The sequence below is a fragment of the Lucilia sericata genome, unplaced genomic scaffold, assembly GCF_015586225.1.
Source record: "Lucilia sericata isolate MDLA Ls3-8-SP2 unplaced genomic scaffold, ASM1558622v1 Contig001152F_arrow, whole genome shotgun sequence".
Taxonomy (NCBI): domain Eukaryota; kingdom Metazoa; phylum Arthropoda; class Insecta; order Diptera; family Calliphoridae; genus Lucilia; species Lucilia sericata.
Window position 1 is genome coordinate 3,229 of NW_023995123.1, and position 144,179 is coordinate 147,407.

Here is a 144,179-nt window from a genome sequence, read left to right on the forward strand (position 1 = left end):
CTAGACTATAGACTAGACTAGACTAGACTATAGACTAGACTATAGACTAGACTATAGACTAGACTATAGACTAGACTATAGACTAGACTATAGACTAGACTATAGACTAGACTATAGACTAGACTATAGACTAGACTAGACTATAGACTAGACTATAGACTAGACTATAGACTAGACTAGACTAGACTAGACTAGACTATAGACTAGACTATAGACTAGACTATAGACTAGACTATAGACTAGACTAGACTATAGACTAGACTATAGACTAGACTATAGACTAGACTATAGACTAGACTATAGACTAGACTATAGACTAGACTATAGACTAGACTATAGACTAGACTATAGACTAGACTATAGACTAGACTATAGACTAGACTATAGACTAGACTATAGACTAGACTATAGACTAGACTATAGACTAGACTATAGACTAGACTATAGACTAGACTATAGACTAGACTATAGACTAGACTATAGACTAGACTATAGACTAGACTATAGACTAGACTATAGACTAGACTATAGACTAGACTATAGACTAGACTATAGACTAGACTATAGACTAGACTATAGACTAGACTATAGACTAGACTATAGACTATATAATACTCTTACTCTCTTACTTTTCCCCCGATCGAGGTCATTATTTTTTAATTATGTGAATAAAATCTTTAATTGCAAAAATCAACAACTCTATTAAAAGTTTTCTTGAGTTTTGACATTTCATTACGAAAATTACTTTCCAAAAGATTTCTTTTCTACTACATAAATACCTAAGTACATATGTAAATACACAAGACCTTTGATTTACAAACAAACAAACAAATACAAAATATTTTCTTGCAAATAATTAAGAAAAGAAAAAAAACAGAAAAACTCTTACTAAATATTATTAATTCATAAGATTAATTATATAAAAAACTTGGTTAATTACAATGAAAATATCGAACTTATGAAAAGAAACTTACAAAAAGAAGACTTCCACCCATAACCACAATAATTGTGGCGAAGCAGTAACAATATTACTTACTTCCTATGGAAAAGAAACAAACACACTTACAAAAGCCATTTCATTTTTTGTTTCCTTATTTCCTTTTCTGTTTTGCTTTCTTGTTTTAGCCATTTTGTTTAATAAACAAATAGGCAAACAAACAAAACACACTTTTAATTAATTCTAACACCATGATTGTGATTTTTTCACACAACAAGAAAGAAAACAACCAATTTCAAAGAAAATATGTACATATATATGAAGAGGAAAAAAGGAGCACATCCTAGAAATAAATATACACAAAAGAAATGTTGGGAACATAAAAAGAAAAAATAAGTGGCTTTACGAAATTAACAATTTCACAATTTTTATTTTATTTTTTTTTTTTTATATTAAAAAAGTTTAATTGCTTTAGTATAAACAGTTAAATGTATTTTATATAGCCAATAAAATATTTTAAATACACAACTTAAACAAAAAATAGTTAAACCACAAAAATAAATTGCTGGACCACAGAGAATGTTAAATCGATTAAAGCTTAAACGGAATGCAATTTGTAGTTTTTTATTTTTAAGGCAGTTTGTCTTGTATTTTTTTCGGCTAAAATAGTTACAAATAAAATGTATATAAATAATGCTTAATATTCATATAAGAACTAAAGATTATTTGCACTTTGAGAGTGAATTTATATTTTCAATTAAAAGGACACAAATTGCAACAAATTTTAAAGAAACTTATATACATATTTTGAATTTGATAAACTTTTTTATTAAAATTTTTTAAATTAATTACTTTGCGCAATTTTTGTTTTAAAATGTGTATTTAAAATTTTATTTTACTTAATTTTACATGTAATCTATTACACATAGTCGTTAAAATCATTCTTCTTGACTTACGCTATTTTTTCTTATTGTCGCAGTAGTTATATTCAGCTAAGCAAAGACATCTACTTTTTAAAGCTTTTGGTAGACAAAAACCATATAACATAGAAGCTTCAGTGAAAGCTTTTTTATTTATAAAATTAACATTTACAGTTTTAGAAACAGTTAATGAAAGCTTTAACAGTACAAAATTATGTAAATGTATTGAAACTTTCACAGTTTAACATGGCAGTGAACAGTGCCGTTCAGTGCAATAGCAGTGTAAGAAAAAGTTAAACTGTTTTCGCCTGTTAATTAGAATTATAATAAAGCCTAATGTTTTTTGAAAAAATATATATATATTTTTTTTAAATGGTCCTCAGTTGTATAATTTACGAAAAAATATCTCAAACATTTTCTAATTTTGAGCTGATTAGAAAAATATTTTAAAAATTGTTTGACATCTGGTTTAGTATATTTTGAACATTATTTTGATTATTTTGGAATTAAATGCAAAATGTACTAAAATTCGCTTAGCAGACCGGAAATACTATATATATAAAATTTAAAAATTTTTAATTATTTTCCCCCGATAGCACAGTGCCACATTTAGTACATTCTAATTTTAGAACTATGGACTTCATATAAGGAATAAAAATTTACAATAAGATTTGGAACAACCTCAACAAAAAATGGGCGGTTATATGATGTCCACGCCCACTTCTTATGTCAATGCTAATTTTTGTATTCTTGAGTACAATAAAAAGCAAAAACTTATAAACACTAAACTGAACTAATAACTCTAAAATTATCGGCGTAGCAAACAGTAGCAAAATTTAACTTTTGAAATTCATACTACAGATATTAGCGAATGCTCCTTATATAGCCCGACGACCACTTCGGACCACGGACCGATTTCAAAAGATGCTTTCAATTAAAAATTAAGTTTTTGTTTACTTTAAGGTTATATTAGTAGTGTCATAAAAATATAAGAAAAATATCACTTAAAAACTGAACCGATTTAAATTTTCTTCTAAAATCTGTCGGTCTTGCCTAGTAAATTTTTAATGTTGGCCACGCCTACAAAGAAAAAGGCATACAGTTAAAACTTGAGTCAAAAAACAACGATCTATAGTTGTTTACAGTTATATTTGTCTTAAATTATTGCCACTGATTATAAAACAAAAATAACGTAAAAGCTTAAAATCAAAATATTAATGTAAATTTTCTCATCATACAAGCGAATGATGAATATTGTATACAACTACTTAAATAGTATCACGTATACGCAACCATATAACGGGATTCAAATTTTAATATTTATACCCTACACCACTTTAGTGGGGAGGGTACATTGGGTTTGTGCTGATGTTTGTAATGCACAATTATATTGGTCCTATACCAACATTAAAGTATATCAATCGGCTTTGAATCATTTTCTGAGTAGATTTAGCTATGTCCGTCCGTCCGTCTGTCTGTCTGTCTGTCCGTCCATGTAAACCTTGCAACCAAATCACAGGTCGCAATTTTGAAGATAATTCAATCAAATTTGGCACATGATCTTCTATAGTACCGGAGACGAAGCCTATTAGACATGATTAACATCGGTCCATTATTTCACCTAGCCCCCATACAGCTGAACCCACGGAATAGGGCTCTTAAGTTCATAATTAGGTTTAATATACTCGTATCTCGACAAAAAGCTGTAAAACCAAGTTTTATACTAGCCTGGATGACTCTCATGAATTTTATAATTATAGGGACTCATTTGGCCATAGCCCCTATACAAAGCCCCCTTCAAAATTTGACTTAAATGTCCACAATTTTATTCAACAATAAATTGGCTTAAGTATATCTGAGGCAAAGTACAATTCAACTTAAATGCTTTAACAGGAAAACTAAATGTTTTAATATGAAAACCAAAATCACATTTTGTTTTTGTAACAGGTGTAGGGTATTATACATCGCCCGACTATAATTTCTTACTTGTTTTTATTTGTTTTTAAAATCTTGTTTTCAGAGAAACTTTTTTATAACTGAACCTCACATAACCAAGAAGATAAATGCTCTAAATAAAGTAATGACGAAAGCCTGTAGTCTTTCATATTGTGTGTGTTTTGTAGGTCCAATTAATGTTCGTGTCTGAATCTGCTAATCAACTTTAAAGAAAAAAATTTTTTAGTGTTTGTTGGTAACTTGCGAAAATGGCATGAACGCAATAACTTGCTTAAAATTTTAGAAATTATAAACTATGCAATGCTAACGCCTAGACAATTGTTTGTCCCATATAAAATATAAGAACAGATAACTAATATCAAAGAATTATAAAGCCCTCGTCAGTTCCCCTCTATAGTGTGAATTAAATGTTTAGAATTTTCTAAAATATGCTTAAAATAACCCAAAAATACCTCTTATAGGTTAAAAAAGAGCAAAACTTCACAACAGTTCATGCCTTTTTTGTGAGTAAACAAACGCATGCTTTTTGTGAAATACAATCCACCATGTGGATTTTTTCTTACTTTTCATATAAACAAATTCTTCAGTAAAGACGTAAACAAACAAATAATAAAATGTGACATAGTTTTGCACAACAACAACAACAGAAGTACGATGTAAATAACAACAATGAAAAAAAAAAACTAATGACGTCACAATAAAATCCACTTAAACTACTATAGAATATATAGATACAAACTTTGTTAGTGTATATGAAAGTGAGTGTTCTAGATAGATACAGTATGAGTATATCTACACTATACATTTGGATTGGATTGAATTGGATTGTAACACTTATTTATCCTGCCTGCTTGGCTTCACGACTGATGTGATGTGACAATATTGAAAAGGGAAAATCAGTTGCAAAGAGAACGTGATACAATTAACACGGAGATAAAATATTTGAAAATAAACGAGAAATAAGCGCAACGTGAAACAAAATTTAAAATAATATAAGAAAAATAGAAAAGAGTAAATTTTGAATAAAAAATAATTTAAATTCAACAGCAAAAAGTGCAAAAATAAATAAAGTGATCATTTAAATAAAATAAATCAACAAAGTGTGTGATAATAGTATGCTAAACGTAAATAAATAAAGAAATAGAAAAGTAGAAAAACGAAATAAAAATTTGTTTTTTATGTAAATGAAGTAAAAAAAGAATTTAATTTAGAAAAGTGTTTTTGAAGACTTAAGGATTTAAACAGATTTTTTTTGCAGTGGTTTACATAGTCAAGCCAAAGAGGAAAAACACTTGAAATAGTAAATATTTACATACTTTTACACCTTACGCACACACACACTCTTACGGTATTAAGTTATGAGTTTGAGGAGTGTGTAATTTTGTATATCTTAGCAATTTTACAAGGAGTAAATGTATCCCTAAAAAACTTTGACTCGAATTTATATATTTTTACATAATTTGACACCTTTAAATACTTTGTGGTATTCTTTGAGTTTAAAGAAAAAGTCACTTCAGTGTAGCAAAGTAATCTAGCGGAAAGTCAATCGTTGCTTTAGTGTTGCAAAGACTGTTTTCTCAACAGTTTCCTAGTCTGTTGCAATAGACTTCCTTTTTGAGGACTATTCTATTTCGGGGTAATCACACCAAACTGCAGGGTTGCAATGGTTGTTTACTGATACGAATGAGCACAAGTAGAAATGCCATTTAAATATGACTTAATGTATTTTGTTTGTGTCATTTTGAAAAGGAGTTGGAAAAGGGTTCTGTTTTTTTTTCTTGAATCCTTAGAGTAATACGTTTTATAACATGACAGTGATTGTTTTGAAGACTCAAGTTATTTGTAGTGTCGACATTTTTTTGGTCTGGTAAACAAATACAAATATTAAACATAAAAACTAAAGATACGAATAAACTAAGTTAAACTATAACTAAACAAATTTGAAAAATGTTTAAGAGTAGATAACACCATCAGAGAAATTTTTTACCCAGAGACCAGTGATTAATTTTCTAAAATATAAAGCACCACTGTCCTCAGAATGTCTCGAACACATCGAGATATCGAGTCCGGTTGGAACGTTTTAACATCGCGAAAACAGCTTTGTTTAAATAGAATTGTTTAAATATCTCTTGTATTTTCTGAGATATCGTCTGATGAAGTTTTTGTTTTAAAATCAAGACAATATCGAGTTTAAAAACTTAGGTGGCCTTCGGTAGATTAGTGTTCTAGTCTGATAGACCGCGGGGTTCGATTCACACCTGAGGCACTGCTAAAGAGCGCACAAAAGGTCCTATGTATTTCTTCGGATTTCATGTGTATACATTCTCCTCTCAAACTTACTATCTTTGCTCTGTCATAGCATCACAAATCTGCCAAAAATGGAGTTTTAAAATTTAAGGTCACGATATCTTGAAAACCTGATGTAATGGAAATATTTTGAGGCTATATTCGAGTTAAATACAGCTCAATTCTTTATACAAGTATTCTTTATATTAAAACTTCATTCACATTTTGTTGGCCTGTAACTAAAACTAATGAAAAAAGTTTGCTCTCAGTCCTACAATAGTTTTTGGTTTTAGTTTATTTGAATGAATTATGTTGTTGGCAAACAAAAACCACATTAGTGAAATTCCATGGGTGCATACTCTCCCTTAACCCATATATAAAGAACTCACTATGTTAACACTTATAAATCTCTTTTGTTGCTATTTTAATTAAATTTTCATGGTTGACATAAATAAATTTCCCCTTTAGGCCACAAAAAAAAAAAAAATACTTTAAAGGTTTGGTTTTAAAATAAAAAGCATCTAAAATACATTAATAAACATCAACCCCTGTAAATTGCTTACAATCAAATAATTTCTATATTAATTCATAATTACAAAAAATTAAATGAAAAAAACCTATACAGCTTCCTCATGCATCTTCATGCCATGGATTCAGAGTATATATTTTGAATGGGATTTCTCCTCTAAATCAAAAAAACAAAGTGCCCTAAAGATTAACCTCGTATATTAACCCATTATTTTGTAGTGTAAATTTTTGCTGGATACTACAAGGATATGCAAAGGGTCTAACTAATTCAATCAGTAGCTATAGAATATAATCTTAAAATTTAATTTATATATTACTATGTGAGCTAATAGACACATGAAAAAAATAACGTTGGATATAAACAATTTACACAGGAATTCCGTATATTTACTCCCTCCCAATGTTTGCAATTTATTACGTTAGTATTATCAAATGTTATTATCAAACGTATAAGGTTAAGAAACCTTTCATTTTATTTGTCACAGGTGTGGAAACATTATAAATTCCTAGAGACAACAAGGGTTGTTTGGAATTTAAAAATATTTGTAACATTAAAAAAGAAACTTTCTATACAGATTAAGTTACACCAAGCATCAGTACAATCATTGTAGGGAATATTTATAAACATTAATATAATAATCTTAAATTTACATATTACCTTTGGAATAAAGTTATTGATGTAAATTTACACGCATAAAGATGTTTTTGCTAGAAATAAATATTTTATCAAAAGTTAATTTTAGGGTAAAATTTTATAATTTAAATAAATATAATCTAAGATATCAGATTCAATTCTGCCCACCAAAAAAAGAACTTCCAACGAAGCGAAAAAGAAGTAGAATTTACTCCATGGAAGTACTGAAAAAGACCTGACGAAGTGATGATGTTAACACAGGCTTGTCATAGGAGGGATGTCCGTTTATTTGATTCCAAATTCACTACTTCTGAAGTCATTCTTAAGAAGCTCTTTTTTGGAAGTTATTCGGAAGTGAAATTGTAGTATTATAGAATATTACTAATTTAACTTAAATAATATTAATAAGAGTAATAGACACATTTTAAACAAAAGCCCAAAAATAACATTTTTTATCTCATAAAAATGTAAGAACAAAAAATATATCTTCAGCATTGAAAACATAGAAATATTTTCGCTTCTTTGGAAGTCTTCAAACATCACTTCCTCATAAGGTAAAAAATTCACTTGGTACTACTTTTGAAGTGGTGATAAATGTTATTCTTTTGGAAGTACTTCGATTTATTTTTACTGGGTGAAGGAACATCCGTCCATCCGGGTAAACCTTATTATTAACCAATCGATTGGTTTCAATTTTGAAAAAAAGTTCCACAAAACATTTATACACAGGTCAAATAAGGCTTGGCTTTTAACTAGTTATATCACCTAGCACCCCATCATCAAAAATGATCTATAACGTCAAAATAAAGTGTGTGGTGAAGTCATATCTCTAAAAAAATCCAGCGGTTTAGTTTTGTGAGTGAAATGGTTAAAGAGTAGTCAGTAGTACACAAATTAGTTTCCAATGCACACAAATCATTATACACACGATCAGTTGGTCAAAAATTAGTCATAACTTCCATTAACATCAGACTATCGATAAACAATATAGATCTTATAAATCGATCTTTATCGAGAAAAAATTTAACACCAATACTATACACATCTGCCCAAATTTTTATTATCGACCATAGCTTCGAAATATTTGTCTATATTTTGAGTTTATCTGTCTCTACATTCACGTTTGCTTCAATCTAATTATATTTTTCACCCAGAATCACTTCTTTTACAAAAATACTAAAAATTTTCACAAAAACTTCAACTCTTCACTAAAAAGTATTTTTCACAAAAAAAATCGAAATCGAATCGAATCCTTGGGTCAAAAGAAGAATATGTGCCAATGAAATTATCTATAAAATTACGACATGCAGCGTGGGCACAATGTTTACATGGGCACATAGACGGACATACAGACCGAAAGACAGACAGTCAGACAGACAGATAGACAGACAGAAAGACATACATACAGACAGACAAACAGACAAACAGACAGACAGACAGACAGACAGACAGACAGACAGACAGACAGACAGACAGACAGACAGACACACAGACAGACAGACAGACAGACAGACAGACAGACAGACAAACAGACAGATGGACAGACGGACATAGCTAAACAGTCGCAGAAAGCAAATTGTTAAACTTTAAGGTGGGTGTAGAACCAATAATTTTGGGTGTTACAAACATCAGCACAAACGCATACTAGTGGTGTAGAGCATAAAAAGATCACTCAAATAACTTTTATTCACTTTTTTTTTACCAAAAATTAGACTTTTCACTAAAGAAATCAGTATTTTCAAAAAAACTGAGAAAAACTGCTGTTTTGTCCAAAATCAGCTGTTTCATTAAAGTTAACAAATATGCGTTTGTCACTAAAAATGCGTTTTCAATAAAAAAAAAAAAAAAGAAATTCGATTTTTTTTACTAAAAAATTAGTTTTTGACTAGAAATCCATTTTTTCAGTAAAAATACGATTTATCACCAAAAACTGTATTTTAATATAAAAATCTAATTTAAACTAAAAACTAATTTTTGCAAAAATCAATTGTTTAATAAAAAATTATTAAAAACTCAATTGTTTAATAAAATTTACTAAAGAAGATTAGCTGAATTACCAACTGTTTAATAAAACAATATACACTTTAAACGAGGAAATTTAATAAAAATTAACTGTTCTATCAAAAATTTGATGTTTTACTTAAAATCACCTAATTCCCAAAAAAAATCCTTATTCCCCAAATTCACTGTTTGTTATTTACGAAAGACACCAAACTGGTGTAGAAAATGAGATGACAAAAACCCTTTGAAGGCAATTTTGCACCAAAGTTTTTTCCCAATAACATGTTTTTTCATTTATACTATTTTTTACTTTTTAGATAAAAATTGTTTGATAATATGTTTAGAAAGTATACAACTCCCTGTACATCCCCTTACATTTCAGGCAAATTTATAATTAGGCTCCTTAAATATCCATTTACACTCCTCATAATATTTTTAATTTTCCTAAAGGGAAAAAAAAAATCAAATTGAAATCACTTCAGGCGCAACACTCTAAAGTACTTATCGCAAAAATTAATTTTTATTTTACTAAAAACGAAAAAAATGTCAGAATAAATTAAACTTTTAATTAGTATTCTTTACATTTTCCACTTATTGTCCTTTCACAACGTCTATTGTTGTTTTTGTTTTGGTTTTTCCATTTTTAAGTCATAATTATTTGTACACTTTTTTTGTGTTGTTGTTGTAATTAAATTTCACTTAGTTGTTAAAATCCTTTTTGTCCATATTTCATCTACATAGCTCCTGCTAGCTAGCCCGTCTTTTTGCCAACAAATAATATTTTTATTTATTATTTGTGAATATTTTCTTTTCTAGTTGTTTCCTTAATATGAGGAGTATTTTGTTGTTTTTATTACTTTTTTTGAAAGAAAAAAATTACATAGTTTTTCAACTGAACTTGTGAACTTTAATATTAAGGAAGAAATTATTACTTTTTTTTATTTTTTTGGTCATTACAATGATGTTTACATGTCAGTGAGGGTATTTGTAAATATACTACTATGGTAAATATACAACATATAATATTTACAATGAGGTGGCAGTGGTTGTGCAATAGTCGTTGTTTTTTTCTTTGTTGAACAAGTGCTGTTGGTCTGCTATATATTGCAAGTAATACAAGTAGAATGACTGAATGAGTTGCACTTAAAACTTATCAAATATTTACTACGTACAACTAACAAATACTTTATACTCACACTGTAACATAAATGTCGAGGTATTTGTATTGGTATTTTATATTTTATTTTATTTTTATTTGAAAAAAGTATATTTTCCTCTTGAAGTGTGGCTTGTTACAGGTTGAAAGGTAATTAAAGTGATACATATTGTAAATGAACATTTTTAATAACCAATTTTTTTATTACTTTTGTTTTGTTTTTGGGAAGAGAATGTTCTTTTTGTAGACATAAACAAATTTAAGTTTTTTCCAATATTTATAACTTACTGTTTTAAATTTATGACCTCTTAAATGCTAAATTGTTAACATTTTAAGTGGTTGAACTTTTGTTTAATATTTTATTTATTTGATATAATTTTAGTGTACATATTAAGTAAACGTATTTTCTCTTTTTCACCATTTCAACACACAAATTTCTTTCAATTCGAATCCTTAAGTTGGACAGTTATCGTCTTAGATCACCTCGTGCAAAAAGTTAATTGGAGTCCAAATGATGACATCACTACTCATATGTATTGGCATTTATATCTCAATGTATACTAATGTGGTATTGTGGTATCCAGTCTATAGTCTACTTTATGGCTCTGTAATTCCTTAATTCTAGGTCTATAGAAACATAACCAGATACTGACACCACTACGTAATAAAAGATCATAAAAAGCCGTGTATCCCTGTTTTGTCATGAACTTTTGTTTGATGGACCACCAAATATTTGGGTCCTCGGTGTCAAGATCAAAATCGCAAAAAACTTTAAATTAGACGTATACTTAATACTTTTAATATCAATAAATCATTATCACGTATACGTACAGGTGTCATAAAAGCAGTACATCTCTTTGGACAAAACACAGAGTTGATTTTCAGATAAGGTTTCTGAAGAAAAGCACGTAGCACAGAGGTATAGAAATAAAAAAAGAGCTAAATAATTCTGTAACTTCTAAACTGTTTGTCCGTATCTAATGAAATTTCACATACGTAAGGAGGATGTATTGTCAAGTTTACGACCTCATGGTCGCACCAGGCACGTAGTCAGAGGTCCGCAAAATAGGACACTTCTGGAATGTTAAATTTTTGAAATGATTATATTTCATAGCTATCAATTATATTTATTGGTTTAGGAGATATTCCCATTTGAAAATTAAATGTTCAACGTTTTTTTTCCGAATCTACTCCAGTTTTTTTATAGCAGTGGGTCTAACTATTTCCCGATGTTTTTCGTTTTTTCCTTTATTCGCTTAACTACAAATTTACATATATCAAACTGTAAAAGAATCGTGACTGAGACCAATATTATATACATTGCAAATAAAAAAAACACAAAAAAGGCGACTTTTGCTCTTTTTTGGGAAAAAGTTATTTTTTTTTTTTCTCTTTTTAAGTTTAAGTGCTCTTTTTTGGGAAAAAGTTATTTTTTTTTCTCTTTTTAAGTTTTCAAAAAATTTAAAAATATGCATAAAGAATTTATACTTTTTTAAAAGCTAACTTTATAAGAAATAATTTAAAAGAAAAGTTTCGAAAATTTTGATACTTAGGGGACCAGGTTCATTACAAAAACACCTATTTATAATCTAAAATTCAAATTTAGGGCAGAAATTCTCAAATTATAGTAACCCACTTTAGATTGTCCATTGTGCTCTTAAGTATTATATATTATGGCCAAAAAAACTGAAATAATAAATTTTTGGGATTTTTCAAAACTTCTTTGGGAATTGAGGGATTCGTGATAACAAATTCTATTTTTTTTTTTTTGCATTCTTTACATTAACTGTAAATTTTCGTTAAAAAATATTCATAAAAAATAATTTCATATAAATTGTAAAATGTTTGTTTACGCAAATATTCAACAAAAAGCTAAGAAAGTCTTCCACGAATCTCTGAATTGATATATTTCTGAAAAGTAAACTTAATTCCCAATCCACTGATATATAAAATGTCTACTTTGCTCTTTTCACATGGCAAATTAAGAAGAAATTATTTAACATTTCATTTTAAAATTCTAAAATTGTGACACCAAAAATAAATAATACGTATACATACGTCACGTATCCAACACAATGATGATATTTAAATGCTTAGCATTAATACTTATGTATTTAAATATTTATCTTATTACTTATTTTACTATCCCTGCTTTTGTAAAACTCTTATTTCAACAAATAAATTCACTCCTCTTTGTTTCCCCCATTCACAATTACATTAATCCTTATTGAGACATTATTTCAACTTTCGTAATTTACTTGTAATTATATATCATGCAAAACAATACCAAGAATATGTATTTATGATGTAAAATTAGTCCTTCATGACCAACACAATAAATTGTATCTTTTGTTGTTCTTCGCAATATGTTTGTAATTGTTGTTATAGTTGTTCACTTTCATTCAGTTTTTAACAATTTAATGACTTAATAAAATTGCAACTGTGCACATAATTAATGCATATTTTACTTGTATTGGTATTCTCATGTTAAACATGTTTCATTAAATGTCGTAATTTTGTTTTTAAATATATGACTTAACTAGTATCATTATTGCTACTTGCATATTGTTGTTAATATTTTTTTTTTATAATTATTTGCTGTACTATGACAACAATATTTATTGCTAAATATACAGAGTAGACATTAATATATTATTTATATATAAAGATGACATTTATTCCCTTAAAGATTACATACATATACATAAATGCTTAAACTTAAATGTTCGACAATTTTCCTTATTTACACCCCTTTTAATCTAAATGATACTCCGGGGTATTCATTAGTTCGTCATTGCATCTGTGACGTTGGTAAAATGTTGAAGTGCAATGGAAAAAAATCAATTATTTGCTGAAATGTCACAACTGAGTGGATTTAAGTGAGGAGATCTTTTCAAAAAAGGCTATGACACAATAAATTGACAATAAGAATTATTTATTTTATTGTAATCATTTAGTGGGTGGACTGTGGAGCAAATTCAGAACATATGGTGATGTAGGAAACATTTAGCCTTTGCCAAGGGATTTTAGGAAATTCTAACCAATTTGTATCTTAACTATAATTTAAAACATGTAAGAAAGTATAGTCGGGCGTGACCGACCATATGATACCCTACACCAGTTATGAATATTAAATGTGATTTATTTTTCATAAAAAAGCATTTATCTTCTATTACCTTGTTCCGATACATTTAAGGAATTTATGGATGAAAAACTAATTTTCTGAAAAAGGCTTTATAGGGGGGCTAGGGGCAAATATGGACCAAGCCCGATAAAGTTTTGTAAATATATTTATATTTTTATAATATTTATTTGTGCTGAATTTCATCGCTATATTTGTGTGGAAGCTAGGGTCAAATGACGCCCGATCTTTATGAAATTTGGGAAGGTCATCAAGGCTTGTATAAAACTTAGTTGTGCCATTTTTTATCGATATACATGTATATTTAACATAATTATGAGCTCAGAAGCCCTTTTCGGGGGGTTCTGTGGTATTGGGGCTAGGTGAAATAATGGACCGATTTCAATACGCTTCGTCCTTGGGCCGAAAAAAGAGTGTGTGTCAAATTTCATCCAATTATCTTGAAAATTGCGACCTGTACCTTGCGCACATGGTTTACATGGCCAGCCAGCCAGACGGACGGACAGACGGACATAGCTTAATTGACTCAGAAGCCGATTGGTATACTTTAAGGTGGGTATAGGACGAATATTATTGTATGTTACAAACAAAGAATATAAAGAAATTGGGGCTTGTCAGTTGGTACGTAAAGGAGTTGTCATTCGGTACCTAACTCTAAGTATGTATTGGTAGAATTTTTGTATTAGTATTGGAGCTCCAACCACTTTCACCACACTTTCCAAACATACATACTTGTATAAAATCGTACATAAAAATTTTAGGAAAAATAAATAACATTTAAATTTCTACATTCGCAGATTTTTAAATTTATTTTGCCCACATCTAATCAGTAAACATTTAATAAATATATTTTTCGGACTTAAATTTTTTTTTTTTGCAAAAAAATAAGTTTATTTTAAATAATTTTTTCATTTCCAATACCAAAATATACAACTTTGTTTTGTCAATTTTAATTTCAACATACAAAAATTAATTGTCATAAAAATTAAAAAAATATTTTTTTAGTTTGTGAAAAATAAAAATATTTCGGATTGTTAAATGCGATGAAATTGTATAAAAAATTAGAAAATAGTTATATGTTTGTGAAAAAACGTCGTTCAAGTCCTATTATCCCGGTATTTTCGCGAAAAAGTTTTGAAGTATTGTGAGAGAATTTAGTTCTCACAAGTGTGTTGAATTTACACAGAACTCGTCTGTGAAGAGAAGGAAATGTTATTGTTGTAAAACAATGTCATAGTCCAACTTCTTATTATTCTTTGGTTACAAACATCAGCACAAACCCAATATACACTCCCCACTAAAGTGGTGTAGGGTATAATGAACTTATTTATCGACTTGATTTCCAGATAAGGCTTTTACTTAACCAACAAAAACTTTGTAATGACCTGTACTTACACAACAACTTACTTATAAGTACTTACATAAGTCATTACAAAGAGAGAGTTGTTTTGTTTTATGCACAAAAGAAATTGACGATATACAATACGAATCCTCCTCTAATGCACTTCATTTTAGAAAACCTTATTATCAGATAACGACAGCTATGGTAATAATTAAGTTATAATGAAGAAAGGAAGAATGCCCGCAATAAATTGAACTCACAACCCTCGACCTAATACACTAGTACAGTATCAACCAGCCAAAGAGGCTAATCTAAAAAAGTAATTTAATAATTGAGTATTTAAGGTATTAGGGCCTTTGGAAATATCTTAGATACTGAAAATTAATAAATCGTTTTCATTCTTTTAAAAACTATATATGTGATGTGCTTGGCCTGAAACTTTTCAATCCCTGTTAGTACACATACAAAATAGTCATTAAAGTACAAGTAAGAGTTGCTTTGAAATGAAATGCTTCTGAAAAAAAAAACAGATCCTATAACAAAGATTCAAAGTGAAACGCCCAAGGAGGCAAAGACAACACATTTGTGAATAAAATAAAAAAAAAATTGTTTTCATTATTATCTCAATAATAGTGAAGAACATTTTTAGCATATATATTTACATTAAAAGCAGCAATGCTCTTTTTATGTGTTCAATATGCAGAAGAAAAGAAGCTAAATAAATATTGGGAAAGGTCGTTGATATTTAAGCTTTCAGGGCGGAGAATTGCGTGCTCCAAGACGAGACAGGAAGATAATTTATATTATACTTTCAAAGAGCATTTGTAAGTTAGCAAAGTGTTGTATAATTTTAATTTTCTTTACTTGTTGAATACATATAGAAAATTTCATAAGAGATAATAACATATAATAAATGAGAATGTGAACTTTGACCTTTCATATGAATTACATAAATGGCAGAAGAAAGGTCATAAATTTCATAAATGTTTTCTTTCAGTTATTGGCATTTTAAACATACTCAATCAATCTTAAATTTATGAAACGATATCAATAGAAAATTAATTGTATAAAGTTTCCTAGAAGAAAAACTGTTTAGGAATTCGAGTTTTTGAACTTTCCTAATAGATTATTTTATTATATTTTGACAAAAGCTTCTTGTCTGGCGATTATAGATTGTTATATAGTCATGCGGTTATATAGTATGTTCTGTAGTCTCACAACTATAGATTGTTATCGATTAGATTTTTCTATAGTATCGCTACTATAGACTATTCTGTAGTCTCTAGCCTGAGATTTTCTATAGACTATAGACTTCCAACTATAGTCTGCACTATAGTCTTTCAACTATATACAGTTCTATGGTCCCTCGACTATAGACTATTCTATAGGGTATTGAATATTATATAGCATCTAAACTATAAACTTCTCTATAGTCTCACAACTATATACTGTTTTATAGTTTCTCAACTATAAATGATTCTAGACTCATGTATAAACTCTCGACTATAGTCTCTCAACTTTCTCTCATTTTATAGTATTTCAACTATAGAATGTACTGCACTTTCATAACTAGAAACTATTCCACACTGATTTATAGTTTCTCTTCTTTAAGCTATTTTATACACTCCCGACTATAGACTGATCTATAGTTTATCGACTACTAACTGTTCTATAGTATCGCGACTATAACCTATTATGTAGTTTCCCTACTATAGACTGTTTAATAGTATCGCGACTATAGTTTATTTTGTCTGAGATTTTTCTATAGACTGCACTATAGTCTTTCAAAAATATACAGTTCTTTAGTCCCTCGACTATAGACTGTTTTAACTATCTATATTATTTCACCTATAAACTGTTCTATAGTCCCTCAAGTTCTAGACTCTTGTCAAGTCTCTCGACTATAGACTAATCTACACTATCTTGACTTTAAACAGCTTTATAGTCTCTTATCTAAGAACTGTTCTAGATAAGTCCCTATATAGTAACCTCACTATAAGGCATTTTATAGTCTCTCAACTATAGATTGCATTCCCATAACTACAAACTATTCCAGACTGATCTACATTATAACTATAAACTATTCCAGACTGATCTATAGTTTATGAACTTTAAACTATTTTATACACATCCGACTATAGACTGATCTATAGTTTATGGACTACTAACTGTTCCATAGTCTACCGACTATAGACTGTTCTATATTCTCCCGACTATAGACTGCAAATTATGACTTATTGCTCAACTAACTGGCAAAAAAACATTTTATTTAATATTTAAACATTACGATTCATTAAAGATGCAGAGGGTTTCGATCTAAACTACTTAACGCACTCCCCTTAAAATTTTCACATTTTATTTTAAGAAGAAAAAGAAAACAATTAAATCTAAAACATCAATTTTAATTAATAAACATTTACTTATACAATAACATTTTGTCAGCAATTTTCCTTTATTATTATTTGCCTTTTTTAACATTAAATTATTTGCGAAAAAACACGAAGAAAAATAAAATAACAAAATTTTCTCAAAAAAATAATTCATTATTTTATTGTAAAAATACACAACTTTCCTTTATATGAAAAGGTCAATTTAGTGAGAATCATTTAGATTTTGTATTATGAAAGAAAAAGGACCATTTTTCGAAACCTTTTCAAATCAAATGTAATTTTAATTGTTCTTTTCTACGCCGACGAAACTGACATCAATCTGTACTGTAGCTGTATCAGCTATTCTGTCATTTATATCTTGTAATGTAATTCAATTTCATTTATTCATCTTAAACGTTTTACTTACTCCTTCTTCAATAATCTCATTTTTATTTTGTTAATTACACTCGAAGATAGATGACTGCGAATGAGCTCAAGAAATAAATCATCATCATGTTTTCGTTTAAAACACATTTTCAAAATATTGTTTTTTTTCTCAATTCTTTTCTAAGCTAAATGAAAAATCTGCTGCTGTTTTTTCTTCTTAAGTTTCATTGGCAAATAGAAAAAAATTTAGAAAAAATATCAAATATGTGGAATAAATAGGTCAATAACATGAAACTAAACAGAGAGAAATGTAAAAATCTAAAAAATACATAAATGACAATCTGAGTATAAATGCAATAAAAAAATCTTAAAACAAACTAAATAACAATGTAAGAAAGTAAATTCGGTCATAATCGACTATATTACGCAATGAGAAAGAAAAATAAGGAAATCTAACATTGGGTTTAGGTACTATAATAAACTGATCCTTAAAGAATATAGAAGAGTGAAAACTATGTTATTTACAAATATAGAATTTCATCACAATATCAAGGTTAATATATAAATTTTAAGAGATTTTTAAATTTTTTAACAAACATCGGAAGAATACGAAGATTCTAAAATATCACCGATCATCAGAAATTTTGAAAAGTATTTTAAGCCCTAAATTTTAGTAGTTGTTGCAAACATCTATATAAACACATAATACCTTCTCTACGATAGTCGTAAGCGATAAAAAAAAAACATTTCCATTTCAATAAACCAATATAAACACAAACTCAAACTGAGACATGCAGTTTAGAGAAAACGATCAGAAAACATGTTGTTTTTACCAAAAAAAAAGAAAAAATACAACGGCAACATCTACCTCATTGTCAACCACTAACAACATAAAAATAATATTTAATGCATTTTTTTATTTGCTTCCTTTCCTCTCTTCTTTTTTTTCCTGTCATTGTGAAGTGCAATTTGCTCTACACACATCCATGTATACAGTCATGCTAAAAACCATTTCCTTTACATTTATACAACCGGAAATGTAGTTTTGTTTGTATAACTGCTAACAATTGTCGTTGGTTAACAACAACAATGTTTTATCAGTGAAATGAAAAAGGAAACCTAAATAAGATCTGAACATGGTTTTGGTCGTAACCATAATCAGATCATCATAACGCTCTTAATTTATAAAAGAAAAATCTCTCAGAAATTTAATAAGATTTTGTCGTAGTATTAACTTTTTTTTATTAAAAAAGTCCAAGAAGCAGTGGCCTTCACTTGGTGTCCTGAATTATGAACCGATCCTTACCAAATATTAATGAGTAAAAATTATCTGGATTGTCCAATCCAATGTCATAAGTCCTCGTAAGTTAGTCAATTAGTTAGTTAGTTAGTTGGTTAGTTAGTTAGTTAGTTAGTTAGTTAGTTAGTTAGTTAGTTAGTTAGTTAGTTAGTTAGTTAGTTAGTTAGTAGTTAGTTAGTTAGTTAGTTAGTTAGTTAGTTAGTTAGTTAGTTAGTTAGTTAGTTAGTTAGTTAGTTAGTTAGTTAGTAGTTAGTTAGTTAGTTAGTTAGTTAGTTAGTTAGTTAGTTAGTTAGTTAGTTAGTTAGTTAGTTAGTTAGTTAGTTAGTTAGTTAGTTAGTTAGTAGTTAGTTAGTTAGTTAGTTAGTTAGTTAGTTAGTTAGTTAGTTAGTTAGTTAGTTAGTTAGTTAGTTAGTTAGTTAGTTAGTTAGTTAGTTAGTTAGTTAGTTAGTTAGTTAGTTAGTTAGTTAGTTAGTTAGTTAGTTAGTAGTTAGTTAGTTAGTTAGTTAGTTAGTTAGTTAGTTAGTTAGTTAGTTAGTTAGTTAGTTAGTTAGTTAGTTAGTTAGTTAGTTAGTTAGTTAGTTAGTTAGTTAGTTAGTTAGTTAGTTAGTTAGTTAGTTAGTTAGTTAGTTAGTTAGTAGTTAGTTAGTTAGTTAGTTAGTTAGTTAGTTAGTTAGTAGTTAGTTAGTAGTTAGTTAGTTAGTTAGTTAGTTAGTTAGTTAGTTAGTTAGTTAGTTAGTTAGTTAGTTAGTTAGTTAGTTAGTTAGTTAGTTAGTTAGTTAGTTAGTTAGTTAGTTAGTTAGTTAGTTAGTTAGTTAGTTAGTTAGTTAGTTAGTTAGTTAGTTAGTTAGTTAGTTAGTTAGTTAGTTAGTTAGTTAGTTAGTTAGTTAGTTAGTTAGTTAGTTAGTTAGTTAGTTAGTTAGTTAGTTAGTTAGTTAGTTAGTTAGTTAGTTAGTTAGTTAGTTAGTTAGTTAGTTAGTTAGTTAGTTAGTTAGTTAGTTAGTTAGTTAGTTAGTTAGTTAGTTAGTTAGTTAGTTAGTTAGTTAGTTAGTTAGTTAGTTAGTTAGTTAGTTAGTTAGTTAGTTAGTTAGTTAGTTAGTTAGTTAGTTAGTTAGTTAGTTAGTTAGTTAGTTAGTTAGTTAGTTAGTTAGTTAGTTAGTTAGTTAGTTAGTTAGTTAGTTAGTTAGTTAGTTAGTTAGTTAGTTAGTTAGTTAGTTAGTTAGTTAGTTAGTTAGTTAGTTAGTTAGTAGTTAGTTAGTTAGTTAGTTAGTTAGTTAGTTAGTTAGTTAGTTAGTTAGTTAGTTAGTTAGTTAGTAGTTAGTTAGTTAGTTAGTTAGTTAGTTAGTTAGTTAGTTAGTTAGTTAGTTAGTAATATCTGAATAAAATAATAAATCTAATCCACTATCGAACTATGAACTTGTAAACTGCTTAACCTGTATTACTTGGAAATCAAAACCACGACCTTCGGACAGGCAGATAACAACACTTCAAAGTAAATTATTTTCTTTCAAATTATTTATTGATATTAAAAAAAATTAAACCACTTTAAAACATTTTGTATCAGAAATAAATATATTTTTATATGTGCGAATAATTTCGATATTGAACACATTTTTTAAATGAAAACCACACTGGGGTTTAAAGGAACTATTAAAAAATATATATAATAAAAGGGAAAGTTACTAAATAAAAGACAGAAAAAACGCAACCAATAAAAAGTTAGTGAAAGTAAATATGTACATAAGAGAAACGTTGATGAAAACCAAAATTCTTTATTTTTTGGGTTAAAGCCAACTAGAACGCAAAAGTTCATTTAGGCGCCGTACCAGTTTAGTGCAATTGCTCTAACGAAACAAAAGAAGAGAAATTTAAAAAACGATTACAAGTTCATTATAAATCAAGTAAAAAAACAAAACGCAAAATTTAAAATTGGCGTAGGTCATTGAAAATTTAAAAATATATACAAGTTTTTTTTTCTCAAATAGTTGAATTTCAAAACAAACCAAGTGGAAAAACTAAAATCTCAAAATAAAGAAAAAAAACAACGAAATAAACAAAAACAAGTTGTAAATGGGGAAAAGTCACTAAAATCTAAACCAAAAAAAATAAAAACAACGAATTTATAACGAAATCTTTTAAACCAATATAAAAAATTAAAACGACGAAAAACCAACTTTGGAGTTTTAAACAAAAAGTGTAAAAAACAACGTCCAACCGCTTAAAAAACTAACTGCAAAACAACTAAAAAAGTATTATTTAAACTTAACAACAAACAGCAAAAAAAACATATTTTGTTGAGCTAAAAAACCAACTTTTTATAGCAAAAAAAAACTGACTAAAGTTTTTCTCTACCAAAACCAAAGCAACCTTAAAAGTTGCTAGCAGAAAAAAACAAGAAAATAAGGGAAAGTAGAAAAGAAGACACATATTTTTAAAAGTCTAAAGTTTTTACAATAAAATTACAACAACGGCGTCTACAACTACAACGACGACAACAACAAGGACCACCACAAGGGGCAGACACAAGATGTTGTGTTTCAATTTAAAATTAGCAACGATTTTTCGATCGTATCGTGATGAGAGTGTACGTGACCGTAGTCAAAGTTTATGTGCCCCACCCACCACTAATCGGGCACCGCCACACAAAGATATTGGTGCGTTGAGGGTGCTGCAACGTCGTGCATCCAGCGTTATGTAAGTTGGGATTTTTTTTTTTTTTTTTGTTATTTCTTAACAAAATTCAATATTTACACAGGATTTTCTTTTATATCGAGAGCAAGCATTTTAAAGAATGTGTTTCATTTTTAGTGTTTTTTTTATTAAAGGACAATTTTTTTTCAGTTACAAAACAATTCTTGGAAAAAGTTCGGATGTATCAGCAATATTTTATGTAATATCTAAAATACATTTTATTCTTGTAATGTCTTTAAATCTTAGATTACAATTTTATTTTAATGTTTTTAAATGAATCCACTTGTTCAACTATCTGCTTGAATCTTAAATTCATTGCCTTTTTTACTTGCTGTTTATTTTACTTCTTGGGTTTTATTATTCTTTCCCCAACCGTTTTATTTCTGTATAATTTTGTGGTTTTGTAAAGTGTCAGTGTGAAATTGGTTGCTGTGAGAAAAACCATCATTTATTAAAATAAAAGTATAACAAAACGAATTATATTTCCACTACTTAGTTGAGACCAATTAACATTGCTGGCCCTAAACTTGGACTATCTCTGTTGCATAAATCTATAGCATTCCATAAACTCTAGATCTTTTTATATCGAATTTTAAATATTAATACGAGTCTTATGATCATCAAAGAGATTTTCAGAAGAAGTTCCTTAGAGAGGTAATCGAAGCTGATTTGACAAGGTAGACAAAGACCAACCAATTAAGTCAAAAATCAAGATTCCTCCAAAAGCAAGGGAATTGGTTTACACAAGAAGCCGAGAGGCATTAAATGGCAATCAAAATATTTCATTACTAACGATAATGCAATAAATTGTGTTTAAATCCCAGCCTTGCAGTGGTGTGTTTCAAAGATCAGCACAAACGCCTTCTGTAGGGTAACAAACTATAGTCGTTACCAAACCGCTACATTGATTTAAAGTAAAACAATACATTTAAGTTTTAAGTCTTTGTAAACGTAGACATTTTTCATTAGAAAAGTTGGAAAAATGCGGTCAGTGTTATTTTTTCACTTTCCTAAATTATGTACATAAAATATTTGTTCTTCTTTTTGCAATGATTTTATCATTTTTTATTGAAAATATTAAATATACATTAATCAATAGACGAATATATTGGTAATATTGTTGACTTGCGTATAATAAAAAATATAATTTTAAACAATTTTGTAAATATATAATAAACAAAAAAAATATGTACATATATTTTTGGAAGATAAAATTTGCTATTAAAATGGTAACATATATTTGTCATATTTAATTCATAGTAAATTAGTTACGGTGATAAGTTTTACTCTAACTTAACCGTCATTATATTTATGACTTAGATTACTATGCTGCTAATTTAGTAATAAGTAATATGTGTATTAATCTATCAATTTAATTACTTTTATCTATTGTCCATATGTAATTTAAAGAATTATTTACATAATTTTCTGCCAGCTTAGCAGAAAAAAAAATTAAATTTTAAATTAAGTAAAACCACAACTATTCGGTAATAATTATTTTATGTAAATAATTACTAAATAAATATAATAATTAAATGTAGATAAAAGCAAACACGAGCGAACATGATTTATATAAACATAAAAGGATATTTATAATATAATGTCGGTAATTGTCATATAAATAAATTATAAATAAACAAAAAACGACCATCATACCACCACAGAAAAAATTTATCAATTATTTAACTATTAACTAGAAAATTTTTTAGTAATTGTATAAATAAAATAAAATTGTGTAAAAATATGTATACAACGGTGGTACTAAGGTCGAAAAAATGATTAGAATTTTCCTATCAGTGTTCGAGAGGAGTGTAATCTCTGGAATATCATATTCAAATAATTAGATGTAATCGGAAGCCTCTGGTAGGTTAGTGGTTAGTGTTCCAGTCTGGTAGACCGGAGGTGGTGGACGAACGAACGAACGAACGAACGAACGAAACGAACGAACGAACGAACGAACGAACGAACGAACGAACGAACGAACGAACGAACGAACGAACGAACGAACGAACGAACGAAAGAAACGAACGAAGAACGAACGAACGAACGAACGAACGAAGAACGAACGAACGAACGAACGAACGAACGAACGAACGAACGAACGAACGAACGAACGAACGAACGAACGAACGAACGAACGAACGAACGAACGAACGAACGAACGAACGAACGAACGAACGAACGAACGAAACGAACGAACGAACGAACGAAACGAACGAACGAACGAACGAACGAACGAACAACGAACAAACGAACGAACGAACGAAACGAACGAACGAACGAACGAACGAACGAACGAACGAACGAACGAACGAACGAAACGAACGAAACGAAGAACGAACGAACGAAACGAACGAACGAACGAACGAACGAACGAACGAACGACGAACGAACGAACAGAACGAACGAACGAACGAACGAACGAACGAACGAACGAACGAACGAACGAACGAACGAACGAACGAACGAAAACGAACGAACAACGAACGAACGAACGAACGAACGAACGAACGAACGAACGAACGAACGAACGAAGAACGAACGAACGAACGAACGAACGAACGAACGAACGAACGAACGAACGAAAAGAACGAACGAACGAACGAACGAACGAAACGAACGAACGAACGAACGAACGAACGAACGAACAACGAACGAAACGAAAACGAACGAAAGAACGAACGAACGAACGAACGAACGAACGAACGAAACGAACGAACGAACGAACGAACGAAAACGAACGAACGAACGAACAACGAACGAACGAACGAACGAACGAACGAACGAACGAACGAACGAACGACAAACGAACGAACGAACGAACGAACGAACGAACGAACGAACGAAACGAACGAACGAACGAACGAACGAACGAACGAACGAACGAACGAACAACGAACGAACGAACGAACGAAAAAACGAACGAACGAACGAACGAACGAACGAACGAACGAACGAACGAACGAACGAACGAACGAAACGAACGAACGAACGAACGAACGAACGAAGAACGACGAACGAACGAACGAACGAACGAACGAAACGAACGAACGAACGAACGAACGAACGAAAAAACGAACGAACGAACAACGAACGAACGAACGAACGAACGAACGAACGAACGAACGAAGAACGAACGAACGAACGAACGAACGAACGAAAACGAACGAACTAACTAACTAAATAATAACTACTAAATAAACAACTAAACTAACTAACTAAACTAACTAACTAACTAACTAAAATAATAAACTAAATAAACTAAACAACTAACTAACTAACTAACGAACTAACTAACTAAACAAATAACGAACTAAAACGAACTAACTAAACTAACTAACTAACAATAACAACAACTAACTAACTAACTAACTAAACTAAACAACTAACTAACTAACTAACTAACTAACTAACTAACAACGAACTACTAACTAACTAACTACATCCATTACAACGACACCTGACAATAAATGGAAAGTGTTTCAACTTATTCGTTCTGAGGAGGTATCTTGTCCTGTTTTTGATGGAATCATCTTTAGGATTTTAGTGATTATTGTTCTGATTCATTCAGTGCTCCTTGTGAAGAGCAGCTTTACATATGTTTTGGTAACTTTCTCAAGCCCTCCTTATCTTTACATCAATTACATCCGTTCCCTCACTAAAAGAGTATGCAGTAGTGGCCCTTTTACATTCCGTTATTTTACGTATTACTCTTAAAGTGCCTTGGCGGCATATTTCTACTAAAACTGATATTATATTCCTCTTTTATAGACATAAATTTGTACTTCACATTTAGTCCCACTGTTTGATATTTACTTGTTATCGCGCAATTTAGATTATCACATGTTTATGGCATAAATATAAATCTATTATTAAATAGAATTTCAAGAATTCACGGCCTACAAATAAATGCTGCCAGTCACATACATATACATACATATTTTGTTTTTATTATGCCCAAACACTCCATTTAATTTTATAACATTTTATGAATAAATGTTATCAAATTCATACACAAATGATTTCTGTTTATAATGTTACGTGAATTAAATGTTATTTTTTTTAGAAATATATTGTTTAAATATTGCGAATTTTCAATTGCAGCTAAAAATAAAAAAAATACTTTCAATGTCTAGTTTTCGTAATATATATGTATGTTGATAATTATTTGTTTAAAGTTTTCACGTTAAGAGTAATTATTTCGAATTTTAAACTATTTTATAATAGAGTATGAAACTGGGTTAATTTAAAATTAGTTTCCTGTTTTAAATACACATGAACTGAAAATAAATGAAATTGCTTTCTTTGTGCACTAGAGACTCTTTTAACGAAACTGATTTTATTTTGCCATAAAACCAAAGTTTTTTCTTATGTTATGTAACACTTTGACAACATATTGCTGATAACAAACTTAAAGCAGAAAATAAAATTTTTAAATTTCTATATTAACTATTGAGGCTCAGGTGTTTTTAAGACTAACTTCACACTATATTATTGGGAGTATAACATAAAATGGCAGGGTTATTAACAGATGTATCAGGGTAAGAAAACTTTTTACTTCGAATATGATGGGAAATTCTTTTCCAAAATCTCTAATATCAGAGGAACACATTTCATTGTAAAATCGATAGAACATACATATATTGCGAGAGAGATGGAAAGGTAATAACTGTGAATGGACAATACTTTGTATAAATTTATATTCAAAATAAAAACTATAAATTTAAAAATAATCCCACAATTTTAATTCATACACCCAAGAGTTGTAGCAAACTGTACAAACTTTTTTGGTTTCAATAAGTAAGTTTCTTTTTTTTTTTTTTTTTGAGCAATATTAACGTTTTTGTTTCTATTTTTGCAACATGTTTGATATGCAATGCGTGACTAATTTTTTAAATTGCTTAGTTTCTTTCTGTATAGAAAATGGAAACAATTTTGTTGCAGCTTGACGTAAAATGAAATGAGTGATAAAAAACAAGGCAATTACTATTTTATTTAGCAGTGATGTGAAAATTAAATTAATGAAATTTATCCAAATTGCATATTTTTCAATACCTCAATTACCAAAGTTAGAAATTAGAATCCACTGAATTTTTTTTTTATTGTATAGAAAACTAAAATAAGTATAAATTTTTATTAAAAAAAAGTTTAAATTTCGAAAACTAATATGAACTTAACAATTAAATATAAATATGCCTCAAGAATTTAGATTTATTTTTCAGCTACAGATGTCTTTTAACACAAAAAATAACACCATATGTGACTGTCAGAAAACAATATTAAAATAAACTGCAACAGTCTACATTAGAATAAATGAAACATATTCAAATTATATCAAATTTTCTTTGTGTAAATACAACTGTAATAAATCATAAAATAACAATAAAAAAACACTTGACCTTTCTGTACCATTTAAATGACGATTTAAAGTAAAAAAAAACACACAATTTAATTTAAATTTGAATACAAATATAAAAGATACTATAAGAATTTTTCAACATGAATAATCAAGAGAAAGTTTTGCCAGTTTCACACACATATAGATTTGAAAAAAAAAAACTTTTACATGAGTGGCAGATTTGTTTGAAAAACTTTCAAATATTTTAAATATTTGTTTGATAGATTGTCAAAATGTATGTTAGGCAAGGGTAGTGTGTTCTTTTGTTCTCAAAAAGGGCAAAATTTTTACATACATATAGTTTAATAATGAAAACTCTATAAATCTACAATAAATTGTAAATTTAAAAGAAAAGTTCAATCTAATCGGAAATTTATGAATCGGTTGAATAACGTTTAATAGTGGTTCTATTAATTTAAATCGTTTATTTTTTTGCGAATTTTAATATCTGAAGTGAAAGTGATTACTTTTATTACATATGAATTAAAAATTTAAAATCAGCTACATTATCTGGGTTTTTTCTGTATGTATATGACGTATGAGTGATTATTTAACAATCATACGCCAATGTGTACTTTGAGATTATTTCACTTTGTTAACATATGAAAAAAAAAAAAAATTGGAAAAACTATGAATATGTTTAATATAATAATTATTTTTAATATAATAATTATTTTTATATAATTCTATAATTTCAGCTCATCTGCCACAGAATTAATATCACGACGTGGAGTATTTTCCCGCCATCATTATGGTTCAGTTGATCAGGTATGTAGACATACTAAATAGATGACAAACCTTACTACTATTGTTTCGAAATTTACTTAATAATGTCTGTTTCTATTAAAAGAAGAAGAAAAAGTACCATAAAGTCCCATTTAGGACCACGTATTATACCGTGCAACAGTCATTTTCACACACGAAAAAATCTATATGTACAAGAAACTGTGGACCATCAGTATTAACCCTGTGTACTCAGTTTTTTATAATCATCTCTTATGCCCCTGTAAAAGGACCTTGAAGTTTAAAGGACATACGATTCCAAAAGATGGAATTCCAAATTTATATAAAACAATTAAGAAAGTATAGTCGGGCGTGACCGACCATGATATGATACCCTACACCAGGGTATGTGATTTATTTTTCATAATAATTCATTGATCCGATACATTTAAGCAATTTATGGATGAAAAACTATGGGTGCTAAATGGAGATTTTGATCGATCTCGTATGACATAATTTGGTCCCTAAATTTCATCGCGATATTTGTGTTTATGAGTTAATTTTGGAGATTCAAGTAATTTTCTGAAGGGGACTTTGTATGGGAGCTAGGATCAAATGAGGCCCGATCTTTATGAAATTTAGCAAGTACCAAAAATCTTCTGTTATAAATTCTCAAACAATAAAGATCGGTACTATGATACGAGATATTATGATATATGACCAATGTTGCCAGGAGCTTCAGGATGTACCAAAATTATTATTGCTCTCTTTAAAATTACGATTCATCTTCTAGATCAAAGTCGCAGAAAACTTCTTTAAACTAGACGTATACATAATATTTGTAATATCGATAAATCATTAACACGTATACGTACAGGTGTCGACAATAAAAACAGTGCAATTTCTAATAATTTTAATCAAATAATCGTTATAAAAACTCTAAGAGTTTTTATAACGATTTAACATAAGCTCTTAAAACTTTCATAAAAAATCTGAAATTTGCTAACTTGGCAACACTTTATATGACCAATGTTTTTATATGAATTCCCTTATTAAGCACCCATGCAATATATCCTTGTTTGGGGCATTGAAAGAAAATGCTGCTAATCAAATATTTTGTATTGAAAAACAATATTTTATATTAAAAAAAAAACACAACAATTTGTTGCTGTATACCAAAATCAAAAACAAAAGCAATTAGTATGAATGAAATTGTTCTTTTTCTCTCTTTAAATAATAAACAAAAGCATATCTAGTTTCTATACGAATAAATCGACCTCTTTTGGAAATATGTACATATGTACACAAAAACAAACCCCAAATATATAGCAACGTTAGTTTTTGTTAAAGTTTTGTTTATTGCGTTTCTAAAAAGTCAAAAAGAATATATTTTTGTACCTGGCAAAAGCGTACATTTGTATATAAGTTTGTGTGTGTTTTTGCATACAGTAGTCAAGTTAAATTATAAATATTTCTTATCTTGTTGTGTTGTTTGTAAGGCCATACGTGCGTATGAGTATAAATATGGATTTCAATAGATACTTTTGTAATCTATATGTACCATAGGAATATTGGTTATGGAGCTTACAAGAAAGTTAGAAATTATTAGAAAAGTAATTTGGTTTTTTAGTATTTTGTTATTTTTATTATTCATTAATATTGTAGGTTTCAGTAAATTATGACACCTATTTCGATAAAAAGCGAAAATAATATACCAAACGCACAAAAATTATTTCGTGGACCAAAAAAAATTAAAAAAAAAGGATTATGGTCGGTCATGTTTGGTCATATGATACCCATGTTTGGTCATATGATACCCATGTTTGGCCATATGATGGCCATATGATACCCAACACAAATTTTTTAATAATATAGTATTTATTTTCATTTTTACCTTAATTCAGAAATATTTTAATAATTTGTTGAAAAAAAGGGATTTTCTAAAAGATTGTTTATATGTGGACAGGGGGTTAATATAGTCCTATCCCTATATAATTTTGGTAGAGGGATTTACACCTGAATTTATGTTATTTATACAGAATTTCATCGTGATATTAGTGTTTATAAGTGAATTTTGACCATCAAGACATTTTCTGAAAGGGACTTTGTATGGGGGATAGGGTCAAATAAGGCTCGATCATTACGAAACTACGTTTTGCCGATTTTTGAAGTGATACAAGAACATTTAACTTATTTATGAGCTCTACCCTATTCGGGCGGTACGGTTGTATGGGAGCTATACGAAATAATGAACCGATTTTAACTATTTTCAATAAGCTTCGTCCTTTGGGTCAAAAGAAGAGTATGTGCCAAATTTCATCAAATTATATTGAAAATTGCGGCCTGTAGAGTGCGCACAAGGGTTACATGGATACACAGATGGACGGACGAACGGACAGACGGACATTGACTCAGAAAGCCATTCTGAGCCGATTGGTATACTTTAAGGTGGATGTAGGACCAACATTTTTAGGTGGCACAAACGCATAATACCGTCCCCATTATAGTGGTGTAGGGTATAATTAATTATATTTCTCGTAATCAGCATAAAATTAAGTAAAATTAATACTGAGGTCAGGATTTTCAATCGCTAGTAGGGAATTGAGGACCATTTCATTATCATTATCACATCGATTCGATTATTTTTTTCTCATAATCTATTGATATGCCAACACTAAATAAATACGGCTAATTCGATTGTTTTCTCATTTAATAAAAGGATTCATAATAAATTTGTAAATAACAAAAACTAATTTTGACTTCAAAGGCTTAAATAATTATAAATATCTCACAATCAAAGTAATTTATATATTTTGTTTATAATTCAAAATCATAATAATGTTCAATCATAATAATGTACTTACTTATTCATCGCTATGAATTTAAATCAATAATAAAACAATGCAAACAATCTCAAATTCAACCTTAATGTTAATTATGTATTAGAAATGGAGAATAACAAATTGCTTTTACGTTTCTAATTAATAGTTGTGTCAAGGTGTCAAAATGTTAATTTTTGAAATTTGTGCAAAAAAATACTAAAAATATGAGAAAACTTATTATGTAAGTTTATAGCAATGAAAACGTTAATAAAAAATAGCTTAGAACGAATTTTCTTTTTCTTTTTAACGTACATATGCATGTAATTTTCTGCTCATTCAAATTTAACTTAGTAATCTATCATGCCAATGAGCTCAGAGTGAATGAATGAATAAAAGAAGGTATTCGGAAAGGAGTAAATTTATGTCAGTCTGTATACTATGCACTGGGTTTAGTGACATTGACACTTTTATTATCGCACTTAGAGATACACATACATACATATGTATATACATAAAATACCCAGCAGTTCAACGTAACGACCCTTGGTTACATACAAACTTAGTTATATGACTAGTAGAGTGCCTCCAGTAGGTTAGCGTTCTAGTCTATAATCAGGAGATTATGGGTTTGATTCCCACTAGAGATACTGGTGAAGGAGCGTACTAAAGGCCTGCTGGAGGCCGAAGATTGTAGTGTAGCATACATTACAGAAAATATATATAGTCATAGATTTAAGACTTGGCTTCTTACTGAACCGCCGGGTAAATATTTCATACATGAATGTATTTATAAGCGTTAAATTTGTTCTATAAATGTTTGTTCGAAAAACTTAGACAGATATACTATACATATGTATGTACATTAGGGTGTCCCGTGGACCACCTTTTTTATTGAAATACCTCATAAATGATGCGTATTAATGTACTTCATTCGAGATAAAAAAAAATATTTTTTTTTTTTTTGAAAAGGACTTCAGTTCCAAAAAATAAATTATGCAATCATTTCAAAATGGGTCTCAAAGACTCCATAATTTTGAGCTTATCCTTTAAGGGTGACTATAAAGCGCTTAAGGGAAATTGTATAAGACGAAAAGTTACACTCATATGAAAAAAGACCTTTTTGACCAAAATGTACAAATTTGACCGACTCTAATCGTATACATAGGGAATGACATATTTTTCACAATTTTCTCAGTTGAAGTGTTATTTAAGGATCTACTGCCGATTTTAGTTTTTTCTTGAAAAGAAAACCTTTTTTATTCAATTTATTTTCATTGGAAAATAGTGATCACTGATTACACAGGTCAACGAAATGAAGGTTTGTGAAAACTTTTAAAACCATTTGGACTATTTTTAATGTAATGTGCTGAAACCGAGTCTGAAATCAGTTTTTTTCTATCACCCACATCGCAAATGGGATAGAATATTTTGTTCATATATTACGAACATTTTATATAATTATAAAAATATATTTATGTTTAAGGGTTAATTTGATTTTTTTTTTCGGTGTCATCATAAATACGGGTCTTCATTATATATTTATCCTAAGTTTCATTTAAATCGGTTGTAAACAAAATAATATTTCACTATGGATTCAAGAGCATTTCCCAATATTGCATAGCTTGAGTTTGACCTTCACAGTTTATGGGTTAACATTATTAGATTTTACTAAAACTTCAGATATATGTGTCATATTATCTTAAATTGTATTATCTGAAAAAGTTTTATATAAAATGGTTGACAGTAAAGAATAACAATTGTTTTCGAAAAATTTTCAACAAATAATTCTTTTCTCCGAAATCTTCAAAATTCAATTCACAATTACCGCTAATATGTAAGAGATATCGACCAAATTTTTTTACTATTTTATTTCCTTCTTTATTGTCCATAAGTCACAGGGAGATTTTCCCAAAATTTGAAAATTTGCTTAACAAAATTGCTAAAAGTTTAAAACTGGATTTTTGGAACAGCCGTCTGAAGGTGTTTCCATTTATGACTATATCCCAAATACGATTTACGCTATCTCATGGGGATAAAAACTCGCATTTAAGTTAACAGGAATGTATTTAACGTAAGACATGGTTTTATAAGAATATTTCCCAAAATTTGTTAAATTTTTTAAATATTTCTCAGATAAGTGTTCTGGGACACTAAGGTATCGGAGGAATTTGTAATAACTTTTACAATTTTTAACCGATTTTTTGTGTTTTATATGTTATTGAAACGATAATTGAATAATTTAAAATTTTTCCAAAAACCATTTTCCACTTCAGAACCGTGGCACCACTAGTTAAAGCAATTCTATTGCCCGAAATTTTTCCAAAATGCATTAATTAATGCTTTAAGTATAAGTGTAGAGGCAGAGACAGCCACTATTCGCAACGCTTGAACAATTACTTTGGGACTCAAGTATGCAGTCAGAAGGACTAAAAGATGAAAATGTGGAAAATTGGTGGGGGTGACATTTTATACCCTACACCACTTTAGTGAGGAGGGTATATTAGGTTTGTGCTGATGTTTGTAACATACAAAAATATTCGTCCTATACCCACCTTAAAGTATACCAATCGGCTTAGAATCGTTTTCTGAGTCTATTAAGCTATGTCCGTCTGTCCGTCCATGTCTGTCCATGTAAACCTTGTGCTCAAGGTACAGGTCGCAATTTTCAAGATAATTAGATGACGAAGGACGAAGCCTATTGAAATTGGTTGAAATCGGTCCATAATTTCACCTAGCCCCCATACAACAGAACTCCCCGAAAAGGGCTTCTGAGCTCATAATTATGTTAAATATACATGTATATCGATAAAAAACGGCACAACTAAGTTTTATAAAAGCCTTGATGACCTACCCAAATTTCGTAAAGATAGGGCCTCATTTGACCCTAGCTCCCATCCAAAGTCCCCTTCCGAAAATTACTTGAATGTCCAAAATTAACTTATAAACACTAATATAGCGATGAAATTCAGCACAAATAAATATTATAAAAATATTAATATATTTACAAAACTTTATCTGGCTTGGTCCATATTTGCCCCTAGCCCCCCTATAAAGCTTTTTTCAGAAAATTAGTTTTTCATCCATAAATTGCTTAAATGTATCGGAACAAGTTAATAGAAGATAAATGCTTTATTATGAAAAATAAATCACATTTAATATTCATAACTGGTGTAGGGTATCAAATGGTCGATCACGCCCGACTATACTTTCTTACTTGTTTATTTCCATATTCGGAATTAGCATACCAAATAATACTAGATTACACTTATGTGGAATTAATAGTGGAAATAGAAAGGGAAATGAAAAACATTATAGGGAAGGTGCCCTCTAAAAAACAACTGAATCTTCTACATAATTTACAATAATTTCAAATTACTATTTAAGCAGGAAGCTATTATTTCTTTACTTTAACATTGCTTTTAGCTCTTTACATACATATATCACAACATCTGTAAATGAGCTTACTTCCCCACCCAACTGAAAGTAAAAACACTTAATCATATTACATGCCCAAACATATGTAAGCAATAGATTATATTAAATGAATTAGTTTTGAATGGAATTTACAGACAAACAAAAAAATATTTTTATACAAACACATTCAGGCTAAATGATTTCATTTTCATATGATTATACTTATTTCCAATTAAGTGCAGGTGTTTTTGTTTTCCCTTCTTCCTCTGTTGGAAACAAAGTGCTCAGACAAAATTAAATAAAATTATGATTATTATATATAAATAATAATAAATAAATATTGTTTTAATTAAGCAAGTAAAAGTATTTGAGTATTAATCAATGACAATTAAGTAATTTATTTTCTTTTCCCATTAATTTGTTGATTTTTATATCTACTTACAGTTGCCACAATCTGAATTGGATGGTATTGATCCGAATTTTAAACGTTTTCGTGTTGAAAATGGTGAATCGTTGGCGGAAAAGGATGAGGTATGTATTGTTAAATAAATTTTGAATTTTAGTTTATAATCGTAGAAATATTATTATGAAAAATGCATTTTTTTTTTTATAAACCATGACCTCAAGTGTTAGTTACATAAATATGCTATAAAACACCTTTATGACATAAATACGATAACTAAGCGATTTTTATGAAGCATACTTTCGAGCTGCTAAAACTATAACCCCTGTAGATTTACCACATTACTAACTGTATCCCTTTTTAACATTATTTTTTATAAATCTTTATGTATAACAACCTAATTGTCACGAATAGAATGTACTGAGAAAGTAGTTATTTAATTATAACCACTAATAATCTATTGAAGAATAAATGCCCATCTTCAAATCTGAAGCTACTCCGAACTGCTGGGCAGTTACTCATGGAGTAAACACTTTATTATGTATTATTTATTCAAGCAACAGGATATTTTTTCTGTTTTTTTTTTTTTTTTTGTTCTTTTATCATCTCTATCTCTCATTTTTATTGAGTGTGGAAAAGTGAATGATAAAATTTTAACAATTTACGTGTTGAAAATAAAAATAGATAAATATATAGCAGCAGAAAGCATAAAAACAAATGCTGCCAGCGAGGATTTAAAAAAAATAAAATAGGGATACCTATATAAAAACTCTAGTTACTGAAAAGAGAATAACAACAGGATAAAACTTAAAGGATTTCTTTATTTTTTTTTTTGTTTCGTTTTAAAAAATCACAATGTTTTTAATGCAAATATGTATATAAACAAAAGTGTTTAATGTAGTTTATACACATTGGAGATGGTCGTTAAAAATTTAATTTCTTTTAATAGCACAAGGCCGACAAATTTTTAACCCAAAGATCAAAGTACTTTTCTAAAAGATTGAGCAGCGCTGAATCTAACCTCAGAATTTCTCGACAATCACATCTAGGATTTGAGACATCGTGTCCTGTAATTTGAAAAAAAAAAAACGCCATTTCGCCCATTTTGAGACGTTATAACAGCGTCAAGGTGTTATATGTCATCTGAAAGTGCATTACATCAACATTAAAATAAAGGCTTAATATCTGACATAACTCCTTTGTTCTTCGAGATATCTTCACCTAAGGCTTGATACAACAACATTTCTATTTTATAAAAGGTTTATAAAACTTTCCGAATTTCCATACAAAATCTAATTTATAAACCGTTTATAAAATAAATATTTTGATTGTGAATAAGGGGCTAAAAAATTTTCAAATTTTTTTAAAAAATTTTTGTTATTGCTAAGATGTATCCCTTGAAGTTGACAGGCGGACAGACATATTTGCAAAACATAGTACCCTCCGCATTATAGTAGTGTAGGATATAAATTCCGTGAATATACCAAAAACTATACGTTTTCAAGTTTCAGATGAATATATCTCGAAAAAGAAAAGAGATGTCAGATGTTAAGCCTTTATTTTAAAGTTGACAGAATAGACTTTCAGTTGGCATACAATATTTTATAAATTAAATTGTCTTGGCGCTGTTACAGCTACTCAAAAGAAGCCAGAAATGGCAATTTTTCAAACTTCAGGACACGATATCTCCTATGTGGTGGAGAAATTCTGAAGCAAAATTCGGATTCAGCGCTGATCATTCCATTAGTGAAATATAAGTTGATCTCAGGACTTCGACTTTTTTAAAATTTTGTCTGCCTGTGTAGTTTTAATATTTTTTCTAAATTTTCTAAAAAAAAAAAAAATATATTTTTCTAACAATTTAGACAATTTTAAATTTTCGACCTAAAAATGCTTTTTCAAAGGAAAGAAAAAAGTTCTTTTGAAGAAAATATTACTGATTAAAATTTAAACGAGTTTTAAAGAAAATACGGCCAATTTCCGTGATCACATCTACTGATCAAGATCTAAGATTATTTCACTGGAATTTTCAATATTATTATGACAAGAAAACCATTCTTTGTTAGCTTCTTGTGAGGAATATCAGTAAAATTGTTTATATAAAAAATAACTAAAACTCTCTATATTAAATATTTTCATCCTAATTTAACCCTTCTTTTATATTGGTCCTATACCGACCTTTAAGTATACCAATCGGCTCAGAATCACTCTCTTAGCTGATTAACATAACGTTTGTCGGTTGTCTGTCGGTCTGTCTATCCGTGCGCAAGCTTCAGGTCGCAATTTTATATTTATATTTAATGAAATTTGGCACGTATTCTTCTTTCAAACAAAGGACGAAGCCTAGAACCCACACAAACGTACGCCCGAATATTGCTTTTGAGCTTATAATTATGTTAAATGTTGTAATAATTCCAACAAATCGGCAAATTTTAGTTTTATATACATAGGTTTAAAAAATACTGCCGATTATCGAAATAATGTCATCCTAAATCGCTCTACCAAAATTTACACGGATAGGACCATATTTACCTTTTCCTCCATATAACCCCTTTTTCAGAAAATCACTTTGTTTGGTAACAAATTGTTAAAATATTTCAGAATTAAGGTAAAATGCTTTATTATTAGAAAAATAATTAAAATTTTTAACATGCTCACTAGCGTAGGGTCGGCCATACTGATTTTTTCCATTATTTTCCCTGAATTTAAACGGCCTAAATAAAGAAGTCCATATAGGTTTTATACCATGAGCATAAATCATAGTGTTAATTTTAAAATACTCTATGGTGAAGTGTAAAAGTAGATATAATATTCAGATCAGCCGAATATAGCTATCTTACTTGCTCGGTTTTTAATTATTTTAACGAAGAATCTACAAAAAATCTAATTTCAACAATATTGTAAGAAAAGTTTTTACTTACCACTTTTTCACCAATATTTCTCTTTGCTATTTTTTTTTTTTTTCTATAAAACTTCACAAGGAAGTTGAATGATCAAAATGATCAAATTTAAACACTTGAGAACACTTTTAACATACACCAAAGCTGAAAATAAAAGAAAAGCAATATTTATTTCATTAGAATCACAATAAGCTCAATATGCTATCTATTAAAAAATCTAATTTAAACTACATATTTTAACAAAGTTTTCACTTACCATTTTTTTACCCATATTTCTCTACGCTATTTTTTTTTTTTTTTTTTTTTTTCAATGAAACTTCACATAGAAGTTGAATGATCAAATTTAAAACCTTAACAACACTTTTAACATAAATAAAACCTGAAAGTAAAAGAAAAGGAAATTTTATTTCATTACAGATCAATATGAATGACATCCTATATAAATAACAAAATTTTTGATAGTCAAGAGTTTACACTAGTTCTTAAAACTAAGGCTCAATTCTAGACATTTCCAAATATAATGATTCCACATTAACAACTCTTATAGGATAATGATCACATGCATGTCTTCACTAACCTGTGACATTAACATAAATGTTAACGTTGGTCAATAATAATTTATTTAAGCTGATTAAATTAAATATCCACATGTATAGATTAATATAATTTATACTCGCACTAAATCGATAATAAAAATGTCCAAAATACAATAACAAAATACACATTTACATAAATATTTTGTTTACATGTGTGTGTACATATGTGGGGGTGGAACAAATAAAGATAAAATAAATATTTACTAAACGTAAGCTAAATTAGTCACGCTAAGTTCCTTTAGAGTGTTAACAATACAAGTGGGTATGAGTAAATACTTATTGGAAGGTATAGGGAAATTAAAAGGTTAGCTGGCCCCCAAATTAAAACATCTAAATTGAACACTCAGCTAAACATGTTTGTCCACTAAATTTTACAACGTGTGTAAATAAACACATATAATATAATTTCCTAATAAGTTGTATTTAAATAAATATCAAAAAAAAAGGCCAAGATAGCAGCTACCGTTATAATTAATGTATATTTCTACTATTACCCATTCTAATTGTAACCCTATCTTATAACAAACTGAATTAACTTTTCTATTTCTCTTCTTTACTTTAATTAAATTAATTAACTTAACAACTAACTACTTTTGAAAAAATTAATTAAAAGTGTGAAACAAGTCTTGTAATTACAACAAAATTACGTGAAAATTACCTGAAAATGGAACTATTTTACACACCTATTTTCTTAAGAGTAAAACTCATAGCAAAATTTAATTCAAAAACTTTTGGTAACAGAATTGTTTTTGTACAATTACTGACTGACTTATAAACAAATTAAATAGTGGATAAAACTAGAAATTCTATCTTTCTGAAGTGAAGAGTTCCAAAATATTTTGCAAAAAGTTTCAAAGTTTATTAACTCTTGGATTTACGACAAATAGTAAATAAAAAATGAATCAAAAAAAACTTTTTATTTTTCTCTTTTGACCATAAATTGCCAGACGATGCAGACGATAGATGTAGTAAACAAAACGTAGTAAAGTAGAAAATTAAAAATAAATATACTTATTACAACAAAAACAAGTTGTTTTCTGAGAAATGTTTCCATCAAACTTCAATATCCATTCCAATAGATAATCGGAAGACTTATAACTGCAAGAACAAAATCTAGGAAATTAGATTAGTTGTTTTTAAAAGTCCATTTTTAACTTAGTTTAGTGGTTAAACGGGCGCCTACTTAACTAGTCTAAAGTGGAGTCTACGGACTAGTCGAGGTTCTAGTTAATAGTAAAATCAAGGGTATTGTCTATAAACTAGTCGAAGGTCTAATTTACCCTAGTCGAACGTCTAGTCTAATTGAAGTTCTAGTATATAGACTAGTCAAAGGTCTGGTCTGTCTAGTCTATAGATAGTCTATAGACTAGTCGATAGTTTAGCCCATAGACTAGTCGATGGTCTAATCTATAGACTAGTCGATAGTCTAGTCTATAGACTAGTCGATAGTCTAGTCTATAGACTAGTTGATAGTCTATAGACTAGTCGATAGTCTATAGACTAGTCGATAGTCTAGTCTATAGACTAGTTGATAGTCTAGTCTATAGACTAGTTGATAGTCTAGGCTATAGACTAGTTGATAGTCTACAGACTAGTCGATAGTCTAGTCTGTAGAGTAGTCGATAGTCTAGTCTATAGACTAGTCGATAGTCTAGTCTATAGACTAGTCGATAGTCTAGTCTATAGACTAGTCGATAGTCTAGTCTATAGACTAGTCGATAGTCAAATCTATAGACTTGTCGATAGTCTAGTCTATAGACTAGTCGATAGTCTAGTCTATAGACTAGTCGATAGTCTAGTCTATGGTCTAGTCTATAGACAATTCGATGGACTAGTCCATAGGCTAGTCGATGGCATAGTTTAAAGATTAGTCGAAGGTCTAGTCTATAGACTAGTCGATAGGTCTAGTCTATAGACTAGTCGATAGTATAGTCTTTAGACTAGTCGATGTTATAGTCTATAAATTAGTCTGTAGACTAGTCGATGGTCTAGTCTATAGACTAGTCGATGGTGTAGTTTATAGATTAGTCGAAGGTCTAGTCTAGACTAGTCGACTAGTCTTGACGAGTCGAAGTTCTAGTGTATAGACTCGTCGAAGGTCTAGTCCAAATACTAGTCAATGTTCTAGCCCATACACTAGTCGAAAGTCCAGTCTATAGACTAGTTAATGTTTAGTATTCAGACTAGCCGAAGTTCTATGCTGCAGTCTATTCTGTAGCTGAGTCAAATGTATAGTTTATAGACTAGTCGTAACTATATATTATAGTCCAACATCTCTGCTATATACAAATCGAATGTCTAGTTAATAGATTAGATGAATGTCTAGATAATAAATTAGGCGAATGTCTAGTCCGTAGAGTGGACATTGATCGACTATCTAGACTGCATACTTTAAAGTTTAGTATATTGACTAGTCGAAAGTCTAGGCTATAGACTTGTGAAAAGTGCAGTCCAAACTCCAGAAATAATTAAAGCTAATTGGTAAATCGGAATAACATAACAACAAATATACATAACATTGTAACTTTCAGAATATTTCTCATCCCACAATTATGTATAAATGAATGTTCACCGTCTAATCTCTAACAACATTAAAAACTCTGCAATTGAATCTTTTTCACAACCCACGATAAATAAGCGATTGTCAGTTAATTTTTCTTTCTTGTTTTTTACAGATTTAAGTATCAGTACTTTAATGGCAAAAAGAAAACTCTTATAATTTTCTGCTGAATCATTTGATTTATATAATGGTCATATTTAGGCAAAAATAAAAAGCGAAATAATCACAAAAACTAAATGAATGTGGTCGCTGAACATCTATGAGATAAATAATGCTTTGTGGTCCTTTTCTCCATTTTATTTCTTTTCCTCAAATAATTCTTTAGATTTACACTTCTTATCTTTTATGGGAATTTATTCAATTTCCTTTTTGTGCTCAAACAAAAGCAACATAACATATATTAAGAAATGTTGATACTTCGCACAAAAAGAGACAAAAAATTGCCTTTTAAATTATTTATTTATATTAATGATGAACAAAAAGTTATTTACAACATAATATTTTATTCACTTTGCAGCCCCCTAATAGTCAAATCGTTGACAAGACATTGTTGATGTAAATTTAAATATTTTTATTTTATTATTTGTTCTTTTCCTCAACCAACACAAAATATTGTCGTTTAATATTAAAAGATGTTGAAGAAAGTAAAAATATTTTTTATGTGAGTGGTTTAGATGAAAAGTGAGTCATCTCCACTTTTTCATGCATTAGTGGAGATTGCTACTTTTGCTTCCATATCTTCCGTTTTTGTAACAGAATGATATATTATGCTGGGGCTTTAAAGAGTGTTTCGCAGAAATTACTTTACTTTTATTTAATAGAATTATTATTGTTAATTTGAATTTTGATAGAATTTTCTTACTTATCCCAAATAAACAAACCTTTTTGAGTCTTTGTTATGATTGTTGTTCAAAGTGTGTGAATTAAGTTTTAAGGTAAAAATGGTAAATGACAGTATAAAAGAAAATAAATGATTTTTTTATTATTATTATTTGTACTCGTTTACAAGTAAATAAATAGAATACAATTCAAATTGTACATATTTATTTTAATTTATTGCTCAGACAGGCCTTAATGTTATCAGCAAAAAATAAACACTTTTTTTCAATACTTAATGTATTTCTAATCAATTTAAAACTGCTAAAAAGGCTTGGATTTAAATTTCTTATAGCCATTAAAAATTTTCAATAAATTATTATTATCTTCTCTAGGCTTTGTTTTGTTTTCTATATTTAATTTACAATGATTTTTTGTGTGGTATTTTTAAACAAATTCTATGTAATTAAACTGTCACAGAGATTTGTTTTATTTAACATATACATCAATAAGTAACCCACAATATTCTTTAAAATTAATTTAAATACTTGAAAATATATTACATGTCATTACCAAATGTCATTCTTAAATAAGATACCAGGAAAAAAAATTGCTCCTATGTTTATTTAACATTTACAAGACCAATTTGCAAAAGAAAACACATAAAAGAAATCGAAATACTTTAGAAAACAATTTTAGAAACTTAAAGAAAAACGCCTCTTTAAACAAAATACACACACGCAAAACATTTATGCCATAATTTAATGATAATATAATGGGTTAAACCGAATCATTTGTACCCTGAACTAGAACTGAAATAGAACTGGAATAGAACTGAACTAGAACTGAAACTAGAACTGAACAGAACTGAACTAGAACTAGAACTGAACTAGAACTAACTAGAACTGAACTAGACTGAAGAGACTGAACTAGAACTGAACTAGAATGAACTAGAACTAAAACTGAACTGAACTAGACTGACTGACTGAACTAGAACTGACTATAGACTGAACAGAACTGAACTGAACGACTAGAACTGAAACTAGAACTAACTAATAACTGGAACTAGAACTGAACTAGAACTGAACTAGAACTGAACTAGAACTGAACTAGAACTGAACTAGAACTGAACCTAGAACTGAACTAGAACTGAACTAGAACTGAACTAGAACTGAACTAGAACTGAACTAGAACTGAACTAGAAACTGAACTAGAACGACTAGAACTTAACTAGAACTGAACTAGAACTGACCTAGAACTGAACTAGAACTGAACGAGAACTGAACTAGAACTGAACTAGAACTGAACTAGACTGAACTAGAACTGAACTAGAACTGAACTAGAACTGAACTAGAACTGAACTAGAACTGAACTATAACTGAACTAGAACTGAAACTAGAACTGAACTAGAACTGAACTAGAACTGAACTAGAACTGAACTAGAACTGAACTAGAACTGAACTAGAACTGAACTAGAACTGAACTAGAACTGAACTAGAACTGAACTAGAACTGAACTAGAACTGAACTAGAACTGAACTAGAACTGAACTAGAACTGAACTAGAACTAGAAATGAACATTTCTGATCTAGATCTGAACTAGAGCTGAACTAAAACTAACAAGTAAGAAAGTATAGTCGGGCGTGGCCGACCATATGATACCCTACACCAGTTATGAATATTAAATGTTCAATATTCCCTTGTTCCGATACATTTAAGCAATTTATGAATGAAAAACTAATTTTCTGAAAGAGGCTTTATATGGGGGCTAGGGGCAAATATGGACCAAGCCCGATCAAATTTTGTGAATATATTTATATTTACATGATATTTTATTTTGCTGAATTTTATCGCGATATTTGTGTTTATAAGTTAATTTGAGACATTCAAGTAATTTTCTGAAGGGGACTTTGTATGGGAGCTAGGGTCAAATGGGGCCCGATCTTTATGAAATTTGGCAGGGTCATCAAGACTTCTATAAAACTTAGTTGTGCCGTATTTTATCGATATATCTGTATATTTAACATAATTATGAGCTCAGAAGCCCTTTTCGGGGGGTTTTGTTCTATGGGGGCTAGGTGAAATAATGGACCGATTTTAACCATTTTCAATAGGCTTCGTCCTTGGGTGAAATAAAACGTGCGTGCCAAATTTCATCCAATTATCTTGAAAATTGCGACCTGTACCTTGCGCACAAGGTTTACATGGACAGCCAGCCAGCCGGACGGACGGACGGACATAGCTTAATCGACTCAGAAAACGATTCTAAGCCAATTGGTATACTTTAAGGTGGGTCTAGGACGAATATTTTTGTATGTTACAAACATCAGCACAAATCCAATATACCCTCCCCACTAAAGTGGTGTAGGGTATAAATAGACCATTGAAACCAGGTCCTCTAATGAAAACATTTTCTGATCTAGATCTGAACTAGAGCTAAACTAAAACTAAAATAGACCATTGAAACTAGGTCCTCTAATGAAAACTAAAAACATGGTAAAGTGTATCATATTTCGGAATTGCTTGACTATATGTATTTTATTATATTTTTATGGAAAATCAACTGTTCTACAAAAATTACATATGAATGTATGGTACCAACAAAAAGGGACTACAAAGGACTTAAAATAAATGTTATAGTAAATGTGTGCCTTAAAATATATTGACATTTGATTGATTACAAACTGACAGTAAATAAAAGCTTAAAAAATACCTCAAGCTGTGAATGTGTTTTTCTATATACCTACATAGATACGTATATGGGAGAATATGTATGAATGTTTGTGTTATATATTTTGATACATGTTGAATACATGTCGTTTTTATTTATTTGATTTATTGTTTTTTTATATCATATAGTATTTTCTTAGAATCCTACACATTTATTCATCTTTTATTGTGTTTCTCGTTACACAGGTATTTGGTTCACCTAGTGCCCCCATATTGGAAAATCCCGAACATCAAACACGTTGGTATTTTAAGTATTTTTTGGGAAAATGTAAGTAATTTTAGGGAAAAAAATGAATGTTCACATCTTTATATATATTTTATCACATTTTTTATTTATATATTTTTTTTTATTTTCAATTCTTTCAACAATCAAATAGAAATTAATGACTTTAAGGCATACCAGAGAGTCTGAGAACATTTTAAATTTAAAACTTGTTATTGGATTTAGGTTAAATGAGTTTGTTGAATAACCATTTTACTTTAAGTAGATTTTTATTCAAATTATTCTATAGGATTTTATTTAGAAATGTTTTTTAATCTTGTGAGTAGATTTTTTTTTTTTTTTTTCAATAAAAGAATTTTTTAATACAAAAGTTTAAAACAGTTGTGTGTCCGATGAAAAAACAGGAAAAAAATTAAAATGTAGTTTTGTTCAATAATAAGTTCAGTAAGGCTAAAAATGTATCTGAGAAATCAGTTAAATAATATGAAATTCAAACCAAAAAACTATTAAGAAAAAGTTTTTTCTAATTGATTCAAATATTAAAGTTAAATTTATCATGCAACCTTTATTATCTTAAATTTAAGGCACACAAATGTCTGTTACCAGTATTTCAAATGAAAATATAGAAAAAATTTAAATTACATTTTTCATTTCTTTCATCTAGATTTTTTTCCTATTTTATTATAAATTTATAAAATTCCTTTATTTTTCTTTTCTTTACCACCAGTCATAATAAATGTTTGTTTTCACATGTGTATTTTTTTCTGCTTCGTTACAGTGCATCAAAACTATGTTGGCATTGATGGTGAAAAAAGTCCATATTTCTTATCCGTGGTTTCACAAGATTCTGGCAACCAAGGAGCACCTATGTATCGTGCCATTTTATTCCGTAAACAGGTAAATAAAAACGCCACTCCAAACACACAATAACAAAATACAAATACAAGAGAAAAAATCATATATGAATTTTTAAAAAACACTTGCAATTTTAACAAAACATTCTGTAACCGCAAGAGCAGGAAAAAATTGCAGCAAAAAAAGAGAAAAATGAACAACAAAAAATCATACACCTCATCTACCAGTTTAACTAGCGGAAAAAAGAAAAAAGTTTCTTGTTTTATAACGATAAGTTTTGTACAGGGCTTAGTTGTTTTGACTTTCTCCTTTTCTTCTTTTAAGCCAGAAAAGTTAAGTTTTAAAAAATTTATGAATTTTAAAATAAAGAAATGAACAAGAAATCTTAATTTAAATATGAATAGGAAATAGCCTTCAAAAGTATCCTTTAAATTTTCATAGAATTTAAATGAAGAAAAAATTTCTTAAAATTTTTGGGCCAAGTTTGTAAAATGAATAATTATAGTTTAATTTGAAATAGCCTTATAGTTGTGTATAACAACAATACATGTTAAAACTCAACTATTACCATATATGTATTTGTTATTAATTGTACGCTCCACCAACATCAGTGGTGATAGAGGGTATATATAAGTTTGTCATTCCATGTGTACAGCCAGGAAATATTCATCTTAGACCCAACAAAATATATGTATTCTGGGTCCCTGTGAAATTCTAAGTCAATTCAGCTATGTCCGTCTGTCCGTCTGTTTTTCTGCCTGTCTGTGCTCACGTTAAAACTAAGAAAAGTAAATCAACCAAATTTACTAAAATATAAAGCATATTCAACCAAAATTTTTTACGGACCGGTTCATTATCGGTCATAGTTCCCATATAAGGCCCGCTTACTAAAATCACTTAAACACACATATTTAATTTTCAAAAATTTGACACAAATATGTTTAGTATAAATATGAATCACTCTACGAAAGTTTTTCGGGAAAGGCCCATAATTGGTCATAGATCCCATATAAGGTCCACTTTCGAAAATCGCTTAAACGCATATATTTTATTGAATTCTAAAGCTATAAGGATAAAATTCAACATGAATATGTTTTGTGTACATATAAATAATTCTGCCATTTTTTCCCTGATCGGTCCATTATTGGTCAGAGCTACCATATAAGGTCTACTTCCGAAAACCACTTACACGCACATATTTCATTGTAAAATAAAGCTATCTTGATAAGATTAGACAGAAATATGTTTGGTTTATATATGAATCACTGGACGGAATTTTTTCCAGATAGGCCCGTAATTGCTCATAGCTCCGATATAAGTTCCACTTCTGAAAATCACTTAAACGCATATATTTCTTTGAATAATAAAGCGATCGGCATAAAGTATGACTTGAATATGTTTTTTGTGCATATAAATCATTCTACCAATTTTTTTCCGGAGCGATTCATATTTGGTAATAGCTCCCGTATAAGGTCCACTTCAAAAAATCACTTAAACGTATTTAAGATTCCGCATAGCCGAATATAGCACTCTAACTTGTTTTTCATTTATATATGTATATGGAGAATCTCATTTCAAGTGACCCAACTTTTGAAACCAATGTTCTATTGGGTAGACGTTTATTTATATAATTCGTCAACAAGATCGATCAAGATTTCTCTGAGTTACAATGGGTCATACTTAGTAAGTATTAAAAGCGGTTTATTTTAGAAACTGCTACAGCTAGAGTCCTCAAATTTTGTATGGAACAAAAAATTTGAGGACTGCATATGAACAATTGTGGGCAAAATGTTTGGACTGAGTATAGTGGGCATGGCATTTTTATATACAGAAAATATTGAATTAATATTTCTTACGAAATGTATAAGTTAGAGACCTCAAATTTTGTGAGAGCCACTTTAGTTATAATACAAATATATGAGACAAAAATGGGCGAACTAGCAATAGGGAACTAAGTTCGTAACTTTGACATCCATGTGAAGTACAACAGGTAGGAGATCTCAACTGTTGTATCAATATGGACATTTGCTTTAAGAATTAGTCGACTAGAAATAGTGGGCGTGGCTCCTCCCATATAAAATAAATATTAAAAATCGTAAATGTGTGAATATATAAAGTTAAAAAACTTTTTAGATGGAAATATGGATTTTAGTGTAGCGAAGCACACTGGTAAAGCTAGTTTAATATATATATGAAATAAATTAAATAGTTTAAACATCGTCACAGGGTCACAGAAATTTTCAGAAAGATATTTTATTTGAAAGAAAGTTTCAAAATTGTTAATACGGATGTCCATTTAAAAATATATATTTTTTTTTGTAAAATACAACTTTAGAACCAATTTTCTTAAATTATACCGTAACATATTTCACTTGTCAAAAGAGTTTCGATTACGCCGATTCTGTTATGTTAACTAAAAAATATATATTTTTTAATATTTCAAACCCTTTATATGATCCCCGAAGCTGGCTATTGTGTAATGGTAGGTTCAAAATTTGGTTATACCCCTATTGTAGATCTACTGTATAAAATAACATGTTTTCTTTATATTTCTGTAGCCATTTATCTTGTTTTTGTTTATGTTCATATTATTGTTTAAAATTAAAACAAAAGTGTTGCAATGTTAAAGTTTTTCATGGATAGAAAGTATTTTCATTTAATCCTTTGTTGATCTTGGGTAATTATTTTACATGTATACTTTGTCGATACAAAGTTTTTTTTTTTGGGAAAACATTTATGTATGTACTTCCTTTAATTTAACTTTAGTTAAAAATACTTATTTTAAATATAATGTACTTAATATACTTGATACTAAGTTTTTAAAGAAAACAGGTTTCAGGAAATGTAAACAAAGTCATAATAATACATATGGGGAATTTCATGTCAAGTGATCCAACTCAAAAAATCGATTTTGATGAAATTTGCACTAAGTACTATTGGATAGTCAGACACAAATTTTCAGCTCTATCGTTCAAGAACTGCCGGACTTAGAAGGGTTTAAAGATGGACAGGGTCTTAAGTCAAATGAGTGTAACTTTTCACCTATTGGTCCTAGCAAAAATCGTCCAAAGGAGTTCAGATAACTATTTCATCATTCTTTCCAGAAAAAAAAATTTTTAATTTTTTTTTTTAATTTTTAAAATTTTTTTTTTTTAATTTTTTTTTTTTAATAATTTCATGCAAATCGGAAGACATCGATTTTTAAAATTGGGTCACTTGACACGAAATTCCCCATATATTAACAATAAAGGAGACTTTATTGTGCAGTAAATAACTGTTTGAGAAAAACATATTAAGTCTTCTGTTAAATAACTTTTCTTCTTTAGAAAGAAATATGTATGTATAATGACAGAATGCTTCTGGGATCAGCATATAATTCTTAAAATTGTATTTCATATACAATTTAAAGAGTCTTAACAAAATTTTGTCCATAATATTGTTGCATTTATTACGACAATATTAAAGTTATTGCTTTAAACATATCTAAGCATCTGCATCTATACAACTTCTCTATACTGAGCATAATTATGTATTTTTATACCCTACACCACTTTAGTGGGGAGGGTATATTGGATTTGTGCTGATGTTTGTAACATACAAAAATATTCGTCCTAGACCCACCTTAAAGTATAACAATCGGCTTAGAATAGTTTTCTGAGTCGATTAAGCTATGTCCGTCCGTCTGGCTGGCTGGCTGGCTGGCTGTCCATGTAAACCTTGTGCGCAAGGTACAGGTCGCAATTTTCAAGATAATTGGATGAAATTTGGCATGCTCGTTTTGACCCAAGGACGAAGCCTATTGAAAATGGTTAAAATCGGTCCATTATTTCACCTAGCCCCCATAGAACAGAACCCCCCGAAAAGGGCTTCTGAGCTCATAATTATGTTAAATATACAGATATATCGATAAAATACGGCACAACTAAGTTTTATAGAAGTCTTGATGACCCTGCCAAATTTCATAAAGATCGGGCCCCATTTGACCCTAGCACCCATACAAGGTCCCCTTCAGAAAATTACTTGAATGTCCCAAATTAACTTATAAACACAAATATCGCGATGAAATTCAGCACAATAAAATATTATGTAAATATAAATATATTCACAAAATTTTATCGGGCTTGGTCCATATTTGCCCCTAGCCCCCATATAAAGCCTCTTTCAGAAAATTAGTTTTTCATCCATAAATAGCTTAAATGTATCGGAACAGGGGAATATTGAAGATAAATGCTTTATTATGAAAAATAAATCACATTTAATATTCATAACTGGTGTAGGGTATCATATGGTCGGTCACGCCCGACTATACTTTCTTACTTGTTTAATCTTAAAATTGCTTCAGTACTAAAATTTTCTGCTATTCTTATCCTGTTGAATATATCCACTTTAATTATGCTGCTATTCTATGAAAACATTTTCTTCTTTCTTTCTCAAAACCAATTTAATCGTTAATCAAAGTTATTGCCTCTGGCACGCACTCACAATACAAATTTTTTTTATTCTTGCATTGTTCTAGAAACATTTTTTTGCAATTGTTGTTGGGTATACGAAAAATCTTAAGAATCCTTAAAATCTATGTGTGTATAAATCTATATGTAAATGTTTAGTAGTATCTATGGTTAGCTACAAAAGCCTCCAAGTAAAGAAACTAAAACTGTTTAGAATGCTAAAGGAAAATAGGTCTTAGAAATTGAAACAATAATAAGTGGAGCTCTTGCCAGTAAATTGCCTAACAGTATTTATAAGAATGACACAAAAATAACAACAACAAAAAAACTTCTTTATGCTTGTTAAGGCATTTCATTAGATTTTATTTCCTTTGGTTTAAATAAAAATAGAAAGAAAGACATATTTTTAAATTTTTTTTAAATATCACATCAAAAAGTTATTAAACTTTAATTTATATTTGTGTATAAAAGAAAAATGTTGTATTTTTCCTTCATTATAATGTAGAAGGTTACAAATAATTTTAAAAGAAAAGTTTTTATTTATTTTAAATCATTTATGTCTATCATTAGGATGAACCATCTAGAATTTCATTAATGACCAAAACACCAACTACAACAAGCTATATAAAAAAGTATGTCTCAAAAACAAGGTTAGATTGTTTTTAATAGATGTTTTTATATGTAGCTGTTTGTTGTTATTTTCCAAACAATGTCATTTCACCAACAATGTTAATGATTATAATTAGCAACTTAAGTAAATATTTGTCAACAACAACAACAACAAAACAACATTAATGTCGGTGGCTAAAACAGCAGCAGCAATATAAGAAAATGACTTACGTTGGCCAATGGTTAAAAAAAGGAGTTTATTTTATGTCCCCTTATTAATTGTTGTTATTTGTTTTGTTTATTAGTATATATGCCAACATAATTTGTTGTTGTTTACGTTTGAAAATAATTAAAAAAGGCTTGATTAGTTTCAGATAAAGGTGAATGTATTAAATGATATTGGTCGAGGTTTAGAGATCTAGCAAATATTTAATATATAAGCAGTATTAATTATAAAAGCTTAAAATCCAAACTTGAAAAGCAATCGGTTCATAACGATATACAAATTGAATTTCAATGATGACACGGGTCAGGCATGGGGGTAATTATTACACAAAGTAATTCATGGTCAATTACAATTACTTGTAATGTGTAATTGAGCAATAACCAGTTACAATTACTTGTAGTTGAAGTTTTCCCAATTACAACTACTTGTAATGTTAAATTCAAACTGGACAAGCAATCGGCTCGTAACGATATACAAATTGAGGTTCAATGATTACACGGGCCAGGCATGGGAGTAATTATTATACAAAGTAATTCATTACATGGTCAATTACAATTAATTGTGATGTGTAATTGAGCAATAACCAATTACAATTACTTTTAATTGAAGTAATTACAATTACTTGTAATGTGTAGTTAACCAATAACCAATTACAATTACTTGTAATTGTAATTGAATTTTTGCTAATTACAATAACTTCTAATTGTAATTATGGTATTACTAATTACAAATTACATGTAATTATAAGGAATTAAATTCACAATTACAAGTAATTGTAATTGTCAGAATTTCAATTACAACTTCAATTAGAACTACAAATAATTGTAATTGGCAAAACTTCATTTACAAGTAAAGATTCAATTAGAATTACTTCAAATATAATTGTAATTGAAAATGTAGTCATTACCCCCCAAGTCTGAAACAGGCCGACAAATTTTTAACCCCAAGACCAAAGGATTAAGCTGTGCTGAATCCGAATCTGACCTCAGAATTTGAAATTAAGCTTTAGATAAAGATATCTCGAAGTATAAAGAAGATATTTCAGATGTTAAGCCTTTATTTTAAAGCTGACAGAATGGACTTTCAGGACACGATATATCGAATCCCAGATGTGATGGAGAGAATCTGAAGTTCCAATCCTTTAGAAAAGTATAACTTCGTCTAAGGCTTTCGAGTTTTTTCAAATTTTGTCGGCCTGTGTTATCTATAAATTTTCATTCAGTAAAAGAATTAACATATGTGATCACTATAATTTTTATTTTTTTTACTAGTGAGTAACTACAGCCGATTTAAGGTTTTTTATATAAAAATCCAACAAACTATAGATTTCTACTTACTACACTACATATTTGTAGAATTATCGGTTTGATTTTATATCGGATGCATACTTAAATTGAGTTGAAGATAAGATTAACTTAAGTATAATGAAGATTTAAACGATACCAAAATGTGCTCATTTTAACAATTTTTGTTCTTAATTTGTTCACGATTTATACTTGATTTTAGAATATTTTAGATAAGAGTTTAAAAGGTTCTATTGACCAGTCAAAGGACTCGTATCAGAATCGACATTTTAAAATTCTAACGTTATTGATTGACTGATTTATCATCGCAAATCCTAAACGGTTGAAGCTAAAAAACTTAAATTCGGATAGAAAATTGTCCTCACGCCAAGTAGATCCAATAAGATGGGATCTTTGTTTAGGGTAGGCGATACTGACAATACAACTCTTCCTCCTGCCTTAATTTTGCAATAAAACCAAAATGACCACCCTAATGACAAATCACATTTTTTTCGTAATAAAAGTCAAATCACAAAAAAAGGACAACATATCTAAAATTCTAATAAGGATAAAAACAGAAAATAAGTGTGTGAGTATTTAAACCACCATCAAATAATATTGTGGGTGATTTCAATGTTATTTATAGCCATTAAAAATTTAGTTTTTTAATAAATATAAAATGATTTTCCTTCATTAAACAATAACACAAAATTCGTGTTAAATTAAAAGTTTGCAACAAAAAAAAAAAAAAAACTGGAAACTTGGGACATAATTAATTAAAATAAAATAGTTAAGTAAACTTTTTAAATAATTGATAGCTTTTTCTAAGATTTTTAGTCTATTTTATGTAAAAATGATATTTTAAAATCTTTAAAAAGGCTTCTTAGCAAAATTATTTTTTTTTTCTTAATTGTTAATGGCTTTTTGTTATTACTTAATTATTGGGAACCTAAAATTGGAATATTTTTTTTAATTTTAAGATCCTTTTTTAATAAAGGGTCAATTTAACATTTTGTTTCTGTCAATTTAATATCTTTTAATATTAAAGTTTATTGTAAAAGTTTTGTGTAATAAATAGAATTTTATTTTACAAAGTTGAATGTATGTTTTATTGCAATATTTGTGGTTTTTATTAAATTTTCTAGTCTTTTGTTCTTAAAATTGAAGTTATAGTAATGAATTTGTAATATTTTAATTTGAAATTTATTATTTGTTAAAAGTTTTTAAGGTACATGTTTTAGGAGTTTTAAAATTGTTTTAATAATTCCTCATTATTTTCAAAATGTCAAAGCTAAATTTCAGAATCACAAAAATTTCCACTCCATGCCAAAAATATTCATCATGAAAAAAAAGAAAATTACATTTTACTATTCTTGCCAATAAATCAATTACTTTCACTTATTAAGTCCTTTTCAAGAAAAAATCTAAATGGAAAACATTGTAACTATGTGTTGTTCTGCCTTTAGCTACATAATTCGTTTTAAATTTTCGTACTAAATTCAAAAAACTTTTGTTGAATATTTGCCTATAAATAGTTTTTAAAATTCAGAACAAGTCTAGTCTTGAAACAGAAAATTAAACAACAAAAAATTTAAGTGCAAACAAAAGTGTAACCCAAATAATTTGTTCCAAAAACGAAACCCTTATGAAGTTGCAACACATCTATTGTAACCTTCAGTTTTTTTTGCGTTGTACGTAAACGAGTTGTATTTATGAATCATAAGACACGCTTGCCTACATTTATATCAGGGATGCCAAATTACAACGTGTAAAAATGAACCTAGTCTACCATAATAGTACTCATTTTGGTACTTTAGGAACTTACTTTTGTAACCAACTGTTTAAGTTTAATGAGTGACCCCGAAAGGTAGTAAGTAGGGTTCTTAGTCTGCAGACCGGAAGTCGTTCGATCTAGTGATCTAGCAGAGGAACGGGTGTAACGAATGTTTTTCTCTTATTTCAAGGTTTTCTCTTCTTTCTGAAAATACATCCTTATGTCAAACTAATTTAGTTGCATAGTTACTAAATTAACTAACTAACTAACTACCTACCTAACCACATAACTAACTAACTAACTAACTAACTACTACTAACTAACTAACTAACTAACTAACTAACTAACTAACTAACTAACTAACTAACTAACTAACTAACTAACTAACTAACTACTAACTAACTAACTAACTAACTAACTAACTAACTAACTAACTAACTAACTAACTAACTAACTAACTAACTAACTAACTAACTAACTAACTAACTAACTAACTAACTAACTAAACTAACTACTAACTAACTACTAACTAACTAACTACTAACTAACTACTAACTAACTAACTACTAAACTAACTAACTAACTAACTAACTAACTAACTAACTACTAACTACTAACTAACTAACTACTAACTACTAACTAACTAACTAACTAACTAACTAACTAACTACTAACTAACTAACTAACTAACTAACTAACTAACTAACTAACTAACTAACTAACTAACTAACTAACTAACTAACTAACTAACTAACTAACTACTAACTAACTAACTAACTAACTAACTAACTAACTAACTAACTACTAACTAACTAACTAACTAACTACTAACTAACTAACTAACTAACTAACTAACTAACTACTAACTAACTAACTAACTAACTAACTAACTAACTAACTAACTAACTAACTAACTAACTACTAACTAACTAACTAACTAACTAACTAACTAACTAACTAACTAACTAACTAACTAACTAACTAACTAACTAACTAACTACTAACTAACTAACTAACTACCTAACTAACTAACTACTAACTAACTAACTAACTAACTAACTAACTAACTAACTAACTAACTAACTAACTAACTAACTAACTAACTAACTAACTAACTAACTAACTAACTAACTAACTAACTAACTACTAACTAACTAACTAACTAACTAACTAACTAACTAACTAACTAACTAACTAACTAACTAACTAACTACTAACTAACTAACTAACTAACTAACTAACTAACTAACTAACTACTACTAACTGACTAACTAACTAACTAACTAACTACATATTATGGATCGCAGACAGTCAGGTTGACAAATTTTTAACTGTTTTTATATTTTCATTTCAAAACTATTTGCTAAATTTTCCCTGAATTCTTATCATAAATTTAACAATGACAATCTTAATGGATTTGTAAAAATAAAAAACTGCATAAAGAAAATAAAATTTAATGGCCCTAATATAAGTAGTACTTTTTTTGCCACATCTACTAGGAAAAAAATAATAAACATCATCAATTGCAGCCGTGGTACCAGTATACGAAGTATGAACTTGTTTATGGCATTTTTTTCCATATTTGAGAAAGTCATTCAATGCATATACTGTACATGTTTTAAAAACACATGAATTTATTTTTGTACGAAATTCATTGAAAACCCAACAGTTTTGAAAGGCTTTAAATATTAAAGAGAGTTATTTTTTTGCAATTTATAACTTTCACTTAAATGATGTATTTATGAATGAAATTCTACTTTTTTAAAAGTAGTTTAAAGCTCTCTGTAGTGCTTCTAAATAATCTATATTTAGTATGTGGAGAGCTAACTAACTTTCTCTTTGAACACGATTTAGGTTAGGCACACCGAACTGCAGGGAAGTGGAAATGAGAGTGCGTGTGAATGAAACTTTTCTAGCTTAGTATTGTTGCAACTGTAGCTGTTACTATTTTAAGGGTTTGAACTTTATCATAAAAAATAGCAAACCAACAACCAAATACTAAAAGTAGTGAAAGTGTAACACTTACACTACTTATATACACATTTACACTCATAAGCAATTTGTTTACAAAATAATCCAATAGTTTAACAGGATGTCAATGTATCCTTTGTAAGGCTGTGTTCGTCCAAATGTCTAACTTATCGGTTGACTCGAGTTATATTTTGTTTCATTTGTAAAGATTGAAGATAATCGTTACTTTACTGTATCCAAGTAATTTAGTGGGAAGTTCCCTAATACTTTAGAAACTTAAGGTATTAACTTTTTTTTTATTCTGTAAGTAGTGTTTAATCTACCAGAATCAATTGTTGATTTTTATTGAAAGTGAAGTGGATACTTTGTTACTAGTTCACTGTAGCCATTCCGAATAACAGGGATAAAACAGAAGGAAGTTTTGTGGAAGTTCATTAGAATCTGTACATGTAACCAAACTAAATATAGTTTTAATTTCCAAATAGAAATGCATGACAACAGTTACAGTAAATTTTGTAAATTTAAGACAAAAACATGAATTCTTTTCTAACTAAATTGCAAATAAATTTTGTAATTTTGTGGCTTAATAACCAACTCTTTATAATTTTTTTTGCATTCACTTAAACAAAAACCTTTTTTAAGAGACAACTTTAAATATCCACTTACTTTTTACACTGACTGTCCTCTAATATAGGGGAGGTCTCATGGTGTAATTTAAAATAAATTTGCATTTTTATTTTCTCAGTTGCATTTATCTAGTTCTTTTTGCTTTGTTCCTCTATTTAAACACTTTTTCTAAACGAGAAAATTTTACAATTTGGCTAATGAACTTAATTATATATTAACGTGCGTTTTTCACTGCTTAGCTAGAGGGTTTAAAAGTAAAAAAAAAAACTTTAGTTTTAATTTGAATTTAATTGAGGGTTTTATGCGAAATGGCAAATTGAATTAATTGTAGAGATTTTGTTAAAAAATACGATAAGATAATGTAAAACATATAAAAAATGGCTTTTTATGGAAATTAACGTCAAGTGGGCGTATAAGTGATATTGAACTTATTATGAAGTATTACACATACGCTTCGTTTAGCATAAGCAGAGAACAGACATGACAAAAAAGTATTTTTTTAGAATTAAAACTAAATTAATCTTCGTTTTTTAACTAACTAATCATATGACTAGTCTGCTAATTAGTCCATTGACTACTTTCTTGCTTAGTCTATAGACTATTTTACAAAGTTTTAAGTTTTTTATCTACAGACTTCTGAAACCCTCTGAATGTTCTATTGACTAGTCTATTAACTAGCCTGCTGATTAGTGTATTGACTAGTCTATCGAGAGTTTTTCTAACGACAATAGGGCGTATAAGTGATATGAAACTTAAGTATAATAAAATATTACACATACGCTTCGTTTAGAGATGAACAATTTTCTAAAAATATTATTATTGTAGAATTAAAAAGGGTTTACTTTCGGTTTTTATCTATAGACAACTAATCTTCTGACTAGTCTGCTAATTAGTCCATTGACTACTCTCTTGCTTAGTCTATTGACTATTTCAGTTTTTTATCTACAAACTTCTGAAGCCCTCTGACTGTTCTATTGGCTAGTCTATTAACTGGTCTGCTGATTAGTTTATTGACTAGTCTATCGAGACTTTTACTAACGACAATTGGGCGTATAAGTGATACGGAACTTGAGTATAACTTTAACTTTAGGTTTTTATCTATAGAAAACTGATTAGTCTATTGACTAACTTACTGACTAGTCTAGCTTATGACTGAGTAGTCTAGCTCATTTGCTGACTAGTCTATTAACTAGTCCGCTGACTAGTCTATAGAGTAGACTCCTGACTAATTCACTGACTGGTCTATTGATAATTTTACTGATTAGTCTATTGGCAATATTATTGACTAGTCTACTGACAATTATGTTGACATTTTTATTTACTTGTCTACTGATTATTCTATTGACTAGTCATCTGACAACTCTATTGATTAGTCTACTGACTAGTTTATTCCTCTGAATAATACATTGCTTTCTTACTAGTTCCTTGATTAGTTCATTCTATTGACTTGTATATTAAGCACCACTGACAAGCCTAATGATTAGTCTATTTCCTATTGACCAGTGTATTGACTACTCTTCTGTACTTAAAATTTGCTTAAATTTAATCCATGGTTTATTTTAAACTTTTGCCATTAAACAAGAAATCCATTACAAATGGTCACGTTTTTTTCTTTTAAGAAATTCCTTTTTATTTTTTTAAGAAATGTTTGAGACAAGAAAAAAAATGTTCAACAGAATGGTCTTTATTGCATTGAATGTTGGTCGAGTAATAAACACACATATGTATATGAAGAGTTTTTGAACTTGTGTGTTCTTTTGACACATGTTATGTTAAGAAAGAGACATGTTTAATAATACCAAGGCATTTCATCATATGTAAATAGAGCCTTAAGTCAATTATGGAGAAATATTCATAGAATTTAGTACCATGGAAATTCTCATATATTGCTTAATTCAACACCATATGATAACAAGCTATTTATGTTTACATACAAAGGGAATCAGCTTAAATATCACTTTATATTTTATATCCTCTCTCTTAAAGATATTATATTTGTTAGCAAAATATCAATGACATTTAAATTAATACATCAACATATTTTTATATATTTAAGTTATATTCTCTGAAATTATCAAATGTTTATCGTCATATAACATCACACATGACATTACGTTCAATTAAGTTTTTTTTATTTCATTGCTTTACTTTTTTCACATTTTTCTGTTTTTCCTGTTATTCGTAACAACAAGAATACCATAAAACGTTTATGTTTTATTGATTGAATTTTACTAATCCTTCTTGTTTGTCAACCACGTAATCCACCTCAGGAATCACTGACATATGTTAGTTCATTGGAAACGGAAATGAAAACATGATGTTGCATGTATTATTGCTCTATCCATGAAAAAAAAGAAACACAGAGGATGTTGAATATTGATGATGGTATTTATCCTACGTTTTGTTAAAGGCAGGTGAAAATAACTGACAAATACGAAACGGAACATAGTGTGAGATTACAGAAAACATAAAAGATTAATGGCGGTGATGATGATGTTGCTCCTTCTCTATTTTTTAAATACTACACATAGAGTTTAGTAAAATAAGTACTTAATAGCTTTTACTAGAAAGTGCAAGTGCTTAAGTTGTTTCCAAGTATCCTTCAAATTCTTATATGATGTTATTTATAGTAAATTTTGTAACGTTTTTTTATTTTACTTTAAACTTGTTTCATCCTTACTCTTCTTTTTCTTTTTGGATTGCAGGGCACACAAAAGATTGCATTACCTTATCAAGCCAATCAAAAACTTACAGTTAAACAAATCCTAACACACTTCACTGGCATCGATGCTTCAACGATGAAGAATCCTAAAGAAATTTTTGCAGCTGACATACAAAAGGATCTATTGCTATTGGAGGAGCAGGAGGGTTCAGTTAATTTTAAATTTGGCGTTGTTTACATGAAACCAGGCCAATGTTGTGATGATGAAATGCTAAGTAATCGTAAGTATTTTGTATGAGAATTCTTGTCAAATGTATAATCTAATATGTTGAAGGATGTGTATTAGTAGGGCACCAAGTGAAAGTTTTCAATACTATATTGATGATAAAGGTTATAGAATTTTAGTCGCCAATAAATTTATAAGGTCATGAAAAGAATCTTTGAATATATAAAGGGTATTACATTTTTGTAAAATTTTGTGAAATAAAACATAATTTTTTTCCACTTTAAAGTTCACTTTCATTTCAATAGTCCTTTACAAATAGGACTATGTTATTATTACAAATTTAATAATAATACAAATAAAATTTATTATTGATTTGATATGTTCAAGTAGAATAATCTCTGTCAAAGCATATCATGATGAGTTAAAGAATATAGGCATAAATTCAATTTGACTGGATTTCAACAAAATGTTTATTGTGTTTAAATCTTTAACAAATAAAATGCACTAAAATATGACATTAAGATTTTGTTGGCAAACATTTGTGTTGCTTTTTTAAAACTAAATACCTCCGCTAATGAATCTTTGAAGTATCCATTAAGCCTGAACAGAAAAAAATACAAAGAAACTTAAATATCTTTCTTATATTTGTTATTTTTTTCAACAAATGGTTTCATTTTTATTCTGTATACCACTACAGCAAATAGGGTGTTATATGTTGGTGAGAATATTTGTATGACCTATTTTTATTGTACCGACTCAGAATTTCCTACAATTAAACAATGTCCGTCCATCTGCTTTGTCATATTATTACAAGAATTGTATTTAGGGCGTATAAGTGATATGGAACTTAAGTATAAAAAAATATTACACATACGCATCGTTTAGGCATGAACAATTTTCTAAAAATAGTATTATTTTAGAATTAAAAAGGACTAACCTCCGGCTTTTATCTATAGACTACTGCCAAGTCTATTGACTCCACCAACTAGTCTATTGACTAATTTACTGAGTAGTTCTTTGGCTTATCTACTATCCATTTCCTAATATACATAGTAATCTAGCTCACCTGTTGATTAGTCTATTAACTAGTGTACTGACTAGACTAATAACAAGTCTATAGAATAGATTTCTGACTAAATCATTGACTAGTCTTTTGATAATTTATTGATTAGTCTATTGGCAATATTATTGACTAGTCTACTGACTATTATGTTGACATTTTTACTAGTTTACTGATTATTCTCTTGACTAGAATTTCCTACGATATAACTTTGTCCATCCATCTGCTGGTCCATTTTTACTTTGTCATAATATTACAAGTACTGGATTTATACAATAGTCATAAAATCGGTACCGACCACCGATCACTAGTTTTTTTGAAGACGATGGAAACCAAATCACAGTTGTTCATGTTGTTAAAGTTAAAAATAATTGATTTTCTTGCTATTAAAGGTCCTATCAACTCAATTGCCTCAAGACAATACAAAACTGACTATGAGTTTGACATGACTTTGACTCGGAAATTTTTCCATCATATTATTCATTGAAAAGGCTATCAATTGGCCCTTATTTTGACCTATATAAACTACTTTTGAAGCAGGATCTTCACTTACACCAACAGTTGAATTACGACTACGGGTACTAGCTCGGAAATGTTTCCCATATGTTTGGTCTCTATCAGAATATTTATAAAAAACACATTTACTATTTAGCCCTATTACTAATGGGTACTACATGATGTTAGGGTGTCCCGTGGACTACATTTTTCTATATGAAGAAGAATGTCAGAATTGACGTAAAATCCTTTAGATCATGATTCAAAATTAACTGTTGTAGGGTTTTCATATGGTCGACTATTATGTATTTTTATATTTATTCTTTCTGAACATATCATCCTCTTCATATTGTCTGTTCTGCGTTAATGACTTTCTTTTGTTGTTTCGACAAAAGAAAACAATTTTTGAATGCAGTCTAATGCTGCCCATTTACTCAAAAAAAAAAAAAAGAACCAAAAATTTTCATCATAACCAACATTTTGTTCTTATTGTTTACAGAGGAAGCGAGCCAAGACTTTGAAGATTTCTTAGATGTTTTGGGTGAACGTGTGCGTCTTAAAGGTTGGGATCGTTTTCGTGGTGGTTTAGATGTTAAAGGTAAGTTATGAAAGCAACAAATGAATGGAAAATGAAAATAAAAGCCTGACAACGAAATGACAAGGAAATGAAAATTACTTTTATTTTTGTTGTATTGCTACCCCAAACTATGCGCTTTATTTGTTTTTTCCTTTTTTTAATTTTTCAATGGTTTTTTCCATAGCATTTAGTTAAGTGTATAGTTTTTTTTTTTTTTTTTTTTGTATTATTGCCAGAGCCAGAAAAATTGTGATACAAATACTAACATTTAGTTGCATAATTGAAGAAACGTGTACGTATACGTATACGCAATATATTTAATTAATTTGCTATTGGTATGAAAAAAGCAACACAAAAACAGACCTTTTTCAAATCAAATGAAATTAAATTGTTCTCTGCGGAATTAATTTATTAAATACTTAGTTTAGCCAAACATTTTTAATAAAAAGAGTGTATTATACGTTTAATTCTTAGCATCACTGTTGTGTCCTTTTTTTGTGCAGAAAATGTCCTTTTTAATAATGTTTGTCTATTGTGGCCTGGCAAAATATGTTATTCATTTTTATATCTCTATATCAAGTGTGTAGTATCTTTTGTCTTTAGTTGAACTTTGTGTTTTAATGATATTTAATGCTGATGCCGGTTATTTTCTTGTCCTCCTTTTTTTTCTTTTATTTTTTTAAATATTATTATTCAGGTGATATGACTGGCAAATATTCTGTGTATACTTTATATGAGGGTCATGAAATTATGTTTCATGTTTCAACACTTTTGCCCTTTTCTAAGGATAATCGACAACAGGTGAGTTATTATAAGTTTTACAAGTTTACATTACTTGCACTTTAGTTACTGTTTTTTATGATTGTTTAATTTTTGTTGAAAGTAAAGAAGATGTTTAGAAAAAAAAGAGTGTTAGAGAAAGATTGTCCAGTAAATGTTAATTTAATTACTTCTTTAAGGATTTAAGTTGGTAACAGAATGTAAATGTTAATTTAATATAAACCATAAAGGAATTTTTAATTTGGGTTAATTTTTTAATGCTTTAAGTGTAAATAAAATTAGGCTGTGAAACTTTTTGTGTAAGATTAATCTGTTATGGGATTGTGGTGATGTTTGCTACAATTAAAGATCATGATCTGACATCCACTGTAACTTATTTGTTATATCTGTTAATGATTTTCTTATAAACTATAATATCAGCGAGAAAAATAAGACCTACATACATAGATTCGAGCTCATATCATTGTACAAAAAAGATTCCAGAAAGCCTATCGAATTTACTACGGATATAAATTTTTCCATTAGATATTGATATGTCCGTCAGTCTGTCATCCCCTCCGGCTATATGAAGCTATGTGAAGTGACAAACCAATTTTAACCATTTTTCAATAGGTTTCGTTCTTTCTGCAATATCATGTACCAGCTATTTATTATCAAAATTATCTTCAAAACAAACAGACAGATATAATAACAGACATATGGACAGACAAACAGACAGATAGACAGACAGGCAGACAGACAGACAGACAGACAGACAGACAGACATATAGATTGACGGACATCGCTAAAGCGAATCAGAAAATTATTCTGAGGTGGAAGTAGAACCAACATTACAATACATTACATTAATCAGCGCACTTATAATACCCTCCCCTTACAGTGGTGTAGAGTATAAATGGCAGTATAGCGACATAGAATTCGACATAGACATGTTGTACGTAGTGTTTATCCATAATTCCCTCAACACACAAAGACTGATGCACATATGATAGCAAAATTAATAATGAAATGATTCAACAATTCAGACATAAAGTCCTTTAGACACATTCGAAATTCTATTTAAATAATATCTCCAAAATCCCATTTCTCTTGTTTTTCTCCTCCAGGTGGAACGTAAACGTCACATTGGAAATGACATTGTAAATATTGTTTTCATTGACCAAAGTATGTCCGCCAATGTCGGTACAGTATTACCAACAATGTTTGATCCCACATGGATAAAAAGCCAATTTACACGTAAGCCACAAATAATATAAATTAAATTAAATATTTTAATTAAATATTTATTTAAATATATTCATTTATATTTGTAGATATTTTTGCTGTAGTAACAAAAACAGAACAAACCTATCGTTTGGCTATATTTTGTGATGAAAATGTGCCACCATTTGGTCCAACATTACCAAACCCACCAGAATTTACAGTAAGTAGAGAAAAAAAGTGTATAAGAACAATTAAAATACATGTACAGTGACGCCTAGATTAAGGCGTCATAAGTTTTAAAATAAAGGCTGCTGAAACAACCATAATAAATTATAAAGAAAAAAAAAATATTTTTGAATATTAAATAATTTTAACAAAATAAAAAAAATTAGAACATATGCGTTAAACTGACTTAAATTTGCATTAAGTGATGTAAATATTTTTGTAGAAGTATATCAAGAAAAAGATGCGTGCATTGAAAATTTTACATAAAACACATGCTTATAAACAACAAAAAAGTTAGATTTGACCAACTTGTTTATGCACAAACACATACATATTTAAAATATTGATTTTAATGTCTCTTCTAGGACAGAAGAAAAAACTAATATTTAACATCAATTAAACCCGCGAAATTATTTATTGTGCTACATTAAAAAAGTATACAATTACACACTGAAACTGATGTCCATATAAATACCATGTAATTATTGTTAATAAATTAACGACCAGAAAGAGTTTATCGCCATTTGCTACTGTACATATTTACAATTTTATTGTCATTAAAAATATCAATAAAAAGAGTTGTTGTTCAATAACAGCTTTTACAATTTGAACTCATTAAAATCTACATTTCCCTCGAATCCTGCGTCTGGCCAACCACAGGGGGTAATTAATCAATAACAAACTACAATAACAATCGTTGTTGCTCTTGTTTGCTATTTTTATTGTTGTCGGGTTATTGCCGATAATCACAAACATCAGGGATTCGTCGATGTCAAACTAACATATATTGCATTGTGTCAATATGCTTGCATGTACACATATATAAATTTGAATGTAGCTACAGCAGCAGTTGATAACTAAGCAGCAGTTGATAACTAATTAGAAATTTTGAGTTGTTTTAAAACGTATGAGTAATATTTCTTTGGGAAATTTGTGTCGAATGATTTATTTATACGTCTGTCTGTCTGTCTGTCTGTCTGTCTGTCTGTCTGTCTGTCTGTCTGTCTGTCTGTCTGTCTGTCTGTCTGTCTGTCTGCCTGTCTGTCTGTCTGTCTGTCTGTCTGTCTGCCTGTCTGCCTGTCTGCCTGTCTGTCTGTCTGTCTGTCTGTCTGTCTGTCTGTCTGTCTGCCCGTCTGTCTGTCTGTCTGTCTGTCAGTCTGTCTTTATGTATGTTGAAATCAATTTTCTAAATACGTCTTTGGGATTTAAATCATTAATAATTAAATCATAAAAGCTTTTGGGAAGTTTTCTATTGAAAATCATCAAAATCATCAAAACACCTTCTCTCTAGACATGTGAAATTTTATTAAAACTGGTTCAATAAAACATTAAAAGTAAATATTTTCGGTAACTAATTTAGTCGAAACACCGTGTTGGTTTAAAAAACCAACTTTGAAGTTAAAATTCTTTGAAATTCTAATTAGTTTGTAATAGCTGTACAATTCAATTCATATTTGCATACCCACTAACCTATGTATACATTTAACAAACATGTTTGCATTGTTTACAATGTTCCATAAACCCAAACCAAAATAAAAATAAAATACAATTAAACAATTATATAAAGATAACTACGCCACAACAGAATACGGTCGATATTTTAACTGTAACTGGAAAAAAATAAATTAAACATTATCGGCCCTCAAATGGAATGTCCTGAAACAAGTTGTTAAAACTTATTTACTGGCGCAAATAGGAAGCATTACACCCTTTATAACTTCTTACAAAATTGAATAAATAAACTCAAAGGTTTTTTTTTCTTCATAGAACATGTTAATCTACTTTAATTTACAAAAGGCTGTCTATGGAAAATATTTTCAAAAATCTCTTCATTTTACGCCAAAGCAAAAATAAACTTTTCAAAAGTATTAGTTTTCAAAAACTTAAGATGAACACAAACACAATAAGCCAAGGCGTTAGTTTAAAAACTTTTTAACAATATGTTAAAAGTCTTTATTATAAAGTTTCCATTCCATTGATTTGGTATGTAAAATACTGGCACAACAAAAACTTGTAAACTAGGTAGGCTCAACAAATTATTTACTATGTTAAACAATAAGTTATATTGTAAATAATTTAAAAGCAAATATATTTTTTTGTATATATATAAATAACAATTACAAAAAATCATAACAAATACTTCCACATCCATTTAAAAATTTATAAAGAGGGATTTTCTTTTGTAAATAATGGAAAAATCGCGTGAGATTTAAAATAATTCTTTAAAATGGGATGAAAGCTGCACCTATGAATGGTAAGAGATATACATACTGAAAAAATACTAGATGAAATTTAATATTGTTTAAAAAGAAGAAAGATTTTATTTTTCAGAACTGAATACATCTGGGTATACAGTCTTTATGATGTCACAGATGTGGAAACAAATATAAATAAATATTTTCAAGATTTTAAAATAACTTTCAGTTTTCGTACCCTACGGCACTACAAGTATTATGTTAACAATTATTGAATAGAACGGCAAACTTCTACTATATAGTCAAGACTATAGTATATAATATAGTCATGACTGTAGACTATACTATACTCACGACTGTAATCTATACTATAGTCAGGACTATAGCCTATACTATAATTAAGACTATAGACTATAGTCGAGACTATAGTCTATACTATAGTCAAAACTATAGTCTATAATGTAGTCAAGACTACAGTCTATACTACAGTCAAGACTACAGTCTATACTACAGTCCAGACTATAGTCTATACTACAGTCAAGACTGTAGTCAAGACTATAGACTATAGTCTATAGTATAATCCAGACTATAGTCTACACTATAGTCTATAGTCTATATATTATAATCTATACTATAGTCCATGTTATAGTCCAGACTATAGTCTATACTATAGCCAATACTATAGTCTTTACTAAAGCCAATACTATAGTCAAGACTATATTCTATACTATAGTCAAGACCATAGTCTTTACTATATTCAATGGTCTATAATATAATCAAGAGTATAATCTATACTATAGTCAAGACTATTGTCTATACAATTTATAATTTATGCTATAGTCAAGACCATAGTCTATACTATAGTCAAGACTATAGTAAATACTATAGTCAAGACTATAGTCTATACTATAGTCAAGACTATAGACATGACTATAGTTTATACTATAGTAAAAACTACAGCTATAGTCTATGCTATGGTCAACACTATAGTCTATACTATGGTCGAGAACATACAATATACATTAGTCAAGACTATAGTCTATACTATAGTCAACATATGGGAGACAATTGTCTGTTAGTGATGTAATGCCTATAGCCCTAATAAAATATACAATTATACCAACTTCTGGTGTAGTTCATTATACAGTCGACCTGACCCATCAACACTTCCTTACTAGTTACTTAAGTTATACCAGAAAAACAATTACAAAGTAAACTTTTTGCCACCCACCCACATACAAACGTCAAAACTTTGAAAGCAACAATATAGTAACATGTTAAGACTTTATCTGGTTACGAAAAAATGTCATTAAATTGTTTTCAATGTAAATTAAGTGTCTCCATATAAACGAAGAAGTTTATTTTCACATATTTTCTTTTGTTAAATTTATACCACTTAAAAATTTAAACTCTATTTTAATTTATTTTAAATCTTCCTCACTATTTTACTTTTATTTTTGCAGGATGTTAATTTGTTTCGTGAATTTTTGCTGGTAAAATTAATTAATGCTGAAAAGGCAACATTCCAAACACCAATATTCTCACAAAAACGTGAGCGTACCCTTGAAATGTTGATAAAAGATTTACATGAAGACTATATTGGTGATAGCAAATTGGTAAGTAAGAGTATGAGGAGGAGTGAAAGCGGAAGAAGATTGGTAACACTTGTATATAAACATGATTAGTGGGTTGGCAAGCAACCAAAAAAAATAAGCTAAATTGAAAGTAAAAACTCAGAAAACACACAAAAAGCACGAAAACAATTACACATATACCAACTATACTTATACTTAGCTGTATAGTATAGATATTACACGAATACTACATAACTAAACAGAAATAGATCTTGGTTACACAAAAATGAAATCTATTAAATTTTATTATGCTATAAACTGAGGATATGGTTAACAAATTTTATAAAGTATAACTACAAACTAGTTAGATCTTATAAACGATAAGACCAACTAGATTGATTTACATGCGTTTTGTTTCATATATCATTTATCACACTGTACATATGTACAGGTTACCAAGTGTTTTGGTATATTTGTGCGTGTTTTTGCAAATATGTATAAATATATTTTTTGGAGTACTCCAAGAATGTTTGGTGCACTCAATGTACATAAAAATGAAGGAGTATGTAACCATGTATGTAGATTATGTAAAATTTTATACAAAATAAACCTCAGAAATTAATTGAATTCCTTACGTATGTAGTTGACTATTGGTGTAAGTACGTCATGTATCTGTAAATAAGTTATGCCTTACATTTTTACGAGGGTTATGAAAAAAAGGAAACCGGAAATTTCATTAAACTGTTACCAAAAATAGAACTTTAAGTGAAATAAATTTGTTTGCATTACAATCTAAGGAAATAAGTAGATAAGGATGTAATATTGTTTAAATAAGAAGATAATTTTTTAAATTGAAAGGGAATGTTTAAAAGAATCCTAATTTTACTTTAAAATTATATTTGGGCTAAAAGAAACGTATAAAATTATGAAATTGTTTATAAATAATTTGATTTTTTAAAGCATTTTATTAGCTTTGTCTTTAAACAATTGGCGCAAAACGCCAGAAATATGAGATAAACCTTTAAGATAAAAAGGTTTAAATGGAATACGTTTCACTGCTCCAAAAAATATTCAATTCTTTTGGCCAAATGTTTCCAAAGAAACGACCAACATTTGTCAAGGTCTCGCAATTGATAAGATAATATCACCACCATACAAAATTATGTAACGTCAGTTATGATCATTTAGCTTTTACGATGGTCATAAGATAACAAGATCGTTATCCTGCAATACAGAATATGCGAAGTTGGATCGTTTCGTTGCCAATAATCTGATTATACAAATTTGTCCAGGTAAACGCCCAAAATTGGTCAAAAGAATAATAACTTCCATAAAGAATGAAATAAATTTTAAAAAAAGTTCCACCTTAAAAGCAGTCATGATCATTACGATGAAGTAGTTTGAGTTGATATATTAAAGCTTCCTAGTAGAAGCTAGCATTGAACGAAAAACAGAAAGCTTTCGAAGAAAAAAGGTTTACTACAACACGAAGTATCTGAAAGTGGATTGTTTCAGCTCTGGAAAATGCTATGAGATAAAATAAATTTGAATATAAGTTCCATCTACTTATGTCACGATCAGTGAAGATCATTTAGCTATTACGTTTGATTTGAACTATTAAGATTTATTACTTTGGGATTACCTGAAGAACAGGTTTTAAAAGATCCTATACTTCATGTACTTATGTCACGATCAGTCAAGATCCTTTAGCTACTATGTTTGATTTGATCTATTAAGATTTATTACTATGGGATTAGCTGAAGAAGGTTCTAAGGGTACGGAATGTGCTAAGCAAAGCCTGAATTTAAATCGATGGAAAAGCTTAAAAAATGTCACTAATGTTTAAATATATGTATGTTCAATGATATTATGAATATGATCGGTTTCGTTTCCTAAATGATTGAAATTTGTTTCAACTTTATAATTGCAAAGTCTCTCCAAAATAACAAAATTTAATTTTTTCATAAAATATTTAATGCACTTTTTCTTTTCCACTACATTTATTTAACTTCATATTTTTTTTATACAGTCAATAATTATAGATAAATTTCCGATTGAATGCACAAAATTTTTGCTACAAAATAACGACAACATGCAATAAATTTAATAAAACTGTTTTAATCAATGTAATACACACTTGATACAAGGTCAAAAATTAATGATGAAAAAATAAATGTTTGTAGACTGCTGTTTGTTTTATTTGTAAAAAAAAAAACAGAAGAAAAAACCCCCAATTGAAAATCTTTTACAAATATCTCATTAAAAGTTTAATTATAAGGACATTCACATGGCACTAAACTATTGTACCTCGCTGCCACTTATACACTAAACAAAAGTGTGCTTGTCTGACACGTATGAATGGAAAAACCTCACCTCGTATCTCTATCTTGAAAATATTCTTTATAGACATTAAAAACACACAAAAAAACCCACTTATACTCATGCATCGAATATAACATCGAAGAAAATCTTTTCTTTTTAATGAAACTTAAGTCAAATTCTAGCCAAACAACGTATGTCTTTAGTCTTCTTCTACATTGTTTCTTCTGTTTCATTGTTTATCCTTTGACATATAAACACACATGTATACACAAATCATATCCTTTAACACATTTACTATATAAAATACTGACACACATTGACATACCCTCACATAAACACTCTCCCTCTTAAACACTCGAAAAAAAAACTAACAACAAACACATTAACTTTAATACACAAACACATATACCAATACTAATGTAATTTTTTCTACGAAATCTACACATACACTTGTACTATATAAACAACATGTTCTTGTACTTGTAGAACATGCTAAATAGACGCGCTTTCTCTGAAGTACTGTATGACGTGCCAAGAACATCTAAACTTAAGGAGGACGCAAGACATATTGAATTCGTACGTATAGGCCAAGCACTTAAATTGGAGGCCATTGTACGAGGTGATGCCCCCACTAGTATTGCATCAGCCAGCCCTTGTACAATATTCAAAAAACCCCCTTGGGAACCACATTGTTTTTACCCAACCTTTCCGCATCGTGGCACATTGGTAGGTGATTCGTTCGGTACCAATGATGAGTGTTTATTTATAGCCACCGATGATGGTACATTTTTGATGAAAGGTAAGTAAATGTAAATGTGTAAAATGTGATAACACACAAACCAATCTAAACAATTGAACGATAGGAGTTTATACCAAAACCATTAACATTAATCGCCTGTAATGCAAAACAATGAAAGTAATTCATTTATTTTTTCCTTTATCCTTGCTTCAATTAAAAATTTGCCTGTCACCTCCTGCCAAACAGAGGATCAATCTTTACAATTGGTTTTCGACAAGACATTGCACGTGCGGCAGCTTAGTGTTTTGGAAGAACATGGTTTAGTTTTAATACGTGGCGGTTCAGCTACAAATCGTGATGCTCATCGAGTTCATGTATTTCGCCTGCGGGAATTCCATGGAAAATTTACAGAGGATTCATTGAAGTGTCGTTCACGTTCAGAAGTTAAAGATCGGCGCATTGAGAAGACACGTGGTTGTAATTTATATTCCTCATCTCATATTAGTGGTGGCCATTTGAGATTGGTTGTAGCCGTTGGCCGTAAGTTGCAGCTATTCCAATGGAAACATACAGCTGCTTGGGCTTCTTGGTGTCCGGAAAATGATACAGAGACGGTAGAAGGTTTTATCTTCCAAAAAGAGATTACTTTAAGTGATACACCTACGATTGTTACACCTCTGGAAGGACCCACGAATACAAAGAATGGTGGTTTAATATGTGTGGGTTATAGGTGAGTGGAAGTTGTTGGTATTTAAGAGACATTTAGTTTGAATATGTTTTTTTTTTTCGTATATTTTTTAGGTACCATTATGAAATTGTCTGTGATCAAACTGGAGTAGCCACCCGTTTACATGAAGTTGAACCGGCCAAAAGAAATCAAACCCAACTGACGGCAGCTATAGAACTATGTGATGGTCTAGAAACTGAACTATTGTTGTGTTATAATCGTGAGTAGATCAAAAGTGTTCTAACTGAATCTAATTTCATATATTTAACCAAAACCTTTTCAATTCCAGATACTTGCCATTTCCAAAAGCTCAATGACCGTGAGGAATCTCGCAATGAGTTTGATTTTCATTGGAATACATCTCCAACATTTGTGGTTTGTGCTTTTCCTTACATTTTGGGTTTCACCTCTGATTCCATGGAAATACGCCTACTAGTTAATGGCAATTTAGTACATACAGCTATTTTACCCGAACTACAAATGATCACCTCAAAACGTGATATTTTCTTTGTAACAACAGCACCAGAATTTATGTCCAAAGATCTTAATATTAAAGGTTTGCAAATAAATGAACAAACGCCCGAACGAAGGCTAGTAACTACACCCAGTGAATGTTCATCCAATGAAGAATTAGCACATGATACCAGCGATTTACTAACTACCAGAAGTGTCAAAGATATGCCATTGAATCCGGAACATGAAATGAATAATTTACTTGAGATACCCAATGCAATAGGCGCTCAAGTTCCATCAATACAAAGAGCAAGATCTCTGCAAAAGACAAGTAATTTAGAGGAGAAACCACAAATAGCCAAAAGTAATTCTTGTGGTGACTCTTATCATTCCGAAAATAAATTCAATGCTTTGCGTGGTAACTCCATAATAGATCCCCAATACGCAGGTGTACCTCCCAATTCTCCGCGCAATACTACCAGCTCTAACAACAATAATACAACAAAAGCTACAAATCAACAACAACATTCACCTATGTCACCTACAAAGCGTAACTCCAAATATCGCAGTCTTTTCTCTAATGGTAGCCAAGGTTCAGATAACTATTCATCATCACCTGATCGTCTGAAACCTTTAAGGGTATATCGCATTCCCTTAGCTAAACTGGCGGGAGCACATTCACATTTCCATATGCAATCGTTTAATGCAACGGCAGCAAAAACACAAAATTTTTTACGTGAGCAATATGCTTTGAATATGAAATCTCGACAAAAATCCTTTGATGTACAATTACCCAATGCGGGTGCCAATGAAATGCCAGAATGACAATTGGTTCAAGAATCAAATGAAAAGGTTCAAACTCACATACCGCCGACTTTGGAATTTATGGAAAAACGAAAGTCCATAGATCTATACGACTATGATGACAATAAATTCAATGAGGAGGATGAAAGACGTTTTGAAATGTTAATGTTACAACGTTGATGTGTATAAAAGGCGGTGATAATAGCTAGCTGGCTGGCAGTAATGAAAATAATGAAGCTAAATAATTCCAAATTTTATTTTCATACTTTGATAGTCATTGCTTAAAAGATAAAATATTTGTTAGACGGTTTCAATTTTAAACAACTAAAATTGTATTCACAACAAAAGTACTAAAATTGTAAAAAAAAAACTATTTATTTAAACCATGTAAAAATATGTGTGTGAAGAAAAATATCTTCAATTAATTGAATTGAATAATTGATATTAATCATTTTGTTAGTAATTAAAAGAAACCACCAAACTTTTACATAAGAATGTTTTAACCTTTAAAACATATATCAAGTAATTGATATGAAATGCTTAAAATTTTATAAAATTAAGCTTCCTGGAATAATTTAAGATATAACAACTTAGAAATTCTCAAAACCTTTTTTATTTCATTTTCTGTATAAATATTATTTAATGTGATATCAATATGTTATTATTTATGTGATTTCTTATTCCACTATATCTGTGTTTTCATATCGACTAATATTATACCTTTTAAGCTATTTTAAAAATTATTTATTACAAATCTACCAACAACTTTAATTAATAAAACAAAAAAAAAACTATTGACAAATACATAATATCTAAATTCCTAATCGATTGGCTCTATTTTTTTTTAATTAATTCATTTAATTCAAAAAGTTAGCGAAATTGCGTCAAAAAATCCATTAAAATATTTTAATATACATACATATGTATGTAGTCCGTTTTGGAGGTTTATAAAAAGTTTACAAAAACCAAAAACACATATTGCCTCTCTTAATGATACTACATATATTATAATCCTTAAAAGAGTTTCCAAACTAAAATTTCAAAAATAATGTGATGTTTTCTATCTAATTTTTATAAAAATCACCAGTAAACTAACACACTATAAAAAGTTTTGGCAACCCTTTAACTAACTAAGAAATACGATTTAAAGATGAAAATGAAAAGCTTTTAATGCAAATTAACATTTTAAACGATCATCCTTAACATAGACTATACTTTTTATTATAAGAAATATGTATGTATTTTTGTGCATTAGCTTAGAAATGTTGAAGAGAAGGTGGTTAAAAAGGAAATGCAAAAAAACTTTATAGTAGGCATTCTGTTGTTGTAAAGCTTTAGTCGGTGTATAAATACAAATAGGAACTTAAATGTAAGAAGTAATAGAAAATAGAGTTACCACTTTATTTGAAAATAATAAAATTTGGTATTGTTTTTGTTTAAGGTAGGAAATACAACTTCTTGAATTTCCATGTAATTTAAAAGTATGTACATAGTAAACGATTTTACTATTATTCTGACAAATAAAAAGAATATAATATAATTTATAAATATTGAAAGAATAAACTAAAAAAGGGTTAAACTAGGAAGAAAAATATTATATTTAGAGTTACATATGAGGGATATACTCAAATATTAAATAATATTTTCGAAATTTATTATTTTTAACAAAAAAATTACTAAAAATCAGGTAAAAATAAAAAGAACTGGTAAACAAGTGGATTAAAAAGTTCAAAATATTTTATTATTGAATTTGATTTTTGAGTTTCCAAAAAAAATAGACCAAGCTCCCCAAAATCAATACTCACTTTCAAATATTTTACCAGCACTCCTGATAATGGATAATGCAAAATTAATACCTCTTTATCTCAAAATTTTGACGTATTTTACTATTGGACAAAACCAGTTCCAAAAATATATGTTTCTTTACATGTACGAACAAAAGGTATTAATTTGCAAACTAGTAAAACAATGTCGATGCGAAATTCTTTATAAAAACATTTGTATTAAAATATTCCACACTGACAAATTTTAAAGTGTATAAAGGAAACAGTTCATAAAAAATTGTATTTCAACATTAACCATTATCTTATGGAAAAATTGCATATTCTTATAGAAAAATACAGTGGTAGTGCGAAGGATATTTATTACGAATTACCAATAGAACCATTAAAAGTAGAAATTTTCCGTTCTATAGTAACACTGCTATTATTACAAATATTTGTGTATGAATGAAGTCCTGATTACATTTAATTTTTGGCTATTCATGATATTTTTACCCAGTGGTTGTTATATATTCCTATTAATGGTCTAGAAAATGTTTTTTTTTTTTTTTTTTTGACAAATAAGTAAAAAAAATCCTTTAAACAAGTGTATAGTAAAATAAATGAGACGATTTGAGTGTTTCTTAACATTCATTAAACGTTCATGAGTTAGTTTTTTGTGTAAAGTATTAAAGAAAATATTTCATATTAAATTTATTGTAGAAAATATCGAAGGACTATATATAAATAGTAAAAAACCTCTACAATGTTGAAATTTTTCTTATGGAGCACATTTGATATTGAAATGTTTTTTATAAAAAAGTTTTATACTGAAATTTTTCTTATAGATTTTGAAACGTTTTCTTATGCAAAAAAATTTAGAAATTTTTTCCGAAAAATTTTTAAAATTTTTCTAATAGATATTTTTGCAATTATTCTTATGTTTCTTAATTTTGAAATTTTTTCATTTGGAAAATTTAAAAATTTTTTTCTGCAAAATTGTTTATATTTTTCTAATATATAGATCATTTTTGAAATTTTTCTTAAAGAAAATTTAAAAAAATTTTTTAAAGAAAATTTTAAAATTTTTTCTTATGGGAAATTTTTGAAATTTTTTTAATAGATAATTTTTGGAATTTTTATTATAGAAACATTTTGGAATTATCCTTGCACAAAATTTTTAATTTAATTTATTTTTTTAATTTTTTTTCAACTATTTTGTTTATTTTTAATAAATAATTATTTTAATTCATAAATTCAAGGAAGTTTTGAACAAATTAAATATCCCCAGAAAATATTTCGCAATATATTATGTGGCAACCCTAACAATTTATTAAAAAATTGCTACATATTAATTTGTAGCAATTTTTTCATGGTACACACTAACAAGTTGATTCCTAACAAAAATTAAATGTTATTTATTTATTTATCCATAGCGGCAGCAGTTTTAATTAAAAATATTAACTAATAGACATATAAAATCACTTACTTTGCCACAGCCCACCATTTTGTTGAAACAGACTTTGCCAAAATTGCATTTTAATTTTTTCGCTTTATTTAATATGAACTCCTATTTACACACTTTTTAAAGACACTACTTTATTACTTTAACACTAATAACTATATTGAACACAACAAACCCCGTTAATTTACAAAATATTTAATAAATTATTAATTTTTCACTTCCACTCGCGGTTTTACCTACTTGTTGCGGCCGGTTAGTTCAATTGTCAAAAGTAGACTAATAAAATGTCAAAAAGAAAAAGCCTAACTAAGCTGTCATTCAATTTTAATATGATCCTCCCTAAGGTATGCATTAAGTATTTGCAAAAAAATCATTGAATGGTATTACCAGCTATAAAATATTCATAAAAGAGAATGAAAGATGTTTTAAAATGTTAAAATTACAACATTGATGTATACAAATCTACCAAGAACTTTAACAAACTTAAAAAAAATTACAAATGCATAATCGATTGGCTCTGTTTTTCCATTAATAAATTATAATTGAATTCAAAAAGTAAGCGAAATTGCGTCAAATTCATTAAAATATTTTAATATACATAAACATGTAGTCTGCTTTGGAGGATTATTACAAGAATGAAAAAAAAAATTAGCAAAATGTGTCTAGAATTTAAAAACTTTATTTAGAAAGACAATTTAAAGATGAAAAGGAAAAGCTTTTACTACAAATTAGCATTTTAAACGATCATCCTTAACATAGACTATACTTTGTATTATACGAAATATGTATTTTTGTGCATTAGCATAGAAATGTTGAAGAGAAGGTGGTTAAAAAGGAAATGCAAAAAACTTTATAATAGGCAAACTGTTGTTGTTAAGTTTTAATCGGTATAAGTACAAAGAAGAATTTAATTGTAAGAAATAATAGAAAATAGTGTTACCACTTTATTTAAAAATAGTAATAAAATTTGATATTGGTTAAGGTAGGAAATATAACTTTTTGAATTTTTAGGGTTGAGAGGTGTTACAGGTATTATTCCTTTAAAGATATTATTTCTATGTAATTTAAATATGGTATGTGCTTTTTCTCTTATTCTGATAAATAAATGTATAAACGAAATTTATAAATATTGCAAGATACATATACATATGTATGTACACAGAAAAAACTGAAAAACGATTTCAATTACCAAAACCTCGTTTTCAATTATTTTATTTTTTGAAGTTCAACCTATAACAAAAATTGTATATTCAATTACTACTTATAATTGATTTCGTACACAAAATTTTTATTTGTTTCTATTTTTGTTGTTGTTAAATACGTATTTGATTATACATTTTTATGAATCAAATACAAAATGAATTGAACCCTTTTAAAATTTTTGATTAATCGTTTAATTGAAAATTTTTTAAAAATAATTTTTTCTGTGTACATATGTAAATGTAATTATAAAAAAAAAATTAGAACTATTACATTAGTTTACAACGATTTTGCTTTTGATATAAAACTTATATTTAGGATGTCAAACTTGTTCATTATTTTATAAGAAAAAAAAAATAGTGAACGAAAGGTAAAATTTAGAAGAAAAATAGTATTTAGAGTTTTTTGAAAAAATTCTATAAGTTTGTAATTCTTTAATAAATTTTCAATATTATCGAACAACGTAACAAAAAATTACTGAAAATCTGGTAAAAATAAAAAGAACTATTAACAATGTGAGTTAAAAAGGTCCGAAATTTTATATTATTGAATTTGATTTCTGAGTTTACAAAAAGGCCCAAGCGTCCCAAAATCATTTTCAAATATTTTAACAGCACAACTAAGGGATGATGCGAAATTAAAACCTATTTATCTCAAAATTTTGAAGTAATTTATATATGGGCAATTTCGTGTAAGGTGGCTCAACTTAAAAAATCGATTTGGATCGATACGGTCTATTTCGGTCAGGAATTTTCTGTTGTACTTCTTGTACACAGACCACATTTTTCAAAGCAATAGTTATTATATTTGTGTATGAATGAAGTTCTCATTACATTTCAATTTTTGGCTATAATACCCAGTGCCCAGTGGTTGTGAAATATTCAACCAGTAACAATATTTTTTAATATTTTTAAAAAAGATCTATAAATTTTTTTTTTTTTTTGGAAATAAGTAAAACAAATTCAATTAAACACTTGTATAGTAAAATAAAAGAGATGATTTGAGTGTTTTATAACATTAATTAAACGTTTAGAAGATAGTTTTTTGGGTAAAGGATTAAAGAAAATATTTCATAATAAATTTTTTGTAGAAAATATCGAAGGACTATATGTATATATATATATAGTCAAAAACCTCTACATTGCCCAAGATTTCAAGAAAAACTAAACATATAAACAAATTTTTTATAAAAAAGAAATCCGGAAACAGAAATTTTTCTTACAGAGAACTTTTGATATTGAAATTTTTCTAATGGGGAACATTTGATATTGAAATGTTTTTTATAGAAAAGTTTTATATTGAATTTTTTCTAATAGATTTTGAAACGTTTTCTTATGGAAAAAATTTAGAAATTTTTTCCGAAAAATTTTAAAAATTTTTCTAATAGATATTTTTGCAATTATTCTTATGTTTCTTAATTTTGAAATTTTTTCCTTTGGAAAATTTAAAAATTTGTTTCTGGAAAATTGTTTATATTTTTCTAATACATAGATAATTTTTGAAATTTTTCTTAAACAAAATTTAAAAAATTTTTTTAAAGAAAATTTTAAAATTTTTTCTTATGGAAAATTTTTGAAATTTTTTTAATAGATAATTTTTGGAATTTTTATTATAGAAAAATTTTGGAATTATCCTTGTACAAAATTTTTAATTTAATTTTTTTATTATGTATTTTTAATTTTTTTAAACTATTTTGTTTATTTTTAATAAATAATTATTTTAATCCATAAATTCAAGGAACTTTTGAACAAATTAAATATCCCCAGAAAGTATTTCGCAATATATTATGTAGCAACCCTAACAATTTATTAATATAAATCCTCCCTTAATTTGTAGTTATTTTTTCATAGTATGTAATAACAAGTTGATTCCTAACAACAATAACATGTTATTTCAAGAAACAATACAAATATATTTATAAAAACTATATCCCTAGCGGCAGCAGTTTTAATTAAAAGTATTAACTAATAGACAAATAAAATCACTTACTTTGCCACAGCCCACCATTTTGCTGAAACAGACTTTGCCAAAATTGCATTTTCATTTTTTCGCTTTACTTAATATGAACTCTTATTTACACACTTTTCAGAAACATTACTTTATTACTTTAATACGAATAACTATATTTAACTCAACAAAACCCGTTAATTTACAAAATATTTAATAAATTATTAATTTTTCACTTCCACTCGCGTTTCTACCTATTTGTTGCGGCCGGTTAGTATAATTGTCAAAAGTAGACTAATAAAATGTCAAAAAGAAAAAGCCTAACTAAGCTGTCATTCAATATTAATATGATCCTCCCTAAGGTATGCATTAAGTATTTCCAAAAATATGATGGAATGGTATTACCAGCTATAAAATATTACTGAAGGAGGATGAAATACGTTTTGAAATGTTAACATTACAATGTTAATGTATACAAATCTACCAATAACTTTAATTAGTAAAACCAAAACAAAAAATGGCAAATGCATAATAATTAAATTCCTAATCGAATTTCGGCTCTATTTTTAATTAATATATTTTAATTAAATTCAAAAAGTAAGCGAAATTGCGTCAAACCCATTAAAATATTTTAATATATGTATGTAGTCTACTTTGGAGGATTATTACAAGAATGAAAATAAATTCAGCAAAATGTGTCTAAAATTTAAAAACTTTATCTACAATAACCGACCAAAGTTTACTATATTATAATCCTTAAAAGAGTTTTGAAACTAAAATTTCATAAACAAATTGATGTCTTCTATAAAATGCTGATAAAATTTAAAAATGAAAAGGAAAAGCTTTTAATGCAAATTAACATTTTAAACGATCACCCTTAACATAGGCTATACATTTTATTGTACAAACTATTATGTATTATTTTGCATTAGCTTAGAAATGTTGAAGAGAAGGTGGTTAAAAAGGAAATGCAAAAAAACTTTATAGTAGGCAAACTGTTGTTGTAAAGCTTTAGTCGCTGTATAAATACAAATAGGAACTTAAATGTAAGAAGTAATAGAAAATAGAGTTACCACTTTATTTGAAAATAATAAAATTTGGTATTGTTTTTGTTTAAGGTAGGAAATACAACTTCTTGATTTTTTAGGGTTGAGTAACAAAAAAATTACTAAAAATCGGGTAAAAATAAAAAGAACTGGTAAACAAGTGGGTTAAAAAGTTCAAAATATTATATTATTGAATTTGATATTTGAGTTTCCAAAAAAAAAAAAAGACCAAGCTCCCCAAAATCAATACTCATTTTCAAATATTTTACCAGTGCGAAGGATATTTATTACGAATTTCCAATAGAATTAAAGGCAAATTTGTTGTAATTGATATTGAAATGTTTCTTATAGAAAAGTTTTATATTGAAATTTTTCGTATAGATTTTGAAACGTTTTCTTATGGAAAACTTTCCTATAGAAAAAAATTTTGAAATTTTTGCGAAAAAATTTTGAAAATTTTCTAATATGCTGATAATTTTTGGATATTTCTTATGAAAAATTTTAAAATTGTTTCTTTTGGAAAATTTTAAAAATTGTTTTATGGAAAATTTTATATATTTTTCTAATAGACAATTTTTTCTTGGAATTCTTTTTTTAAGTTTTCTTATGGAAAACTTTTGAAATTTTTCTAATAGATAGTTTTTGGAATTTTTCTTATAGAAAATTTTTGGAATTATTAATGTACAAAATTTTTTTACTGAATTTTAAATTTAATATTCTTTAATATTTTTTAGTATTTTCTCATTTTTTAACTATTTTTTAGTATTTTTTAATTTCTTAACTACTTTATTTATTATTAATAAATAATTATCTTAATTCATAAATTCAAGGAATTTTCGAACAAATTAAATATCCCCAGAAAATATTTCGCAATATATAAAGTGGCAACCCTAACATCTTATTAATATAAATCCTCCTTTAATTTGTAGTTATCTTTACAAAGTACTAACAAGTTGATTCCTAACAACAATAACATGTTATTTCAAGAAACAATACAAATATATTTATAAAAACTATATCCCTAGCGGCAGCAGTTTTAATTAAAAGTATTAACTAATAGACAAATAAAATCACTTACTTTGCCACAGCCCACCATTTTGCTGAAACAGACTTTGCCAAAATTGCATTTTCATTTTTTCGTCTTATTTAATATGAACTCTTATTTACACACTTTTCGAAGACACTACATTATTACTTTAACACTAATAACTATATTTAACTCAACAAAACCCGTTAATTTACAAAATATTTAATAAATTATAATTTTTCACTTCCACTCTCGTTTTTACCTACTTGCTGCGGCCGGTTAGTTGAATTGTCAAAAGTAGACTAATAAAATGTCAAAAAGAAAAAGCCTAACTAAGCTGCATTCAATTTTAATATGATCCTCCCTAAGGTATGCATTAACTATTTGCAAAAAAATCATTGAAGGGTATTACCAGCTCTAAAATATTACTAAAGGAGTATGAAAGACGTTTTGAAATGTTAATACATATTACAACGTTGATGTATTCAAATCTACCAACAACTTTAATTAAAAAAAAAATGTTACAAGAAATTAAATTGAAAAACTTTATTTACAATAACCGACCAATGTTTACAAAAAAACAAATTGCCTCTCTTAATGATATTATATTATAATCCTTAAAAGAGTTTTCAAACTAAAATTTCTTAGGAAATTGTTATCTTCTTCACATTATAAAATGTTGTAGCAATATTGAAACTAAAAGAAAGACAATTTAAAAATGAAAAGGAAAAGCTTTTAATGCAAATTAACATCTTTAACGATCATCCTTAACATAGACTATACTTTTTATCATAAGAAGTATTATGTATTTTTCTGCATTATCTTAGAAATGTTAAAGAGAAGGTAATTAAAAAGGAAATGCAAAAAAACTTTATAGTAGGCAAACTGTTGTTGTTAAGCTTTAGTCGGTATAAGTACAAATAGGAACTTAAATGTAAGAAGTAATAGAAAATAGAGTTACCACTTTATTTGAAAATAATAAAATTAGGTATTTTTTTCGTTTAAGGTAGGAAATATGTACAACTTTTTGAATTTTTATGGTTGAGAGGTACTTCTTTAGACATTATTTCTATGTAATTTAAAAATAGTAAACGATTTTACTATTATTCTGATAAATAAAAAAAATATAATATAATTTATAAATATTGCAAGATGTGTAGTTATAAAAAAAATATCTTTCTTTTTAAGAACGATTACACGAGTTATTTATTTATGCGAGTTATTTATTTATGCCATCTAAGTCCACAAAATAAAATTTTTAAAAAAAACTTTTATAAGAAAGCAAATAGTAAAAGAAGGGTTAAATTAGGAAGAAAAAATAATATTTAGAGTTTTTCGAAAAAAATATAAAGGAGAATGTATGATATCAATTACATATGAGGGATATATGTACTCAAATATGTAAGTTTGTAATTCTGAAATAAATATTCAATAATAATTTCAAAATTTATTGTTCTATACAAAAAATGTAACGAACTATTACTAAAAATCTGGAGAAAATAAAAAGAACTGGTAACAAAGTGGGTTAAAAAGTTAAAAATTTTATATTATTGAATTTTGAATTGATTGTTAGGTTTCCAAAAAAGGCCTAAGCATCCCACTAATTTTCTAATATTTTACCAACACTCCTGAAGGATAATGCAAAATTAAAACCTCTTTATCTAAAAATTTTGACCTAATTTACTATCGGCTATAACCCGTTCCAAAAATATATGTTTCTTTTCATGAAAGAACAAAAGCTATTAATTTGTAAACTAGTGAAACAATGTCGATGCGAAATTCTTTATAAAAACATTTGTATTAAAATATTTCACACTGACAAATTTAAAAGTGTATAAATAAAAAATTGTATTTCAACATTAACCATTATCTTATGGAAAAATTCTTATAGAGAAATACAGTGGTAGTGAGAAGGTTATTTATTACGAATTTCCAATAGAACAAGACATTTTCCGTTCTATAGTAACACTGCTATTATTACAAATATTTGAGTATGAATGAAGTTCTAATTACATTTAATTTTTGGCTATTCATGATACTTTTGCCCAGTAGCTATGAAATATTCAACCAGTAAAATTTGTTTATATTTTTGTAAATGGTCTAGAAAAATATTTTTTTTTGCAAATAAGTAAAAAAAATTCAATTATTAATCAGATTAGTTAATCTAAAAATAAATCCCTTTTGATATTTTTGAGTACAAGATTAAACTTCGCAGTGTTACTAAAATATATTAACAAATTTCTAATAGAAAAAATTCTGATATTGAAAGTTTTCTTACAGAGAACTTTTCATATTGAAATTTTTCTTATAGGGAACATTTGATATTGAAATGTTTCTTATAGAAAAGTTTTATATTGAAATTTTTCTTATAGATTTTGAAAATTTTTCTTATGGAAAAGTTTTTATTTTTTTTTTTTAGAAAAAAAAAATGAAATTTTTCTAATAGATATTTTTTGAAATTTTGTTATGAAAAATTTTGAAACTTTTTTATTTGGAAAATTAAAAAAATATATAATATTGAAAATTTTTTATATTTTTCAAATAGATAATTTTTTGAATTTTTCTTAAAGAAAATTTTAAAAATTATTCTTGTACAAAACTTTTTTACTGAATTTAATTTTATTAATTATTTTAGTATTTTTCCGATTTTTAACTATTTTATTTATTTTTAATAAATAATTCATAAATTCAAGGAATTTTCGAACAAATTAAATATTCCCAGAAAATATTTCGCAATATATTATGTGGCAACCCTAACAATATATTAATATAAATCCTCCTTTATATTGTAGTAATTTTTTCATGGTACACACTAACAAGCTGATTCCTAACAAAAATTAAATGTTATTTAAAAAAACAATGCAAACATATTTATAAAAACTATATCCCTAGCGGCAGCAGTTTTAATAAAAATTTTAACTAATAGACAAATAAAATCACTTACTTTGCCACAGCCCACCATTTTGTTGAAACAGACTTTGCCAAAATTGCATTTTAATTTTTTCGCTTTATTTAGCATGAACTCTTATTTACACACTTTTCAAAGACACTACTTTGTTACTTTAACACTAATAACTATATTGAACACAACAAACCCCGTTAATTTACAAAATATTTAATAAACTATTAATTTTTCACTTCCACTCGCGTTTTCACCTACTTGTTGCGGCCGGTTAGTTCAATTGTCAAAAGTAGACTAATAAAATGTCAAAAAGAAAAAGCCTAACTAAGCTGTCATTCAATTTTAATATGATCCTCCCTAAGGTATGCATTAAGTATTTGCAAAAAAATCATTGAAGGGTATTACCAGCTCCAAAATATTACCAAAGGAGTATGAAAGACGTTTTGAAATGTTAATGTTAAGAAGCAAAAAAATGTTCATATTTTGATTGCAATTGCTTAAAAGATAAATATTTGTTAGACGGTTTAAATTTGAAACAACTAAAATTGTACTCACTATTGTATTCAGTTAAAGGTGAAAATGAAAAGATTTTAGCAAATTAGCATTTTAAACGATCATCCCTAAAATAGACTATAGTTTGCACAAAAATGCATATTTTTTATGTATATTTTTTGCATTAGCTTAGAAATGTTAAAGAGAAGGTAGTTAAAAAGGAAATGCAAAAAAACTTTATAGTAGGCAAACTGTTGTTGTTCAGCTTTTGTCGGGATAAGTACAAATAGGAACTTAAATGTCAGAAATAATAGACAATAGAGTTGCCGTTTTATTTAAAAATAAAAAAATTGGTATTGTTGTTGGTTAAGGTAGGAATTACAACTTTTTGAATTTTTAGGGTTGAGAAGTGATATTACGTTTAATGATAAATTAAAAAACAAATAAAATGTATTTTATAAATATTGCAAGATATTTAATTATAAAAAAAAATATTTTTTGAACGATTACACTAGTTTATATCGACTTGGCTCAGAATATAAAACCAATATTTAGACCTTGTAACTCATGAGGTTAGCATAATGGGGGTATTACAATATTAACGTTATGAGATTTTAGTTTGTTTTTCAGCATATCAGTGTATGATTTAGAGTAACAAAACGTTTATATTGATACATATATGTATGTATATCCCACTAAACGATCTAAAAGTTCTTAAATAAAAAGATGTAAGCTTTCTTTTGTGCCAGAAATAAAGAAAATAAAAAGTTAGGACCTTTTTATATTTTTGGACCAAAAAAATTTACATTATGTATAAAAAAAGTCGCAAATTTTTAAAATTTTTGATATATGTATCTTTTTAAATATATGGGACAATTTTTGTTGTGAACAATAGATAATTAGTTGCATAGATAAGAACTGTCAAACTTTGACAAACTGTATCTCAGAAAATTCTTTTCCGATTGGAAGACATCGTCTTTAAAAGTTGGATCGATTTTAGGGTTTATTATAAATTTTCTTATAGAAAATATCAATGGACTATATTCAACAACCTCTATCTTATACAAAAATTTTCTGTAAACACGCCATAAAATGCAAAATGCCTCGAACTTGAAAAACACTTTATTTTTAGTAAAATACAAATTTGTTCAAAATAGATGATATCTTGAAAATGATTCATTCAATTTGAGATATTTTGACAAGTTCTTATTTATCATATTCAAAATACTAAAAAAGAACTTACTTTTCAATTGAAAATTATTAAAAAATAATCGAATTAAAAAATATTTAAGATAGTGAAATTACAAAGGATATCGAATATGGATTGAATTTGATATTAATATTTTTCTTACAGACAATTTTTTTCATTGAAATTTTTCTTATAGAAAATTCTTTACATTGAAATTTTTCTTACAGAAAGTTATTTACATTGAAATTTTACTATAGAAAGTTTTTAAAACTTTTCTTTTAGGAAATTTTTGTAATACTTATAGAACATTTTTAAAAATTTTTGAAATTTTTACTTATAGAAATTATTACAACTTTTTCTTATAGAAAATATTTCAAATTAAAAAAAAAAAAAATGTCAAATTTTTCTTATAGAAAATTCTTCAAATTTTTCTTAAAGAAAATTTATAAAATTTTTCTTAAAGAAAATTTATAAAATTTTTCTTAAAGAAAATTTATAAAATTTTTCTTAAAGAAAATTTATAAAACTTTTCTTAAAGAAAATTTATAAAATTTTTCTTAAAGAAAATTTATAAAATTTTTCTTAAAGAAAATTTATAAAATTTTTCTTATAGAACATTTTATAATTTTTCTTATAGAAAATTTTTAAAATTTTTCTTATAGAAAATTTTTAAAATTTTTCTTATAGAAAATTTTTAAAATTTTTCTTATAGAAAATTTTTTAAATTTTTCTTATAGAAAATTTTTTAAATTTTTCTTATAGAAAATTTTTTTAATTTTTCTTAAGAAAATTTTTTTAATTTTTCTTAAGAAAATTTTTTTAATTTTTCTTAAGAAAATTTATTTAAATTTTTCTTAAGAAAATTTATTTAAATTTTTCTTATAGAAAATTTATTTAAATTTTTCTTATAGAAAATTTATTTAAATTTTTCTTATAGAAAATTTATTTAAATTTTTCTTATAGAAAATTTTTTAAATTTTTCTAATAGAAAATTTTTTAAATTTTTCTTATAGAAAATTTTTTAAATTTTTCTTATAGAAAATTTTTTATATTTTTCTTATAGAAAATTTTTTAAATTTTTCTTATAGAAAATTTTTTAAATTTTTCTTATAGAAAACTTTTTAAATTTTTCTTATAGAAAACTTTTTAAATTTTTCTTATAGAAAACTTTTTAAATTTAAAAAAAATTTAAAAAGTTTAAAAAATTTTCTATAAGAAAAATTTAAAAAATTTTCTATAAGAAAAATATAAAAAATTTTCTATAAGAAAAATATAAAAAATTTTCTATAAGGAAAATTTAAAAAATTTTCTATAAGAAAAATTTTAAAAATTTTCTATAAGAAAAATTTTAAAAATTTTCTATAAGAAAAATTATAAAATGTTCTATAAGAAAAATTTTATAAATTTTCTTTAAGAAAAATTTTATAAATTTTCTTTAAGAAAAATTTTATAAATTTTCTTTAAGAAAAATTTTATAAATTTTCTTTAAGAAAAATTTGAAGAATTTTCTATAAGAAAAATTTGACATTTTTTTTTTTTTTAATTTGAAATATTTTCTATAAGAAAAAGTTGTAATAATTTCTATAAGTAAAAATTTCAAAAATTTTTAAAAATGTTCTATAAGTATTACAAAAATTTCCTAAAAGAAAAGTTTTAAAAACTTTCTATAGTAAAATTTCAATGTAAATAACTTTCTGTAAGAAAAATTTCAATGTAAAGAATTTTCTATAAGAAAAATTTCAATGAAAAAAATTGTCTGTAAGAAAAATATTAATATCAAATTCAATCCATATTCGATATCCTTTGTAATTTCACTATCTTAAATATTTTTTAATTCGATTATTTTTTAATAATTTTCAATTGAAAAGTAAGTTCTTTTTTAGTATTTTGAATATGATAAATAAGAACTTGTCAAAATATCTCAAATTGAATGAATCATTTTCAAGATATCATCTATTTTGAACAAATTTGTATTTTACTAAAAATAAAGTGTTTTTCAAGTTCGAGGCATTTTGCATTTTATGGCGTGTTTACAGAAAATTTTTGTATAAGATAGAGGTTGTTGAATATAGTCCATTGATATTTTCTATAAGAAAATTTATAATAAACCCTAAAATCGATCCAACTTTTAAAGACGATGTCTTCCAATCGGAAAAGAATTTTCTGAGATACAGTTTGTCAAAGTTTGACAGTTCTTATCTATGCAACTAATTATCTATTGTTCACAACAAAAATTGTCCCATATATTTAAAAAGATATATCAAAAATTTTAAAAATTTGCGACTTTTTTTATACATAATGTAAATTTTTTTGGTCCAAAAATATAAAAAGGTCCTAACTTTTTATTTTCTTTATTTCTGGCACAAAAGAAAGCTTACATCTTTTTATTTAAGAACTTTTAGATCGTTTAGTGGGATATACATACATATATGTATCAATATAATTGTTTTGTTACTCTAAATCATACACTGATATGCTGAAAAACAAACTAAAATCTCATAAATTAAATTTTTCTTATAGAAAATTTATTTAAATTTTTCTTATAGAAAATTTATTTAAATTTTTCTTATAGAAAATTTATTTAAATTTTTCTTATAGAAAATTTATTTAAATTTTTCTTATAGAAAATTTTTTAAATTTTTCTAATAGAAAATTTTTTAAATTTTTCTTATAGAAAATTTTTTAAATTTTTCTTATAGAAAATTTTTTAAATTTTTCTTATAGAAAATTTTTTAAATTTTCCTTATAGAAAATTTTTTAAATTTTCCTTATAGAAAATTTTTTATATTTTTCTTATAGAAAATTTTTTATATTTTTCTTATAGAAAATTTTTTAAATTTTTCTTATAGAAAATTTTTTAAATTTTTCTTATAGAAAACTTTTTAAATTTTTCTTATAGAAAACTTTTTAAATTTTTCTTATAGAAAACTTTTTAAATTTTTCTTATAGAAAACTTTTTAAATTTTTCTTATAGAAAATTTTTTAAATTTTTCTTATAGAAAATTTTTCAGTTTTTATAATATAATATTTTTAATTTAATTTAAATAATTTATTGTTTTTTTTATTTTTATGTTTATTTTACTTGTTTTTAACAAATAATTATTTTAATTCATAAATTCAAGGAAGTTTTGAACAAATTAAATATCCCCAGAAAATATTTCGCAATATATTATGTGGCAACCCTTACAATTTTTTACTATTAATGCTCCTTTAATTTGTAGTTATTTTTTCATAGTACTAACAAGTTGATTCCTAACAACAATATGTATAATGTTATTCCAAAAAAATGCAAAGATTTTCGTAAAAATTATGTCCCTAGCGGCAGCAGTTTTAATTAAAAATATTATTTTATAAACAAATAAAATCACTTACTTTGCCACAGCCCATCATTTTGTTGAAACAGACTTTGCCAAAATTGCATTTTCATTTTTTCGCTTTATTTAATATGAAACTCTTATTTACACACTTTTCATATACGCTACTTTATTACTTTAACACTAATAACTATATTTAACTCAACAAACCCCGTTAATTTAAAAAATATTTAATAAATTACAAAATTTTCACTTCCACTCGCGTTTTTACTTATTAGTTGCGGCCGATTAGTTCAATTGTCAAAAGTAGACTAAACAAAATGTCAAAAAGAAAAAAGCCTAACTAAGCTGTCATTCAGTTTTAATATGATCTTCCTTAAAGTATGCTTTAAGTATTTGCATAAAATTCATTGTTGGGTATTACCAGCTCTAAAATATTACTAAAGTTAAATTTTTAATTCCGGTTGTAAAAAGGAAATGTATATTAATTTATTCACAAATAGTTGCAAAAATCCATGCTAATGTTTTAAAGATTATTAAGATTTTTCTAGATTTTGAGACTTTTGTTCTTAAAAGTGTTTTATAAAATTAAAACTATTCTGGCAATACCTTTATTATGTTAATACTAAATATTAGCGATGCTAACCTTTCGAACGCTATATTATAAGTGACTAGAAAAAAATCGTTATATTTTAATTTCAGAATGTAACAAACTTTAAACAAATCGAGGTATAGACTTTTTGTCGGAAAGAGTCGAAAAGTCGACTTTTTTTGTTCTAATAAAGTCGATAAATCGACTTTCTTGTAAGAAAAATCGATTTTGAAATAAAAGTCGGAAAGAGTTATTTATTTAAAAAATATTTCATATTTTTGCTTCAAGTATGAAGAAAAATATTGTTTGTGTTTTTTAATATAATATGTATTTAGTAACTTATTTTCATTGCAAATTAAAATTTTTAATTATACAATTTTTATATTTCGTTTTACGACTTTCTGTGTTATGATATATGTACGTTTTAGTTGTGAAATTACATTAAAATATTCATTTATATTCGGGAAAGGTCGAAAAGGTCGAAAAGTATATTTTTATAAAACACTTAAATCGAAAAGTCGACTTTTCATAAAACGTAAAAAGTCGAAACGTCGACTTTTCATACAAATTAACAGCGTAGTCGGTTAAGTTAAATGTCTGCTCGATAAAAACTTCGATACAAAAGCAGTAAAACTATAAATCAATTTTAAGAGATTTAAAAAATCTTATGAGGTCCGAATTAGACAAAAAATAAGGAATCAATTTTGTACAAATGGTTCTTAGGTCTTTGCCAGCTAGTATAAATACATGCTGATCTTATTAAAATAAGATCAAAAAAGATGGGGGGTATATTGATTTTGTCATTCCGTTTGTAGCACATCGAAATATTGGTCATAGACCCACAATATTATATATATTCAGAGTCCTTATTAAATTCTAAGACGATGTAGCCATGTCCGTCTGTCTGTCTGTTGAAAGCACGATAGAGTCCGAACGGAATGAGCTAGAGGGTTGAAATTATCCACAAACATTCTCTATAGGTAAGGTTGGTGTTGAAATCGGGCATTATCGGTCCACGTTTTCGGATAGCCTCCATACAAGTGGACCCCCGAAAAACAGCTTTTGTTTGGTGTTGAAAACGGGCATTATCGGCCCACGTTTTCGGATAGCCCCCATACAAGTGGACCCCCGAAAAACAGCTTTAACGGGCATATCTGTTTTAGAAGTACGAATATACCGTTCGACATAAATAAGTTTTATATGAGCCAAAATCTTCCTACCAAATTTTAAGAGGATCGGTCCATAATTGGTTTAAACCCCATATAGAGTCCCCTTCAGAAAATGACTTTAACTCTCAATACTCGCGTAAAAATATGAGAGTAACGATGAAATTTGACATAAGTAAGTTTTTTACGAGCTAAAACTTTTCTACCAAGTCTTATGTAGATCGGTCCATAATTGACCCTACCACCCATATAAATTCCCTTTCAGAAAATTACTTTAATGCTCATTACTGGCTTAAAAATACGAGTATAGCGATGAAATCAGAAATATGTAAATTTTTTGCGAGTCAAAACCTCTCTACCAAGTTCTATGTAGATCGGTCCATATATGACCCTACCCCCCATATAAGGTCCCCTTCAGAAAATTATTAAAAATACGTACGCGGTTTAAAAATATTTTGTTTTTAAAAATAAATATGTATTTTGTTAATTCAAAAGAGCACGGTCCATAAATTACTTAAGTTATATTCCAAATATTATACTGATGTTTATAGGCATACGGCTTGATGGTGGGTATATGGCATTCGGAACAGCCGAATATAACACTTTAGTTTTTTTTAATTGTTATTTATGAACATTTTGTCAAAAAAAATTTCAATATTATGAAAATGAGTTTCATAAATTCCATAATTTGAATAATAATCATGCATAGAATTGTTAAAAAAATTACATATATAACAAAATTTGTTAAATTTATAAAAGTATAAAACAAATCGTGTTTTAATTAAAATCACCATTGAATGAAAAACATACAAATGCATGTTTTTTATTGTACATTTTATGACCTTTACACGTTTCTGAACAATTTAAGAAATTTGGGCATTCATTTTTTCATATTTTACGCATAAGAGTATAATTTTGCATGATAATAGCATATTTCTAGTTTTTAAGAGCATATTTTATGTTTTCAGCGCATAAATATTTTGAAATTTTATGCAATAATATTATTTTTTGTATATTATTATTTATTTTTTTAAATTTTGTTTTAAAAATATTACAACCTTTACCACAATTTATGGTTTAAAACATTTTCTCTTAGGGACCGCAAATTTAACAATTTATTTTCTAAAAATAACATATTTCATTAAATACTTAGTTCTTCAAACATTGATGTACATTATAAATTGTTTATTTCAATGTTAAAATGTCATTAAAACTTTAATTTTAGGAGCATTTTTTATACATCTTACAAATCGTCACCTAAAACGTAAACGGCCTTATCTAACAATTTTAAAATTTTACAGGAGAAGCCGAAAACTAGGGTTCTATAAATCGACTTTCGAATAATCGAACAATCGACTTTTTGTCGAAAAAAGTCGAAAAGTCGGAGTCGACTATTTTGTTCCAAAAAAGTCTATAACTCGACTATCGTCTGTGAAAATAGTCGAAAACTCGACTTTGTTAATAAAAGTCGAAAAGTCTGAAAGACGAAAAAAGTCGATAAGTCGAAAAAAGTCGAAAAGTCGAATAAAGTCGAAAAAAGTCGATAAGTCATAAAAAGTCGAAAAAAGTCGAAAAGTCGGAAAAAGTCGAAAACTCGAAAATTGTAGAAAAAAGTCAAAAATAGTCGAAAATTTTAAAAAAGTGGAAAGAAAGTCAAAAACTCTAAAATATGTAGTCGGAAAAACTCGAAAAAAGAAAAAAATTGTCGAAAGAAATCGAAAAAAATCGAAAAGTCTAAAAGTCGACTTTTAATTAAATGAAAAAAGTCGAAAAATCGACTTTTCATAAAATACAAAAAGTCGAAAAGTCGATTTTCGTTTCAACTATAGAACCCTACCGAAAACTATTAACATATAAAAGTTTGTTTCTATCAATGCGATTTATTTGTAGCAAATAAACAAATTGTTTAATAGTGAAAGCTATCAATTGTTATGATAGTTGACAATGGCGTATATAAAAATGGATAAATTGGACTTTTTGCCCTTAAAAATTTTTAAATATTTTTGTAGATAGGGCCTTTTTGTTTGTTTGTCAATTTGGTCGAAGGAGCCCAATTTTTTGTGTGGACATTTGTTTTGATGCAATACATTATAATCAACAATAAAGTCGATTTTGAATTTTTCGTTAGTTAGGCCTTTTTGCGTTTCATTTGACGAAATGTAGTCGAAGTTCTGTGGAATGATTCGGGAGCCATTTATGACTATAGTAAAGTTCTGAAACTTTCCTTTCTTAGCGATTTGTATTTAAAATGTTTAATTTATTTGAAATTGTTGTTATAATAATTTGAAATCATTCACTATTATAATTTAAAAGATCTTTCACAAATGATTACCAATCTAGTTGCTGAATGCGAAATTTTTTAGTTTTCAATATTTCTGATATATTCGTTGTACAATTCATAGATAGCTGTTACACACATACATATATGAACTGCCTCTGTTTGCACTAGTTCTAGAACTAGTTTTGATTTATTGAAATTTTAAAATTTTGTGGCATTTTTATAATAAAAAATTTATTTCTTATTTTGAATCATTAATAAATTTTTTTCTTATTATTTACGTATTTAAAACAAACAAAAAAAACGCTCAATGAGCATTACTAAGAACCTACTGACATATGAAATTACTATTCAAAAACTAAAGCCTATCTTGAGGATCACAATATATTAAAAAAACAACAACAACATTGAATAAAGCTCTCCTTCTGACAACTTCTTTTCTTTTTATTTAGTTTTCTTTTGATAATCGAACTAGACGGATGCAAGTAAATTGTTAAGTGACGGGCGTGAGTGAAAATTATTATTTTTAGTTAAAATAATTAAAATTAACGTGTTTTAATATGTGTAGCATAGTAGTTAGTGTTTAATGATCTAAAATAAATATGTGTTTTGTGATAAAATTGCGTTATTAAGCGTAAAATCTATGGCGAAAAAAATATGTATAAGAAGATTGCAAAAACGAAGAGAATGATGCAACAACCGCAAAATGGTGGACGCTGCAATGTAAGTTGTTTTTGTTAACGTTGTTGTTGTTGTTTTAGTTAGTTAAATGTATAAAGTGTGTATAAGGAGTTTTTTTGTATAGAGATGTTAGAAGATGTTTTAGACAAAACTGGTGACAATTAATGATAGACATATGAATAGGGTTGCCATTTTATTAATTTTAATATTTTGCTGGGGAAACATATAATAATATTGGAAAATGAATAGAAAATAATTATTTCAAATATAAAATTGAATGACAGCAATTATTCGACTAAAATAAAATAAAATATTTTCGTTTTATAATAAAAATTTGTATATTTTAATATAAACTTTTCCATAAACTAAACTTTATTTTTTTATAAAAAAAAAAAAATATTTTTTTTTTTGAAAAAATTAAAAATTAATAAAATATTTTAAAATAAAAAAATCAATACGAAATTTTTAAAAAATAATTAAATTTTATTTTTTTTAACAAATTTAATACGAACATTTCTGATAAAAAAAATGTTATAAATTTTTTCTATTAAACATCTATATAGTCGGTCGAGGTCGACCAAATAATACCCTACACCAGTTATAAAAATAAAATGTGATTTAGTTCTCATAATGAAGCATTTAAGTTGATATACTTAAGCCATTTATTCTTGAATAAAATTGTGAACATTTAAGTCATATTTTGATAGGGTTAAATGTGGCCCTATCATTTTAAAATTAATCAGAATCATCAAGGCTAGTATATAACTTGGTTTTGCAGCTGCGAGCATATTAAACCTAATTGTGAACTTAAAAGCCTTATTCGTGGAGTTCAATTGTATGGGGGCTAAGTGAAATAATGGACCTATATGAAGCATTTCCATAGGTTTCGTCTCTGGTATAATAGAAGATCATGTGCCAAATTTCATTGAATTATCTTCAAAATTGCGACCTGTGGTTTGATTACAAGGTTTACAAGCCCTATTCGGAGGTTCAGTTTACCCTCCCTCTAAAGTGGTGTAGGACATAAAAATCGGCTGGACCGATTTTTCTGAAATTTTCAAAGTGTCTTCCTATATGTCTGGAAGGAACTATAGCTACTTCTTTTTTTGAAATTTCAACATACAAAATAAATTTTAAATATCATTGCCTTAGTACAGCCTTGCTGTACATTAGGGTGTCCCGTGGACCATTTTTTAGGAGGAATACCTCAATTTTTTTTAAAGAGGTCCTCAGTTCCCTATTGAAAAACTTGATCTCAATAATATCTTAAAAAAATTTCTGCAATATTTTCGAATTGGGTGTCGAAAATTCCAATTTTGAGCTTATTGCGGAAAAAATAATTAAAATTTTATTTAGAGTATTTCTGGACCGCAGAACGACTTTTATTGCAAGAGGCATATAAATTAAAAAAAAAAAAAAAAAAAAAAAAAAAAAACAAAAAAATTCTGAAACCGACTAAACAAAATGCCAAACTATTTTTTAAATATTTTTCTGTATGAGCTAAAAATTATTACAATTGGAATAAAAATCGAAAACAATATGCCTCTCCAAACCACAAAAATCATGTCGTGGACCAAAATTATTTTTTCCCGTAATTAACTCAAAATTACGAAAAAAAAAAATATTTTTTGTTTTTTTCGTGTTCAGTACATTAATACGTATCGATTGAGTGGTATTCCTACATTAAATTCTTAAAAAGGCTGTTCCTCGGGACACTCTACTGTACATCTGGATGGAAAATGGGTGGACTTTAATTAGGGGGCTTGGAACACATGAATTAAATACAAAAAAATCGTATATTTAAGAAACTATTAAAGGAAAATTTTGCTCGGACGACTCTGATATCGATATATAGCTATAAGAGCTAGATTCTTCAAATTTTGTGGGCGGACTTTCATTAGGGGGCTTAATGCTTCTCATATGAATTAAATACAAAAATTCATGAATCTGGGACTTTTAGATTATTTAAATTTTTCATAAATTACATTCACATATTAATTAACGTTCGAAAAAAATGTCGAACTTGCAATAATTTCCGTGACATCTGCCACTTTTAAAAAATTGTATATCTGGAAAACTATTATTAAAGCACACCAGGTATAGCTAGTTTTATTATAAAACAAAATTGTCTATATATATGTATATATATATATATATTTTTTTTTTTTTTTTGTATTAAAAATATTTTAATATACAGATCTCTATAAAAAAATGTTTTCCGAAATTTTTCTTTATAAAAATTTTAAAATTTAAAATTTTATATGAATATGAAAATAAAATTCATTAAATTTGACATTTGCTTTCAAAAAACAAACTTAAAGTTCCTTATTTTACAGGAACCAGCAAAAAACCCCCAATTTTGATTATATCCATATAAAATGGCAACACTATTTATAACCAGTAATAGTTGGCAACAACAATTTGCAACTATTGAGCTGTTTTGCATTTCCTTTTTACACTAATTTCTCACTAATCGCACATTTTCCTTTGTTTAGCTTTGCTTTATGTCAAAAAAAAATGCTTGAAAAAAATTCATAGAAAATTATAGTCTATTTTAAGGATGATCACTTAAATGTACTCAATTGTATTAAAAGCTTTTCCTTTTCCTCTTCAAAACTTCTTTCTTAAGTTTAGTTTTTTTATACAACTTACTTACGGAAGTTGATTTTCTAACACATACAACTTTTGTTAGCAAAAATTTGTCTTATCGATCATAACATTTTTATAGTCTATCTTAGGGGAGATCATAATAAAAAAGCTGTTCCTTTTCCTTATTTCAGCCATTTTTCATTAAAATGTATAAATTGTATGAAGGGTGATCAAAAAATTAGTATAGGATTCTAAAAAATAACAATTTCTAGTTAATTATCTTTTTATATCAAATGATCGTATTCACAATTTTTTTTATTTTACAAAATTCCAACAAAATATGGTGGCTTCTATGTAGAAAAATTATTAAAAATTGTTCAAAATAAAATTAAAATTTTCACAAAAATAATATTTAAATACAATAACTTCAACACCAAAATGAAAGAATAATAATAATTAAAAATTAAAAGTGCAAAATGAAAACTGTGTTACTTAAATGCAAGTACAATATTGTGATGTTATTGTTGTTGGCATTGAAAAGAAAATTTTATAAATTGTTAAAAACTTAATTTAAAACAAAACAGGAAAATACACAGTTAAATAAACATACATACATACATATAAAAAGGTTTAATAAACAAATAATAAAGGTATTTACTATGACAAGTGTTGAATACACTTGTCAACACAAATAACTTTATTAATAATATATCCCGCAAATATACAGCATAATTAATGTTAATTACATATAAACATTTTCATTAAAACATATTTTGATAAAATTATGTGTCATTTGCCGGGATTTACATAATTATACATAATTTAAAAAAACAACAAAATTTATTAAATGCAAGGTATAATATTAAAACTTTTTAGAATTTATAAGCAAGCTAAACTTATAAATTAAAAAAAAATTAAATACAAAATAAATATATATTTACAATAAACTAAAAAATAATCTGCAAGCATATAAGCAAAATACAGTCATTAAATAAATATTTCTATTTAATCTAAATACCTAAATATGAAAATTTTAGTTAAACTCTAATTTTCCTATTTATAGACTTATTTTATTGCGAGTATTATTTAAATAAGTTTACTCTACTAAGCTGATAACTAGTTATTTACTGAAAATTAAAAAAAAATATTATACATTTAATATTGCTCTACAAATGTATTTACTTTAAATTAAAGGATGTATGAAAAAAAAAGAAGAAAAACAAAATCACACAAATTTTGTAGTAGTTTTATGTATAATTCTTATTTAAATTCTAAGATTAAATAAAAATTTATTCTACTCAAAAGTTTAAATGGTTTAGTTTGATACTTTGCGGCTTCGCCTTGGGTTTTCGTTTTCAAATTGACATTCATTATTTCAATTCCAAATCGGTTTTGGTTGGGAAATAAATTTAAACACACCTTTGAACACCTATTATCACAATCTATTTCTATTTAAATAATGCTCCATTTAACAAAAGTTAATATCTGTGATCCCTCATATTTCTCACAAATATGATCACATTAAGTAAGTCTCTAATAGAGAAAATATTGAAAAACTGTGATCACTTTAATTTTCAATCAAATATCGATTTTTTTATATGGAAAACTAAAATCAGCTCTAATTTCTTAAATAAACCTTCAATCGACACAATATTAAAAATCTGTGATCACTTTTATTTTTTACCAAATATAGATTTTTTATATGGAATACTAAAATCGGCTCTCATTCTTTAAATAAGCCTCCAATCGAGAAAATATTGAAAATCTGTGATCACTTTTATTTCCTACCAAATATCGATTTTTTATATGGAAAATTAAAATCGGCTCTAATTCCTTAAAGAAGCCTCCAATCGAGAAAATATTGAAAATCTGTGATCACTTTTATTTCCTACCAGATATCGATTTTTTATATGGAAAACTAAAATCGGCTCTAATTCCTTAAAGAAGCCTCCAATCGAGAAAATATTGAAAATCTTTGATCACTTTTATTTCCTACCAAATATCGATTTTTTATATGGAAAACTAAAATCGGCTCTAATTCCTTAAAGAAGCCTCCAATCGAGAAAATATTGAAAATATGCGATCACTTTTATTTCCTACGAAAAGTAAATTTTTAGTATGGAAAACTAAAATCGGCTCTAATTTCTAAAATAAGCCTCCAATCGATAAAAAGTTGAAAATCTGTGATCACTTTTATTTCCTACCAAATATCAGTTTTGTATATGGAAAACTAAAATCGGTTCCGATTCCTTAAATAAGCCTCCAATCGAGAAAATATTGAAAATATTGAAATTTTCGACCAAAAGTCAATTTCTTATATGGAGAACTAAAATCGGCTTTAATTCCTTAAAGAAGCCTCTAATCGAGAAAATATTGAAAATCTGTGATCACTTTTATTTCCTACCAAATATCATTTTTTTATGTATAAAACTAAAATCGGCTCTAATTCCTTAAATAAGCCTCCAATTGAGAAAATATTGAAAATGTGTGATCGCTTTTATTTCCTACCAAATATCGATTTTTTATATAGAAAACTAAAATCGGCTCTAATTCCTTAAAAAAGCCTCCAATCAAGAAAATATTGAAAATCTATGATCACTACCAAACATCGATTTTTTATATAGAAAACTAAAATCGGCTCTAATTCTTTAAAAAAGCCTCCAATCGAGAAAATATTGAAAATCTGTGATCACTTTTATTTCCTACCAAATATCATTTTTGTATACGGAAAACTAAAATCGGTCCCGAGAAAATATTGAAAATATTGAAATTTTCGACCAAAAGTCCATATCTCATATGGAGAACTAAAATCGGCTTTAGTTCCTTAAATAAGCCTCCAATCGAGAAAATATTGAACATCTATGATCACTTTTATTTCCCACCAAAAGTCATTTTATTATATTGATAACTAAAATCGGCTCTAATTCCTTAAAGAAGCCTCTAATCGAGAAAATATTGAAAATCTGAGATCACTTTTATTCCCATTAAAAATCGATTTTTTATATGAAAAACTAAAATCGTCTCTAATTCCTTAAATAAGCCTTCAATCGATTTCCTACCAAATATCAATTTTTTATGTTTAAAACTAAAATCGGCCCTAATTCCTTAAAGAAGCCTCCAATCGAGAAAATATTGAAAATCTGTGATCACTTTTATTTCCTACCAAATATCGATTTTTTATATAGAAAACTAAAATCGGCTCTAATTCCTTAAAAAAGCCTCCAATCAAGAAAATATTGAAAATCTGTGATCACTGCCAAACATCGATTTTTTATATAGGAAACTAAAATCGGCTCTAATTCCTTAAAGAAGCCTCCAATCGGGAAAATATTGAAAATCTGTGATCACTTTTATTTCCTACCAAATATCATTTTTTTATGTATAAAACTAAAATCGGCTCTAATTCCTTAAAAAAGCCTCCAATCAATAAAATATTGAAAATCTGTGATCACTTTTATTTCCTACCAAATATCAATTTTTTATATGGAAAACTAAAACCGGCTCTAATTCATTAAATAAGCCTCCAATCAAGAAAATAGTGAAAATCTGTGATCACTTTTATTTCCTACCAAATATAGATTTTTTTATATAGAAAACTAAAATCAGCTCTAATTCCTTAAAAAAGCCTCCAATCGAGAAAATATTAAAAATCTGTAATCACTTTTATTTCCTATCAAATATCAATTTTTTATGTTAAAAACTAAAATCAGCTCTAATTCCTTAAATAAGCCTCCAATCGAGAAAATATTTAAAATCTGTGATCACTTTTTTTTTCTACCAAATATCGATTTTTTATATGGAAAACTTAAATCGGCTCTAATACCTTAAATATGCCTCCAATCGAGAATCTGTGATCACTTTTATTTCTCACCAAATATCGATTTATTATACGAAAAACTAAAATTGGCTCTAATACCTTAAATAAGCCGCCAATCGAGAAAATATTGAAAATGTGTAATCACTTTTAGTTCCTACTAAATATCGATTTTTTATATAAAAAAGTGAAATCGGCTTTAATTCCTTAAATAAACCTTCAATCGAGAAAATATTGAAAATCTGTGATCACCGTATTTCCTGCAAAATTTTTAGTATGAAGTAATAAAATCGACTTCAATTTAAAAATGGGAATTTTCTGGCAACACTGATTGTTGATGGACACTTTTTCTGTTGTCATTTGTTGGTTTGTGTCTTTGATAACAAACAGAATTTGATGTGGCGTGTCTATAGAACACAAGATGGCACTCAAGTAAATTGAGTTGCCATATTATTATATTTAGGAAATTTTAGCGATTTTTAAAATAGGCTTTGTTTATGTTCTTAAAGCCTAAGGGTCTTATTTATAAACTTTTATCAAAGGTTTATATAACAAATTTCCTTACAAAATTTGTACTATAAACCTTTGATAAATACAATTTATGAATAAGACAGACTTAAATTAATGAGTTATATATTTTTCAATATTTAGCCCCTTATTCATAAACACAATTTTATTTTATAAACGATTTATAAATCAAATTTCGTATGGAAAATTTGTTTTATAAACCTTTTATAAAATAAAATGTTGTTTATGAATAAGGGGGTTAATATATAATTTCATGACTTTATTTTCTATTACTTGCCCTTCCACACCAATTTAAAATGATTAAAACAGCTTTTAGATTGATTGTCATGCCCTTTCAAATGAAAGAGTTTAATAAATAGAACATTTTATTTCTTTCAATGGAAAATCATAAAACCAAATAATAATAAAAATTATAAAAATAAAAACAAATTTAACATAAAAATCATAAAGATAATAACAATAAGAGATAAAGTTTTAAAAATAAAATATACAATAATGAGGGCAGTAAGTACGAATACTAAAAGATCCATTTGGACAAAAAAAAAATGTACACTTACAATAAAGGACTAGTTAAAGAAAATAGTCTAGCACACATGGATCTAAAGTCTGTTCTCAATTAAATTAAAAATATAGAAAAAATAAAATCAAAATTAAACTAATCAATGACAATCACAGTTGTAAATTTTCTTCTCTAGGCCACTAGACCAGACTTAAAAAAGTTCGCAAACAAACAAAAAATTCTATCATCAAGAGTAAAAAAGTGTTTATATATGTTTAGGGGAGGGTTGGTTTAAAAAAATCTTTGGATCATTTTGTTAATACTTAAACTAAAAGAATTGATTTAATAAAAGAGAAACACAAATGCCAATTTAAAGATTTTAGAAAATTAAGTAACTACTTATCATATTCATTGCAAAGTTTTGAAATTAGTAGTTCGGATTTTTTAAAGATCTTTTAACTGCAATTTTTGTTTCTCTTTCAATTAAACAATTAAGTACATACATAAATAGTAAACTGTACAAAAACGAAAATTCTAAGTTAGTAAAATAAACTATCATTTAATATACAATTTGCTTAGAGTTAATTTGTTAAAACATAGTTAAAGGTTTTCAAACGATATACTCAGGGGCCAAATTCTGGTATTCGAAAGCGAACGAAATTTCTTATAAAATTTTTTAAAATTCTATTGAGGTTTGTTTCGATCGTTATCGAATTTGCCAGAATTTGCCCCCAGCTTACTCTTAGCCCCCATTTTCAATTAACTACAGTTCCTAGTATACTTTTAGCACTTAACTCAGAATTTTTACTTTAGTTAAGACCCTAAGATCAGAATATTGAAAATGGGTTTTTTTTGTAAAGTTTTTTAGTTTTTAATTTTCTTTTTCAAAAGGCAAGTATTTTGTTGTTAAAAAAAACTTAAACATAAAACTTATTAACTAAATTTGTAGAACTTAAACTTAAGCTAAGTTTTCGTTAAATAGAAAAAAGTATTAAGATTTTAGAGATATAATGCCTCCTTAATATTGAGATATGTATAGGTTTTCGTTATTTTTCTTCTGCTTCACTACATTTGTTCACAAATGAATATCATTCATTATGCAAATAAAACATAATTTAACAATATAGTTAAAGTAGATTTTACCAGTCTTCATCATCCTCATTGAGTTCGGAAATCTCAAGACGGAAAGGCGTTTTAGCGTTTTTCAGTCTACGATGACAGGTGCGACCCAAGGGATTGTGACGTAAATCTACCAATTCTAAACTATCACTGGCTATAACATCATCTGAATCGATTTCTATATTAAAAAAAAATAAAATCATATATAATAATTTATCACTTATTTGTATGATCCAATTTTTACCTATAATGGCATTATGGCTGGCATCTAGTTCTTTCAATTTGGGCATTTTGAAAACCACTGGTGGCAATACAATAAATGAATTGTGTGAGATATTGAGTTTAGTTAAATTCATTAAATCTGCCAATTCATCAGGCAATTTGGTCATTTGATTGTGTGATAGATTTAAATCTAAAAGGAAATTAATTTATTTTTATTTTTTATCTACAATTTTTAAGTTTTTTTCTTCAGTTATGTACCTGTTATCAAACTGAATTTCATGGCAAATTTAGGGGAGATCTTTTTGATGACATTACCACTGAGATCACAGGTTTTCAATTCTGTATTGCGCATTAAATGATAAACAGCATCGGGAATTTGCATTAATTCACATTCTGATAAATCTGTAATATATTAAAAAAAGAAAAGAAATTATTAAATTATTAAACTTTATAGTAAAATTTTTATTTCTTTAAAACTATATGAACATATTTTTAAGAAAATTAAAATAACATTTCTTACCCTAGTTTTGAAACCTTAGCATTTTTTTTTAATTTAATCAACAAAAGACCCTTAATATTTTTGCGAATCCACCATTTTCTTACTATGAAAATTTTGACCTTCTATGTAAATCCAATCCAATAACCTTGTAAATAGGCCTTCAACCATAAAAAGATTCTAGATCTTTAATCAGATCAGATGCTAGATCTTTTAAACATAAAATGGTATTAATAATTTTGCAAATCTTTGGCAAACGATCATCACAATACTTGACCATTGATCACTTGTATATCAGACTCACACTTTAATATTTTATATGAAAATCTCAATAACTTTGTTTATTTCTATGATAGAAGTCATATTTAATCATAGAAATAAACGCGATCTCCAATCACTTATGTTTCGAATTTAATATCGATCATTTATGTATATTTAAAAAACAAGATCAAGAAAAGAACATCGATCGGAAATCACTAGTGTTTAGGTACCAAAATCAATTCATTTGAAAAGAATGATCGTTTGATCAGTCGAATATTTCTGATTATCAGAAGGACGGATGGACAAACATATTTTATCATAGAAATAAATGTGATCTCCAATCACTTATGTTTCGAATCGATCATTTATGTATAATTAAAAAACACAATCAGGAAAATAAACCTCGATCTGAAATCACTTGTGTTTAGGTCCCAAAATCAATTAATTTTAAAAGAATAATCGTTTGATCATTTGAATATTTCTGATTACCAGAAGGACGGATGGACAGACATATTTAATCATAGAAATACACGTGATCTCCAATCACTTGTGTTTTGAATTTAATATCGATCATTTATGTATATTTAAAAAAACAAGATCAATAAAGGAACCTCGATCTGAAATCACCTGTTTTTAGGTCCCAAAATTAATTAATTTGAAAAGAATGATCGTTTGATCAGTCGAATATTTCTGATTACCAGAAGGACGGATGGACAGACATATTTAATCATAGAAATAAACGTGATCTGCAATCACTTGTGTTACGAATTTAATAACGATCATTTATGTATATTTAAAGAACAAGATCTAGAAAAGAACAAAAATCAATTTATTTAAAAAGTAAAATCGTTTGATCAGTTGAATATTTCTGATTACCAAGAGGACGGATGGACAGACATATGGACATTGCTAAAACTTCTTAAATTCTATAGAATTCGGTATACGATAGATACATATTATATGCTCGAACTATGATTACTCATATTTCTAACCAAAAATTTTGTAAATGTGTTCGTATACATGAAAACAAAAAGAAGCTCAATCAGTGATCGCACTTATTCATTCCGTTCTTAAAACAATATTTTCTTTATAAGAAAAACTCCACAAAATCATAAATTCTTACGAACTAAAGTTTTCTCTCTATTATCACTTATATTAATGATTCAAAATCGATCCTTGAAACTAATTGAAACGAAGATCGTTTTAAATAGATTAAGAAATTACATTCTCAATAATGAAAATGTTAATAAAAAATCTCAAATATTTACTATAATAAAATTCCATTAACCAAAGATCACTTTAATTAAACATATTTTAATATGTAACCGATTTTTTTCAAAATTTCGGCAAAATGAACCAAAAAATCTGGCATCACTATTAGTAATAACTCAAAATAACAACCCTGTCCACTTTTATTATATTTTGTTTTTGTTATTGAATTTTATCTACAAATGGTAAAAATAAAGCAAAACGTAAAAATAAACACACTTTAAAATTTAGTCATAATTATGAACAGAAAATAATGAATAAAAAACTTTACCTAAATGTTTACTTTCTTCAGCATTTTCACAGCGCTGAACTACTTGCACCACCAAATGAGCCATTTTATTAATTTTTTTAATAAAACCTTTAAATAAATTTCACAATAATTATACAATTTCAAGTGCCAAAAAATATGAATATATATCTTTTAGTTATAGTATATAAAAATAATTTCTTGCAAATTGTTCTTTCACCTTAAAAAAAAAATGTTTCAACTTTTTTCAAACACACACGATCACTAGATACAAATTAATGAGAAACTAGCTAATGACAGCAAATGTTAGCTGTCAAACAGATATTTTCTTTATTATGTTAAGAAAACAGCTGTTTTGTTTGTTTTAGTTTCTCTTTTAATTTTTTAAGGTTTAATTAACAAATTGAAAGAAAAAAATCTTAAATACTCTTAATTATTTTAAGCACCTTCATATTTTTGTTGCAAATTTTTACTGTTAACAAACATGTTTTCTTGTAATTTATTTAATAACTGCTTGAATTTATTAATATGTTTTCAGAATTTTGAAAATTATTTAAATTTTATACAAATTTAATAATGTATTTAGAATGCTCTGGAATTTCTTTATTTTATATATCTTTTGTTTGAGATCAGCGATCTTTTCTTTTTTTTCTCTCTCAGGTTTCCTGCTCACTTCCACGATTTCATTTAAACTACTTTATGTTTCCATTTGGTTAATTGTTGCAACGTGAGTTTTTCTTTCTTTTGCTGTGGGCAAATTTATATCTTTGTTTTGTTAAATTTGTAAACAAAGAGTATTTAAGAGATACATCTTTTGTATCTTTTTCTACTAGTTGAAGTTGCCAAGACAAACACATAAGAGCTTTTACACTGAGAGTTTGTATTATATGTATATATACATAAATCTGGGAATAAAAACGTTGTGAAATTACGTATTTAATGAATATCTATATCTCTTTAGTCTACTCTGTAGTCTAGTCTTTAAACTAGTCTACAGTCTAGTCTATACTCTAGTCTATAGTCTAGTCTATAGTCTAGTCTATAGTCTAGTCTACAGTCTAGTCTATAGTCTAGTCTATAGTCTAGTCTATAGTCTAGTCTATAGTCTAGTCTATAGTCTAGTCTATAGTCTAGTCTATAGTCTAGTCTATAGTCTAGTCTATAGTCTAGTCTATAGTCTAGTCTATAGTCTAGTCTATAGTCTAGTCTATAGTCTAGTCTATAGTCTAGTCTATAGTCTAGTCTATAGTCTAGTCTATAGTCTAGTCTATAGTCTAGTCTATAGTCTAGTCTATAGTCTAGTCTATAGTCTAGTCTATAGTCTAGTCTATAGTCTAGTCTATAGTCTAGTCTATAGTCTAGTCTATAGTCTAGTCTATAGTCTAGTCTATAGTCTAGTCTATAGTCTAGTCTATAGTCTAGTCTATAGTCTATAGTCTAGTCTATAGTCTAGTCTATAGTCTAGTCTATAGTCTAGTCTATAGTCTAGTCATATAGTCTAGTCTATAGTCTAGTCTATAGTCTAGTCTATAGTCTAGTCTATAGTCTAGTCTATAGTCTAGTCTATAGTCTAGTCTATAGTCTAGTCTATAGTCTAGTCTATAGTCTAGTCTATAGTCTAGTCTATAGTCTAGTCTATAGTCTAGTCTATAGTCTAGTCTATAGTCTAGTCTATAGTCTAGTCTATAGTCTAGTCTATAGTCTAGTCTATAGTCTAGTCTATAGGTCTAGTCTATAGTCTAGTCTATAGTCTAGTCTATAGTCTAGTCTATAGTCTAGTCTATAGTCTAGTCTATAGTCTAGTCTATAGTCTAGTCTATAGTCTAGTCTATAGTCTAGTCTATAGTCTAGTCTATAGTCTAGTCTATAGTCTAGTCTATAGTCTAGTCTATAGTCTAGTCTATAGTCTAGTCTATAGTCTAGTCTATAGTCTAGTCTATAGTCTAGTCTATAGTCTAGTCTATAGTCTAGTCTATAGTCTAGTCTATAGTCTAGTCTATAGTCTAGTCTATAGTCTAGTCTATAGTCTAGTCTATAGTCTAGTCTATAGTCTAGTCTATAGTCTAGTCTATAGTCTAGTCTATAGTCTAGTCTATAGTCTAGTCTATAGTCTAGTCTATAGTCTAGTCTATCTCTATAGTCTAGTCTATAGTCTAGTCTATAGTCTAGTCTATAGTCTAGTCTATAGTCTAGTCTATAGTCTAGTCTATAGTCTAGTCTATAGTCTAGTCTATAGTCTAGTCTATAGTCTAGTCTATAGTCTAGTCTATAGTCTAGTCTATAGTCTAGTCTATAGTCTAGTCTATAGTCTAGTCTATAGTCTAGTCTATAGTCTAGTCTATAGTCTAGTCTATAGTCTAGTCTATAGTCTAGTCTATAGTCTAGTCTATAGTCTAGTCTATAGTCTAGTCTATAGTCTAGTCTATAGTCTAGTCTAGTCTAGTCTATAGTCTAGTCTATAGTCTAGTCTAGTCTAGTCTATAGTCTAGTCTATAGTCTAGTCTATAGTCTAGTCTATAGTCTAGTCTATGTCTAGTCTATAGTCTAGTCATAGTCTAGTCTATAGTCTAGTCTATAGGCTAGTCTATAGTCTAGTCTATAGTCTAGTCTATAGGCTAGTCTATAGACTAGTCTATAGTCTAGTCTCTAGGCTAGTCTATAGGACTAGTCTATAGTCTAGTCTATAGGCTAGTCTATAGACTAGTCTATAGTCTAGTCTATAGGCTAGTCTATAGACTAGTCTATAGTCTAGTCTATAGGCTAGTCTATAGACTAGTCTATAGTCTAGTCTAGGCTAGTCTAGTCTAGTCTAGTCTAAAGTCTAGTCTATTGTCTAGTCTAAAGTCTAGTCTATTGTCTAGTCTATTCTTTAGTCTTGACTATAGTCTTGTCTGTTCATGTATCAGTTGATTTCATTTTTCATTATTTGTCGATTCAACTAATTAAGCGTTAATTTAAAAAATTTTGCTTTCCTAACTTTTTATGTACAACGTTTACTTAATTGCTTAAAAGCTTACAGAAAAAGCTTTTTATAATTTGCTCATTTATTTATTTTTTCTCCCTAATAATACACCCAAAGGAAATTGTTAGTTTAAATGTAAATGTATTTTTTTAATAGACATCGTGCAACAGAAAGAAAAATTAAAAATATAATTGAACATTTAAAATTTATTAAAAGATAAACAGGTCATTACACTTAACAAAAATAACACTCAAACGTACTTCTTCTATCTTATACTAAATATATAAAAACTTGATCAAATGCCAAAAAGTTGTGCAGTTTAACAAAGAAAACCCCCTACCCGGTTAACAGCATTAATAGAAACAACAAAATGTAAAAGATTTGTACAAAGAAAAACAAATAAATAAATAAATTGAATGCAAGAAAAAGAGATTTTTTTTTGCACAAAAAGAAATGCGTCAAATGCAATTTCTTACACTTGTAGTTTTAGTTTTTTTTTTTTTGTTTATTACAATTTTTGTTTAAAAGAGGAAGTATAATTGCATACAATAACAACAACAAACATAATTTTATTTTGTAAACGTTTTTAACTTAAAATTTATTATGTATTTGTTAAAAATATATAATAGAGAGACGAATTCATTAAATCACACATATAATTAGCCATTAGGAGAAAAAACAACAACAACAAAAAAACATTAAATTAACAAAGAAAAGTGTAATAAAATAAAGATATTAACAAAGATAAAAATCAAAATAAAAAAAGTTTAGATATTTATGTATGTATGTTGGTGCAAAAAGTATGACAACATGGCACGCTTTTAAACCACCAAAATGTTTTCCATTTGAATGATATATATTTTTTTTTGTTTTTACTCTTAAAGGAAAATTTTTTTAGCCGGAAATTGTGACAAAGAAATAAATAAATTATTATAAATAGGTAATTAAGCTAAAATAAATATGGAAATAATTTCAAAAGAAATGTCATAATTAAGAGAAATATTTATGACAGTGAAGGATTTATGTATTTCTTTTAGAGGCTATATTTTGATGAATCTTAAATCTGAAATATCGCAAGAGAATAACTGTATACAAGCTCTAATATATAAGCTTTTGTTTCGATATCTATATTAAGCTAAAATGTTCTAGGTTTCTTTTTCAAAGTAGAATGGCATCAGTTCAGAAAGAATAATTACGATACATGATATTCGATTACTTCGGGCCCAGCTTTTGTTAAGCTTTGTTTTTCCGTCTATCCGAATGTTATTTGAAAATAATTTTCAGCTTTGGTTTATAAATTACGTAAAACCCCATTTTCCCTATATTTTTGGATTAACCTCTGAAAATAGCCAATATGTACATATATCAAACTAAAGCTATTTGAAAGACCTTTCATTTGATATGCATATTGTCTAATTCAACAACTAAATGTTATAATTGAGATCCCAGCAAAAACCCGGTAATGACAACATACTTTTCAATGACAACTACTTATCGTCTGCCTTACTTAGAAGTACTCTAGTAATACATTTCTTTTAAAACCGATAATAACTTGTACTTACTCAACAACATACTTTTCAATGACAACTACTTATCGTCTGCCTTACTTAGAAGTACACTAGTAATGCATTTCATTTAATCTGATATAGTAGAAGGTTTTCCTGGGATATAACCCTTTCATTTGATATACATATTATCTAATTCAAAAACTAAATGCTATAGTTGAGATCCCAGCAAAAACCCTATAATAACTTGTACTTACTCAACAACATTTGCAATTACAACTACTTATCATATGCTTTACCTAGAAGTGCTCTAGTAATGCATTTCTTTTAATCTGATATCGAAGAAGTTTTTCCTGGGATATATTCATAGGTATGGTAAAACATTTTGGGATTTTTTAAAGTTTTTGTTTGTTTTGTTTTTATTATACATAAGATTTGTCACAGTTAACGGCTGAAATCAGGGATGGAAAAAATGTATGAGTAACATTCGGATTTTTTTAATTTTTTTTAAAAATTTTAAGAAATATTTTAAAATTAAAAAACAAGTTATTTTAAATTAAAGAATTTCAAAAATCATTCGTGGAGTGCATTTAAATTTCAGCATTGAACTTCTCTTGTTTTTGCAGTTTTTCTATAAAAGTTAACATTAATCACATTTATTGTCATAAACTTGACGTCAGCGTCATACTGTCTGCTATTTAAATTTACAATAAATGAATTTAAATAATATGTAGAAAAAAATCATGTTGGCCAAGTTCTTTCTAGTCATGGGAAATATCTAAATGACGTTTTATTCTCCTAACATTTGGTTTGTCTCTGTTCATAGCATTCGTTAACACAAATTTACAAAAAAAAAAAAATAAAAAAGAAAATCACATGCGTTTTAAACATTTTCAGTAGATGATTTACAAAGAAATCTGAAAATTTGGAAATTGCGCAAAAATTTTGTATTTTTGCTGAAATCATGCCAAAAAATTTGAATCTGTATTTGGTCTAAATAATAAGAAAATAAAGGAAACGTAATTTACAAAGAAAAAATAGTATAAATATACATACATATGTATCTAAATGTATATATTTATTGCATCGTCATTTAAAAAGAAACTCATAAATTAAAAAAAAAAAACATATGGAAAATTATAAGATTTTTTTTTAAGAAGAAAGAAAAATCTCTACAAGAATATAATAATTTTCTTTATTTGCACTCGTTAATTGTATTGTTTTTTTTTTCTTTGCCTACATATTAAACAAAAAAGTTTACAATACTTTTAAAAACATAAAGAAAATGCGTTATTTATTTAACAACTAAAAAAAAGTAACCAGACAAAAGATTTCACCATATTTAAAACCCCCTTTGGTCCTTCCTCTTGGCAATTTTACCTTCAAATTAAATTTTCTTTTTTTTTTGTAAATCACGAGTTTTTACATGAAAATTAAATTTTTAACACAATTCATTTAATTTTATTTATTTTATTAAATGCGTCGTTCTTAAATTCACTTAAATTTGTTTTCTTAAAAGTTATTTATGTCAAATTTGTAGTTCATTATCGTTTGTTCAATTTGTTCTAATTTTATTTGTTTTTAAAATTTCTTTTGTTTTTATTTATCTATTTGTTTATTAAAAATTATAAATATTAAATGCGTTTTGAGTTGTTTTCTTTTTTGTTTATAAATAGTTAATAATAGTTTTGTTATCTGGTTTGTGGTATTTTGCGGTTATTATTAAATTGAAATGAAAATTTGGCCTATTTTCTGAAAAAAAGTGAATTGTACTGGAAAAATTAATAAGTATAAACATTTAACAAAACCACAATAGAACTACATATATTTAGTACTAAAATTCATTAGAAACAAATTTAGAAATAATATCTCCAAATAGTACTTTTTTGCCTCTTCCCTATTTTTTATTTTTTTCTAAAAATGGTGTTAGATTTTACCAGTTAAAATCTTTGGTACTTTTTCCATTTTATGTTTAGTGTCAAAACACACATGTTTTTTTTCACGTCAACCTATTTCCCTTTCAGTCCAATGACCTTAAACTATTAAATATTAAAACTTATTTTATTTTATTGTATTAACTAGCTCAACAAGCCAGTTACTACAATTATAAATTTATAAAATTCAAAATCATAACAAATGCGACGTTTTTTGTTTATTATTATTTTTTTTCTTTTTGATTATAGAAATGTTAAACAATTGATGGACAAATTGAAATGTGTGTTAGAGGAGAAGGTAAACAAAAATGTAACATCCGAACAATTTGGACAGGTTATTGCTCGTACTACCTTGATAAGATAAAACAAACAGCTCGTTAAGGTTTTCTTTTGTCTAACACACAAATCATTATCATATTACGTAGCAGAAAATTAAGAATCAAAACAGAAACGAAATAAAAACAAAGGGAATTGTTTTCAAGTTAAGACGAATTTTGAAGTACTCTATACAAATATATTGGTGTAACGTATAGCTTATAGTCCAGGGTATAAGGTAGCCTTTAGTCCATATTATAGGGAAGACTGTAGCTCAATTATAGAGTACTGTATGGTCCAGATTATAGAGTAGCCTATAGTCCAGACTATAGAGTAATCTATAGTCCAGACTATAGAGTAGTATATAGTCTAGACTATAGAGTCTATAGCTCAGACTATAGAGAAGTCTATAGTCCAGACTATATAGTAGTCTATAGTCCAGACTATAGAGTAGTCTTTAGTCCAGACTATAGATTAGTCTTTAGTCCAGACTATATAGTAGTCTTTAGTTCAGACTATAGAGTAGTTTTTAGTACAGACTATAAAGTAGTCTATAGTCCAGACTATAGAGTTGTCTATAGTCCCGACTATAGAGTTGTCTTTAGTCCAGACTATAGAGTAGTCTATAGTCCAGACTATAGAGCACTCTATAGTCCCGACTATAGAGTAGTCTTTAGTCTAGAGAGTAGTCTATAGTCCAGACTATAGAGTAGTCTATAGTCCGGACTATGTTGTAGTCTATAGTACAGACTAGAGAGTAGTCTATAGTCGAGACTATAGACTAGTCTATAGTGCAGACTATAGAGTAGCCTATAGACCAGACTATAGAGTAGTCTATAGTCCAGACTATAGAGCACTCTATAGTCCCGACTATAGAGTAGTCTTTAGTCCAGACTATAGAGTAATCTAGAGAGTAGTCTATAGTCCAGACTATAGAGTAGTCTATAGTCCAGACTATGTTGTAGTTTATAGTACAGACTAGAGAGTAGTCTATAGTCCAGACTATAGACTAGTCTATAGTTCGAACTATAGAGTAGTCTATAAACCAGACTATAGAGTAGTCTATAGACCAGACTATAGAGTAGTCCTTAGTCCAGACTATAGAGCAGTCTATAGTCCAGACTATAGAGTAGTCTATAGTGCAGACTACAGAGTAGTTTATAGTTCATACTATAGAGTAGTTTATAGTTCAGACTATAGAGTAGTCTATAGTGCAGACTACAGAGTAGTTTATAGTTCAGACTATAGAGTAGTTCATAGTCCAGACTATAGAATAGACTATAGAGTAGTCTATAGTCCAGACTATGGAGTAGTCTATAGTCCAGACTATAGAGCAGTCTATAGTGCAGACTATAAAGTATTCTATAATACGGACTTTAGAGTAGTTTATAATCCATACTATGGAGTAGTCTATAGTCCAGACTATAGAGAAGTCTATTGTCCAGACTATAGAGAAGTCTATTGTCCAGACTATAGAGTAGTCTATAGTGCAGACTACAGAGTAGTTTATAGTTCAGACTATAGAGTAGTTCATAGTCCAGACTATAGAATAGTCTATAGTCCAGACTATAGAGTAGTCTATAGTCTATATTACGGACTTTAGAGTATACGGACTTTAGAGTAGTTTATAATCCATACTATGGAGTAGTCTATAGTCCAGACTATAGAGAAGTCTATTGTCCAGACTATAGAGAAGTCTATTGTCCAGACTATAGAGAAGTCTATAGTCCAGACTATAGAGAAGTCTATAGTCCAGACTATAGAGTAGTCTATAGTCCAGACTATAGAGTAGTCTATAGTCCAGACTATAGAGTAGTCTATAGTCCAGACTATAGAGTAGTCTATAGTCTAGACTATAGAGTAGTCTATAGTCTAGACTATAGAGTAGTCTATAGTCTAGACTATAGAGTAGTCTATAGTCCAGACTATAGAGTAGTCTATAGTCCAGACTATAGAGTAGTCTATAGTCCAGACTATAGAGTAGTCTATAGTCCAGACTATAGAGTAGTCTATAGTCCAGACTATAGAGTAGTCTATAGTCCAGACTATAGAGTAGTCTATAGTCCAGACTATAGAGTAGTCTATAGTCCAGACTATAGAGTAGTCTATAGTCCAGACTATAGAGTAGTCTATAGTCCAGACTATAGAGTAGTCTATAGTCCAGACTATAGAGTAGTCTCTAGTCCAGACTATAGAGTAGTCTCTAGTCCAGACTATAGAGTAGTCTATATTCCAGACTATAGAGTAGTCTATAGTTTAGACTATAGGGTAGTCTATAGTTTAGACTATAGGGTAGTCTATAGTCCAGACTATAGAGTATTCTATAGTACATACTTTAGAGTATTCTATAGTACATACTTTAGAGTATTCTATAGTACATACTTTAGAGTAGTCTATAGTCCAGACTATAGAATAGTTTATAGTCCAGTCTATAGAGAAGGCTATAGTCCCGACTATAGAGAAATCTTATGTTTAGATTGTAGAGTTGTGTATAGTCCAGACTATAGAGTGGTCTATAGTCCAGACTATAGAGTAGTCTATAGTTCAGACAATAGAGGGACTATAAAGTATTTTCGATGGTCCAGTCTATAGTCTAGACTGTAGAGTAATCTAAAAAGTTGTCTTTAATCGAGACTAGAGCTTGATTTGACATATTTCCTTTATAATGTTTTGCTAAACCGAAAAATGCCCTATTTAATTTTGTTATGTGTTGTTATATAAAACTATAATAAAAGAAAATAATTGTATATTTAATACATTTTAAATAAAATTTATTAAAAACAAATTTTATAATACAGGTATTAATTAATTAACACGCACATTTTATAAATATTTCACTGGTCATTGAGTCAGTTCTACGGACAAACAAATAACTAAAACTGGCCAGTTACTTAGTCACTGAGTCAGTGGGTTAAGACGGATTATTATTTTTTTTTTTTTTTTAACAAACAAATAAATTAATAAACAACTACTGACAGTTTAAATTTTTATAAATAGCAAATAATAATTGTTTGGCTGTTTTAGCCATAATTGTTTTCAGGTTATTAGTTGATGTATAGAAATTTTGTAAGGTGATGAACGTTATGAATTTCTTTGTTGCTGCATGTGTTTCAAGTGAACAAATATTTCAAAATTTTACTTTTCTTTAGTAAGTTTTACAAAACTTATTTATTTCATATTATAACATGCACTTTAAATGCGGAAAGTATAAATATTAACAATTTTCATAAACTATAATAAATTTCGTATTTTGTGTGCTTTTTATTCGATTTTAGTTTTAATTTTAAAATATAAAACACAGTTTGTAGTTATGGTTTAATTTTTGCACAGCAATTGTTTGTAAATTACATAAAACGTTGAAAAATTTGAAAAATTGTATAAATAATAATAAAAAAATAAATAAATTAACCAAAAAAAAAAAAAACATTTGTTACATGTGCGCGGTCAGTTTATGTGAGAGTCTGTCTGTCTGTCGGTTTTGATAATAAAAATTAATGAGAATGAAATTTTGTATTGCATGTAATACAATTTCGTTGTTACTCTAATATTATTGTTACTGGGAGTCTTGGAAAGAAATTTTTTACATTTAATTATTTTATACTAATATTAACGGATTTTAAATTGTGGTTTTTTCTTCGGGTTTTATAATGATTTGTCTGGATTTTAAAGACTTTAGTGTTTGTCTAAATATTTCGCTAGTTCCTAGTATCCTGCATATCTTTACAAAAATGCAGCAGGAAGTAGATTAAACTACTGTCAAATGAAAATTTCATAATTACAGCAATTTTTTACCTTTGTTTTGAAAACGTTTTGTTTATAATTAAATATCTTATCTGTTAAACAATAAATGCACAAAAGATACTATATTTAACATTTCATCGAAATTAAATGTAAACAATGACATTTTTATAAGAAAAACAAAATGATTTTGATTCATTATTATCCTATCTCTAGTAAATGAATTAATTGATTAATAATTTTGTCCAAGGTCGTTGCAATATTTCAATACATATAAAACTTAAATAGTTATCTTAATTGTTAATACGTAAAAAAAAAAATGAAATAAAAATTTAAGTCTACTAAATAGATTACTAATTAGTAAACCAACAAGCTCATTTAAAAGAAAGTAGATAAGAATTTTATGATTAGTGCAGACAATATTTTCTCAGTTGTACGATTTCTGGATTGATTCGAATTATATTTTTTAAGTATTATGAATTTTAATCTTTGCAATTGTTTACTTTTCACATCCTAAGTAATCTAGCGGGAGATCATTTAACTATATCTAAGTAATCTGGATAGTTCGGGCTTTTCTTTAGCAGTGATAATATCTAACTTATTCCTAGCAATCTAATCAAATTCTTCCATTTTACTTAAAGCTTTCCAGAGATGCTTTTAAAAAGTTTTTATCAAAAGTTTTCATATAGTCAAAAATATAAGTTGTTAAAAGCTATGTAGAAGTGCTTTCAGCCTTAATAACATTCAATCAGAGATACTCAAAGAGCTTTCTTATGACCACACAAGTAAAAAAAAAAGATATTATCTTGACTCTTTGCCAAAATGTGTTTTACTGCTTAGAACATTTTCAGTCTTATTAATTTCAATTAAGCCAATCAAAATCTTCCAGTTTACTTAAAGCTTTCTAGAAACGCATTCTAAAAATAAATCGTAAAAACGTTTTTAAAAATTTTTATCATGTAGTCAATAATAAAAGTTGTTAAAAGCTTTATAGAAGTGCTTTCAGGCTTAATAACTTTCAATCAGAGATACTCAAAGAGCTTTCTTATGACCACACAAGTAAAAAAAAAGATATTATCTTGACTCTTTGCCAAAATGTGTTTTACTGCTGTGTAACACTTTCAGTCTTATTAATTTCAATTAAGCCAATCAAAATCTTACTTAAAGCTTTCTAGAGACGCTTTTTAAAAATAACTATTAAAACTTTTAATTTAGTCAAAAGTCATCTAGAAGTGTTCGTTCAAATAATATTAAAGTTTTCTCAAAACTTTCGTGTTAAAGCTCTCTGTAATCCGTAATCACTTTGAACATGTTAGTCAGTCAGATATGTTATCACTTTTTGCCCAACCCTGCTTTTCTGTGGTAAAATGTTTTCTTATAAAGCTGTTCGATTTGATTCTAAATAATGGAGAAGAAAGAGAGCAGGGAAAGTCGGTACCAAACTTTCGAAATATAGCTTTAACGCTATAAAAGATTATCATTGCATCGATTAAAAGTGGATCTATAACGATAACACGAAGCGTAAGAGATCGAAGCGTAGGAGCCATGGGGCGAAGGTAATGGCTTTGTATTTGATGGGACCAAATTGGTCCTATAGCTGAAATCTGGCCAGACCTGTACAGAGAATCTATACCGAATGCAAATGATTCAGTGGCTGTAAAATATCCAGAATAAGTGGCCAGATATGATATCGTAATATTCAATAATAACAAGGAATACATTTTTAAAACCATTTAGAAAGGAGTGGTTGGCAAGTTTGGCCTTTCCAGTCTTATAGTCCCGATTTTTTTTTGGAATTCTATTTGTTTTGATCGATGTCCCTCCTGATCTAATGCGACTTGCTTGTTTTTTGAATCATTTCAAAAAATGAGGAGAGCCATACGACTATCAAATTTTCCATCCGTATTTTCTCTCAATGTGTGATGGTTTCATTACATATTGCGTTTAGACGATCCCATGCGTACTCTTCTACACAAAATTTTGACAGATCATATTACTTGTGTGCTGGTGTAAAGGGGGCTTTAATAGATAGGAACGTTGATTTAATCGATCGAGAGTACTGCGTTACATCACCTGCTTTTGTTATTAGTCAAATGTTAGGAAAAAATCGGCTCATGTTTTAAAGTTCATTACCACTACAGTGAAGAGAATACTATGAGAATATAGCAGGCATCGGCAGAGAGTATGACAATCATAATCTTTTTGTAAAAAGGCAATGGTCCACGATTTTATCATGATAATCTTTTCAGAATATTGTTTAAATATGTTTATAAATGTAGAAATCTGAGCGTAAAGAATGACTGAAATGTAAATGCTCATTATAGTTATATTGTATGAGGATCGGTTCATTGGTTAACTTGAATTTTCAAGTAAAATGCAAAAACCGGAAATACAAATTTTGTTTAGAATGTCAAAATTTTCAATAAAATTTTGACTAAGAATTCCTCATTAAAGTAATAGCAAATGGCCAAGGTCTTTTAAATAAAAGTAAATTTGCTCTTAATTTTGCAGCAACAGATAAATAAATTTAATTATTTGCCATGAAAAAAAAAAACTAAATAGGTACTTTAATTAATGAGTTTTTGCCTATTTCATTTGAATTTTTCTACGTTTTAAATTTAAAACAAACAAATCTATAAATGAAAAAAACCCCAACGCCTTACTAATAAAAGAAGACTTAAGATAAAAATGTATTTTGTATGATTAATCCAAATTGCAATTACCCAAGGTTTTACAACTTGCAGTAAATTTGTTTTGTTGTTATTATTATACTGCAACTTTTTTTAATGTGTTGTTAAAAACTGGTTTTTGTGGAGGGAAAAAAATTAAGGAAAAACACTCTATATAAAAAAAAAAATAAACTTACCCAACATGCTGTTCTCTTTGGCATCCTCACAGCGACCCACTACTCGAATAACACCACGACCAGCTACAGGTGAAAATGTAACAATTCCACCAATTCTGGCAATATGAGGCGGTACTCGAGGATCATCTTCATATGGTTGATTTGTGTTAATGCCGCTGCTGTTGTTATTATTATTGCCATTATTATTGTTGTTGTTGTTATTATTGTTGTTATTGTTATTATTATTGTTGTTGCCATTATTGGCAATATTTGTAATATCGTTACCGAATGGACGCATTTTGTTTGATTTGTTTTTTGCTTAAGTTTGTTTTGAAGTTAATAGTTTTTTTTCTTAATTATTTTTTTTTATGTTTTTTTCTTTAATTTTAAAAACACTTTTTTTATAGTTTCCAATATCTTCCTATAACACTTTTTTTTATTAAAAAAAATATATAGTAAAATCTTTTTTATATTATCTATATTCTCTTTTTAACTTGTTTGTAAATTTATCATTAATTAATTTCTTTTTTTTATTAATTATAAATTTTCTTTAATTTTCAGTTACAAACCGTCTGGTAAGTCTTCCGTTTTTCAAATGTTTCAAAAGCTTTTACATCAGCTGTTTTTATACCAACGTTAAAATCCAAACAAAAGAAAATTCAAAACAAAACTCATTCACACAAACTCAGGTCAATTACTAACCAATAGTATATACGTAGATACAAATGTATCTACAACGTATTGAAAAATAAATACAAAAGCAAAACAAAAAAAAATAAAAATCAAGCAACATTCATCTATTATTTTGTGTGTTTATTGTGACGTGATTTTTATTTGTTTTATTTTATTTTTTAATGCGATCGTACATTTGCGTCTTTTATTTTTTGTTTGTTTACAATTTGTCTCTCTTCGCTGTTTTTTTCGCTCTCATACTCTCACTATTAATATTTTAGTGGAAAGCTTTTTCAATTATGGCACAGAGTTGCCATTTATTGTGGTTATTAGTGATTGTCGGTCAAAAAAGATGATATAAATTCCGCTGAAAAGTCTTGTTATACCCATCATAAAAACAAGAGAAAGTATAGTCGGCGTGGCCGACCATATGATGCCCTACACCAATTATCAATATTAAATGTGATTTATTTTTCATAATAAAGCACATATCTTGAATATTACCTTGATTCCGATGTATTTAAGCAATTTATTGACGAAAAACTAATTTTCTAAAAGAGGTTTTATATGAGGGATGGGAGCAAATGTGTACCGATCCCGATAAAATGGGCTGGATAGATTTGTATTTATATAATATTTGTTTGTGCTAAATTTCATTGCAATAACAGTGTTAATAAATGAATTGCGGATATTCAAGTCACTTTCTGAAGGGGGCTAGGGTCAAATGAAGTCCGATCATTTCGAAATTCGGCAAGGTCATCAAGGCTTGTATAAAACTTAGTTGTGCGAACTTTCATCGGGATACATTTTTATTATACATAATTATGAGCTTAAAAGCCCTCTTCGGGGGGTGTTATTCGATTTTTCAATAGGCTTCATCCTTGGGTCAAAACAAACGTGTATTCCAAATTTCATCAAGTTATCTTGAAAATTGCAACCTGTACTTTGATAACAACGTTTACATGAACACACGGACGGTCGGACGAACGGACATCTTTAAATAACAAGAAAGAATTTATAGTCGGACATGGCCGGTTATATAATACCCTACACCATAGATTATATTTAAAATGCTGATAATATTTTAACAATTTGTTGACAAAAAAGGGGATTTTCTAAAAGAGGTGTTATATGGGGGCAGGGGGTTAATATAGTCCCATCCTTATAACTGTTGGTAGAGGCATTTAAGTCTACATAAGTTATTGATGCAGAATATCATCGTAATATTAGTGTTTATAAGTGAATTTTGACCATCAAGCCATTTTCTAAAGGGGACTTTGTATAGGGGATAGGGTCAAATGAGGCTCGATCATTACGAAAATCAGCTGTATCATTAAGACTTATTTATATAAAACAAAGTGTTACCGATTTTTGAAGTGATACAACAATATATTTATGATCTCAAAAACCCTATTAGGTGGTACGGTTGTATGGGAGCTATACGTAATAATGCACCAATTTTAACCATTTTCAATAGAAAAGAAAATTGCGACCTGTGGAGTGCGCACAAGGTTTACATGGGCATACAGACAGACAGGCAGACAGACGTACGAACGGACGGATGCACATTGCTAAATCGACTCAGATAGTGATTCTGAGCCGATTGGTATACTTTAAGGTGGGTTAAGAACCACCCTTAAAAAAGGGTGGGGGAATACATTCAAATATTGGTTTAAGATTACTGAGCTTCTAAGACTAGCTATGTCTGTTCGTCCGTATGTTGAAAACAGAAATATTCTCTATTGGGACCGCAAGTGCCATACCGGACTTTAAACAGTTGATTATGCAAATTCAAAAAAAAAAAAAAAAATGGACAAATTAGTTTTATAACCAACATCAGTTCATATTTGACACTATCTGCCATATAAGGTAAATAATTGACTATCTCCCCATTTGAGATCATATCTGAAAATAAATTTAATGCTAAAAAAAGTCTTTAAAATTGAAGTATAGCAATGAAATTCGACCAAATTTCATGAGAATCAGTTCATAATTGGCATTATCCCTAATATAACACTTCTTAATGGTAATAAAATTTTTGACAATAATGTCAAAAATGATTTGTGTAAAGATATTATACACTTTTTCAAATATTGAGAGCTTGGCCCATTATAGACCCCCAATAAACCCAATATACATATATTAAGAAAATGAGCCTGACGTTCATATTCCGGTTAAATGTAATAAGTATTTAAACCGTAAAAAAATAATTTACAAAAGATTGATCTATAAAGACCCAATTTAGGGCAACCTTCCTACGACACATTGGCAACTTTACTCCTTAGATATACTCTGTATAATAAGAAGCTTTCATTTTCAATGACTTTGTCTCTTTTAGACCTATGCTGACTAAATGCCAGTGGCGTTTTACATCAAGTTAAAACTTAAATTTTTTTGCCAATTTATTTTCTTGTTTTTCTTAATTTTATCAAACTGCAGGTATTTTAATTTTAATTATAGTTTTAGCTCGTTTTATGCGTTTATTTTAGCGTTTTTTTTTTTATTCTTTTTTTTTATTACATTTCAAATGTTATGGTTCTTTTCGTATTATTTAATTGCTATTAAGAAGAAGTGCGCCAATTTTGTAAAAGTGCCAATATTTATTTTTAAACAATTAGAAAATTTTGGCACACACATCTTAGAATGTTTTTTTATTTTGCATTTTCGTATTTTTAACATAAAATTAGAAAGCAAAAACGCATTCATTACTAAGAATTGCAAAATTTATTGTTAAATGTGATAGATTGAGTACAAAAACAAATCTCGTTTTATTTATTTTTGTTAAAAAAAAACTTTGCAATCTGTTGTATGTAGATGATAAATGTCATGTGATTATTTTGTAAGAAATAGAAATTGTTTTGAAATTGTGAATAGAAATGAAGGACTTGTAATTAATTATAATTATGGCGGGGAAAATATTATTAACCTAGATTTTTTGAAGGTTTTTTGTTAAAAAAAATATTTAGTTTAAATTTGTAATACCCAATAATAATGTTTCCACAGCCAATGCAATGGCAATTTGTATACATGGTTATGCTAGTCCATGTACAAGCACTTTACTCAAGTAATTTAGTTATCTAGTCTCTGACAATTGCCGCGCCGTTGCTTAAGTAGAGACGTAATCAGTAGACCGATATACGCATTCATCAAGTAAGCTGAAGACTTCTTTTACTTAAAGAGAACACACAGTGGTAAATCTAGTATGAACAGGGTAAGCCCTGAACATGCCCGGACTATTAAGGAAAATTCAATGGTATCACTTTTATAAGATACCAAAAATCCAATACTATTCATGAGCATTCATCCGAAACACTCATTGAGAAAAACATCCAACACACTCATTCTAGATATGTATGTAATAATACACTTTCTTTTAAACAATATTATCCTTTCGTGAGTTTGGGTTTAAACTACAGGTAATACGAGACAAAGTCCAAAACCCTGTACTGGGGGCTATCGGTTCTCGTGGTACTAGATGCTAAGGCTCACTTGTTTGACCCCAGTCCAAATAATTCCAAGCGCCGACGTATTTGACTGCACCAGTTTATAATCCCAGCTTGGAGGTGTTGGCAGCACCTCTTTTCCCACGGATTGCAACAACAGTAAGATGGGAAAGATTATCAAGGTAAAATGCCACAGAGGGAATACCAAAAGAGACAGAACGGCCTTGTATAGTTAGTTAGTTAGTTTGTTAGTAGTTAGTTAGTTAGTTAGTTAGTTAGTTAGTAGTAGTAGTTAGTTAGTTAGTAGTTAGTTAGTTAGTTAGTTAGTTAGTTAGTTAGTAGTTAGTTAGTTAGTTAGTTAGTTAGTTAGTTAGTTAGTTAGTTAGTTAGTTAGTTGTTAGTTAGTTAGTAGTTAGTTAGTAGTTAGTTAGTTAGTTAGTTAGTTAGTTAGTTAGTTAGTTAGTAGTTAGTAGTTAGTTAGTTAGTTAGTTAGTTAGTTAGTTAGTTAGTAGTTAGTTAGTTAGTTAGTTAGTAGTTAGTTAGTAGTTAGTTAGTTAGTTAGTTAGTAGTTAGTTAGTTAGTTAGTTAGTTAGTTAGTTGTTAGTTAGTTAGTTAGTTAGTTAGTTAGTTAGTTAGTTAGTTAGTTAGTTAGTTAGTTAGTTAGTTAGTTAGTTAGTTAGTTAGTTAGTAGTTAGTTAGTTAGTTAGTTAGTTAGTTAGTTAGTTAGTTAGTTAGTTAGTTAGTTAGTTAGTTAGTTAGTTAGTTAGTTAGTAGTTAGTTAGTAGTTAGTTAGTAGTTAGTTAGTTAGTAGTTAGTAGTTAGTTAGTTAGTTAGTTAGTAGTTAGTTAGTTAGTTATTGTTAGTTAGTTAGTTCGTAGTAGTTAGTTAGTAGTTAGTTAGTTAGTTAGTTAGTTAGTTAGTAGTTAGTTAGTTAGTTAGTTAGTTAGTTTGTTAGTAGTTGTTAGTTAGTTAGTTAGTTAGTTAGTTAGTTAGTTAGTTAGTTAGTTAGTTAGTTAGTTAGTTAGTTAGTTGAGTTAGTAGTTAGTTAGTAGTTAGTTAGTTAGTTAGTTTGTTAGTTAGTTAGTTAGTTAGTTAGTAGTTAGTTAGTTAGTTAGTTAGTTAGTTAGTTAGTTAGTTAGTTAGTATTAGTTAGTTAGTAGGTTAGTTAGTTAGTTAGTTAGTTAGTTAGTTAGTTAGTTAGTAGTTAGTTAGTAGTAGTTAGTTAGTTAGTTAGTTAGTTAGTAGTTAGTTAGTTAGTTAGTTAGTTAGTTAGTTGTTAGTTAGTTAGTTAGTTTAGTTAGTTAGTAGTTAGTTAGTTAGTAGTTAGTTAGTTAGTTAGTTCAAGTTGTACCGAAAAGTTTCGGTTTTCGGTAAAGTATTTCCCCGATACCTTACATCACGTTTAACAAAAAATCCCAAATATTTTGGACTTTCATAAGGTCGCAGGAATACTTTTCCAATTTCGAGATAGAAAGCTTTTTAAATTTTGTTTCAAATTCTCTTTTTATATGTACTAAATTCTCTTATTTAAAACTAACAAATGATTGTTTTATTTACCACAAGCAATGATCACACGTTTCGATCAAAAGCAAAATTAAAAGTTTGAAAAGATAATTTTTAGCAAATAAAACTATTTGCCAGTATGACACATTTTGTGCGCTACATTTAAGCTAAAAGAAATTAACAAAAAAATATTTGCAGAAAACACAACGTAAATATTATTTGGCTGGCAGCCAAAAAGAACAATATTTCCTGAGTACCGTGACTCGGTCAATATTTTTTATTATTTTCATATTGTTGCTGATGCCGCTGCTGTTGTCGTTGTTTTTATAGTGTTTATAATTGAAACAAGCAGGCAGCAATGTTGATGGATTCTTGTTTTTTTTTTTTTTTTGTTGCTCAATGTAAATAAATAATAAATTATGAACAAATTATGGGAATCTCATATACGAACAGGAATTTGAAAAAAAGAACGAAGAAACAATTTATCAAAAACAATAAAAAATACGCATAAGGTGAATTTCCATCACATATTAATATGTATGTTTGAAATCTTGGCGTAAACAACGGAAGAAAGGAAATGTAAGTGACCGCTACTAGGAAAAGCATTCATTGTCATTGTAGTCTTTGTTGGCTAGAGAATGTAAAGTATTGAATATGAAAATCAACAGTTTTGTGACAAGGTAACGTAAAGCAATGCTAGAGAGGTTACTAAGTAAGAAACTATATTAGCTTACTTATTACTAGGTAATGAATTAAAACACTGAATACTTGTATATATTTACTTTTTTATTTTCTCATATTTCTTTTTCTTGTTTTGAATTCATAATTGAGTTTTTGTTAATAACAATTACATATTTAAAAACTAATAAAATACATAATTATTTGTTTAAAAGATTTTCCATTTCGTTTTAGAATTAAAACATCAAATACTGTTTGTTTTTCCTTTAGTTTTTGGGGTGTTTTTTTTAAACAATATTTTTATTTAACACTTGCTTTGGTTTATATTTATAGTAAATATATAATTTAAAACATTAAAATATAATTGGTGTATTTAAAACACTAAGTTGAACTCTGCTAAATTTATTTTTTTCAATAAATAATTAAAATATTTTCTTGGTTAGTTAAAAAAAGGCCTTTTTATAAATAAAATTTTGAATATGTTTTTCTCAATAAAGTTATAGTAAACGATTTTAAAAAGAACTATTCATAAAAACTAGTGCAATAGTAGTTGTAAAAATTAAAATTAAAACATACATTTTCAAAATTTTTCAAATACATCATACATATTGAGTTAAATGTTTTCACTGGTACGTACTAAATACGTTTACATTTATTAGTTTTAATTAAGTACTATTTTTCCATTTAGTATGTACGCTGGTTAGGGGGAATTTAGTTACAACCTTGTCTAAATTTTGAGGGTGAAAAGGGTTTGGTTTTTTGTCTACTGAAGCAATAGTTTTGCTTAATATTTGTTTCCCTTTGGTATTGTGAATCTATTGAGATTGTTTATAAATATCAAGCCTTGTTACACAATTATTTATCAGTTGTTTAAATATCTTAATTTTCTACTTTAGTTTTAGTTAGTATGTCGTTTTTTAATACTTCTTTCATTTTTTTTTTTTTTGGTATGTTTTAATTTGACTACTTCAAAATTCCATAATATGTTTTTAATGGTTTCAGCCTTATTTTTAAAAAAAATATTCAATATGTGGTTTTTTTAAACTTTTCATATCTAGATCTTTTCACATTTACTGCATGGCTACGCCTTGAGCATGCTGCAGACCAGTACATAAATATAACATTGTTACACTTAGGGCCTGGATACGTTCCTCGGATTTCCCTAAAATATTTGGATGTTGTGTTGTAGGATTTTCCGTTGTGGACAAAAGTTCTGTGCTGCCATTTTTCATTGAAGCCGTTAGATTCGAGTGAATAGCCGTTTCACTGTCCAGAGCCAAACGCAATTTTGAGAGCTGAAATGTGAGAAAGAAAATATTTTATGAGTAATGGTCTTTTCTTATGGCCCTCACTTTCGGTATAAGGATATATATGTATAAATTTGTCATTTCGTAATTTTTAATTTCTTCAATATAATTTTCCGTCCCTATAAAGTATATATATTCTGGATCCTTATATATTGCGGATTCAATCAAGTCATGTCCGTCCGTCTGTCTGTCCACTCATCTGTCTGTTGAAATCAATTTTCTCAAGACTCCAGATATCTTCGAGGTTCAAATCTTCAGTAATTCTGTCAGACATGCTTTCGAGAAGTCTGCTATTAAAAATCAGAAAAATCCGCCCATAAATAACTGAGATATGAACAAAAATCCGAGACAACCTCTGTAAGTTTCACAAAAAAAAGGAAAATTTTTTGCATGCTTTGACATAAAGCAACAACAATATTACTTATTGAAAAAAAACGTATGTTTGGACGTGTGTTGGTTTTAATGCTTTGCGTATTTTGTGTTTTTTCTTATTTGGTGTGAGTTGTAGTTGTTTTTTTAACACTCTATGTTGAAGGATATATACGATTCGGTAAAGGCGAATCTAGACTTCTCACCTTTTATCACTTAAACTATTCCGATACGATTACCAAATAATTTTCCGAATGTAATAGTACTTTCTGAGAATCCGATTTTAGTACTTAGGAGTTTAATATCCATTGTGAAGATCAAACCTATATATGTTAAGTAGAAATTACCCGAAAAGAAGTAGCCTATCAAAGATCAAAAGCAAGAAATCGATCGGAGGAAAAATAGTATATTCTGAGAGGCTGATCTCTATAGGAGAGGAATTTAAAGATCAGGAATGTAAAGATCATAGACAAACAATTTCCAATAAGATCCACAAGTATAAGTATTCCTAATTATTTTATCTGATGTTAAGAATATTTTACATAAAACTGGCCGATCATTATGTTTTGCTCATAGCCTTGGTATATTCGTCCTGCACTTTATTACAAAATGGCTTTTAATGATCTAACTTCGTAGATTTATATAAGCACGACCTTTTTAAATAGGAATCCAATTATCCAATCTCTTATAGAGCTAAAAGCCTTCTTACCAATGCATTAATTTTATCCACTCTCTCGGAACCATTGAAATCACCATACAGATTTTTGCTAGCATTCTTAGCCAAACTCATGACATCTTCATCCTTAGGTAGTAGCATTATATGCTCGGTAATTGAAATAATTTGTTCGGTCGAAAAACTAGTGACATCGGAGGGCAATGCTTCCAAACGTTGGGTAACCAAATCAAAAGTATTTGGACCTAAAGAAATCACTGAAGATTTTCTATAAATATAAAGATATATAAACTGTTCAAAATTTGAATATCACGAAATTTATATTAAAACGATTTACCTTGAGGGCGTATGTTGGGGAGTTGGTGGTAAACTTTTCGCTATCGAACCCGGTGTCATGCCACCCACACTACTAACATTGCCCGTAACACCCGCTATAGAAGATACTATGCCAGGTATGGCTAGATTATTAGCAGAATTAACACGCTTAATACCCTGAGCCAATAATCCGGTCAAACTTGAACGATGTACTTCCAAATTGCTGGGTGTCGGTGTAGTAGCATTCGATTTTTTATCAGTATTGTCAGCGCTGAAAACAATTTCGGTTTCTGCATCCAAACCATTACCAATGTCGGCTTCGGTAACCATGAATTCGGGTGTTGCCACCGTTGAGGTTGTTTGTTGTTGTTGTTGTTGCAGAGCAGAGGAACAATCTACCGGACCGCATACTGTGGCATTTTGACATTTATTAATGCATTTCTTGTGGCAACACATGAAACAATCGCGACACTGTACGGCATCTTTAAGCCAAATTTTCTTGCCACAAAAATCACATTGTGTGGCACGTTGAAAATGTGTGCGTATGAAGTTATGGGCTCGTGTTTGATAGGCTGTAGTATCAGTGGACTTGATGGAAATGGTGTCGGAGTAGCCGCTATCGTCAGTTTTATCTACCGAGGTGACAGATCTGAAACAAGTTGGAAAAAGTTGGATTTTAAACTCGTGTGTATTCCCTGAATAATATATGAGTAAAATATTTTGGTCCACAAACGTGATTGTCATAATTACTAGTATAATGATGTTTCATCACCATGAGATTGAAAATTTGAAACCTTAATTAAATATTACAAAGCTCGAAGGCCCTATATTTCAAATTTATTTTTGATTCACTTCAAGATTCTATAGAAGTCCATTTTTGTGCTATAACTTACTTTGATTTAATTTTCAATGTTTGTTTGGAGGGTGTCTCCGTGGCTGCTAAATTTGGATTACCATCCCAGGTAAAAGCAAATAATATATCACCAAAACATAAATTGGGATTAAAACCCGATTGGGTAGATAAATGATGATTTTTTCTGAAATTAAAAATAAATATAAATTAAAAATCTTTAAATCCCATTAAAACTTTTTCACAACTCACAAATCCTCTGGTATGGGTGGATTCAATTCATACGTCTTAAACGATTGACTCAAACTGGTCTCACAGCATTCGGCCAATATTTGATAAATGGGTATGTTGGTAAAACCCAACAGCTGGTTTTCTCCCAAAGACTTGCCGTAGACACAAACATTCAAATAACGACACTGGGGATCCAATTTAAAATTGCAAACATCTTCCATATGAATCAAAGTGGCCAATTTACAATCGACTGTAGAATGCTGATAATAGTGTTCCACATCATTCACCCCAGTACCAAATGAGCTAAGTAGACTTTCGCAATTTGTTTTAGACGGAACCTTGTGTAGAGTAGCTTGTTTGGCTAAGACTTTAGCTTTTGATTTGGACTCCTCATCTTTAAGACTATCACTATGATCTCGACTAATGGTTTTCTTTAATGCCTTCGCTATGAGTTTTGTCTTTTTGGGTGAATTGGTAGGAGTATTCGATAGACTGGACTCACTGCTGGTGCCCTTGTCAATGCTACTGCGTATGGGTATAGTGTCAGTGGGTTTGGCAGCAGCGCCATAGCCACTTTTATTATCACCTACATCTTCATATATGTCTAAATCCTCTAAAATGGCATCGTTGCGTATTATGCCCGGTATGACGCGATCAATGCGCAAACTAAAATTATTCGTTTGAAGACCCTTAATAATTTTGGCTACTTGCTGTATGGTAGTCACACGTTTCCCTTCTATGGCCAATAGGATATCACCCACTTTTAGATTCGATTTACAGGCTGGTGTATTGGGTAACACTGCCTCTATCTCTACCATATCGGCCGAGGATTGTTTGAATATTATGCCAATTTGTTGATTTTTAGCTTTATGTATTTCTACATCTAGAGAAACCATAACATGACGATCATCTTGCTGATGAGCCTCTACAAATGCCAACGAAGCCATAGTTATGGAACAATAAATATCTGTTAAATGTGCCGGGCACATGAGTCGAGATATTTCCGATACTTTAACTTCCAATACACCATTCGGTTGTATACCCTCACTTTCGCCCACATCCTCCTCGGGAGTCTTGTGGAAAAATGGTTTATAACGTAGTTTATAATTGGGTAAGGTATGCTTACGTCTAACCGCTTTGCGTATTTGATTCGATATTAAACTGGTTATATTGGATTGCATTTGACGTCCTTGATATTTTGATTCGATGGCTAAGTCTAATTCGGGATCACCCAGAAAACTAAGAGACCAATGTGTATAGGGATTGCGGGTGAACTGTAAACGTGCTAAGCCGGATAGCTGTTTGACTGTAAAGGAAATAATTTTTAATAATATTTTTAATAACATAATTAGTTATATTAACCGAACCAACTAACCTTTTAATGTCAATGAACCCTTCTTGCCCAGCACCATATCAGCATCTATTGATGTACGGAAATTGCCCATATAATGAATTTCCAATAATAAATCTAAATTCTCAATACGTTCGCCACTTTCATCCAATTCAACATTATGAACTCTTAAGGTTTTTATCTCCGGAAATTGATCACCCAACTCAAGTTGTTTTATCTGCAACAGAAATAAAACAAAACGTGTGCATTAATAACAACAACAATAATAACCAGTTGAGAATGAAAAACAAGTGAGAAAAAAAAAACTCATATAAAACAAATGAGACAATGAGTAAATAACCAGACTAATTAATGTCACAAATTAACACCTACAGACACAAATGCTTATGAATGTAATAAGAGAATGTGTAAAATATCATAGAGAAAAAAAGCTACCAGCAATTTACATAAAAATACGAAAAAAAAAAAAACAACAACAACGACAACAGCAGCTGTAAACAAAAGATGTAATTGTCTGTGTTTTTATAAAGCTAAAGGATAATAATGGCGAAAACTATAAAAGGGGATGTAGTTTTATACGAAACGGTATTAGGCGAATATTTGAATGCCCTAGAAGTAACGAATACAAGTGTTTGAAAATAATTAATCTTTATGAGAATGCTCCAGTTATGGCATATCGTTTTCCATAAACAGACGGCAACACTACGTAATGTTGAAAACATTGCAACTATTCGTTGTTGAAATCTAAATTTTATACACATCCGTTGTCTAAATGTTAACAAACGTGGTAAGCTCACATTTGACAAACAATACGTTGCTTATAGGGACCTCACCACGTTTGTTAACATTTAGGCAACGGATGTCTATAAAATTTAGATTTCGACAACGAATTGTTGCAATGTTGACAACGTTGCCTTAGTTAGTTAGTTAGTTAGTTAGTTACTTAGTTACTTAGTTAGTTAGTTAGTTAGTTAGTTAGTTAGTTAGTTAGTTAGTTAGTTAGTTAGTTAGTTAGTTAGTTAGTTAGTTAGTTAGTTAGTTAGTTAGTTAGTTAGTTAGTTAGTTAGTTAGTTAGTTAGTTAGTTAGTTAGTTAGTTAGTAGTTAGTTAGTTAGTTAGTAGTTAGTTAGTTAGTTAGTTAGTTAGTAGTTAGTTAGTTAGTTAGTTAGTTAGTTAGTTAGTTAGTTAGTTAGTTAGTAGTTAGTTAGTTAGTTAGTTAGTTAGTAGTTAGTTAGTTAGTTAGTTAGTTAGTTAGTTAGTTAGTTAGTTAGTTAGTTAGTTAGTTAGTTAGTTAGTTAGTTAGTTAGTTAGTTAGTTAGTTAGTTAGTTAGTTAGTTAGTTAGTTAGTTAGTTAGTTAGTTAGTTAGTTAGTTAGTTAGTTAGTTAGTTAGTTAGTTAGTTAGTTAGTTAGTTAGTTAGTTAGTTACAACACTATCCACTAGCCACAAATCACAGCTATAGTAAATAGTTATTTCCATACAAACTTAAGTCCTTTTTCATGTAATGTTGACAACGTTGCCTTAGTTAGTTAGTTAGTTAGTAGTTAGTTAGTTAGTTAGTTAGTAGTAGTTAGTAGTTAGTTAGTTAGTTAGTTAGTTAGTTAGTTAGTTAGTTAGTTAGTTAGTTAGTTAGTTAGTTAGTTAGTTAGTAGTTAGTTAGTTAGTTAGTTAGTTAGTTAGTTAGTTAGTTAGTTAGTTAGTTAGTAGTTAGTTAGTTAGTTAGTTAGTTAGTTAGTTAGTTAGTTAGTAGTTAGTTAGTTAGTTAGTTAGTTAGTTAGTTAGTTAGTTAGTTAGTTAGTTAGTTAGTTAGTTAGTTAGTTAGTTAGTTAGTTAGTTAGTTAGTTAGTTAGTTAGTTAGTTAGTTAGTTAGTTAGTTAGTTAGTAGTTAGTTAGTTAGTTAGTTAGTTAGTTAGTAGTTAGTTAGTTAGTTAGTTAGTTAGTTAGTTAGTTAGTTAGTTAGTTAGTTAGTTAGTTAGTTAGTTAGTTAGTTAGTTAGTTAGTTAGTTAGTTAGTTAGTTAGTTAGTTAGTTAGTTAGTAGTTAGTTAGTTAGTTAGTTAGTTAGTTAGTTAGTTAGTTAGTTAGTTAGTTAGTTAGTTAGTTAGTTAGTTAGTTAGTTAGTTAGTTAGTTAGTTAGTTAGTTAGTTAGTTAGTTAGTTAGTTAGTTAGTTAGTTAGTTAGTTAGTTAGTTAGTTAGTTAGTTAGTTAGTTAGTTAGTTAGTTAGTTAGTTAGTTAGTTAGTTAGTTAGTTAGTTAGTTAGTTAGTTAGTTAGTTAGTTAGTAGTTAGTTAGTTAGTTAGTTAGTTAGTTAGTTAGTTAGTTAGTTAGTTAGTTAGTTAGTTAGTTAGTTAGTTAGTTAGTAGTTAGTTAGTTAGTTAGTAGTTAGTTAGTTAGTAGTTAGTTAGTTAGTTAGTTAGTTAGTTAGTTAGTTAGTTAGTTAGTTAGTTAGTTAGTTAGTTAGTTAGTTAGTTAGTTAGTTAGTTAGTTAGTTAGTTAGTTAGTTAGTTAGTAGTTAGTTAGTTAGTTAGTTAGTTAGTTAGTTAGTTAGTTAGTTAGTTAGTAGTTAGTTAGTTAGTTAGTTAGTTAGTTAGTTAGTTAGTTAGTTAGTTAGTTAGTTAGTAGTTAGTTAGTTAGTTAGTTAGTTAGTTAGTTAGTTAGTTAGTTAGTTAGTTAGTTAGTTAGTTAGTTAGTTAGTTAGTTAGTTAGTTAGTTAGTTAGTAGTTAGTTAGTTAGTTAGTTAGTTAGTTAGTTAGTTAGTTAGTTAGTTAGTTAGTAGTTAGTTAGTTAGTTAGTTAGTTAGTTAGTTAGTTAGTTAGTTAGTTAGTTAGTTAGTTAGTTAGTAGTTAGTTAGTTAGTTAGTTAGTTAGTTAGTTAGTTAGTTAGTTAGTTAGTTAGTTAGTTAGTTAGTTAGTTAGTTAGTAGTAGTTAGTTAGTAGTTAGTTAGTTAGTTAGTTAGTTAGTTAGTTAGTTAGTTAGTTAGTTAGTTAGTTAGTTAGTTAGTTAGTTAGTTAGTTAGTTAGTCAGTTAGTTAGTTACAACACTATCCACTAGCCACAAATCACAGCTATAGTAAATAGTTATTTCCATACAAACTTAAGTCCTTTTTCATGTCACTACATGCCATAAAGGTATTATCCCTTGCGATATCCCTCGAAAAACATTTAAAAAGTTTCATTCATTATAAAAACGATTTCTATTGCATCAAGTACCTACAACTGTTACAAATCAATTAATGAACATTTCATACCTCCTGTCATGTGAACAGAAAACTAAATGAAGAAAAAAATATTATAAAACACATGACTTCCAGCAGTAAATGAGCTGCTGCATGCATAGAAAATGGAAATACAAGAGCAAACACTCATTGTATCATCATGTAACCCCACTGTTATAAAATGGACGTCAGCGACGATAAGGACAACGAGAATGGTATCATCATCATCATCAACGTTGGCGACAATAAAATAAACAAAGATATGTAGAGTAAAAAAAAGGAATTACAATCTGAATGGTGGTCATAGTACATATATATACGCAGATAACTATGACTCGTACTCGTGATATATATACGAAAAAGGTCATCATCAGCAAATGCTGGCAAAACAATATAAAATGGAATCATTTTAATATATTTTCTTGTTCCCTGATGCACTTTTGCTTTTTGCTACAAACAGACATACTACATGTACACTTATGAGGGTTTGTTTGTGTAGTTAATTTTACAATGTTGTACAATGTACGTAAGTGTATGTATGGATGGGAGTACATACATATTTATACATATGTATGTAAAGTATTGTACATACATGTACTTATGTACGTGCAACACTCTTACATATTTCTAGTTGTTAATGATGATGATAGTGGCATTGTTATTAGTAACCTACATACTTTTGTATAATAGAAAATATTTTCCTACCACATATACATACATAGATATTTTTTTGTCTCTCATACATATCGAACGGAATTAATAAATACTTTGTAAAGAATTTAAGACAATTATAAATTATAGATATTAGTTTTTCAATTAGTTAAAATGGTAAAGTTCCAGCAATAGGTTTGCGTGTCTTTATGAAACTTATTTTGATATTTTTGGGACACATTACATTATGGTAATGTGTTTAAAAATAAAAATCAATTTGAATTTTTAAGGATGGTAAAATTTTTAAAATGGCCATAAGGGAATATTGACAAAATTCAAACATTTATTAGGTCGTAGTAGTTTTTATCCTTTTGGCTTAATATAAAATAATTGGACATTGTAATTTCTGGACATAAATTTTGATGTTTCATTTTCATATTAATTAATCTGCTGATTAGGAAAATTTTGGAAAATTCACTATGATTTTTACCATTAACAGCAGGAAATGATCATAAGAATAGAAACATGTGTAAAAAATTAAGGCATCACTTGGTCTTAACTCCTAGTTTTTCTTTACAAAGTCAAGGATTTTAGCGTCCTCGAACAGATATACATTTTCCTAATAGTAAAGACAAGGTATAACTATTTAAACAGGATAAAAAGAGCTAACATTAGATTCGTGCTAAAAACATTTGATAAAACGAATAATTGCAAGAGTTTCTGGTCTCTCGCAAAAAGGAGAGAGTTGTACATACGATGCCAATAATTCCTCCTTGAGTTGAATATTTCCCTACTTGTGTAAGACTGTATTGACTCGATATGAAGAAATCCTCACTTCCATTCTTGGCATTGGAAATATATGCAACACTTCTTGTTGGTTGATATTTTCCCCATTAGGAAGTGATAAACTATGAAATGTTTCTCCTTAAACCCAGAATCACCAATTACAGTTTGTTTAGAAGAAAACCTATCAGGAGTCAAAGAAAAATCTCGAGAAAACAAATATCATTCCGATCGTGGAACATATGTATTTGAAACTTGCCGAGATAGAGATAATCATTTTAGAAACAACTTGTGCGAAGGCCACGAACCGACTGACAAAGGGGAATTGGATTAATTGCCAGATTAGTATCGGGATGCTTGATGCACCGATGATTAGTGAGTCAATCGTCAATCGTAATATTTTAATCTTGATAGTGACCGATTATTTGTATCAGAAGTATAATTTCTATTATGATCTAATGAAATCGGTTCAGACGATCACTGAACATAATTGATTCCAGGAATATATGATCGAATATGAACTTGTAATATTTTTATCTTCACAAATTTAGGCTCAAGTTGCGAAACCAGTTCAAGAATTTTTAGAAATTGGACGTTCGGAAGTTTTGCCTCAGCCGTATAAAAGTTCACATCTTGTACCTTCAACTACTATTTGTTCTGAATAGGCATCAGAGGTAACGCTCTGTGTTGATATGAGAAGGGTCCTATCTATTATGAATTAGTCCAGGCGATCAGAAGAGACCTGTACTAAAAATTCATATAAAGCGAAAATTGGCCGAAAATCGTCCGAAATATGTAACTTAACATGATGCTGTAATATTTTTATAATCAGAAACTAAAAGTTCTAGGTTTTTACTAAGTGTATTCAAATGATCTGAATAATACGAGGGGATATTTTTTTCATTATAACGATCGATCAGTGGTAACGCTCTGTATCTATGAACAAGTATAATTTTATCATCATAACGTTTGCCTTAAGATGTCAGTTTTTTTAGAAACTAAAGCTTCGTCTTAATATTCTGACCTTGTCCCTTCGACTATTATTTGTTCCGAAAAGGGCATAATATTATGTATCATGATAATGATCGACCAGAGGTGGTATCTTTCTGCTAAAATCGGTCGATATGATCACAAGACATCTGTAACGAACATTATTTATTCCTTTGAAGCGAGTATTGGTCACATCATAACGCCCGACCGCAAGTTGCAAGACCAGTTCAAAATCTCGTGCCTTTCAACTACTATTTGTTTCGACCGATGTAGGATACATTAACTGATCGATATATTATATAACGCGACATCTTATGAGAAAATTGTTACATTTAAGGCTTTAAAGTGTTTCTGGACTAAGCTCTTTTAAAGGGCCTATCTTCTGTAACAGAGTTCTTCCTAAATTCCGATTAGTATTTGGATTCATAGACAAACAGACACAGATCGAACTTACTAGATGTCACTAGGTTTTTATATATAATTTGTATTATGTCGATAATGAGGATAATGAGCATTAATTGTGAAAAATTTACAATAAACACGTTAGTTAGTTAGTTAGTTAGTTTGAAAGGAGGATGTATATACATCAAATCCGAAGAAATACACCTAGGCCTCTATCGGGCCTGTTGTGCGCTCCTTAACCAGTGCCTCAGGTGGGAATCGAACCCACCACCTCCGGTCTACCAGACTAGAACACTAACCACTAACCTACCGGAGGCCACCACACAATAAACACGTAATGATTACTTTAAATAACACTTCATTTTGCCCTTGATAAACATGTATTTTCATGTATATTTTCAATTTTAAGGTTTGCCACTCATTTTTTAAGGACAACAGCAAAAAAAAAAAAAAAGCGAAAATAATATGTTCGAGCTTTCGTCATAATTATAACTGCATTTATTTACACTGTTCTTCTTACATACATACCGTTAATTTATCGAATAATTTGCCTGTTGTTGTTTTTGCTATCAATTCGTCTAATTCCAATGAAAGTTTACGATAAAACCATTTTCTCACGCGATTTGAATTTTTCAATTCATGAAATAGGAACTGCATAACGAAATTTAGCGATGTCAATGAAGAAGCATCTGCGTCTTTACTATTCAAATTAATACCCAAGGGATTTGGTAACGATGGTGTGGTTGGTGCTCCTGCTGTTGTTGATGAGGTTGTGGCTGTTGCGGCTACAGCAGCAGCAGGTGACTGATTAAAAGCCAAAGCAGTTTGATGAAGAGTCTGCAAGAGATTAATGTTAATTAATTAAAGGTTTTTTTCTTATAAAAATATTGTAAGTAAGTGGTAGCTTACCGTTGGTAATTTATATTTTGAATTGATGTCCTTCTGTTCGGCTGTCTCCTCGGGCAGTAGGGAGAATTTCATATACACATAATATTGCAGCAGTAATATAAAAACTGCTCCAATTATAAAGAATATAAAACACAATAGTATTAACATTGAAAAGTTTATATCCATATTGATTGATTTGTTAAACGTGCCGTTTTAATAATTTCCAAAATTTTTTGCTTCTTATTATTAATTGTTATTGTTTTTTTTTTTTTAAATTATGATTTATTTGTTTGGTATTTTTGCAGATTAATTTTAATTATATTTCATCATTTTAAACACACACACACACACACACTTTCTACACTCGTCCACAGAGACGGAAAAGTCAATAAATTTGTTTGAAAATAAGTTATTTTTAGTGTATTGTTTAATATACAATAGATTGGGACACATTTACTTAGGGTGTGGGTTGTTTGTAGTTCTTAGCTAAAGAAAACTTTTTTTTTCAGCAGACGTGTTACATTTCAAAGGATTCAGGGAAATCACTTTTTTTCTTTTTATTATAAATTAACACTTTTCGTATAAATAAACTTTTCTTAATATTATTTTTTATAATTTTCACAATTTCTGTGTAGATTTTTTTTAATAAATTTCTTATATTAATTTAATTTCCGTATTTCCGCTTTTGTTTATTTGACGTGTCTATATCACTTGCACTTGTATGGACATTAATATTCAAAACGTATTTTTCAATTGAAGTGCTTGCGCTCTGGGGGTGCATTTTGTGTTCCATTCCATTTTGTTTACACGCTCTTTCCCAAACAACCCCTTAAAATCGATAGTTGCGCCGGAGTTTAGTTTTGTTGTCATCAGCTGTTCGTCTGGCAATGAAACATGTTTGTTATTCAGTTGTTCGTTTGCATTTGTTTTTGTTTATATTTTGTTTACGATTTGTTTGTTTCCAAACAAATCCGGCATTTTAATGTTTTCATTTGATTAAAAGTAAACAAACCAAATCCATTTCATTCTTGTTTGTTCCTGTGGCAGCGACGGTGGTGGTGTTTTGCATTGTTTTGTTTTCTCTTTTGTAAAACAGTGGGTGTCAAGGATGTATTTGAAAGTAAAGTTTATGGTCAGCTACAAGAATCCTAAGCATGAAACTTTTGAAATTTATATTTCGAATTGGGGTTGATCTTGAAGTTGTGATATGAAATGATGTCATTAAAACAAAATCATGATTGTTTTTCGTTCATTTATTTTTAAGCGAAATAAAGTATTATTAATTTATATTGAACGATTTAGAGATTTAGATGAAAGAGATTGGAGTAAAATAAAAGTGATCACAGCTTTTCAATATTTTCTTGATTGGAGGCTTATTTAAGAAATTAGAGCCGATTTTAGTTTTCTATATAAAACATCGGTATCTCGTAGGAAATAAAAGTGATCACAGATTTTCAATATTTTCTCGATTGGAGGCTTCTTTAAGGAATTAGAGCCGATTTTAGTTTTCCATATAAAAAATCGATATTTGGTAGGAAATAAAAGTATTCACAGATTTTCAATATTTTCTCGATTGGAGGCTTCTTTAAGGAATTAGAGCCGATTTTAGTTTTCTATATAAAAAAACGATATTTGGTAGGATATAAAAGTGATCACAGATTTTCAATAATTTCTCGATTGGAGGCTTATTTAAGGAATTAGAGCCGATTTTAGTTTTCCATATAAAAAATCAATATTTGGTAGGAAATGAAAGTGATCACAGATTTTCAATATTTTCTCGATTGGAGGCTTATTTAAGGAATTAGAGCCGATTTTAGTTTTCCATATAAAAAATCGATATTTGGTAGGAAATAAAAGTGATCACAGGTTTTCAATATTTTCTCGATTGGAGGCTTCTTTAAGGAATTAGAGCCGATTTTAGTTTTCATTATATAAAAAATCGATATTTGGTAGGAAATAAAAGTAATCACAGATTTTCAATAATTTCTCGATTGGAGGCTTATATAAGGAATTAGAGCCGATTTTAGTTTTCCATATAAAAAATCGATATTTGGTAGGAAATGAAAGTGATCACAGATTTTCAATATTTTCTCGATTGGAGGCTTCTTTAAGGAATTAGAGCCGATTTTAGTTTTCTATATAAAAAATCGATATTTGGTAGGAAATAAAAGTGATCACAGATTTTCAATATTTTCTCGATTGGAGGCTTCTTTAAGGAATTAGAGCCGATTTTAGTTTTCTATATAAAAAATCGATATTTGGTAGGAAATAAAAGTGATCACAGATTTTCAATATTTTCTCGATTGGAGGCTTTTTAAGGAATTAGAGCCGATTTTAGTTTTCTATATAAAAACTCGATATTTGGTAGGTAATAAAAGTGATCACAGATTTTCAATATTTTCTCTATTGGGGGCTTCTTTAAGGAATTAGAGCCGATTTTAGTTTTCCATATAAAAAATCGATATTTGGTAGGAAATAAAAGTGATCACAGATTTTCAATATTTTCTCGATTGGAGGCTTCTTTAAGGAATTAGAGCCGATTTTAGTTTTCTATATAAAAAATCGATATTTGGTAGGAAATAAAAGTGATCACAGATTTTCAATATTTTCTCGATTGCAGGCTTCTTTAAGGAATTAGAGCCGATTTTAGTTTTCCATATTAAAAATCGATATTTGGTAGGAAATAAAAGTGATCACAGATTTTCAATATTTTCTCGATTGGAGGCTTCTTTAAGAATTAGAGCCGATTTTAGTTTTCATATAAAAAATCGATATTTGGTAGGAAATAAAAGTGATCACAGATTTTCAATATTTTCTCTATTGGAGGCTTCTTTAAGGAATTAGAGCCGATTTTAGTTTTCTATATAAAAAATCGATATTTGGTAGGAAATAAAAGTGATCACAGATTTTCAATATTTTCTCGATTGGAGGCTTCTTTAGGAATTAGAGCCGATTTTAGTTTTCTCATATAAAAAATCGCTATTTTGGTAGGGAAATAATAGTGATTCACAAGATTTTCAACTAATTTTCTACGATTGGAGGCTTCTTGTAGGATATTATTAGCGCGATTTTAGTTTTCAATATAAAAATCGTATCTGGTAAGGAAATAAAAGTGATTCACAGATTTTCAATATTTTCTCCCGATTGAAGTCTTCTTTAAGGAATTAGAGCCCGATTTTAGTTTTCTATATAAAAAATTCGATCTTTGGTAGGAAATAAAGTGATCACGAGATTTTCACATATTTTCTCGATTGAGCTGTAATTGTAGGAATTAGAGCCGATTTTAGTTTTTCCTATATAAAAACTTCGACTATTTGGTAGGAAATAAAGTGCTCACAGCTTTTCAATTATTTTCTTGATTTGGAGGCTTCTTTAAGGACATTAGAGGCCGATTTTAGTTCTTCCATATAAAAATTCGTAATTGGCTAGGAATAAAAGTGATGTTAAGATTTTCCACTATTTTCTCGATTGGCAGGCTTCTTTTTAGGAAATTAGAGCCGACTTTATTTTTCTATATAAAAATTCGATATTTAGTTTTCTATAAAATAAAAGTGATCACAGATTTTCAATATTTTCTCGATTGGAGGCTTATTAAAGGAATAAGAGCCGATTTTTTATACTATACCTTGCACTTTTCTTTTTTTCGTTAGTAAAATGAAATACTTGTGATTTTTTTTTAATTTTTTATGTTGTCATGTATTTGAAAAAAATTATTTAGTTTTTTTTTACTGCAGTTTTTTCGGTTTTTATAATTATCCATAATTTTATAATTTATTTATAACAATAATAACTAAATTGTTTTTTTTTTTATTTTTTGGATTTTTATTTTTGGTTGTCTTTTTTGTTATAATTACTTTTTTTTGTTTTTCATTCGTAGTCTGTGGTGTGGACAAAAATTGTTTTGTTTTTTATTAAATAGTTTTTTTTTTGTTTTTTTTTTTTTTGTTAATAAAAAAATAAAGAATAAAAATGGTATTAATGAATAAAATGCATAGTTGTTGTTGTTATTATATACTGAACCCAGAAAAAAACATTTTTAAAATGAGAAGAAAAAAGTAAAAAATAATAAACTAATTGAAATAAAAAAATTTAAAGCTTTTATTATATTGGAAATATTTATTGAATTGTAAGTGAAATATTAGTTTGAAATACAATTTAAAGAAAATGGAACGGCATGATGATCACTTTGCAGGATGTGATCTTGGATAAATAGTGAGAAAAGCTTTAAATTTTTATTAGATTTGAAATTAAGTTCCTAGAAACCCACAAGGTGCTGAATTTGATCCTTTAAGGAACTCCGATGGCTTTTATTAAATTTATAAACGAGAAAAACAAGATTTTGGAAAAAAGTCAAATAATCTTTGTGGATTTTTAATCCTCAATTCAATAAATATTTCCCTATATAATTGAAAACCATTTGAATTAATTTCAATAAATAATATTTTTTCGAACAGAGAAAAACTTAATTGTATAAATTGGCTCAGTTCTGAAATCTATATTTTTTTTGTAAAATAATTAAAAGAAATTTTCAATAATTTATTTTTGTTAAATTTTGTTTTTATTTGTTTTTTTTTAATAACTTTAAGAAAATTTTAAGAATTTTTAGCGTTTATTTTGTAAATGGGGTTTATTTTTGTTTTGTTTTCTTTTATTATATTTATTTCATTTTTCTTTTTGTTTCTTGTTGTATTTTTTGGTAAAAAATCGTTTGGTTTTTTTTTATTTAATAGAAATAAATTATTATTTTATATAAATTTTTTAACTACTTGTTTTATGTTTTTCTTCTGTTTTATTCAATACGTATTTACAAATCTTAGCTTCAACAAAGAAAACAATTTACGCGTTTTTTTCTTTTTCATCTGATTTTCAGTTAAATTCAAAAAAATGCTTGTTTTTTTAATAATTAAGCGGTTTTTTTTTTTGTTTTGTTATAAAGATTGATGTTTGGTTGGTAATAAAAAAAGTATTTTTTTTTTGTTTTTTCTTTAAGTTTTTAAATGTATATAAGTTTGTTTTGTTTTTGTTATTATTATATTTATATTGAATTTGTTTTTCTTGTTGTTATTATTTAGTTTATTTATTAAATGCCAAATTATAGTTATTTGTTTTATTTTTATTTATTTATATATTTTTATGCATGTATATGTATGTTGATATTGATGGGAGCGAGGAGGAGTAGGAATAAATTCTGTGGAGTTTTAACTACTGAAAACTGTAAATATGAGAAACGAAATAAATCTGTTTATGCTTTTATTTGCCTACTCTGAGGGAAATTCTGTCTAAGGCTTTGAATTAAAAATAAAAAAACATTTCAAAAGATTTACAAAAAATTATATAAAAGATTCATAACGGATCTTAAAGTCCAGAATAAAGGCTGACTATGGTCAAGACTAAAGCATGCTCTTCAAGTCGAGGTTCAATAGACTGATCTCTAGTAAAGATTATAAACTGATCTATAGCCAATATTATATACAGGTTTAGGACTACAGACTGATCAATAGTCAAGATCTGTGTCAAGACTATAGACTGATCTGTAGTCAAAAATATAGATTTATGTATAGACTATGCACTGATCTATAGTTAAACCTATAGACTGATCTATAGTCTATAGACTGATCTATGGTCAAGAGTATAGACTGATCTATAGTCCAGACTGAAGACTGATCTATAGTCAGGATTATAGACTTCTCTATAGTCAAGACTTTTGACTGATCTATAGTCAAGATTATAGACTGATCTATAGTCAAGATTATAGACTGATATAAAGTCAAGATTATAGACTGATCTATAGTCAAGACTATGGCCTGATCTATAGTCAAGACTGATATATAGTCAAGACTTCAGACTGACTATAGTCAAGACTATAGACAGATCTATAGACAAGACTATTCTAGAATGATATATAGTCAAGACTATTGATTGATATATAGTCAAGGCTTTAGACTGATCTATAGTCAAGACTATAGACTGATCTATAGTCAAGACTATAGACTGATCTATAGTCAAGACTATAGACTGATCTATAGTCAAAACTATAGACAGATCTCTAGTCAAGGCTATAGACTGATCTCTAGTCAAGACTATAGATAGATCTATAGTCAAGACTATAGACTGATTTATAGTCAAGACTATAAACTGATCTATATTCATGACTATAGACTGATCTACAGTCGAAACTATGGACTGATTGGTAGTCAAGACTACAGACTGATTTATAGTCAATATAGACTGATCTATAGTCAAGACTATCGACTGATCTATAGTCAAGACTATCGACTGATCTATAGTCAAGACTATAGACTGATCTATAATCAAGACTATAGACTGATCTATGTATATTCAAAACTGATATATAGTCAAGACTATGGACTGATCTTTAGTCAAGACTGATATAGTCAAGACTATAGACTGATCTTTAGTCAAGACTATAGACTAATCTATAGTCAAGACTACAGACTGACTATAGTCAAGATTCCAGATATCCATCCATCCAGACTGATATATAGTCAAGATTATAGACGTATCTATAGCCAAAACTACTAGCTGATCTATAGTCAAGACTATAGACTGATCTATGATCAAGACTATAGACTGTTCTATAGTCAAGACTATAGACTGATCTATAGTCAAGACTATTATAGAGTGATATATAGTCAAGACTATTGATTAATATATTGTCAAGACTATAGACTGATCTATAGCCAAAACTATAAACTGATCTATAGTCAAGACTATAGACTGCTCTTTAGTCAAGACTAAAGACTAATCTGTAGTCAATACTATAGACTAATCTATAGTCAAGACTATAGACTATTCTATAGTCAAGACTACAGACTGATCTATAGTCAAGACTATAGACTGATCCATAGTCAAGATTACAGACATCTATAGTCAAGACTATTATAGACTGATATATAGTCAAAATTATAGACGGATCTATAGCCAAAACTATAAGCTGATCTATAGTCAAGACTATAGACTGTTCTATATTCAAGACTATAGACAGATCTATAGAGAAGTCTATTATAGACTGATCTATAGTAAAGACTATTATAGAGTTATATAGTCAAGACTATTGATTAATATATAGTCAAGACTAGAGACTGATCCATAGCCAAAACTATAAACTGATCTATATATATAGTCAAGACTATAGACTGATCTTTAGTCAAGACTATAGACTGATCTATAGCCAAAACTATAAACTGATCTATAGTTAATACTAGCCTATACTCAAAACTGTACACTAATATGTAGTCAAGACTATAGAATGATATATTGTCTAAACAATATACTGATCTGTATGATCAAATTATAGAGTGATCTATAATCAAGTCTATAGACTGAGATTGACAGGACTACATACAGATCTACAGTTAATACTTTTGTGTAGATCTGTAGTCTACGCTACAGACAGATTTATAGTCAAGACAAGTAATAGTAATGACAATATAGCCTAAACTATGTACTGATCTATAGTTCAAATTATAGAGTGATCCATAATCGAGACTATAGACTGAGATTGACAGGACTACATACAGATCTACAGTTAATACTTTTGTGTAGATCTGTAGTCTACGCTACTGACAGATTTATAGTCAAGACAAGTAATAGTAATGACGATATAGTCTAAACTGATATATAGTTCAAATTATAGTGTGATCCATAACCGAGACTATAGACAGATCAAAATTAAAGACAAATACATAGTTAATACATATCTATAGCGTAAAGTATAGATCCATAGTCAGGACTACACACAGATATATAATTAATACTTTGGGCAGATCTGTAGTCTACGCTACTGACAGCTCTATAGCCAAGTCTACAGAATGTCATTCAAAAATTTACTACCCAAAGAAAAAGGACAGAGTTTGAGACAGTTTACGATCGTTGCTCATTACCGTCAAAATTCTTTAAGTTGTTTTATCTTAGTCTTTATCTTTTCCATGGGTCTTATTTTGATTACTTTGTAATGGCTTATAAATGTTATGTATAAAATATATAGAATATCCCAACAATACATCTATTAAAATCTTCAACTTCGGGCGGTTGAAACAGAATGTATTTAATCCATATTTCGTTTTTTATGAAATATTTAAATTATTATGCGCCTTTAATAGAAACTCCCTCAGTGTGTGTTTTATATGTATAACAGTGACACTTAAAGTAAACTGGCTTTATATCCATCTAAACAATTTCAAAAAATAATTAAATTTTTAAATAAGTTTCAAGAAAATATTAAAAAAAAACTTACTTCAAGTGTCGGTAATAAAATGGCCAATCAATGAATTTTTGTTTAAATAATGAATTTGAGAAATGAATTTTTATTTAACAAAAGTTTATTTTAATAATTTACAATTTATGGTAAAAATTGGCTGTTTATTATATTTTGG

At 28.2% G+C, this 144,179-nt stretch overlaps 3 protein-coding genes across 6 annotated transcripts; 1 reads left to right on the plus strand and 2 right to left on the minus strand.

The window, feature by feature from the left end:
* The first annotated feature begins 21,251 nt into the window (after nt 1-21,251).
* LOC119610320 (GTPase-activating Rap/Ran-GAP domain-like protein 3) lies at nt 21,252-72,533 on the plus strand. Its single transcript, XM_037965481.1, has 15 exons — nt 21,252-21,649; nt 27,743-27,812; nt 34,448-34,534; nt 44,194-44,275; nt 45,009-45,127; nt 58,729-58,966; nt 60,966-61,064; nt 61,741-61,844; nt 62,930-63,059; nt 63,137-63,246; nt 66,910-67,062; nt 69,829-70,141; nt 70,328-70,811; nt 70,883-71,028; nt 71,098-72,533. Exons 1-15 carry the CDS (start codon nt 21,483-21,485, stop codon nt 72,084-72,086), a joined length of 3,291 nt encoding a protein of 1,096 aa, XP_037821409.1. The 5' UTR covers nt 21,252-21,482; the 3' UTR covers nt 72,087-72,533.
* Nucleotides 72,534-100,372: 27,839 nt separating this feature from the next.
* Nucleotides 100,373-118,078, minus strand: LOC119610321 (leucine-rich repeat-containing protein 20). Of its 4 annotated transcripts, none has more exons than XM_037965483.1 (5): nt 104,615-104,632; nt 104,193-104,279; nt 102,154-102,297; nt 101,918-102,085; nt 100,373-101,851 (listed from the first exon to the last, which is right to left on the minus strand). In XM_037965483.1, the coding sequence occupies exons 2-5, from the start codon at nt 104,254-104,256 to the stop codon at nt 101,694-101,696; spliced, it is 534 nt and encodes a 177-aa protein (XP_037821411.1). In that variant the 5' UTR covers nt 104,257-104,279; nt 104,615-104,632; the 3' UTR covers nt 100,373-101,693. The 4 variants fall into 4 exon arrangements, with proteins under 4 accessions (XP_037821411.1, XP_037821413.1, XP_037821412.1 ...); XM_037965485.1 differs by lacking the exon at nt 104,615-104,632 and adding an exon at nt 104,394-104,508 and having other exon boundaries at nt 104,193-104,282; XM_037965484.1 differs by lacking the exon at nt 104,615-104,632 and adding an exon at nt 104,389-104,508.
* Nucleotides 118,079-124,675: 6,597 nt separating this feature from the next.
* LOC119610322 (PDZ domain-containing protein 8) lies at nt 124,676-136,514 on the minus strand. Its single transcript, XM_037965486.1, has 8 exons — nt 135,805-136,514; nt 135,424-135,732; nt 128,884-129,076; nt 127,530-128,814; nt 127,321-127,464; nt 126,450-127,076; nt 126,149-126,380; nt 124,676-125,058 (listed from the first exon to the last, which is right to left on the minus strand). Exons 1-8 carry the CDS (start codon nt 135,967-135,969, stop codon nt 124,834-124,836), a joined length of 3,180 nt encoding a protein of 1,059 aa, XP_037821414.1. The 5' UTR covers nt 135,970-136,514; the 3' UTR covers nt 124,676-124,833.
* Nucleotides 136,515-144,179: the final 7,665 nt, after the last annotated feature.

Excerpts from the sequence above, each read along its gene's own strand:
- LOC119610320 (XM_037965481.1), top strand. The coding sequence starts at position 21,483 with ATGTTGTGTTTCAATTTAAAATTAGCAACGATTTTTCGATCGTATCGT. Across the intron at positions 61,845-62,929 it reads CTAAGGATAATCGACAACAG|GTGGAACGTAAACGTCACAT; the intron begins GTGAGTTATTAT and ends TTTCTCCTCCAG. Across the intron at positions 70,812-70,882 it reads TTAATATGTGTGGGTTATAG|GTACCATTATGAAATTGTCT; the intron begins GTGAGTGGAAGT and ends TATATTTTTTAG.
- LOC119610321 (XM_037965482.1), bottom strand. The coding sequence starts at position 117,765 with ATGCGTCCATTCGGTAACGATATTACAAATATTGCCAATAATGGCAAC. Across the intron at positions 102,298-117,488 it reads CAAAGAGAACAGCATGTTGG|ATTTATCAGAATGTGAATTA; the intron begins GTAAGTTTATTT and ends AATATATTACAG. Across the intron at positions 101,852-101,917 it reads CAGCCATAATGCCATTATAG|AAATCGATTCAGATGATGTT; the intron begins GTAAAAATTGGA and ends TTTTTAATATAG.
- LOC119610322 (XM_037965486.1), bottom strand. The coding sequence starts at position 135,969 with ATGGATATAAACTTTTCAATGTTAATACTATTGTGTTTTATATTCTTT. Across the intron at positions 135,733-135,804 it reads CAAAATATAAATTACCAACG|ACTCTTCATCAAACTGCTTT; the intron begins GTAAGCTACCAC and ends AATCTCTTGCAG. Across the intron at positions 127,465-127,529 it reads CCACCCATACCAGAGGATTT|AAAAAATCATCATTTATCTA; the intron begins GTGAGTTGTGAA and ends TTTTAATTTCAG.